The 144,179-nt window shown below is 33.3% G+C and overlaps 1 protein-coding gene across 1 annotated transcript; it reads left to right on the top strand.

Moving 5' to 3' along the window:
• Window positions 1-9,092: 9,092 nt before the first annotated feature.
• On the top strand, window positions 9,093-99,653 carry LOC126978005 (transcription factor Sox-12-like). Its single transcript, XM_050826739.1, has 2 exons — window positions 9,093-9,559; window positions 94,225-99,653. Exons 1-2 carry the CDS (start codon window positions 9,440-9,442, stop codon window positions 94,936-94,938), a joined length of 834 nt encoding a protein of 277 aa, XP_050682696.1. The 5' UTR covers window positions 9,093-9,439; the 3' UTR covers window positions 94,939-99,653.
• Window positions 99,654-144,179: the final 44,526 nt, after the last annotated feature.

Here is a 144,179-nt window from a genome sequence, read left to right on the forward strand (position 1 = left end):
AATTCCACCTTTCACTAAACGCCTCAAGCTGTATTACCGTCCTTACCTAAGGGAGTGAAGGAATAATTTGTTATGTTTTTAAAGTGATAACCCTCACTTCTGGGAGTAATAATAACTCGAAGCCACATCCTGAGAGTTGAACAAAACGTACAAGACTTTACGATACGTCACTCGAACGGTTGGCTCAGTTGGATGAGCACTCGCACGGAACGCGAGAGGTCGTGGGTTCGAATTCCGGATCGTTCATAATTTTGTTTTCAGATTTTATTCGTGTATTAATCCCAGAAGTGAGGATTATCACTTTAAAATATAACACATTGTTTAGATTTGCAAGAGCGACATTTCAAGTCAATTTCCTAATATGCAAATTGATAGGGTTAAATAGTTCAAATGTTACTCTGATTCATAACAAATTTACTATAAATGTTGAACTTTCGTCAGTAGTAAGAAAAGAAAAACCTGCCTAACTTAGTTAAAATTTTGCAAAAACCTCTAATACACCAATATCAGAGTAAAAAATGACGTGATGTCAACAAAGGCTGGGTTTTCTTTGTAGTTTTGAAGGCATAAGTTATTATTAATTTCTGAGCGAAGTTTACAGCCTTGAGTTATTAATAACGTAATCAAACAAACGTGTCAGGAGTAGAGTTACAAAATCTCTGAATTATCGTCTGTATGTGCGTCAGTGTTCACCCTTGACCTAGGTGTTCGTCCGGTCAGCTCTGCGCTGTGACTCAATACGTATAGATATTTGACACTTTTGTAAACATTATGACTGGACCGGTAGCTGGAGACAATGAAAGTGATTAATAAAGATATTGTCGCGTCGTTACTAAGTGATCAAATTTCTATTGTTGCTGCTAATTATATTTGCTTATATCAAACTTATCTAATGAGACATCTATTACAACAATGCCTCTAAAAAGTCTTCGAATTAAATATTTACCATTATTTACTCAACTTCAATTCGGCTGAGTAAGACACCAAGAAATAATGTAGATGTAGTATAACACCAGTCACACCGTGAGTATTATGTTAGAAATAACGTTAAAATTATGTATAAAAAATTAAATATCCCCTTTGGCGAGAGCGACGGCCCTATGGCATTCACATCTGCCTGTAAAGAAACAGTTGCAAACATTGAAAACTTTCCACGTGAAGGCTCTGAATTGTAGAATGCCCATCTTTTGATGTCTGACCTATCTAATAGTTGCTGCATTATTTCGATCTAATTGCTTGGATCATAGTTAGAGCAGAATTGCTGTCGTGGGGAGACACTAGAAATTCTGATACTTGGCAAAAATAAGAGCTATGTATTTCGACGAGATCGAAATGTCGCATATAATATAATTGTAATGATAAATTTAGATTATATATTAATCTTTTGTATCTAATATATGAAAAAAAAACATTGCGTGCATACAAAGTACACATGTCAGAAATGAAACCTGCATGGTTCATGAACCTCTAAACTACATATGAATTCCTGGTACGTGTTGCTAGGATGACACATGATTTCAACCGCTATGAAAGACATTCTTACCACCACTAATATAAATAATAATATGTTCTCCTGGTGTCTATGTAGTAATACGTCGTGCGCTTGGAGTCAGAATAAATTAAGGTATACCAGCGCTACACTTAAGACAATCTCTTCTTGAACTAGGATCGCCTGGTACCAAAACATTGTATCATGCTTCCTATCTCATTATCTCCCATGTAAAATATTATTATGAATTGATGTGACTGCTCTTTTTACCGTCGCTTTTTCGTTTCATCGACTTTCAAATCACAACGATGATAAAGAAGTTTTCACTTCAATAGTATGCATATTTCTGTCTGTATTTGCCGGCTTCATCCTACACATTTTTGTATTTGTGTCTCTTACCTGTCGTTTTTCCGTTGCATCCGGTTTGAAATCACAACGATTCTAAAGAAGTTTCACTTCAAAAATTGAAATACGGTTAATTCCATACCTGAACGCTACAACGAAATTTCCTTGAACAGGAACACTGTAAAGGTAAAATAAATAGATAAGTGGTTGAGATGATTCTATCGGAGTTGGTGGCGTGTAGTGCGGTCTAATTTGACTTCCTTACGTGTCGTTTCTTGCTGCCAGGATGATATGACATGCGCTGGCAAGGCTACTGTGACTCCTCTGTTGTATTAAGACTGTGGGTGGTCGTCACTCAAATCAGGCGACACATACGCTCATTTGTCCTCCTCTTCCATAAAAAAATTTATCCCACAACATATTACTTCATAAGCACACAGAAATGCGATTGGATCAACGGGTTCGCTAGAACATTTTATGAAACATTTATTGTATCGGTTAATATATATTTTTAAGATATATAAAAATACACAATTTTTCACAACAGACACCAGCGGAAAAACAATAATAAACAATCATGAAAGTATTATAAACTCAACTACATCTATATAATATGTAATACCATGAAATAAGCCCAATACTCATCCCTTTTAATAAATCTTTATTAAAACATCCAAATGTTAAAACACACTGTAATATATGAACGCAAACAGAATGTACACAAGCGATATATATACGAGTATATCAATTTTATGTTTAAACATATTCGGAATTCCTATAGAGGCTGCCTCTGCAATTACACAGATTTTATTTCACGTGAAAAACATTTTCCCGCCAGTAAAACGATGCATAATTATTTATTGGATATTTCTTTGACTTTGATTAAATATTTCACGAGTGTTCGAGAGTCGCATGTGAATTTATAATATGTGTGTTGGCATGGAGCTGAGTAAATAATCAACGCTTTATGAAAGTATGTGGGGAGCCTTTAATGTAGGATTGCTGATTTCCGCAATTGCATCAGCGGATATTATAGCTTGATGTTTTTACAAGTTGTTTATATTGAATTAGCTGAAATTTTGATGGAGTCAAAATATATTGAAGGGAAATTTTTGGTAGGGGAAAAAGTTATGGGTTCGCGTCACAGTTAACCTCGACATGCTCGTCATTCAGGCTTTGTTCGTGTTTTTTTTTATGGAAAAGGAGGACAAATGAGCGTACCTGGCGTTAAGTGATCACCGCCGCCCACATTCTCTTGCAACACCAGAGGAATCACAAGAGCGTTGAGGAAGGTGTACATGCTTTTTTTTGGAGGTGCCCATGTCGTATCGTCCCGGAAACACCGCACAAGGAAGCTCATTCCACAGCTTTGTATTCGTGTGCAAAGGTGGCTTGCACAAAACTTTCCATGAGAGGAATAAGAATAATAAAGTTTATCTTATCTATCTAAAATAATATATCAAGGGCCGGAGCAGGAAACATTTTTAATAAAGCAGTTTTTTTTAACTAAATTGAACTATAGAACTTAGAAATGCTTATGAGATCCTTGTCAGAAATTATTTTCATTTCTTACTGATTATTAATTACATATGGACATCAATACCAGTAAAAGCTAGTAATCTCATGTTGCACTAGAGCTCAAGAGATACAAAGCCAAATTTTCATGAAATTTTTGTGTAAGGGTTTAGTTAAAATTTGCGTAAATGACAGGATATAATGTAATCTATTGAGTGTATAATGACTCCTTATTGTACATTTTAAAACAAAATTTATGAACGATGCGGGATTTAAACCCGCGACCTCTCGCATTCCGTGCGAGCGCTCTTCCACTGAGCCAACCGTTCGTGTGACGTAACGTTCATAAATCTTGATGTCTTCAACTCTCAGGTTCTGGCCTCATCTATAGGATCTACTTTACTGGTGATAACCTGCTCAACAACAATATTTGCATATTAGGATATTGACTTGAGATGTCGCTCTTTCAAACCTAAACAATTTGTTATATTTTTTAAAGTGTTAACCCTCACTTCTGGGATTCATTACACAAATTTAATTTAAAACAAAATTTATGAATGAATGAATTATATATATACCTATATATATATAATTTTTTTTGTAATTTAATTAAAATGTAATTTAATCAAAGTTTAATGTAATTTAAGATAAGATTGTCGATGTAATTTGTAGATTTATGGGTAAAATGCCTGAAAATAAATGATTTATTATTATATATATATATATATATGTATAAATATAAAACAATGCATATATATATGCATGTGACAACATTAGGACACGTACTAATATGGTTACACTGCTAGAATAGGAAGTAGCGGGTAACAGCTAGTTACTAGGTACATCTATACATATAAATAAAATTGGAGTGTCTGTTTGAAATATTGAAATTACCGTTTTTTACTACATGTAAATAAATATATATACTGTATATATACCAAAATAACATTTTTTATAATTTTTGTCTGTCTGTCTGTCTGTTGGTTCCGGCTAATCTCTGAAATTCCTGGACAGATTTTGACAGGACTTTTATTGGCAGGTAGCTTACGTAATAAGGAGAAACTTAGGCTACGTTTATTTTAGAAATATTCTTTTATTTTAGAAAAATAAAGTAATGTTGCAATGTCCAAGAAACGGTTTAACTCTACAAAATAATTTATGTGGCAAAACAACTTTTGCCGGGTCAGCCTGTCTGTCTGTTCGCGATAAATACAAAAACTGCTGCACCTATTTTCATGATGTTTGACCAATGAATAGCGTGGTTCTCGAGGAAGGTTTTGGTATATAATTTGTCAAATTTTGATATACATTTTTGCATACATCAACGATATTTGTTTAAGGTGTCAGAAAAAGATTAGCTTTCAACGAAAACAGCAAAAAGCCCTTTGAGATATGAAAATTTATTGAATTAGGCGTTACTTTGCGGAAATCCATAATTATACAAATTATTTAAGTTTAAAAAAAAAGTAGCTACTGTCATTTCATATCGCTATAAAATAATCATAATCTAATTCCAAGCTGTCCGATCATATGTGTGTATATCAGCTGTGGAGTAGTAGGATTTACGACAGAGCCATTTTTTTAGAAAATATTTAAATTTATCTATAGATAATGCCTGAACAGTGGCTGGGAATTTATTATAAAAATGTATACATTTACTCTTAAAGGTATTATGTATCTTAAATACGATAACGTATTATATCCATCTTAATACTTTAGTAAATTGGAGTACATTATGCTTAAGACTATATTATTCCCGAGTACTTACATCATATTTTTTTTTTTATTGACTGAACAGACTCTGTCGGATCAGCTAGTATCATATCAAAGGCATAAAAGGCATTTATTTTCTCAAAATTTATTCCTTTAGAATTTTTATTGATGTCATTTCTAATAACTACTAGGTACTACTACCGCTTCGGAAACAAATGGCGCTCTGAGAGAGAAGAAGCGGTGCAAGAAACTCTCCCCGTATTCTTTTTTTTTGCGCTCTTTTCAATATAAATATACAATATTGTACAGTCATTTCTATCGCTATAAAGAAATCATAATCTAGTCCCAGGCTGTCTGATCATTTAGATATTCAGCAGTGGAGTAATAGGATTTACGACAGAGCCATTTTTTTATAATAATTTTATAATAATGATATGATAATGCCTGAACAGTGGCTGAGACTTTATCATAGAAGTGTATACATTTACCCTTAAAGCTATTATGTATCTTAAGAAGCCTACTAGAATTAGTTACAAGCAATCCCTTATTTCTAGTGTTATAATAATGAAAATTACTATTAAGAGCAAAAAGGTGACGATTTTTGTGAACGTATATTAAATTTTCATAAATGTACTGACAATGAACAGTCATAATATTTATTTCTTTAAATTTTTCTTTGAGAGACTGTCTATAACCAAGCTGATATACAGCACGAACAGCTCTCTTTTGCAGAGCAAACACTATATCAATGTCAGCAGCATGACCCCATAGTAAAAATAAAATAAAATAAAATAGTAAATATATAGCTGACCTACATAAGATGTTAAGTTTCTTTTGCCCAGTAATGCTGCTTGAAACAGCTTGAAACAGACGTTCTATTATTATTATTATCTATGCGCCTATTTGTATGTGTTTCGGTCTGAAGGGCGCCGTAGCTAGTGAAATTACTGGGCAAATGAGACTTACCATCTTATGTCTCTAGGTGACGAGCGCAGTTGTAGTGCCATTCAATTTTTTTTTCAGAAATTTCAGAGTTCTTTAGGACAAACGAGGGTACGATAGTCACCTGGTGTTTAGTGATCACCGCCGCCCACATTCTCTTGCAACACAGGAGCGTTGCCGGCCTTTGAGGAAGGTGTACGCGCTTTTTTTGAAGGAAACCATGTCCTATCGTCACGGAAACACCGGTCAAGGGGGTTTTTCAAGAGTCCTCAGTGGCACTGCATTGTAATGGGCAGGGCGTATCAATTACCATCAGCTGAACGTGCTGCTCGTCTTATCCCTTATATTAATAAAAAAAATCTGTGCTAAGAAGCCCCGGACTTGTAGCAGTACTTAATATAAAGCTGTGTTATGTTGTGCTCCCGTATAAGTACATGTCGCATGTGCATATTTAATTTTGTCCCACAACCACCATATGCACTATGCACCTGACTTCTTGATGCGAAATGCATATTCAATGATACGGGCGAATTCAGGGTTGCTACGAATTAAATATTAAATTGTTTTGAGATAGATATCCATCGGTTAGTCAATATATGAATCGACAGTTAATTTAATTTGATATTTAAAGACAAATTAAGGATGCAAGAGGAACCCTGGCGTTAATTTACGGCCGTTGCCGATATTCAGTCTATCTCTTACTTAGGTTAAAAATCGTAACTATCGTTGACTTTTCTGTCCCAATAAACTTATCGACGGTAATTCACCTTATTCGTTCACGCTGTCTGTTAGTAGGATGACGTATAGCTTACCAGCGATAGAAGTTTGTATGGAAATTGCAATTCACGCGTCCGAACTTAAGGCGATATGAATGACTTATCAGGTATATTGGGACAGCTTCAGATTATTAGCAGCTAATTACTGACAGTAGAAGGTAGTAATTTATCTCTCTCTGTAGATAGTATATTGGGAACGGCCGTAAATGTCTGTAATCGCTGATAGGTATTTTTTCACATGTCGGTTTAAAAATTGATTCAAATATGTAAATTCAAAATCATTTTTTTTTATAGCTAAATTGCACTGCAAACTTTCTAAATTAATATGAGCGTTCAATTTACTGTCGTTTAATTATCTTATCTTTATATATATAATTCTTGTGTGCGTGTGTATGTCACTGAACTCCTCCTAGACGGCTGGACCGATTTTATTGAAACTTTCTGTGTGTCTACAGGTGGATTCGAGAAAGGTTTAGATTCACAATTGAACTACCTCCTGAACGGCTGGGCCGATTTTGATGAGATTTTTGTGTGTTCCAGTGAATTTGAGATTGATGTGTGTCTTCGGGTGGATTCAAGAATGGTTTACATTCACAATTGAACTACCTCCAAAACGGCTATACCGATTTTGATGATATTTTTGTGTGTTCCAGTGTATTTGAGATTGGTTTAGATTCTCAATTCCGTCCATATAGTGTATTTTAGTGGACTCCTCCTAACGGCTGGACCGATTTTCCATATTTAAGACGTGTGTCCGAAATTTCCGACAGGACAACGTCTGTTGGGTCCACTAGTATATATACATAAGAGATTCCCACGTATATAGTCACGCATCACGATATCTCTGGAACCATTAGAGCTAAAGACTTGAAATTTGGTAGGAATATTCTTATCAACGAGTAGAGGTCAGCTAAGAACGGATTTTTACGAAATTCCAAGTTTTTTTTTATTATGTACAGAACAACGTTTGTCGGGTCAGCTAGTTATTTATAAATAAAATGAAATGATTAATTTGTATGAATCGTGGTAACATAGTTGTTAACAATTAATTGGTGTACAGCACAGTTCGCCAATATATCGGCATACAAATATTTGATTGTCAATATTGGAATTTTTATATTTATACGTCATTACTACACATTACATAGCTTTAATTCAATAATATAATATAAAATAAACATTAGTTTGTAGGTATCTCTCAAATAAAATATGATATTATTTAAATACTATTAATTTTGGCTAAATAATTATTTTAAACTATAGAAGCATTGGATAATGGCAGCGCAGGACCGATCATCGTGGAAATCTTTGGGGGAGGCCTTTGTCCAGCAGTTGACGTCTTCCAGCTGATGATGATGATGATGATAAAAGCATTTATCTATTAGGCATAATTTTAATTTTTTAAGCATTATTTTTTAGGCATCTCTCTAATATTCTTTGGAAGGTGGTTAAAGACCCTAATACACATAACATTTGCGTTATTTTGATGAAGCGCTTTAAAAAACACCTGTGTATTGTTTTATAAATCAATAAATACATTTTATTATTGTTTTTTATAGTATTTCATCTATCTCACCTTACAATATTGTGGAAAATGAGATTATAAGGCGTGCACTTTTGGATTATCCAAATTTTTTTAGAAATTGAACACAAGGAATGATAAAAAAATACATAAAATAGGTGAATACTAAATATATTATTACTATTGGTGTCAAATAGTAATAATTAATATTTACACACTTGAATGTACATCTGTAATCTACATCATCTGTTTCGCTTCACATAATTTGACGACCCTAGTGAGCGGCCTAGTGAGCAAGATGTACTGTACTACCTACTGTTCGAATCCCGGTAGGCCCAAACATTTATTGATGAATATGGATGTTTGTTGCCGAGTCATGAATGATTATATGTATTTATGTATGTTTAAGTAAGTATATTGTATTAAATATATCGTTGTATTGTACCCATAGTACAGGCTCTGCCTAGTTTAAGGCAAGATATTTTGTGTAGAAAAGTGTGATGATGCTTTCTGTACACAGATGCTTGCATTGTTGTTGAAAAAAAAAGTTAATTAGTATCATGGGCACCCGCTTGCTCCATAGGAACATAGAGTAATCTAACTATAGTATAACTACGTCCCAAGTTAAGTCAACGATCTTCTACGTAAGCACGTGCATTCAAAAGAGTAGCCATGTAGCGAGTGGTAAGGGAGGGGCGAGGGACGCGGGACGCGGGGCGCGGGACGCGGGACGCGGGCGGCGGGGGCCCGTGAACAGCTGAGCGCGTATATTGACATCACTTCGCATGTTGCCGAGCGCTCAGTAGGTTCTCAGATATCGCGGAGTACGCACGTAGCCGCCGAACGTAATGCTACACACGATTGATAAATAAACGGAAGCGGTTCGCAGAAATTATGACTTTTGGACTGATCGCGTGCAAAGAAGATAGCGGAAGATTATTTGTTCTCGATCGGAAATTAAGAATAGTGTCGAGGTATTGGGAGATTTTCGGCGATTTGTCCGCCGAGAGGCTACCGAAAGAGAGGCTTCTTGTACTTTAAGACCCTAATTTTGTGCTGTGTTACTGTTTAGGTGAACTGTGTTGTGTTTTGTTATAAGGGGATTTTTATTATTTTTTTTTTCGTTGGATTTGCAAAATGGTTCCCCAACAAATTTCGGATGTACGATCCATGACACCCACTTCTAGTGGCGTCCCAGTGTTTGGATCTCAGCTCGTTGACAAGAACTCTTCAACTCCCTACACTGATGCTACTCAGGTAAGTCCAGATAAGCTTAAGTGTATATCCAGAGTCACTAAATTAAAGTATATCAAATAATTTTATCATATATTGACGTCCATCATATAATTCATATTTTGCCGTAAGCAGTAGGTAGAAATAAATTAAAACAAAAAAAAATAAGTTAAGTACATGTAAATCTTAATAATCATAATTAAATATTTAACTTCTATACTGAAAAATTAAACAAAAAAAAACACATTTAATATATATTAATTAAATTTAATATATATATTATTTAAAAAATTATTATATCTTAATAGTTATTAATAGTTAAAAAATGCAACGTTTAACTAATTTTGTTGCATAGGTACTTGTATGAATTTTAAAATTTAAATGTAAGTACATAATGTACTGTAAAACTTTTATAATGAGTACATTGCCAAAATAAAAAATACAATTAAAAACATTGTTTTTATAAATAAAATTTAAGTAAGTTTCTCGCATTATTTTATTTAAAAAAAAATATAGAATAAGTACTTAAATAAAGTTATGGAAAAATAAAGAAAATTTTATAGAGAACCTACTGAATCGTTCATAAATAAAGATCAAATATTTATTACACCGTTAAATATTAATTAAACTAAGTTAGTTAATTGATTAAAATATAAGTAGGTAGTAGGTAATATAAAATATCACAATTCCCACTTGTAAGATAATATTTATAACTATTTTTTCATGTAGGTATTTACGAATAAATAAATGCTTACTAATCAATTCTAATTTTTTCATGTAAATTACTATTTATATAAATAATGTCTTTACCTACTGCTATTTGCAGAAGTAAGTTGCTTTATTATTGTATAAATATAGGTAATAAATTATTCAATTTAAAAGCATTTAATAAGTGCCTACAGTAACATAACATAATAAGTTTGTAAAGACCCTTATTGAAGCAAACTCAAATATTGTTAGGACATTAAAAATTCGCGTAATACATTGCGGTAGGTACGAAGTTTTATAATTATTAATTAACTACGCCGCTGTAAGATTTTTACACTCTCGTGTTTTTTTTTTTGGCAATTGAAACGGTATTTATGGCGTTATTTGGCAGGTTCTTATCATTTTAATGTCAACCTCATTTTAGGTTTTCATTCAAAAAAATAAAATATTACCTATTTTGATATAAAATTACCTATACTTAATACTTACATACATAAGAAAAAAATTAAAATCTTCGAACGGATATGATTTTTTTTAATCCAATAATTCGCTTTTTACTATCATTGCTTTCTATATGCGTATTTTTTTTTAAAACTCTTAAGTTGGTTTATTCAACATTATGTACCTAACATAAATAACAAACATACTATGATTTTTCTGAAAAAGTACATAAATTTGTCTAAAACAATACATAAAGGATATATTTTTATTAATTGATTACTTACTTAAGCTATCCAATTTATTGTAATAATAAAAATTATAAAAAAATATTTGCCTAAGTATAACATGATTTAGGATATATAATATAACTAAATAAACTGGCAGACTAAAGGAACTAATAACATGTGTTAACCTTGTTACGAACAACCAACGAAGCCTAGATTAAAATATAATTTATTTTTATTTAGCGTAGCGTTTTTATAGCTCCATTTAATTTGCAATTTAAACATATTCAAAAATATAATTACATTATATGATCTTCCTTTTATTAATAATCTTTATGATTACAAACTTACTCTATTTAAGTAATATTATATGCTCACTCACAAATATATTTTACTAGTATATTAAACATATCCTAATATCTTACTCCAGCAAAATAATACTATTTAATAGTCTCCAGCTAAGAATCTATGCGTGTAGAAAATTTCACGTAAGTAAATCCATTCATTCGTTTTGGACGTCATTACTCATTGAACAAACATTAATCTTCAAACTCAAAGGATATTATTATAAAATTCAAATATATAGTTAAGTATAAACAGATCTTATAAATATGAATTTATCAGAAAATACTTGTGGCAACTGGGAATGTTTTAATACGCGTGAAAAATATTAGAAGTTATTTTCATTAATTTAACTACTTAGAATAGCCACAGTATATTTAATGAAGATAATTAATTTTAAACAACTATCCACTTAAGTCGAAATTTTTCAGGTCAAAATTATTATATATTTGTAGGACTGATTTTAAATAGGTACCGAATATTAGCTACGCACGATTTTAAGAATTAGTCTTCTAGTCTTTGAAAGTACTTGCTACTGTTAAAATTACTTTGAATATCGTCTATTAATTGTCTAACAAGGAATATGTTTCAAAGCACTAATCCTCAAAAACTAAACAAAACAAATAAATAGGTGTCTTAATAAAAAATATATAAAATAATATTTGACACGTGGATTCAGTCCATGTTGAAATATATTTTATAGAAGAAGAGAACTAACGTTGTAGTGTCGCTGGAGTAACTATTCATTAGATATTTTACTAGAACGGCTCAGATACAGAAACCCTCAGATTTTTTCATAAGTAGGGTGACATCGGTGATAAATATTACAGTAGTCATTACAACCGATATTGAAATGAAATATCCAAGAGTCGATTTTATTGCGGAGATCGAGCGAAATACGTAAACTGCGCCAGCGAACCCGTGAGTGCATTAACACTTCAATGTCAACTCGTAATATTTTTAGTCATCCTCTCTGCGTGTGTGTGTGTTCTGTGTGTCTATTCTTATTTACTGCACACAGACGCATTACTAGGAAATAATATCAGGTCATTCGCGCGAGCATTCACTAAGTTCAACATACAAAACGCGACACAGATTTAAGTGAAGCATTTAATCACGTTGCTATGGATCAATGTACATGCGAATTTAAGAAATATTGGAGAAGAGTAGAGACTTTACTCATTACACTGTCGCTGTATGTATAATAATTTAAGAGGCCTTTGACCTCAAATAACGAGCTTTACACAATAGAGTATTAAAATTTACAAACGCGAATCGTGCCTGCAATATAAGGAAGCGATCGATTAGTATTGTATCATTGTAATGTAATGGATTACAATTGTTGGCTTTAATTATGTCTAATTTATCAGTCACGAGATGATATTGTAATGAAAAATGTTATAATTGTCTGATGGTTCATTATAAAATGCTTCTTGAGAAACATCAATTAAGATGTTTGGGCTTTGTATTATCATGTCTACAGTTGTAAAAGAAATAAAAGGGCGTAGATTCGGACGACAGTAATACCGACCGAATAGAAACTTGTCCAACGTATTTTTTGTTCTGTTTTTTATTCGGCATGTATCGAAGTCGGGGCGAGGTCTATTTTCAAGGTTGAACCATACGGCAACGGCATTTACAGTTCAAAATGTGATTGTAAAGTTCTTCAAGTTGTTAGATTAAGGATATACACTAAAGCGATCCATGACGTCACTTCTTTACGAATAGTTTGTGAAATAAAAGGCTCTCCATGTCGAGTTCGCTTTTTCTTCGTGCCTGTCTGCTATAATGCTTATTATAACTTCGACTCACGAAACGCCAGGTCTTGGTATTTAGGGAATTCTCATTAGCTTTGCTTTAAGTTTTTCGATTGCATCTAAAGTCTGGCGATAACATCGTTCTTGAATTTCCCAACAATTTATTAAAGTCACTTCGAGATACGACTTCATTTTGCCATAAATACAATAAAGCTGTGTAGCTAAATTGAATCTGTACTTTATGGATACAAACTTTCGTCGTCAAATAAAATGACGAGTTATGATTGAAATTAAAATTTGAATGAAGCGCTGGCACGGTAAGACAATAAATTAAACGTTTAAGGCTGGACGCTTTCAAAATCAATTTTGTGTGAATCCTTTCCTGAAGTTTATCGCTTAAGTAAGCAAATTTATGTACCCTAATGCGCTGTTGGCAGCGCTGGAAATCAACATTTGATTGTAAAATACGTGCCCATGTCGGCGAATGCAATTTGCTCTACACTTGTGGGTGGCGTTTTAATGGCACCATTATACTGGAGAACGGCGTTTGTTGCACAAGAATTACCTTCGTGTATAGACATATTACCTTTATGTTTGTTTCATATTAAAATCTTAATTTCATTCGATTATTGTTCGCTGACATTTGTGCTCGCGTGATAATACTCATGTTATGTATTGTTCCACGACTACAAATATTTGAATTAACTATTTGGAAACTCGGAAACTGTGTTTATATAGCTTAATTGTTCGCTTAAATTCAGTGTCTGTTCCAAAGCGAGCTGCTGCTGAAATAATTTTCCATGTTCACGAATGTCAGTATGAGTAAGTAAAGTTTGTATCAAGTTCCGAACTCGGCTCGTGACATGTGAAAACAGAAAGTCCAGCAAATAGCAATAAATTCGTCGTGGCCACGTTGACGCCGCCGCCGACTCCGACTGAAATCGCAACGAGGAACTTCCACACGAAACACCAAAACTGAACCATATATCTTTCAATTCCGCATAAGCCTGACTTCGCTGTTTCATTGTAAACACGGTAGAATTTAGCAAATTAAGTTTAAACTCATTCTTTCAACGTATTCGGTTTTAGTGAATATTTCTTTATTTCAATGATGAGACTGAAAACCACAATAGCATGTTGTAAAACACACGTAGGTACGCAATGTTTTTGTAATTTGCGGAATACTTAGATGTATATACTTTTTAGTGTAATGACTTATGATTGCTATGAATCATGTCGAAATTACAGGAAAGTCCAGTTTTGTAGTAAATATTTCCAACAACTCTTATACGAAACCTTTGAACAGTTAATGTCACTATGAGTAGAGACAGCAGATACGTAATATTTAACTCGTGCATGACCATGGAGTTCATTTAATCAGAATACATAAAAGACGTAAAAACTTACCAACACAGAATTATTTAATCATACCTATCCATTATAAATACAGGAGCAAGTATGACTAAAAACCATAACAAACAAAAGATAAATAATGAAAGTGCCTCCCTCCAATCAGGAACGAAGATCTTCACACTTTTTCTTTTAATCCGAATGTTATTTGATACTCTATTCTGGTTCTTAATATTTTAAATTTACGGACCTTAAACTTATGGAATAATAGTCATGCTACTTTTTCTGTCATCTGCATATTTTTTCTTAATTTATTTCATTTTTTATCCAAAACAATAGAAAGTAACGCAGTAAATTATATAGTCTAGTAAATATTCATATACAAAAATATTCTTCTTTTAAATACAAATAAAATTTTGAATTAAAATTCAAAAACCAAACATATAATTTAAAAATCAATAATAACACGTGTCTTAATCCTTTTAAAATCATTTTATCGAAATACTAAAAGGTTTACTATTTACCGGTTTATATAATATAAACTATGATCTAATTAGTGAGTGAATCAAAATCTCTCCGCATTCAACTAAATGTCGGTTGACAATTCAGTAGCAACACGATTTTCGTTATTAATGTCCCGTGCCTGATTATCTTCAGTTTAGCGAACCAATTAACTTTGGACAGTAAAATTGAATCTGTATTCAGCTTCATTAACATCGCTCTGTGCGGGGTTTGCTCTATTAGATCTCTTTCATTTGAACAGCTCGTGGAGCTAAAGCTACATTGTATTTGCGAATGAAGGATAGTTTGCAACGGTAAATAAATCACGAATTGACTGTGAGTGCTTGTAAATTTTATTTTGGAATGTAATGTCTTTACAGCTATGATTGTTGGGAAGCAATAAACGAAATGAGGGCATCAGACGCCAGAGTAAGCTAAAACGTAAGCTCACGATGTTTACTCCTTACACTGAACGAACTCAAGCATCGCACTAATTCGAGATCGGTTCATATTTCTTGTGATATTCCTTTCGAAATATATTCAGATGTTTGTTCCAAATACATGCCATAACGTTAACAGTTAACCCTCGTATTGACTTGATTAGGTTTTTTCTGAGGTAAGTTTATTGAGTAAGTTGGATTGGAATGTAATAGAAGGTTGGGGAGGCATAAAACTAACATTATTGGAGTTTTCTTTCGTCGAGTTGTTAACAATAGTTTCGTAGGTTTATTCAAGATTTTTTCTTATAATTATACAAGTTACTTGGCGACCTTCTAAATGTATTTATACCGTATTTGTAATTGATTTTATTGCTTGCTACACGTTTATTGGACATTTTCACAATGTTTTTCCGTAATACTCTGTTTGGAGCAACTTATACAAAGACTTCTGGTTTCTCTTAGTCAGTAAAACGTGTATATTATGGCTTGTGATTATCATTCATAGATTTATATATAAATGTCTCGAACAAATTATATTGTCATTATGATATCGATGTAAAAAGTCAAACGATCTTTTGTAGCGTCATTAAAGTTACTTTGAACTTTTCAAAATATAATGCCGACCTCCAATAAAACTTGAAAGGTTGCCTAAAGGTAATAAAATAAGTCAGAACAGAAAAATTGCTTTTGATAAGTTAATTTATTTGTAGTTGGTATTGAAACGTTTCGCGCCTGAGAAATTAAAATTGGAAGGTATTTCTTTTGGGTAAAAAATGTGTAGGTTTCAAGTCCTCAATTGTCTTACTTAAAGGTCAGTTTTATTTAGACTTGATAATTAACGAAGACAGTCATTGGTGATTATTCGTTTTTGTTTAATTCTTCTTCAAGGAACATCGAAGACTATAAACTTTACGACTGTCTCAAATTGCAAGACGCCCGTCTTTACTTTCGAAAAAGAAATTTCTTAAACTAGAATTTCTCTGAGCTTCGAGTTATTTAACTTTATTACTCCCTTCCTTATCAGCTGTCATGGTTTACGGCGTAATTAATTTGCTTATACGACTTGCTGACTCTGACATTTTTCGTACTGAACTTAATTGCTTGATAGAATTATGCTTTATTAAACAATGGACTATTGAGTACCGTCGGGCCCAACATCTATAGTGCACTATTATTTTGAACTTTGATTGACATTTTTAACTGTAAATTTTTTCATGAATCTTTTGATCAATTATGATTTCTAATCTATTGTAATACAATCTATTCTAACCTGAACGCATTCACCGTCTCTTTACCCATTGCTGTGTCGGCATTGACCTTTACAACTCCAATTTCGTTCAGCTGGAACCGGTTTCATTTAAAGGCTTGTTTCTAAGTGGGTCTATCGCTCCGATCTAATGTTTTTAAAGTAACTATTATTTTACAATTATTATGGTCAACCTTTTTTTGCTCAGCGTTTTAAATTCAACTCAATCACGCTCGCTATTTCTGTATTTAGCAAATACAAATTTTCGTTATTAATATTTTCCTGGAAGTTTTAGAATTGCTCTTAACTGTTTTTACGGAAAGTAACGAACTCTTGAAAGAAATCTCCAAGTTTCCTTGCTCTGCAAACTTTTCCACTGATATTCACTTGCTCCCGTAATCGTGTTAGCCGTTTAACTTGTGGACAAATTCTTTTATACAATTAGCTTCTTATTGAATTGGATAAATTCTTATTTACTAAACTTTGACTGTCAAATGTTCTCTAACATTTATCAATTATTCAAAATCTAACAAGCAAATGTTTAAGTAGGAAAGTTGATTTAATTTGGCGAAAACATTTCGTGCTTTGTAAAGACAAATTAAAGTTTATCTTTGCAATTTAAGTGGAAGTAAAGTTCGAAAAACTGGAAATTCAGCTGACATGACTAAAACAAAGTCGATACAAAATTCTTTGCACCTGCCTTAGCGTGCTGGCAGCTAAACATTTCTGCTTAACTTAAAACTTAAACATTGCCACTAACTAGGAAAAATTCGTGCAATTCTCACGAGACTGTTTCCGTCCATATTTCACGAACTGAGGAATTTGTTCGGGATTTAGCCGACGGGGAGTAATCCTTACTTATTAGTTTCACGGAATGGCTTGGCGTTGTGTTATCAACGAGCGGGTTTATCTTGTCAGGTATCTCTATTAACTCACCGAGGTGATCATGTTGATCGACTTCATTATAATTGTCTGCACGATTGTATAAGTCTGTTACAGATTCTATTTGAACAACATCTACAGACAATCCATTCTCTTTAAAGTAATCACGCTTATTCAATTTGGAACGGAACTCTAACTTACCGTGGAGTGCGGTACTTGGATGATTTACATCGCGAATAGCGTGACTCCAAGAACCAAGTGAATCCCTCGAATGCCAGTGAAATTAATCACCCGCTTCGAATTTCCCCTTCCGAGCGGGCTTCGGACGAAATTTCCTTTAAAAAGAAACGCTCGATTTTTTACAAGAAACAGATAAGTTAGACATGTGTTTAAGCACAGTTGACTTTAACTCTGGTAAGTATAAGGTAACTAAATCACGTCTATGGCGTAAAAAAAATTGTTATGATTGTTAAAATAATGTTTGAGTATATATATGTTCTGATTATAATATTTTAACTTAAATTATATAGTTCATATCAGCAAATATTTAAATTACAACATTAATTGTAACGTAGATATTAAATTAAATACTTACATGCACATATATATTATATATATGTAAGTGAACGATTTCAATACGTCTAGAAAAATTCCAATTTTAACGTAAAAACTTTAGTTCGGTTTATAAAATGGAATCCGAAAGAAGGTATCGATGTAAGTAAGTGAAGTTAACATGAAATTTTTATTTGGTTTCGTTAATCTTTAACCAAAATTTAGGTAAAGCTCGAATCATGGTAAGTACAAACTTTGATATAATGAATTTGGAAGTCTGTGTCCAAGTCATGTTTATTTGTATATATTTAAGTATGTATACTACGTTAAATATAATATCGTCTTGCACTGTAGGTACATATTACAGGCTATGCCTAGTTTGTCGTATCGTATGATGTGTAAGAGAGCGTCACTATACTATTCTTAATTATAGTGATACAACACCACACGTCGTGCGTATGGGTCTGCCTTTTAGTAGACCATAGACTCGATCGTCATGTTAATTTTACTCTTACGGATTGAAACGGGTTGTAAAACCGAAATATACAATTTTTTATTCATTACTGATTATCTGATTAATATGGACCTGAGTGAACGATCGTTAACATTTACAATATGAATTTAGTAACACGCATAGGCCGATAAAAAAAAAGACTGAAGTGTCAGTGGGCAGGGCATATAGTTCGAAGGACAGATGGCCGTTGGGGCAGTAAAGTAAATGGCGACCACGTACCGGAAGACGTAGTGTTAGTAGGCCCCCCATAAGATGGACCGACTTTCTGGTGAAGATCGTCGGAATACGTTGGATGAGGGCAGCGCAGGACCGATCGTCGTGGAAATCTTTGGGGGAGGCTTTTGTCTAGCAGTGGACGTGTTCCGTCTGATGAAGAAGGAGAAGATAGGCAGACAAACGATACTGTATAATATATGTCCCTAATTAAGATGTGTCGCTCTCGTTACCACTGCTAACAAATTTCAAGTTCCCAATAAGATGAGCAAACATTATAACGATCAAGAACGAATGAATGCTCGAAAAACTCTTAATACTTGTATAAATCTTTTGCGTAATCCAATTTATAACGTATGTGTCTCGGGCTCTCAAAAATAAACCTACGGAAGCACGGATAAACTTTTCCTAATTGACCGAGTGAGAAAACAAATAAATAAAGGATTAGCTACTGTAAGAATAATGTTTCGTGAGACGTCTACTTGGATTACAGACATTTTCCTACTTCTTTGATTTTATTCCCCGCTATTATTTTATTAATCGCAAATGTGATGATTTCGGGCAGTCGAGACATAGTTAAAATACAATAATATATTACAAACATCTATATTATATTCTTAAATGAATGTATTTGGAATATATTATAAGTAGGTATTAATTGTATTTAGAAGCGATTTTGTAAGATTTAGTGTTTCGTAGAGTTGGTTGACCTGTTTTCTGCCGCCGAATTTCACTTTAGCAAGCCACAAACTAGGATATCATTCTCACCATCTACTCTTCAGGCGATTCCCAACCAAACTATGAAATCAGCTTACTTGTGCGGTGTTTCCAAAACATACGCGAGAGTATGAAAAAAAAAACGGATACTTACTTCTTAAAGGCCGGTGACACTCCTGTGATTCCTCTTATGTTGCAGAAGAATTCAGGAAATCAGGTTTCCCGTCTGCTCGTCCTCCTGTTCCATATAAAAATATGAAATATTCAAACGCGAAATGACTTTATTAAACTTAAGATAATATTATATATTCTTAATAGTAGAAGTAGTTTCGGTAGGAATGTGAATATATATGAAGTTTTCAATTTATAGATATAGTTATACTTTCGTGTATTATTAGGTACGCATAGTCAAGGAATTCTTAGTAAATACGTCTAACATTATTATTCCACAAATTTTAGTAAGATTTAGAACAATTATTGCAACATTTACTGTCTTAGTTTCTCTTCGAATACTTCGTTGTATTGCTTACAGTAAACAATATTTTAACAACAATTTTTCCGATACATTACGTTGGATTCCAATATGCTGTGAATCATACGCTCCGTTGGTCACTTAACGGATCCTGGGAACTTCCTCGACAGAGCACAAATATCCATCAATAGCTATTCGAACTTTATGTCCGCTCACATCTTATATATAACAGACATAAAAACATCCTCTTTGATAGATGCGAAGGTTGTGAATTATTATTTGTTAAAACTGTGCTAAATATAAAGATCATCCTGGTTTTAGTGTATTTTTTTCTTTATGGAAAAGGAGGACAAACGAGCGCACGGGTCACCTGGTGTTAAGTGATCACCGCCGCCAACATTCTCTTGCAATACCAGAGGAATCACAGGAGCGTTGCCGGCCTTTACGGAAGGTGTTTTTTGTTTGAAGGTACCCATGTCGTATTGTTCCGGAAACACCGACGAGGAAGCACATTCCACAGATTTGTAGAACGTGGAAGAAAGCTCTTTGAAAACCGCACTGTGTAGGACCGCCACACATCCAGATGGTGGGGATGATATCCTAACTTGAGGCGTGTCATGCGAAGGTGGAATTCAATATAAATGCGGTAGAGGAGTAATTTCAAATTTTCCTTAACATGAACCACATTCTTGCCTGGCTAATAACTTTGTTTTTTATGAAACTGTTCTTTGTATAGGATGCCTGCTAGGTGGAATGGACGCCGTAGCCCGTGATATTACTGGGCTAATGAGACTTAATCATAATATTATATATCAAAGTGACGAACAATTACGATGCGGTTCAGAGTTATGGGTTTGATTCCCTCCTTCTTTGAGTCACTTTTCTCATAACAAACAAATATAGAAAACATCCATACCACGACTGCAGAACGATAAAAATCTCAACCATACATTTAAAAAGAAACAGGACTCAAAAATTAAGCGATCAACTGCAAAGGTCTTAATTAATTAAAATTCTGAGTCTGCTTTTAATATTTCGAACAGAGCATCGATACTTATCATTGGCTCGTATCCAGAGAAGGCGTGCAATAAAAAATAAAACTTTCGCGTACGAAAATTATTATCGCGTCCGAGGTGTCAACTTAATCACGTTGACGTACATATTAAATCAAAATTAAGTGTAAAACCGGTGTGGTCGGTTTTGTATCATCTCTTTTTGCCTTTGGCGAACCGAATTGACTCGTATGTTCGCTCATTCTCTCCTCTTAAACTTTCAGCACCCACTTTAACCAACTTTATAATAAATATTAATACGTAATAAGATTAATACTATAAATATACTTTATAAAGCAATGAAGCGCTACTGTTTAAAAAAATAACTTCGTTAAACTTTGTCATATATTTTAAGTACAGTACAGATATGAAATATCTTTTTTATGAAAACAAGAGACGAGACGAGCATGACGTTCAGCTGATGGTAATTGATACGCTCTGCCCATTACAATGTAGCGCCGCTCAGGATTCTTGAAAAAACCCAAACATTTGCCCAGTAATTTCATTAGCTACGGCGCCTTTCAGACCGATACACAGTAATATTTACATATTACTACTTCACGGCAGAAATTGGCGCCGTTGTGGTACCCATAACCCAGCCGGCATCCTGTGCAAAAGAGCATCCTACTGGTAATATAACTGCGTATTTCTCATGAATAAGTAAATAATAATATAACATTGAATTTAATAGAAGATATAAAACACATACTAGCAATACCACTCAAAGGAACGTTACAGATGAGACTCGGTTTGTACGAAACTCAATTTTCAATAAACGCGCCTTCGCTCCTGGCCCGTAATTACACATTCACGAGCCGACAACGTTAAATTTTGACTCTTAATTGATGTCTGTGACTTTTATTATAGCAGCTCATGGCAGCTACAATTTAATATTTACCATTCGCTCTAACGATTTCGATTTAAGTTCTCCGTATAATGTGATCGAATCGTTTGGGCTAAACGCTATATACCTATACAATATGCATAATTGTGATGTTGTCCTATATTGATAAATTCCCTTTTTACTTTAATTTTAAAGTATTTCATAGTTAGTGTTTATTAAATGCTTCGTCAAAAAATTTAAAGTAAAAATTTATAAAGTTTATCTAGGTATATAACGCCATATCGACATACTTATGTTGTAAACAGATAAAACTATTCACTATGATTGATAACCACAATTTAAAATATTCAAATTGGTACATTTAGTATTTTTTTTAAATCAAGTACTGGTGAAATTTATAATCCAACCTATCAACCAAATAATAGCAAATTCACGAAACAATCCAAATCACGGCTTGTTCTGAACTACATTTTCTTTAGTAAAGCGTCGTTGACAGATATTTATATCAACAATAGCTATATCAACTTTACTACATTAAAACTGTAAAGTAAAAAAATACTTGAAAAATCGGGTGCACTTTATTTTAGATAACATAGAAGTTCCTATCCTTATCTGATTGCAAATAAAGAATCTCGACGAAAACACCTCTGAGTAACGGTTTTAAACTGGGATTGTTTTAAAAAAAGACAAAGCAGAATTCTTGAGCACGGCAAACTTGAATATGTAGATCATGTTGACGATTTATGAAGAAAGCTCGACAAAATATGGCGTCGTCGCGACAGTTTCCATTCAAACTTTTTTAGTGCTCCCCTTTTTTCAGATGCAAGATAAATTTGCAAATAGAGCACGAGGAACAGCCGGCGAAAGCCATTTATACCTTGATGCTTTCGCGTGGAAGTGGGGATCACGAATTGCTCTTCGTCATAATATTGCATAAATAAAATAAATAATATGAAAAAGTGTGCAGGTTTTCCCATGGACTTTAAACTGTGGTATTTAATACATGCAAATTTGCTTATTACAATCTTTGTATTTTTAAAACGGAAAGAACCTAATGAGGCTTTTAATATTTAAATTGAGTCTTCATACTGTACATTTGTACAATAGTTAATCAAAGTTAGATGAAATTATTTAAGTGGCAAATTGGCAACAAGGAATTGCCAGCAGTAAGGAGTTAAATGGAATATTACGGAAACTTAGTCGTAGCTAGTAATACACATCCAATATTTGCTTGCGTCCCTCCCTTGGGATCTGTCGAAACGTTTCACTGCACAAACATTGTCCTCTACACTCTTTGAATACATCCTTCTTCGTTCCACTTCGGAGATTCACTGTTATAGTGTTATCCCTGTGTGTATTTGTTTGATCAATATCAATGATCTCGAGATTATTAAGTATAATAAATCACAAATTTAATTATGGTTTACTACGAAATATACTGTCATGACCAATTGTTTTGTAATCTAACAGTGAATATCTTTAAAAAGTGATGCAAGCTAGTTACGACACGTAGAATCGATCAGTAATATATCTGTAATACTCTTTGAGCAATCCGAAATGAGATTCATCGCCATTACTATCATTCAAATGAACTTAAAACGCTCACCAACTCCATTCCACGTCGTAACGAAGCGTAGTTTTTATTAAGCGTATGTGAGCTATAAATTTTACATTTACAGCGTTGAAAACTCGGCCACTTTGTATGTAGGCTATAAAAAGTTCAATTCGTAACAAAGTACGTGTGCGGGAGAATGCTTTGGCCCAATCACATCTGCGTCCGCTTGCCTACAAACTTATTGATTGCCTGCATCTGTTGACGGATCTCGTATGCCAGACATATACGTATAAATATACATTTCACATCAAATTATTCAAGTGGAATCCACACTAGTCTCCCGAAGGGCTTCTACCGTCTTTACAACTTTAGAATCGAACTTCAAGACTAAAGAGATTCACTTTGAATATCAACTGTTTCGATTTCGTACTTTATCGGGAATTTCTCTGTTTCCTGACCCAAGTCACGCAAACTTATGATAACGCTAATCAGTTTTATTGCTGTGACATCGTTGCAAATAGTTTGAAAAGCGTCGCAACTCACAGGTTTGCTTAGAACTCCACACTAAAAGGCTAAAAGGTCGACAGATAACCGACCGTCTGCTTCTGATTATTTGGGATAACTATCGGCTCTAATGCGACTCATTTCCTCAACACTGGTTCTCGAGGATTAAGGAAACTTTTGACATTCTCTGTAAATGAAAGAAGGGGTCCCTAAACGAGTCGTTCGATTCCAATACCTTTGATGTAACAAGCGAAGTTGAAATTAACTGGAAAACAAAGGCAGCCGTGATCGTTTCCTCGACTTAAGAATCGGGTAACTAATACAAAGTTTAATTAGAAAACCGTTCAAGACACATAAGATATTCGAAAACGATATAAATTGTTCAGTTATTGAATCCAATGTAAACTATCTAATCCATAGATAATTCATCAATCACAATGTGTATTCCCTATTCTGTAATAGCATTATTAACGTAATTGCTTTGCACTAGATCGTTCCTATTGATAGCTACAATTTCTTTGCTCGTATTTGATCTTCCCCTATTGTTGACTCTTTGCGACTCAGCATATCAAACAATTTACTTACGAACTGTCTATGATTTTGTATTGCTTCTTACATTTTATCGTTGTCTCTTGCTGCTCTTTTCCAAGAAATTGTATTAATTATTAAGAAAATCTTACTACTTGAATTTATACGGAATTTGTTTAAGCTTTAATTGTTGGTAGCTAGTGGAGGTGTAGGTTAATGCATACTGTATATACAAAATATTAATATGATTAGTTTTTAAATTAGATTGCTTTTAATCCCAATATAGTTGGAACTTACCTACGTTTTAAGTGCGCTGTGTAAAGATAAATCTTAAGGAGCGCCCTATTCAATAAATTGGGTATCGTGTTTCCTTACAAATTTGTTTACATGTTAAAATGAATCAAGGAGATATTTTCCTTAAACCTCTAGCTGCATAAGCCGCATTAAAAAATAAAGAATCTCTCGATACAGTTAGCCGAGTAAGAGAAGCTCTTTAGAGTAATGCGTTTATAATTATATGCTTATGTGTTCCTTGGTTCGTGACAGTTGCGGGTAACTCATTGTGATCACGGTAATGGCTTTTTGACCGGGCGTTCAAACGAGAATCGAATGAGGAGTGCGAGTGGATAATGAAAGCAGCTCTTACAATGGATATTAAGTCCATAATTAAATCCTGGTGTTAAACAGCTGGGCTAATGCAGCGATATAGCTATATATATCCAGCGGCCTGGATTTGTATTGCATCGGGTTCCCAGGCGGCGAATGCGAACAACCAAGACGCCAGACCATTTAGATCCGTTAGATCATATTCTCTGATATTACATTTGTATTACATGGAAAATTACCGTTGTAAGCGAACACTTTTTGTTCCCATAGCCTTATGACTATACTATGATGTCATTAAATAATTAGATCGCTTGTTGGAACTGTTCCTAGGCATTAATAATGTAGGTACGAGTCTGTCTATGTCCAAAGCTTTTATTAGTCTATTACCGGGTAGTAAGTAATACGTTCTAAACAATTTGTAATGTTTTTAAAAAGATAACCGTCACTTCTGGGATTAATTAAGTACACAATTAAAACTGAAAACATTATGAACGATGCAAGACTCGAACCCGCTACTTCTCGCGTTCCCTGCGAGCGAATCTAAGCAAGAGTGACATCTCAAGTCAATTCCTAATATACAAATATTGGAGTTGAGCAGGTTATTAACTGTAAAGTAGATCCTGTATATAAGCAACAACCTGAGAGTTGAACAAAGCATACTAGATTTTATAAACGATACATAACTCGAACGGTTGGCTCAGTTGGAAAGAGCGCTCGCACGGAACGGTCGCGGGTTCGAGTCCCGCATCGTTCATAAAAATTGGTTTTCAGTTTTATTTGTGTTAGTAACACGATTGTATATATTTTATCTGTTATGTTAATCTCTTATACATATATAGCAACTTGATGGCAGAAGAGATGCACGAGTTCATAATATCGAATATGTTAATGTAGATATAGAATAATTCGCATAATATGTCCCCTTCTTATGACATAAAAGGTAAAATGTTTATTTTGTGTTTAGCTCATTTTGTTTACTTTTCTGTCTCAGAACACGACTGCGATCAAATAACATGTTATTCAAATTAAGTTATCAAGTGGTAGCCGCTGTTTACATACAGCGTCAAAAAGGTTCCACTTTAATATTCTTCTGCGGCTATCAATCTTATGTATGTTTGAATATTTGTTACTCAATCCCTTCAAAACGGCTGAATAGATCTCAATGAAATTTGATGCACTTATAGATTATAAGCTGATTGTTGATTGCACACACTGAATAGGTTTTTTAATGTAATGTCGAATGGTCAAAGTAGCTGGTACCAGTTCGAATAAATAATATAAATTACACTAATAAACATCGCTTATTGCAATTGTTAACCACTAAAGTTGAAATCATAACTAAATATTCAATATTATTCTTCCAAGTCATATGAATTAAATATAAAAATTGTATAATTAATATCTACGCATTGACCTGGTGGCCTAAATAACAGCACATACGATTATTTTTAATTGATTTGCATTGAATAAAGTGCTCGGGTATAAACTACTTATGTATTTCCAGAATATTGTGAAAAGTGATTCATATTATTAAACCAATGAAATGGTAATGAACCGCATATTGTAAACCGTTTTATAATTCACTGGCTTTTGACCCGCGACCACCCGTCATCACTCACCATCCGTGACTACCTACAGTTTTGTTCCTCCTTCCATTTGTCTTTTTAAATATTTCCAAATAATTATAGTTTTGTTTAGTGTTAATTCCGCTAATATTTGTTGAAATGTAATTTGACACGCGTTTCGCATCTATACGAGGCATCCTCAGGACATGTTGACTCGCCAAACTCTGGGAGTTTGTAGTCAACATGTCCTATGTCATATTGGCGGAATTAACACTAAGGGAAACTCAAAACATTTGAATAACTGGATTTCCGCAACGTAACGCCTACTTCAATATATTTTTTAAATATATATTAAAGATAAACTGCATATCCTACTTATTTATATTAATAAACTAAGGTTAATATTTAAAGCTGTTTGAATTTGTTTATTTTGATATAGGTAATTATGTATATTTCGATAGTAAATATGCTTGCTTTCAGTTCATGTAATAATATTATCAGATAGTAAATATTTCGGTACCCAGAAGATTAAAAGGAAAAAGTAGGAAAATTTTGAAGTAGTAAAATTGGAATTAAATAGGCTTGGAAAAACATGCATTTAAAGAACGGAATGAAATGGAAATGACGAACTAGACTAGTTAATATAAGTTTATATATTTCTTTAAATTATGTTTCATCATCATCAACCGGAAGACGTCCACTACTTGGCAAAGGCCTCCGCCAAAGATCTCCACGAAGTCGGTACTGCGCTGCCCTCATCCAACGTATTCCAAATTAAGTATATCGTTTTATACATCGTATTATACAAATTAATTTTGTACCATTTTTGAACGAGGACGAGATTTGATCCCGCGTCTCTCTAGATACGCCCCAACGCTCTTACCAACTATGCCAACCGTCGGAATGACGCATGATCAGCTTATCTTATCAGTAATTTAATATAGTATAATCAATCCCAGAATCGATAGAGAACACTTAAACATAACAAATTGTAATGAGACTAAATCGTATTTTCTACTTTATTATCCTAACTATTCAAACTACTAACTTAAAACACAAACACCTGTATGATATACGCAAGAAACAAACAATCTATACCTTGTATAATATAATATTGTATAACGATCATCTGTACTGTACACATTGATTGTATAGGTGAAGTATCTATTGCATAATTGCACGAGTGCATTATTAATAAACAGACACGTGTGCGATATCTCAACGCGTGAGAGTTCACGGTGATAAGCGGAGCGTGCTAATCGTTAGGTTTATATATTTATTTATATCGATAACTCACCTAATGCTAAAGGCGTGAAATTCAGGTTTTTGAATCTGTATCGTATCGAATTGTAATAGGAGTTATAGGACGATGTTATATTATAATTTGGGTAGTATTTGATGTACCTACTCCACTTCATATATAAATAATATATGCGTTTAAGCAAAAAGCAATCATATATCGTGAATTTAAAATGTGAAATAGATAAATACAAGTATGATTTAATAAATAAATTTGTCCCATACAATTACGATATTACATATGTACCTACTTGAAAAACCAATTCTTAATTATTGCAACTTTCTGATACACAGCAAATAAATTCGATGCAAAGTTAGCCAAACATTAAATAGTTGAAAATTTTAAACAGAATATGTGTAATATCTATAAATGTTCAAACCAAACTACAACAAAAAAGGAATGTTTCTAATCCATAAAATAATAATCCAATCGCCAAGGTATGTTAATGTGAACCAGCCTTAATAGCTCCATCTGCATCAGATATACAATATGTACACATACCTACCCAGTTACATTTACATAGCATATTACTATGTTTACAGAATACACAAACATCTGTACAACTGTATTCTAATATAAGAGTAGTTTCTTAAGTTCCTGCCAACATTTTATCACGTGGCACAAATTCAAATCGTATTTCAATGATCCAGCGTTTTTATGTCAAAAGCCCTTGCAATATGTTTTGAATCAAGGTACTCCGGAAATAATAAGTTTATGATGCTACATTAAGTGATTAATTGATGGCCATGATCCTGTGATTCCTCTGGTATTGCATGACAATGTGAGCTATGATGATCACTTAACACTCGTTTGTCCTCCTTTTCCATAAAAAAAGTGAAGTATGTTAATAATATTAATAGTTTATCTGACTTACAGAAAACTATGACTGGATATTAATAATAATCAAAAAAAGTTTGTGTGTACTTATGTATGCACGCAAGAAGTTATACTTCTTTAGCGTAACAAAGCAAAAATCCTTAAAATTACTTATTGTAGAAAGAACAATATTGTAAAAATCAATGGAATGGAAAAAATAACGAATGACGAAAATCTCAGAAAATTTTAGGAACCAACAGACCTGTTATTTTTGTGTTACGGTGATGCGCGCGCATCTTAAAATTTTACCCTCATAATTTTTTCATAACGCGCCTAAAGAAGTATAACTTCAAAAATCTTTGAATGTAACTTCGACGACCGCACGTTAGTAGAGAGTTAGTTTGTTACTCCAATCAATAAACAGTTCATAAGCAGAGGTCCCGCGCCGCTTGTGTCCGCTGTCCGGCTCACCAACACTTCATATCTTTATCGCAGAACAAACTATTCTATATTTAGTTCTCTTGAAGCGTGTGGTCTTCCTATCATAAGTACCTCGATATCGGCGCGCAGTACTAAGAGTCCTTCACTGTGGGCCAAAGGCCTGTCATTGAAACAATATTGTGTCGAGATAACTGTATTGGCTCTGTCAACTTTATAATCATTACTGCTGCTACGCTATTTGTCTGCAATTAATTCTAATATATGTATATATAGTCCTGGTAAAAATTTCAATATACTTATTAGAAATATAATTTAATTTCAATGACCTATTCTTTCCGTTTTGGGTGTCGTGCACGATACTCTTTCTAAGTCATTTCAGAGTCAGTGATAGGTGGTTAGATGAAATTTTAACAAAATACCTTATGATAACAAGACCGCACTAAAGCCAATATAGTGAAACTGTCATATTAAAATTTCCATAAAGGCCGGTAACGCTCTTTTAGTGCGTATGAAAAGTGATCACTTTGTATAATTTAAATTTGCTACTTAGTAAACTAATCTGACAGGTAAGCCAAAGAGCTCATGATGCATATTATCCCTACAGTAGTTATACCATTAACAACAAAATAAGCAGGAGCCCACAAAGCCTGGCTAACCGTTTAAAATGAAAGTGGCATTACAATAAATCTAACATAATTGAGCATTAACATCGTACTGCCGACAACTGCGCAAATGTAGCACTAAACAACATTAGTTTGATAAGAAACTACGTTGCAACGAAACCCCTCAAAAATCACCACGTGCAAAATTATGGCACAGTGTAGCGATAACAGTTTACTTAATACTTTTGTAAATTAAGAATATAATTTTACTACTTCTGAGCTCAGCAAGAACGGAAAACTTGCAAATTAAATTATGAAAGATATTAGTCTTCTTCTAAGGTAACTATAGAATTATGGCATTTGCAGAATATAAATAAAATATATGTTTCATTTCGTGACTTTTTCCATGTTAAGCATGGAAAATAAATTTACTTTACTATAGCATAATATAATTATAGAACTTTCTGTTTTTGAACTCGAGTTTATTGCTAAAGTAAAAAAAATATAAATACTTAATTGGTTGTTAAATGTATAACAGCCTAACTTTCATAGAATATTAATATATCGCCAGGTTGATGACAATTTTGATCTTTACCAAATTCAAAAGTAAGGTTAGCTCTATTACCTAATAAACTTGTAATAATAATCGATCTAACGACATACAGAGAGGTCTCTGATTGCATTATCACATTACTCGTTAAGTTACCACTGTGTCAGCGGCTCGAGCAACTGTTCTCACCGCTCTGTGCCCGCGTCATATATCTCCGCGTCATTACATCGCATTTGATAGTGTGGTGTATAAATAAATGGTTTCCACATTGCATTGCACACTTCCGTATGGATTATATTGGTCGAACACGGCCGAGCTCTACGCGCAAAACACGCCACTGTTTATCTTCATACGTTCTGGCACTCGTCGTTTCAACGTTTAATCAATACAGGACACATGCGTGGCAAGCACGTGTAAAGATGAATGTGGAATAATCATAGTAATAATTGACGCACTTCACAAACAATATCTAGCCCATAACTATTTCTGCCGTGAAGGAGTAATGTGTAAACATTACTGTGTTTCGGTCTCAAAGGCGTCGTAGCTAGTGTAATTACTGGGCAAATGAGACTTAACATCTTATGTCTCAAGGTGACGAGCGCAATTGTTGTGCCGCTCAAGAGTTTTTGTATTTTTCAAGAATCCAAGCACCACATTATAATGGGCAGGGCGTATCAATTTACATCAGCTGAACACCGTGCTCGTATCGTCCCTTTTTTATATATTAAAAAGTAGGCTTTTATTATGGTTTCCAGACTACAATATATTTAATAACATCCATGACAGAGTCATACAATCCTACTATTTTTAAAATCAAGATATGTCTAATACCTTGCTGCTTGGGGCTTCATAGCACATCATGCCAGCTAAATGGTTACCACCAAGGCAGCGCCGTTATTCTGTATTCGGTTACAACTTACAAGGGTGTCGTGGCTTGTGAAATTACTAGGCTATATAGTCTCAAAATAGCGGCACTGGCACTGCATTAGAATGGGGCGTAGTACTTACAGTACATTACGTGAACGATGTGCTCGTCACGTCGTCGAAGTTATTTAATATATCAACATCAAAGAAGTACATACTATAATAATCATGAAGTAGATACATCTGTTCAAAATCCACTGGGCGTAATTTATAGAAATGATAAAAAAAATAACAACCGACTTCAAAAACACTATTCCAAAACAATAGATATAATATGCACTGAGAAGTATACAAATAATCGAAAGTTTAATTCGATAGTCGAAAGTTCTGAGGTAACAAACAGAAAAACATACCGACGAATTGAGAACCTCCTCCTTTTTGAAATCGGTTAAAAATTACTTGATTCCTTCTGTCATATGACAGATGTGTATAATAAATACTAGGTAGACTTATCAAATTAATTTCTGCATTACATTACCAGAGTTAAAGTAAATATTGAACCAAATTAAATTATTGAAAATATTTATACTGTTGTCGTATATCAAATAGTGTTATATATCTGTGAAGTGTTTCACATTTGATGTACAATTTATAATGCTGTATCTAATGGCAAACATTTGCTTGTGATAAAACATTAGCTTGTCCTAATTTAGTATCGGCTGCTGATGCAATAATTAAATTTACCAATGCAAGCTGACCTGTATAAATATAATATCCATGTGAATCAATTACTCCTGCCCCGTGGCAATTAATGAATTGATTACTTCAACTATATAGGAAAAGACTAGGTTTTTAAATATCATTATATACTTCCTGTGTCGTATTGGATTTAGTTGATACTTTTTTTTATGAAAATAAGGGACGAGACGAGCAGGACGTTCAGCTGATGGTAATTGATACGCCTTGCCCACATTGCAATGCCGCTCAGGATTCTTGAAAACCCAAAAATTCTGAGCGGCACTACAACAGCGCTCGCCACTTTGAGACATAATATTATGTTAAGTTTCATTTCATCTCATCACAAAAATACACTAATGCTTACACATTACTGCTTCACGGCAAAAAAGGCGCCGTTGTGGTACACATAATCTAGCCGGCATCCGGTGCAAAAGTGCCTCCCACTGGTATAACTTACTTACTAAAATATTTTTTATGTTTCATAAAAAACATATTAATTCGAACTCAGTTAGCAAATAGCAGTTGAATGAATGGCTCCATACTAAATTAAAGTTATATAAAAAAATACCTATTAATAAATAAATCTACGAGTTAGGTATTATTACCAAAGCAGAATATTAAATAAAGCAAATTAAAATTGACAGCCAAGCCGTAATAAGATATTATTAAGGCTTAGTCGAGGTGATAACCTCGACTTTATTTTGAAGTAGTTTTGTTTTTGACAAGTCCCGACTGGTTTGATAAAGCTTCGTTTAATTTAGATCTTTGTTTGCTTTTAATATTTTGTTCATAGTTTTTAATCGACATCAAAAAACGAGGAGGTTCTCATTCGTCGGTATGTTTTTTTTGAGTTAAAACTGGTTCTTCTAACTAAATAAGCTTAACTAAGATGTTATCCAATTGCCTTTCTGAAGTTATTCTATTATTATTCCGAAAAATATAGCAACGAATGAGTACATTAATTTATAAGTTTCTCAAGCGATTAATTATCTTTAGATATTACTATTGGCTAGCAGAAGCCATTATAGAAGGAGAAGTAGTACTCAAATAATAGTAATAAGTAGTTAGTTTAAATAACATTTTAGTACTAGTAGTATTTTAAGTCCAACTAACATGATTTTGAGTCTGCCATTACTTGAAAATAAAGTTTTATTATTACTAGTCCCTTTTAAAAATACACTGACGGTTCAAACGAGCTCACGTGAGATATGTATTTCAAACCTAATATGTATAATTTAAGATAAACATTGCAGAATTATTACAACACTCAAACTGATATCGCTGTCCTAATTTAAGAGGACTCATTTCCATTTTGACACACTATTGTCTCCGCGCAAGTAATATGTCTTGTCCCGCGGGTTGGTAAGATAAAGAAGTTTGAAAGTAGATTTCTGATTATTACTGATATCTAACATCAATATATAATATGTAATTTAAATAAAGTTACAACCTATGTTAATACTACCATTTTTATGATTGGCTCACCATTACTTGAAATAGGCTAACTTAATCATAATGGTATTATTATAATTGAAGACGTACCATTTGTTTTTCTTGTAAACTGTAATGCATTATATCAAAATATAGTAAATTTTTTATATCAAGCTGGAAAACTGCTATTATAATAAATTGATTTGACTCATTCGAAAGTAATTGAACATACGCATGTAATTATAATAATTTGAAGCTTTAACTAATTGCTGTCCAAATCGTCCAATTTTCATGACGAGCCATGCTAGAATTCATAATAAATTTATCAGCCTGTGTTTAATCCTCAATAGCAATAATGTCATATTAAATATAATAAAACCGCGTTTCACTTTGTATAGTTCACACAGTAATACACATCGTATCAACATCCTAAATCATCCAATTACGCCATCTAAGCTTTAGATTAATTCGAATTCATGTGACATCCGACATCACCATCAAAACATCAGACGAAAGATAAAACCAAGTACTGCTTAAGATCGACGAAGCAACCAATTGTTTACGTCTACATAATTCATAAGAGTACTGGTGCATACGCGACAAACATCGTTTACATAAAGATATCATCTATAAGGTATTGTGAAGCCATGTCTCGGAATATATTTCGAGTTAAGCTAGCCATTCGGACGAACCCCATATCCCATTGAACGTCGCAATGCTTTTGATTGAATCGCTGTGGATTTAATTATGTTTTGTTCACTTTGCTCACGTCTTGTTGTTTAATAAAACTGTCAATGTGTCTGGACATAATTAAATAAAGATAAGTTTGCTAATTAGATGAATATACTATGTATTTAAACGAAAATTGATATCAGAAACAACACATTATAAGCAGCAATCAATCTTAACAGCAAAAATCTGAAATTTGCATTTTATCTCCAAAAATTGTAAAAAATCGAATCAAATAAATTTTCTGCTTGTTACTCATAAATTGCCAGGGACGAAATAACAATTATTTGAGCTGCTCAAATATGTAATTCAAAAGTTCAGATTTGATTTTATCCGAAACATTCATTACTTAGCACCTGCACTGAAGAAAATTACGCTCAGGAATAATTAATTTTCCAGTGGAAACCTTATCATTGTGAGCACAATTAAATAGCGGTTATTACAATTGCTTATTTCCAGTTTTTCTTGTTTCTTTGTGATCTTGGAAATAGTATTTCAAAACCCGTTCCGCAGTTACTACCGTTTATTTGCCGGCATGATAAGCTCAGTTATTTATTTATAGGATTATGATAAATGTTACATTTTATTTCCCTTGACAATTATTAAATATTGTTTGTGTGTCTCGGATAATTTACTTTCTGCGTTTGATTATTTATTTTACTATCTTGTTCATTGTGTACCTTCATTATATTATTATTTATAATGTTCTTTTATGTTTGATTTTTCTTTACTAGGAGGATTTTTGTTGACCTTAATTCTACAAATGGTACAAATGTATTTCTTGTACCTTTTGTTCTCTTTACCGTAAAACTTAAATGCAAACAAAATACTTTTTGTTAAAAACATTAAAAAACGTGCTCGCAATGGGTTCTTATTTAAAATAACGTACATAAACTAGTTCTTATCGGCTTACATCTCTGGTCTTAGAGAAAAAGCGTCTCGAATCCCAAAGTCTAGAGCATTTAGAGTTTCATTCGCCGGTTGCAGTCTAGTGCCAGTCCCTTACACCACTAAGCGGTATTTGCACACAGATAACCGCTGCAGCGCTGTAAGCCTGCACAAATGTTTGTTCAAACAATATTTTCTTTAAGCCCCCACTTGATGTCGACATCAAATTAAACAAGTTTCAAACCACGACCGCTTTAAAAATCCTGATAAAACCTGGACATGATAAAGCGATTTAGTAGCTTTGTGTGATAACAATGAGATAATGTGTTCTTTGCAAAACCCGCTCTAGATGTAGGTAAGTGTTAGTTAAATATATGTCGTTAAGTATATCAAACATTACTTTATCCTGATTTAACTGATAGATTGGGCATAAGTATAAGTTTAGGAGGTTTCACAAGTTCTTCGGAACGATAATTAAAAAGGTTGTGTGCTACTTGAATGGATTCACTTCTATTCGATTCATTGTCATTGAGAATTAATCTAATTGCCAATTTTATTAATTGGAAGTTTGTTTCAGCCTTGTCACCCAATAACGGGTGTTTGATGATGATGTTGAAATATAAAGGGTCAACGAACTTCTGTTCTCAAGTATGAATAAGACACTTATACACTTCAGCATCAGTTTTCCAATCTCTACGCGCATTATTGATAATACTCGGTCTCCTACAAACAGTGTAGCCTCATATGCATGATTTTTGAATATGGAATGTCGAAAACGACACATCTTGAGTTAAACTCTTCGGAAGAGGTGGTAAATATTAAAATGTAAACGTTGATATTAATTGTCTGTTTCAATAAATACATTTTTAATAAATTTGAGTTTATAGCTGTCGGTGCCGGTGTGAAATATTCCACGTTACGACTCCAACTGACGGGTGCTATGCGATGTGGTCGGGGTCGTATCAGACTCTGTCACTGGTATGGTAAAACTAATCTTCTAACATCGATGGTCAATCAAACCAAAAACAATATCTCACGCACGGAATTATCATTCGTAGATCTCTTATCAACGAAATGAAAAAATGGACCGCAGTATTTTTTGCATCAATGCTCAGGTAGACCTCGCTACATATACGGTCGTGCTCAGAACTGCAGAGCCAGTTGTGAGGTAGCGGACCGGATTAAGGTTCGCCCGGACTGTTCCACCTGACTCCTATTTTTTGCACTTGTGTAATGAAAGAAACATCTGTTGACCGCCGGCCGTTTGAAACCAGACGCCCTGAGAGCTCGGCTTCCTTTTAAAATAATGTACGGAGCGTTCTTATTATTAAATTCAATTTTCGCACGTACAAATGTAATATGTTGATCTTGGAAGATGGCTTCAACACAGTTAGAGATAATTAATGTTCTTATGGACTATTATTTGGACTTTTTTATTAGAAGAGGAGGTGAAATGAGTGTACATAGCCGGTGCTCTTTTAAAACCAAAATAAATATAAGCCAAATAAGTGATGCAGTAATATATAAACATTACTGTGTGTCGGGTTGGGCACCGTAGCTAGTGAAATTACTGGGCAAATGAGACTTAACATATTAAGTCAAGGTGACGAGCGCAGTTGTATCGTCGTTCAGAGTTTTTGGGGTTTTCAAGAATCTTGAGCGGCACTGCATTGTAATGGGCAGGGCTGCTCGTCTCGTCTTCTAATATTACAAATCTCAAAATTGAGAAAGGCTTCAGCTAATCTTAACCTGAGTAAAAGCGGATCTTCTCCCTCACAGTACCTGAAGTGACTTGTTAGCCTTGGTTGGTATCGTCCATTGGTTGTGACGAAGGACAATTCACACAAGAATGTGCAAGTCATGGGGTACAATTAGTATATGGGCTTGTGACAGAAATGGGGATGTCGACATACTGATTATAATAATAATGCTTCAATCAAACCAGCCAGTCTATTGCATACAAGTGATCACCTGTAATCGCAGATTGTGCGGAGTATTATTTCAATTAACTTAAATGTTTCGGGGAGTTTGTCACAATATTTAATCAAATGTCAACATTACTATATTATTAATACAACTGACAAAGTAACAACAATTCTCAATTTCGACCACTCTCTAAAATGGAGAACTGAGATAATAACGTTTTTTTATATAAATATTTTTCTATTTTATTAACTGTAACTATCCAATTCAAATTCAAATATTTTTATTCAAAATAGGATGTGACATCACTTATTGAAAGTCAAAAACTACCACCCATTAATATTATTATTATACAACATAATAATTATTACGTTATGTTGGTAGACAATGATTATACAATTCGAAAAAAATATATTAAATATTTTTGTAATTAATTATTTTTATTTCTGATGGTATTGAGATTAATTTGTTAATTAGTGTTCCATTCTAAGTATCGACGTATGAACATCCTGATAAAATTTAAATGTATTTAATTATTAATTAAAATTTAAAATTATGTTTATCTAATACTTCCTTACCTGTGATTGCAATAACACCTAGTTGTTGATTTATTCATAATAATATTTTAGGTAATTAATTAGTGTAATAAATAAATATTAGCTGTACTAAGTAAAAACCTTCGTAACTCACCCAATATTACGCATTTTATATGAAACTATTACAACAACAGAGGCCCTAACATTGAGCCCACAGCGATACCATCTTATACAATAATACATCAAAACGCCATGACTGTCCGTCCGTCTGTATCAGATCCCTACCTGTCTTCATCAATTATATTTTTTATGGAAACTTATAAATTGTCTAATGTTGGTCAGGAGTGATTGATGGAGCGCGAGGAATGCTTGGCTTAAAATTGATATTAACAGAAACGAAAAGTAAATCATAATATATTATATTAAAAAATCTCGAATATATTATGTTTTAATAATGTTTTACGTTAACATAGTCGTTACTTCATATCGTTGTTGCTATATTGAAAAAAAAAAAAAAAAACATTTTTTTCTTTATTTCTCGTACAAAGCTTTAATTATAAATACAATATTTATTTATATCTCGGCGGAGATGCGGACAGACAGACAACGAAAGTGCCTGACCAATGAAATACTAGTTTACTGAAATACGGAACAATTATCAAGAACAGTTAAATTAATGTTAAACGATTTACGAGAAACAAAACGGCGGTAGTCATAAAAAATGCTAATATAAATATTAGTTCACGTTGGAAACAACTTAGTAGAGATCCAGCAAATTATTAATTAATTAAGTATTAAGGTAATAAAGTATTGCCGATGTTTATTATTGAAAGTTACTTTATAATATGAATTTTAAGTAATTTATCCAAATTCTAAGGCTTGACAAATATTTTTTTTATTTATATATACTATAAGACATAAATTTTATTGGAAAATCTAAAATAAACTAACAATTATGTACCAACAACATAATTTATTAAGCAAGATAGCCAAATACAATAAAATTCGTGGACTTTCTGATTGTTTCACTATTTATATTAGAAAATTAATTTTTTATTTATTCTTTTCCAATTCAGATCGAGCTTTCGATGAGACAGCAATATTTTGACAGTGTTACAAACATCATGATCGCCAAACCACAGATTACCTATATCTATCTGTCTATTATGTTGCAACCATTTGAAGAAACACTTAATTGGCTTATTTGTGCCATTGTTTTACTAATATCTCAAAGCCGTGAATAACCCCTCAAAATGTAAAAATAATATAAAAATAAATAAATAGCAATATTAATTACAAAAGCAACAATAGTTTTATTCTAACAAAAAGAGCTATTTTCGAACTTTTGTTTAAATTCTTCCCTTTATTCCTGTAACCAGTAAATCTTAAGACATTGTATTTATGTTGTCAGAAAAACAAAAAAATAACATTTCCGTTACAAAGATTGCCTCACATTACGGTTTGGGTGAGCGTGTGTGCGAGTCACGAGCTAGCTCGAGAGGGCCCGGGGTCGCCTCGTGAGGTCCAGCCGCCAGGATCAATCAGGCCCTACTACCTACTACCTCGATGTGTTCAAGCCGAATAGAAATAGGGCTGCGGGAAATACATTGTTGACGATAGACCTAAACATACTCTATATGTGTGTATAAATAATTTAAGAGTTGGACAAGACATACTAAGATTTACGAACTATGCGCCACTCGAACGGTTGGCTCAGTTTAAAATAATTTATACATTGCTAACGTTTTCACTGTTATTTAAAGCTTTATAATTAAACGTCAAATAAGTTCAGAGTCGCATCTGATCTTCATTCAAAATTTTGTACAACTTCCTCTTCTGTAGTATTGCCGCCATTCGTGCTTTGCTTCCTTAGAGAAGTCACAGTACTCTGGAACAAAACCTTTTTAATACCAATACCAAGTTCAAGCGAGACGTTGCCTCGAAGAAACTCGTTAATTATATTTTTTAAGTTAAATGTAATCAAAGTATACCATTTTTTTATTTTATTTGCAGGTAAAGGCAGTACAATGTACAAACATCCTCTACAAAGCGTTGGTAAATTTACAATTATATATTTCTTCGTATAAAGCTTGCTAGTTATCTGTCTGATAAATAAAATAAACATTATTTTATACAATACAAGTGAAATTTGGATTCATGTAAAATATTTAAGTAAGTAACATAATCTCACAAACCACTTATAAGTACCTTTCATTGTTTTGAAGTATTTTTATTTTATTGATTTATTTATGACTCCGTACAGCTAACAAAATGTAGAGAGTATATGAAAAATAAAACAATATGGATACGCCAATTAAAAGGAATACTAATAAAAATTCAATAAAGTTTGACAAATTTTGTAGTTTAAGACAAAAACGAAAAATACTGCATAAAAATTAATAATAATTTACAAGAAAACATTAAATAGTAAGAAAAGAATAAATCTTATCCATATTGAGTAACTGAAATGGTGAGTAAGTTGTGTACTTATAGTAAATAAATTCCAACTGGGTAACGAATACATGCGGACAAAGAAGCCATTAAGTGTGATTGCTCGTTAGTTTATTTCGAATTTTTAATGGAGATTGTGCATTTTGTTCTGACACTCACACTATGCATCGCCTGTCCTATGGGGTAATTGAAAAAAACAGAAATCTTGTTATAACTTTGTCAGACGTGATCCCGGTGTTTGCTCGTTGATAGCCGCAATTAAAAAATAACCGCGCCTCCTAAAGTCGCCGAGACAGTCGTTGTATAAACGTGAAGCCTGTAGAATCTCATATCGAAGAAGCTCGGAGTAAAATAAAATTGAAAGTTTCCAAAGTAAATTGCCTCTCGGCTCAGCGTCTGTCTGTGTATGACAGTACTTATTTATATTTCGTGCACGAACTTTCCTTTTGTTTCGCCTTTATCTCCTAAATCCAAATATAATATCATAAATCCAGTGATGCTTGGAATTTCAAGTGTGACTTCTTTTATGTTTTAATTTTACTTTTGGTTTTGTTCACTGAGTTTCTTTAATTCAAATTCAAATATTTTAATTCATAATATAGGAAATACGATATAAATCACTTATTGAATGTCAAAAACTACCAACCCTTCCAAAGACCTGAGAAGAACGGTCGCAACGAACCCAGCGGGCAACTTTTTTTATTCAAATATGGTTACAATGTAAAATCGTACAATAAAATTTATTATTTAATATCCTGTGGGCGGTCTCATTAAGAAAGTCATTTATGTTATAGTAACCTTTACCACACAAACGTTTCTTAACAATTCTTTTGAATTTCGTAGGTAATACATTTGATTTGAACATTATCTGGGATCTTCTTGTAAAAACATATACAACGCCCCACAAAAGACTTACTAACTCGACTTAGCCGAGTAGTAGACATTTTAAGTTTATGCTTGTTCCTGGTGTTATCAATATGGTTATGATGGTGTCTAGCAAATTTACTTATGTGCCTATGTACATACATAACATTATCAAGAATATATTGAGAAGCAATAGTCAAGTTGTTCATTTCTTTAAATATTGCTCTCAATGATTCTTTATTTTTAATTTTATTAATTAACTACTGATTCTTAATAAATCTAAGGAATGAATCTTCCAGTAGTGCTGTATATTATTCAGTATTAATTTTTTATTCTCTTGTAACCAAAGTTTCCGAAATATCTACAGAAATTGGCAACATTTTTGGTCTTGATTCATTTCGTAGGACTTGAGTCGGTACTCGAAAAGCTTCACTGTATATGCAGTGTTGCCTAATTGTGTCAAACCGTCCAATTAAAAGTGAGGTGAATAAGACAATAAACAAGTATTTAATGAGGATGTTACAACTTATCACATTAATATGTCACTTCAAAAGGACAGGATATTACTAAACCTAGATTAGAACTAGTTAAGGCTGGTTAAAATAAATCTAGAGATTAATTTGGTGCGTTTAAACTGTGATAATAGATTAGAAGCTGTGAGTGAAGCGGGTAATGTTCAAAATTAATTGCTTCCTACAACGGCCGAGCTAAATTAGGTACATTTCATATCAGCTTTATTCAAATTGAGACTTGATTTATCAAGCCGAATTTGTAGACGATCTGAGTAATGGTGTGGTAATAATAAATATCATTTCCTAATCTGTATAACCATAAAAATTGTATCTTATTAAATAGTTAATAATTTTCGTAGATTTGATCAAATTTATCTGCATCTCGATAGAATAGTTCTAACAGACGCCATGTTACTAAGGTGCTTTTTTACGTAGAATATTAAAACATCCTGATTCGAAAGGCCTCGTACAAACTTTAAGTGTTCTGAATGGTTTAACGAAAGATGCGAACGATTAAAGACGTTTTCGCACGACCTACTTTCAAACATCAATAACAGTATACTAAATGGAGGAAGTTAATACATTATTAAGAATATTGCTTAAGCATTGGAGGCAGTGAAGCAGATTTTATGTCCCAATACCGCGAGCCTCTAATAAAGATTATTATGACCGGTTACTTGATTTTATGTAGTTTTACGATTGATCTGAAACTTATGGTGGCACGTATGAAGGGCCAGCTGTCAAATTTCAGAAATATTTTGATCACACTTGTAAACATTAAATACTTATTGTCAGTTTCAACTACAATACGAACTATATTTATAAAAAATAAGCTCTTACAATATTTGTCGACGAGGCTAATTAAGAAAATTATCATCTTGAACAAGAATACACTCAGGAATTACTACGTATTTCATTTCATTTTTACATCGATCAAGACTTTGAAAGAGATAATGACAGTTTGTGCTAGGGGAATAAAAGTGACGCCTTTTGTTCGTTGTAGACCCTCCCTAGTCCTGTCATATCCATTGAACATTCATCGTCCTTGACAAATTGATACAAACTGAACTTCTGAGTTGCAAATTTTAGATGAGACCGATTCATTAATATTGAAAACTTAACTGATGAGTTTTCGATGTATATTAAACTTTATAAAAGAAATGGGATATTCTACGAGTTCAAAGACATAAGAACATGTTCGTGAACGGAAAGAGCACAAAAATAAAATATACAAGTCTTAAAACTCATTTTTCCTCTAAATTATGTAGTATAATGAACCAGCGGGAAGTGAGTTAGCATTAAGTATTCGCTTTTCCAGAGCTGTCTCTGTCGAGGCAGTTAAAATTTCACTTGGCTAAGCAAAATTTTCTGTCCGCTGCAAAAATCTTCCCCTTTTTAGGGCGAGGGAGTAGCGAGCGAATTCTTGCATAAAATTTACATCGGGCGGTCCATACAAATTACCATTTCACTTCTTTCTCTGATTAAATGTTGTAGAAAAAATATTGCTCTCTAAATGGAAGAGAAAATTCTCGGTTTTCGACTCATTAAAATTGATGTTTTGTTATTTCCGACTTCCGTCGCCTACTACCCGAGGTCAAACAGATCTGTGTTTGATCAACCTAGATCGCTTTTTAGTTAACGCATTTTTTTTTACAAAAAGACCAGCAAAGGCTAAGCTCACAGTTTCATCTTTCACCAAATATATGAAAAAAAATTGTACAAAACATTTTAAAACTTGGCAGTGGACATTTGAGATCTTTCCAAAAAAGGTGTATGTTTACAACATCTTTTCCATGAAAGGGTGAGAAAACATTGAGAGAGAAGCGAAGATATTTGGCAGGCTTCAACAAGCTAATGATCCCCTTGATTGCGGTAAAGTGTCGCTATAAACCGTATGGTTGTTGCCAACTTGGAAAAAAACACTTGTCTCGCTAAAGTGACTATTTTTCTGGCAGCCAACCGATGTTAAGAGACAATTGCCTTTAGTGGTTGAAAATGGATGCTTTCCTCCGAATTCACTTAAATACCACCTACATAATACTTACGTATGAGCAGTAGAAAAGTTTGGATAGTTTTCTTTTCATGAACTATTCATCATAATTTTATTTTCTTAATATATTTCCAATAAATATATTACTTCAAATTGAAATAACAAAATTATTTGTTATAACAGCTTTCTTGTTTGCCTTTTAAGTTTTCTATAAAACGTTGACAGTTTTATGTAAGTTTAACTAGCATTGTCTTCGGCTTGTCATCTGCATTTGTCAGATAACTTATTTGGATCTATGTCCCTGCGTGTCTCGTAATAGCTCACGGCAGGAGACTGCCGGAATCAATTTTGAATTCGTAATTTAATTTAGCAGTGCTCGTGGCTTTAATTTAGTCGTCCGAAACACGAGGGACATGTTATTTTGTTCTTCAAACTTTTCAAACAATTCCGAACACGGGCTTTTGCAAACATTTTTTAACAATTCCCGATGCTATGTTCGGGATAATTAGGTATCCTCTCGCTGTCTGTTCTCCATTAAATAACATAATATATTTAGCTTACCTGCTGTACTTGACGCTTACTGAGATGTCATATTTTACATAAAATTGTGTGCATTTACATGGTAAATATTTGTGTTAATGGCAAATTTTAATGGACCACATTATCTTCCGTCTATTTATCGTTTTATTCATAGTATTCTAGAGCCAACACTAAATTGGTTTTAAATACAGAAAAATATTTATTCTTTAAATAAAACATTTTGAGAGTCTATTACTGTACGAAAAATAATTCGAAGTAATCCTAGTCCGCTATAAACGCTTGCTAACTGGCAATTTCCTGCTCTAGGGCAATACACTAACTCAATAACGATATCTGAACTGACGTTGAGTTATACTTTTTATTATTCCTGGTAATCCTCAGGAGAATTTTATGAGAATGGTAGAAAGGTTAAATGTTTTGTTTTATTAATAGACTGGTTGGTAACACATAGGAATATATTTGTATAACTTAAATGAGAACATAAATTTATTATACCCAAGTTTTATTTCAACCAAGAACTAATTTTAAATGATTCTTACAATGATCTCTGTTAAATTCTCTGTGACTTAACATTCATAAAGTAAAAACAATGGTAGCACATTTCTTTATTTATATAGATACGCTTTAGTTTTTCTTGCACACCGACACACACTTCGCCGCATTTAGTTCAGATAAAATATTCCAGTCGCAAACAGACACAGTAACTTTATAATTAATCTGTATTACAAATCAGAATCACAATCTAGCTAGCTTATTGAAATGTAAATCAGTTCTTAAATAAAATATCAAAGCCTGTGCTAAAACAATGATATCGCCCAATTTAAGTTTCGCTCAAGGCATTATTTTTGGGCCAACTTTATTAAAAGTTTGCAAGCAACCGTTACGCTACTCACAAAGTAATATAATACTTTTGCGTTGAATAAACGTTTCAATATTCAAAGACTCCATTAATCACAGTAATTGACAGCGGGGGACTGTAAGTCCAGTCTCTCGTTGAGGACCTTTCGGAATGTTTTTGTTTCGCGCTGCAAATATTTTACAGCGATGATTTGATAATGGGGGGTATAACTCGCTCAATGAACGCTGGCTTTCGATTGGGTTGGGATTTGTGAACGATCTTTAAATTTATCAACTTTACGATACTTGACAATGTGTTTACGAGGACGTTGATTTTTCTATTCTTTCATAATTCATTCATTCATAATTTTGTACTAGGCTTCATTTGTACTAAACAGCTAGTAATATTTTTTCGCAATTAAACTTACAAGGATAAGTAGTAAATAACACTTATCTGTTTTTGATCAAATTTTATTTTTTCTTAATGTAGTGATTTCAAAAAATAATAATACTTTATCTTAATAGCAACAATGCTATACACCGATAATTAGATCTTAAAAATATATTTTGTTCCATTGTAATAGAATGATATAATACAGTTGTAAATCTATTGTTACATCTTTTAAGGAGCACTGACAATATAATTAGGTAGGCACTACACAGTAGACAGGTTAAATCTCAAATTGAATGTGTATTCCATACCACAAACTACAAAGCACTTTCATAATTGCGTTTGTCAATCACGTGTTAAGTTACTACTCAAGGGATATAATCGTTCAGTGAATTTAATCTTTCGTGTAAGAGCGTTCATTAATCATTAATAACCCATTCATCATAAATCAGAACACCAGAGCGTCTCGCTCTAATGATATACCCGTTTCCCTCTGCTAAATACGATCCAAGAGGATTTGCTTGACAAATTACTTTTTCTCTTTCCTTGTTTATGGGAGGGTGTATTTCTTCCCGAGTATCGGTTATATCGACTCTGTTTACTGGAAAGTTTGCTCGAGTCATTTGGGAACGAATTTTTATTAACTTTCAAGGCTTTAGAAAGAGGAAACTTTGCGCCTTTTTTCGTTTAACTTTACGTTCGGCGGTTTTATAACTCAATGCTCGTTTTATCGTTCTTTTTAATACATTCGTGTGGAGCTGTGTACTTCAATTTGGATGTTTTTAAATTTTAAAGATAGCTTGTTATTTTTAAGTGTGTTGAGCAAACGTTTAACCTTAATATTTTGAGGGGGATTTAGTGGTTGTTTATATTTTATTTTAGCGGATAATTTGTGTTCATGATGCAGTAGTTAAAACTACTTAAATTCATTTTAATTATTCTTTAAGAATTTTGTACTATCAATATTTAACGATAATATTATTTTATTACCTTTATTTAGGTAGGAGAGAATAACTGCTTTCCAGAAATAAATATAGCTTTATCGATTTTCGGATATGATCTTTCACCAATGTCTTTAAATTAATCGTATTCCTACAATGGTCACCGGCGATTATTTTTGTAAATTTGGTGTTAACTTTTTCAACGTTTTTACGGAATGTCGTATAGGTGTTTTTACCTCCGAATGTATGTGTATGTGACAGATAAGTATTTTCCATTTGAAATTAATATGGATTCTTAATAATCTTAAACTAGAGGTCGTTGAATTCAAATAACGTACTTAAAATGACTTCTTTTATACGAGTCATGTTAACATTTAGCCAATTCAGTACTGAACATAAACCGTCAGAAAATAATTGAAATTGTTTGCTGATTATAGTATTAACATTTTTAAAATGAAATATGAATACTGAATCGATTATGCCCAGACATACCTAATCTAATATTCCACAACATTGATATAACGAGCTCTCCTGTACTTGTATACTTGTCTGCTGTCTGCCAATGTGAAATATGCGCTGGCTCGTCATAAAATCGTCAAGACATTCACTGGAAACCGTCGGAAATTAGTCGTCTAGAAAACACATTGTTTTGTACTCTCAATAGAAATTCTCCTGATTCTTACCAATTCCCATCACCTTCGCCTTCTATTCCACAAACCTCAACCTAGTTACTATTTTCATACTGCGGACCAGTTCGTTGGCGTTTTCTGGTTAACAAAACTTGCCTTTTATACTTGCTTTCTATAGATTTTAGTTGATATCGTTCTAGTAATTCGTCTGGTATTATTTCTCGTCTTAATTCTCGTGTTCTATTTTTTAAGCCACAGTAAAATATAATGAAAAGTGCTTATTTTAACAGGCTCATTGAATAAGGAATATTTCATTTCAATGAAAATTTGAGTGCTTGTAATTCGATGGGTAGATTCACGTGGGTTGATAATATCGAGAAAGGGATTGCGGGTTCTGTCGCTGCTGTGAATAAATAATAAAAATAAATGAATTCCGAATAGTCCACGATATTTTAGTCTACATTTTTTGAACTTAAAATAAAATCTCAATCGTCAGCGGAAGTTAAGAATTATATACCCTGCTTGAGTGACTTAAAGAAATGTGTGTTGATGATCACCAGATGTCATGCTATTTTTTGACTTCTAACTCCATCAAACATTTGTATTTCACGTGTCTCAACAATCCCTATTCTTTCGGTAACCGCACGATGAAATATTTGCACGAAGATTATCGTAATCATGCGCCAGTTAATTTGAAGGTTAGACTAGACCACACCTCGCCTTGCGCAAATGTCTCCGTGGCCTTAGAGGAGCGTTTGTATACTTGTTTGGTATTCATTAATTGTTGATCAGCTTGCGGGGCAACAATTAATTATTAATAGCTGCTGATTGCTGAATAACGCCCTGACAGACAATGCTGGCTGGCTTATAAGCTTGACGTTGGAATTAAGTTGTTACAAATATCGGTAAGGGTATTTTATATAATTAATAATAATCGACGGAATAGGTTGTATGAGGGCAGCGCAGGACCGATAGTCACAGCGATCTTTGGGAGAGACTTTTGTCCAGCAGTGAACGTCTTCCGGCTTAGGATGATGATGAATAGCCTTTTATTCAGATCATATACCCTCTGTTCCATATTAAAAGATAACAGTTATTCAAAGGAGTGCAAACATTTTTTGGTATTTTTTTATATTCCGTGTTCTGTTATAGTTTATCCATACAAATGATAAACTCGTAAAAACATTGAATATTTTTGTAAAAGAATACTTGCTGTGTCTACAAACGATACCGAATCCGAAAAAGCACTAAATAGAATATTTTTTAACTTTTAGTCTGTATGTTAGTAAAACGCGATAACTACTAAATATATTTAATTTTGAGTGAGTATTAACAGAAAACATACACAGGCTGCATATTATTATCGCACTAGAAGCAGGTAAAGTATTTTAGCGTCCAAACGGATGACGCCACGGGCAGCAGCTAGTAGCACCTATTAGGCATATAATTTATAATATTTTAAAATTTGTGAAAGTGAAGCCAGTAACCAATGCTCAGTAGGTAATCAGCGAAATTAATTACCAATATAGTGACAGAAACAAAGATTAAATCACATTTTGATCCTTTATGAAAATTGTGCTTTTGCAATGGCTTTCAAAATCATGCAATAGTCGCCTCCGCATTCACATATAGCCTCTATCGTGTTAATAATAACGGCGATATTGCCGTAAATCCTCCTAGGACTTATCGCCTCATGTCAAGTGAGAAAATTATTATCCAGATAATGTAATTCTAGATTTTGAAATGTCATGGCTTGTTATAATTGAATTGAGTAATAGTTTAATTAAATATGTGTTTGAAAGATACTACTATCTCAATGAATATCGTAGTTTTAATAAAGTATTATGTATATTATTTTATAATAACCAAATAAATACATTTTATACGAGGAAGTCGTATGCTAACTTTGCATATATTATTTTATTATCAAGTACACTTATTTTTTAAAACTACTGTATTCTGGAAAATATGAGTTACAAAAAATTTTGAATAAGTTATGATTTTATGACGGTCTTTATATTTCATTCGCAATGTTCGCTCTTATATAATAATAATAATAAAATAATGACACACTTTTACACAAATTATCTTCCTCCAAACTAGGCATAGCCTGTACTATGGGTACAAGACAACGATATATTTAATACAATATACTTACTTAAACATACATAATATAAACATCCATGACTCGGAAATTAACATCCATATTCATCATACAAATGATTGCGCCTACCGGGATTATAATATGTATAACCAGGTACATACAATATTAAAATCAGATTGTATATTTTCAGGAGCACACGCCATTTACATTATGATCAGACTATTCTGATCAACATAAACAATGACAATGATCAAAACTGCATCTATATGCAGGCTTATATTATAAATGACTTTCTTAATGATATCACAGATTGGAGAGAATGGAGCGACCGACCCAGGCTATTAAATAATAAGTTTGTTGCGCCCATTTTCTCAGGTTTGAGGCATTCGTTTTGGAATGGGTGGTAGTTTTTGATTTTCAATAAGTGATGTCAAATTGAATAAAAATATTTGAATTTGAATTAGTTTTGCTGCTTTATAGTGATAGATACACATAATTATATCATCGCGGTCTTCTTTAGACCTATACAAATAAACAATCGTATATCTTAAAGCTATATATCTCAAAGTCAATCGTAATATTTATCCCACTATATACAAAGCCATAAGATATCATATGCCTTCACCTTCCTTATGAAACTGTCTGTCTTTCAGTCAAAACTGCATTAAATAAGTTGTCGGTTGGATGTTGGATGATGGAGGGCATAATGTTGCTCCACAGCTATCTAAAAAAAAATATTGAAGTAGGCGTTATTTTGCGGAAATCCATATTTTTCCAAAATCTGTCACGAGACTCATGAGTCTCGTGACAGATTTTGGCGGGTCAACATGTCCTGACGATGCCTAGTGTAGAGGCGAAACAGGTGTCGTATTGTTTAAAAGACAAATATTGGCGGAATTAACAGTAAAGAAAAACCCAAAACATTTGGACCAAAGCTATCTGTCCAAATTGTTAAATAAACCCGGCAAGGAGGCAGAGCTAGTGCAGATATAAATGATATTGATATAATTATATCAATCCAGACGTAAGTTGATTGGATTTGCTTATGCATCAACGGCTTGTGCGATAATCGCTAAATTAATTGCGGTTTGATTTAACCCAAGGTTCAAATGTTAACTTTATGTTGATTGAAACGTGCTGCATTCAATTTATGTATATTTTTAGTAATTTATACGAGTGACCTTAGTTGAGTTATTTTAAGAACATATGCTTCATTTATATTCTATTATTTATTTGGCAATGTCGGCTTTTGTTAATCATTTTGATGTTAAATCTCAAGCTTTGTACCAATAACTTTCATATTTGTTGTAATGAAATTTTAAATTATATGTTTCTAAATTCCAGCATAGACTTAGGTAGATTTTAGGACCTTTAAAAAAGTGCCGCTATATTCGGAAGAAGATTATGTAATCTATTTGGTATTGAAGCAAATTAAAGAAAAATATAAATTCATAAGCCAAGCAACTTATAAAATTATGTATTTAAACTCTTAAGATTTCTGTACAAAAATCTCCATTGCCTGCATACAATTATAGACGCAATTAAATAAATATTTTTAACATCTCCTTACAACATGATATTTTAGCAAATAATGCAAATTTTATTAGAAAATTTTGTTCGCAAAAAAACAATTAATTAAACACAATTATATTAATTCGGCCTTGCTTAATATACTTACATAAAATACAACTTTGTACATTTCATACATATTCAATTATACTTACCATTAGATTACTTTAATATTTTTGTTTTATTAATACAAAATTTGTACAAATTATCGAAATATTTTTAATAGATGACAGGTTCACTGTATAGTAAAATTTATGGCAACGTACTTCTTATAAGGATATATATATATATATATATATATATATATTTATTAACTTCCCGCTAAGAAAATTAAATAATTTCAAAAATTTTTCGAAAATCGAGTTTACATCCGTTTTAGGTCCTAGGAAGCTTCCCTGACTATTACCGCGATGGTGTCCGTACGTCTGTATGTATGTATGTGTGAGTGTGTATGGATGCATGTAAACCCCAAGCTTAATAGGCGAGGTCACTAACCATACTGGCCTCATCGTTACATTGATAATTTTAATGAACTCATCATGAGACATATTTCTGGCCAAAATAAAATAACATTTGATAATGGTCAATCAACTGTTAGACTAATATTCGTCCGTCATATAAAAGAAAGAGTTCACGCTTGATGGGTTCTCTCTCTCGACCTCATCACGTCTGGTAAAAACGCTGTCGATAAAAATATTTGTTTTATTTAAAAGGAAATTATCTTCTTAATCAAATTGATTATAAGAGGAGGCAAACGGGCAATAGTCGCATGTGTTGGGAAGTGAAAAAGCAAGCGCCCATAGACAATGGTAACACCAGAAATCAAGAGATGCGTTGCCAGCTTTCTAAGTGGCTGTTTGCTCTGAGCTTGAATGTCCCTAAGTCGTACCGGTTCGGGAATACTGCAGCAGGGTTAGCGAGGCAAAAAGTTTCATGCAAAACTAGCGGTTGTAAAATACTAGACATTTTTTTGTATGATAATAAGGGACGAGACGAGCAGGAAGTTCAGCTGATGATAATTCATACGAATCTGCCCATTACAATGCACTGCCGCTAAAAATTATTGAAACCTTGAGACATAAGATGTTAAATCTTATTTGCTCAGTAATTTCACAAGTTACGGCGCCCTTTTTTGTCTGAAATCAAAACACAGTAATGCTTACATATTACTGCTTAACAGCAGAAATACGGCCCTTGTTATCCATAATATAACCGGCATCCGGTGCAAAGGAGCCTCCCACTGGACATGAACATGATACACTAACACATATATATAAATTGTATCATCAAAGGTACTTATTGAAGAGAGAAAGAAATCCAATATTAAAAAGAGAGTAAAAAACGAACTTTTATTAAGAAATTAAATTGAAAATATTAGCAGTAATAAAATCCTAATTTGTCAAATACGAGTAATTTCGATCCGAAAATAGTTTGTCACACGGATTTTATTGAGACGCGAGCGTCGTAAATGCTGAAATAAGTTACTTAAAAACACACACGTTAAAACGACATGGACGTTGAAAGATATTAAATTCAAGTCTCTCACATAATATGTCTGAAATAATACGAGTGTCTCATAAAATAGTTTGAAGCTTGATATTTTTTTTTGTAAATGTAGATATTATTCCAATTTCGGGGATAGCACACGGTAAAATATGGGGTATTATGATGGTAGAAAGGTGGTACATATTACTGATGTAGGTATATCAGTAAAATCCAATGTAGATTTTTTTTAAGAAAATAAGAGATGAGACGAGCATGACGTTCAGCTGATGGTAATTGATACGCCTTGCCCATTACAATCAGTGCCGCTCAGGATTCTTAAAAAAATCCAATAATTCTGAGCTGCACTACAACTGCGCTCGTAAACTTGAGACATAAGATGTTAAGTCTCATTTGCCCAGTGATTTCACTAGCTACGGCGCCCTTTAGACCGAAGCACAGTAATATTTATACATTACTGCGTCACAATAGAAATAGGCGACGTTATGGTTCCTTTAATCTAGCCGGAATTCTGTGCAAAGTAGCCTCCCACTCGTATATATACATCTCTACTCTACTACTACTCATCTCCTATATTGTATAGAATATTTTTTTAAAGATTACTTGCTGTGTGCTACAAACAATACCGTAGCAAAAAAGTTTTTTGTAGAATCGTTGTCTGTATGTCCGGTCGTAATGCAAAAACTATTGAATAAATTTATTTACCATTTTGCATGAATATTAACAAGATATGGGTCAACATATAGGTTACATATTATTACACTAGATGCTAACATAGTATTTGTTCTGCTTATAGCGTCTACATGTACGACGCGTCGGGCTGCAGGTAGTTGATAATATATAGGCAGTGAAAGTGGATACACCAGTGGGAGGCTCCTTTGCACAGGATGCCGGCTAGATTATGGGTACCACAACGGCGCCTATTTCTGCCGTGAAGAAGTAATGTGTAGACATTACTGTGTTTCGGTCTGAAGGGCGCCGTAGCTAGTGAAATTACTGGGCAAATGAGACTTAACATCTTATGTCTCAAGGTCGCTAGCATAGTTGTAGTGCCGCTCAAAATTTTTGGGGTTTTTCAAGAATCCTGAGCGGCACTGCATTGTAATGGGGCAGGGCGCATCAATTACCATCAGCTGAACGTCCTGCTCGTCTCATGGTCATAAAAAAAGTAATGAGTTATATTATCGTTACATTTGAAATCGACCCTAGGTGATCTTGTGTGTGGTTGATTACAAGGACAATACATTTACTATTGTGCCTAACAGCAATTCAAACTTACCATCACTAACAGGCGTAATAATATCTTTCAATAATCTTACTTATCTTATAATGCAAATCATAGTTCCAAAACAGGGTCATAACATAATGTAAAAAATAATTATCAAATGCAGTGTTAAAATAGGCAATAAAAAATAACGAAGGTTTTACATTTCGTAACCAAATAACCACCCATTGAACAGATAAGATCTTGCGTGATTCAAACTAAAATTAGGGGAAATTTAACAGACCAAATGAAAACGTCGGTTTGATACGAACACTTTGTATCGTGTCAGTGTACATACAATTTAGTTGGGTTACTTAAAACAATGGCTGTAATTACGGCGTCACTCTTATAAGTTAAGATGTTGAAATGTATTATGTTAGATCTGTTATCAAATTGTTAAATTAATGCTTATAACGTTAACGTGTAAATCTTTTATTTTTGACTTTCGGCTTTTACGGATCTTGTTTCAAACTAAAATCACAACTATTTTCTGAGGCTACAACTGGTTTTTTCTTCTTTAAATAGACCGGGTCATTAAATAAACAGTCACCAGTGGGAGGCTCCTTTGCACAGGATGCCGTCTATTATGGGTACCACAACGGCGCCTATTTCTGCCGCGAAGCAGTATTGTGTAAGCATTAATGTGTTTCGGTCTGAAGGGCGCCGTAGCTAGTGTCATTACTGGGCAAATGAGACTTAACATCTTATGTCTCAAGGAAATAAGCGCAATTGTAGTGCCGCTCAGAGTTTTTGGGTTTTTCAAGAATCCTGAATAGCACTGCATTGTATTGGGCAGGGCGTATCAAGTCCCGTATTGGCATAAAAAAAAGAGTCCCTCATTATAATATTTTATTTTATCACCTTATGTAGATGAAGTAAAATGGGTTATGATTTAAATATAGGTAACATTTAAATCATTATTCATTATAATTAGTACTTATTAGTAAAACGTAATAATAATACTATTTCAATAAATATAACGATAAGGGTACAGTCGAATACAAAATAATATAAACGATACACGGACCGTAGAGTTTGACTGTACAATGCGTTCCCATGGCAACCCAGTCAAAGGCTTCTTTCAATATCAGCGAAGCCAATAAATCCTTCACGACATCGAGTCGATGTGTGAACCTTTTGTGATACAGCCTCAATGAATAAATTCTATTTTAGTTTAAATCGAATTCAATTAAATAATTTTCAATTGCTTACCTAGAGCATTGTCGTTTCTGTAAAGTTTTAAGTATCAAGTATGTTTTAAGCGAACCGAGCGAAAGGGAAACTATCAGAGTTTCCCGGTTTAGTGCCAAAATCTTAAGGTTATCTTATTACTGATGGTTAGTGATACCCAAAGTTCTGAGCGGCATCGCGTTCACTTTGAGATATAAAATTTTCTTAATCTTAGTAGCCAATTTCACTAGCTACGGTCAAAAGTCTTGGCAGTACTTCACAGCAGATAAAAGAGTCGCTATGTAACCCACATAGCTGGTATCCTGTGCACAGAAGCCTCCACTAGTATTAACTGGTGATCAAATTTGGTTGTTAATTTGATACGAGATTATTTTTACTTTAAGCAAATTGCAAGCTTCGAGGGAAGTACATGAAATATTTCTACTCTAATTGTAGTTTCTAATTTGACATTGGACTTATCTGTAAGAAAACAAAATTTTTGTGTTAATAAATAAATACTATTTAATAGCTCAAGAAGTACTATCCCCCCCTTCTGCGCCGCCCCTCACAGTGATCGCCGGTAAGTGTCTTCTACCCCCACCAAAACGTATCTTTTCATTTGTGTCGCCTATTTTTCGTGAAGATGTTCTACTTGTATATAAATGTATATTGTATGTATATTTTTACTACTCTTAAGACCCTAAGATCTCGTCGCACTTTACTCTTATCATTATTAGCATCTCAAGTATCAATATCACAATTCGCTCAACTCCCTCAAGAAAAAAACTTAATAAAACCAGCACGAATTGAAACCCTCCTCGCCACTATGACAGAATTCATACGCTTCACAATTTTGTCGAATCTCTCCCAAATTATATTATACATAAAAGCCGGAGTTACTCGCATTCAAAACAATTTCTCCCAATAAATGTATTCGGTAAGTCATATTTAACGTCGCGGGGAGGTAAATGAATCCGCGGATATTAGACTCGAGGAAAATGTTCCCTTTGTTGCTCGACTGACATACTTTTGGGGATTTTTTTTTGTTTATTTAGATCCTGTTTGCAATAGCTTTTACGACGCTCACCCGCCAAGAGCATTGGAATCACAGACCAAAATAGAAACGGATTACTGTTTTTTTTATTACAATGTATGTATGGACGAGAAATAATGGAAATCTGAGGAAATGGTTTAAGAAAATGTTGCAATATGAGATAAAGTGACGGGACGAGCGGGTCCTTCACCTGATGTAACGCAAATAATGCAGTACCGCTCAGAATTCTTTATTGAACCCAAAAGTTCTGGATGGCTTCGCAATAACGCTCGTCATTTTAAGCAATAAATAAAAAAAAATATATAAAAATAACATTTTCGATCAGGTCAAAAGACACGAGTATGATTGTGAAGGATTTTACTAGCACCTTGGAAAGTTGAGCTTTAATCAAAAGTGGCAAGAAACTAATTACCACTCTTTTTAATCTTTAAAAATCATCTACAATTATCTTTTTAATGTATAATAATCCTGAGATTTTCAGTCTCATCAGCCCAGTAATTTTCTCCCTTCAAAGCATTCAATTCAATTTCAATAATCCTTGCACATTACCTACTTCTTTCACGGTAGAAGAAGATGCCGCAGTACCTCATAACCACAACCCTTGCAAATAATTCTCTAACTGGTAAAATGCCAGAAAATATCCAGTTGTGAATTAAAATGGCCTTCTTCTGCTTCAATGACTATGTTCGTATTCTATCGGTAGGTTTTTCTTCTAATAAAACTTCAAATGATATTGGTTCCGTTACAAATACACATGTAACTTGTGGTGTACGAAACTTCGTATAGATGAAAAAATTTGTCTAGATTCTATCAAAAATTATTGCAATTTATTTTAAGTCACATATATCTAGTATTTCAGTTTTAAAAACTATATAAAATGAGTACTAATCTCAAATGTGAAATAAGCCCGATTTATCTGTAAAAACCCTCCATAAACAAATGGGTATCATTGAAAAATCTTTGCCGCTCCGCTCTCGGTAATGCAGGAGAACATTTGCGAAATTTAGGAGGATGTTAGAAAATATAATAACAAAAGGGGAGAGAATTTTACCGAAACTTTGTGAGTGAACACGGTATATGATAATGGGCTGCTCTGGGACTGCTTTCTTTTGTGTTTATTTAAGATAATCACTATAATGTCGGTTTTATGGCGCGTGTGTTACGAGTTAATTTGCTTACGTTTTCGGTCTCTGATTTTGGATACGAAGCACTAACGATCACTAAAGTTTTGTGGTACAGTTAACATTGAAATTGCGTTTCCTATATTGCCCTTACTATAAAATTTCTCAATACATATTGTAACTCAGAAACATATTTATTTTTCATACAAATATCCAACTATATAAAGACTAGTTAGAGGCTCAGTGGGAGCATTGCTGTGTTTCAGTCTGAAGGGCGCCGTAGCTAGTGAAATTACTGGGCAAATGAGACTTAACATCTTATGTCTCAAGGTGACTAACGCAATTTTATTGCCTTATCTAACGAGACGGGCAAGACAAACCTGATGATAAGTGATACGCTCTGTCCATAACAACGCAGTGCCGCTCAGAGCTTTTGATGAAACCCAAAGTTCAAATTGCAATTTCGTTAGTTTGGGGCATAAGATAGCCTAGTAATTAAACCAGCTTCAACGCTTTATAAACCGAAATAAAATAATGCCTGCATTTTACTGTTTCACATGAGAATTAAGCGCTGCTCAGGTACCCAGCCGGTATCATTTTGAAAGAATTTTGAACTGTATGGTTAAACTGGAAAAGACCCTGGTGAGGATCTATGTTGTCTCATCATTGTGTTTGAACATTGCGTTAAGATATGAATATAAGTAAGTTGTTGCAAAGTAAACATCATTATAACATGAAATTTGACCCCGGCCATGTAAGGCTCGACACACACCATATACGTCGCTACGTGGGTGTCAAATGACGAGGTCCTTGATTACAATTTATACTTTATCATTAATTAATGGCTTAAGTTTTTTCATCTTCTGAATAACCTTTTATGTCGTGTAAACTGTGTGTACTTACCAGATTAAAAATAATGCTTTTATAGACTCACAATATAAGTATATCATAATTTATGTTATTTTAATTAAATATGTATTGCCGATAGTTTAGTACTTATTTATTTATTTAGTGTGACTTACAATTCATATAAGTATAACTATACGCGCAACGAAATATATTTCCATCGAGCTATCTAAGGAATGAGAAAACGTTCAGGGCGAACGAAGGTAGTCCACATTTCAAGGTAACATTAAAACTGCTTAAGACGAAACATCAGCAGCCATTTTTACAATTGAAACGTTCTCGACTATTTTGTCTTGGTTTTTAACTTCACGCCAAAACTATTGTAAAATATTTTATTTGAAATAATAGCTGACACGGCAAATGTTGTTTTACCATATAAATTATTTTTAGAGTTAGACCGTTTCTTGGACATTGCAACATTACTTTATTTATCTAAATTTTTTTTTTAAATAAACGCCTAAGTTACTCCTTATTACATCAGCTACCGGTCAATAAAAGTCCTGTCAAAATCGGTCCAGTCATTTCAGAGATAAGCCGCAACAAACAGACAGACAGTCAAAGTTAAGAACAACTAAGTTTAACTATCAGTCTGCCTGTAAAGATCTACAATAGCCTGTTACAGAGAAAAGTAGAATACAGGTTAAGAAAGAAAATCACATGCGTTTCCGGTATTCAATCAAAGCAGATGTGTGAATAGGTTGAGAATTTATTAAAAAAACATCAGAATATATGAATAGTGCTCACGTGGATACAGTCACATATGGACGTCGAAATTTGAATTATTTATAAAATGCTCAGAATTATAAGTTATGAGTTCGTATGTTGATGTCGGAATTTGGCCGGTCGTTCAACTGAATTGTCTTACGTCATGTATTGTTGAATCTTGAATGCTGCGTATCGATAGCGCGGCCCTCACTTAATAGTAACTTAGTTCGAAATCTATACGTATAATAAAATATTAGTATTTACGAGTCTGTACATTGAAGATTTTTGCAAAATAGTAACTGAAAAGTGGCTGAAGTAAAAGAACGTATAAAAAAAATTATTCAAATTTCGAATTATATGTGCGCATTACGAAGTTGATGCCATTCACAGGGCCAAAACGATTTGTTGATAAATTTAACGTTTTTTTCGGATAATATAGTATAACATATGCGTAAATATAATAGTATTTAGGTATCTATATTTAACAATTTCATTATTACAACAGGGAGCATTTTATACGAAATATTTCTTGATGTTTTGAAATATTATTGGCAAATTCCTATAAACAGTATTTTTTTTTATTACCTACAGAACAACGTCTGTCATGTCAGCTAGTATTATATAAATTTACCTTAACTTCATAATAATTATATTTTTGTTTTCAGGTAAGACTCGTTTCCAGTTTCTCTTTAAATTGGTAAGTCTTGTGGATATATGAAATCACTTGGTATGTTTTTGAGGCCCAATACATGAAAAGTAAGTTACTACGAATTCGACCATTAAATATTGGTCAGAGGCTACAGGAACCACAATGGCTTTCGTTTTTCTGCCCGTTGGTAACAGCCCATATTACCTGTAAGCCAGTTTCGCCTTTCTTCTTTATTCAATAACCTATTTTTAAAAGCTTACCATTTTGGCACTGGTTTATGTTTTAGATCTCATCTTATCTGTTATATATATATTTAATTTTTCAAAATATAAGCGATCAGGCAACCTAAAAGTAAATTGCAGGGCAGTTCCTTTAAGATCAGTCGGACTTTTAAGAAGAAAAAGCCAGACATAACGAAAATTGGTTTACCTTTACAAAAAGGTGTCGAGTAAACATTCACATATAATTAGTAAAAAACTTGTTATTTTGATAGTGGGAGGCTCCTTTGCACAGGATGCCGGCTAGATTATGGGTACTACAACGGCGCCTATTTGCTATATGCCGTGAAAGGCGCCCTAGCTAGTGTTATTATATCTTATGTCTCAAGGTGACCGGCACAGTTGTAATGCCGCTCAGAATTTTTGGGGTTTTTGAAGAATCCTGAGCGGCACTGCATTGTAATGGGTAGGGCGTATCAATTACCATCAGCTATACGTCCTGCTCCTCTCGTCCTTTATTTTCATATAAACAGCTGATATATCAATATAGTTATAAAATAATAAAAAAAAACGTGTATAAAAAAATTCGCGTAGTGAAGCGCGCATGGCGCTACGTCACACGTTATCTGGTGCGGCGGCCGAGCGGGGTTAGAGGTTGTTAAACTGTTTGAGGACGTTTATTGACTCCCATTTTAAAATTTACAACAAACTCACTTAATATTTATTGATTGTAATACTATGCGTGTGTGTGGCCCAAACAATATTTGGGTTTTAGATTGCTCTGACATATTATGTGTCCAGTGTATCTCAATAAGCAGACACATTATATTAATATGCAGGGTGGCCCACTCAAACCGGTCAGTATGGGGATTTCAGTATATAAATGAGATCTTAGATTGGATACGTCTTAGAAGTTCACATTCCATTCTTAAATAATAGCAAAATATAATCTTTTTACTGGTATACGCAGACAACATGGCGATTGGTTATTGCCTACATTTTTTTAACGAGTAAAACCGACAACTTACATGAAATAATATCAAATAAAGCAATTTCATTTTATTTTAGACACAAGTTTTCATAGCAACAATCACTCCTTACAACCTACACTATCGATATGGCAATAAAACAAAATTGTGTTTTTTTTTTTTCAAAATGACCGGGTTCGATACCCGAGTCGTGTATGATTTTTTTCGAAAATCTATGAATGTAGTTTTTGTTTTCTCTTAAATTGATATTGTGGTTTCTTAGAAGATATACTTCTATCTCATATAAATCCCCATACTGACCGGTTTGGGTGGTCCACCCCGTATAAATAAGTAAAACCTGTGTTACTACACATGTAAGAACTTTATTAAGGTGACGCTAATGATATTCAAAATCTGTTCATGAATTGAGTGTATTTGTATTTAAGTGTAATCACAAGAAATTTTGCTTTCTCAGTTTTGTTGTGGGTTTTCTTTATATATATATTTACTTATATATAAAAATAACTATGCAATTTATCATTTTATTGAAATGCGAATAAAATTTAAATATAAAATAAGCATGACTTAATGAGAAAAATTGGACATCAACAGCCTCATCATTGTAAAAGCTATTCGAGTTAATTATGGTTTAATTAATATAATATCTTATTCAACGAAATTAGTATCAAGCTAAATATAATTTTGAACGAATTTGAACTCGTAACGGAGTTTAAGTAACGGATTTTGTAACTGGTTGTTTGTCTTCGTTATGCACTGATCACTAGTAATTTTCCATGACGTTGTTGGATCGCGAATTTAGGCAAAAAATGACGTCCCTGTTGACAAGAAAGAAACACACTTTTACATATGCAATGACTATGAATACATATTAGATATTGCTTTAATATTCTTAAAATAAATAAATACTACAGGTCACTTCATTTTTTGTTCTGTTACATTATTTCCTCACCCTCTAATTCTGTATATTTCTGAAGTCATTTTTGGTTTATTCTCGGGTACATAACTTTATTCCATACAACGCCGGAGGCCGTGGGTTCGAGTAACGCATCGTTCATAAAATTTTGTTTTTCAAATTTTATTTGTGTATCAATCCTAGAAGTGAGGGTTATCACTTTAAAAACATAACACATTACTTTATTCCATTATTATTTGTAAGGCCGCCTGACGTTAGTTACTCAACTGGTCCATTTCTATGTCTACTGAACCACAAAGAAATGGACGAGAATTTAATAAGTTTCAATGTGTATAAGTTGTTAAATAAATCAAACAAATCAAGAATAAATGATTATGCAATATTTTCAAAACTTTGGACTTGTATTCTAAATAGCAAAAAAAACGCCACGCGCCATACAAATGGCGCCTTTGAAATGCTGTTTTTATTACTCAAAAATAAATGAAACAAATTGGAATTTACAGTAATTACGAAAATTGATCGAACTCTACATATTAAAAAAAATCCACATTTTAATGCGTATTTTTACTTTTTATGTTATATATGTTTCTTATATTTCTTGTTTTTTACGTATTAATTGTTTTTTTTTACGTATTATTTGGTGGTCGTTTGTACTTTTTTTCGTAGGTATTATTTCGTGAACGTAAACCGGTGGTATCTGAAAGCGTTTCTCATTAAAACTAGAGCTACCTAACAGCTGTATCAAGCACGCAGCGTGTGTATTGTATACAAAGTGACAACCTCGCCGGCAGGTTGTTCACCTCAGGGCCCGTCTCGCCACCTTTCAGACCTTTATTCTTTATTTTCTCAACTCAATGGATGTATTATTTATCTCGGTTCTGGCCTATACGGTCTGAACTTGTTTTATACACAAGCATACTTTTTTTTCCAAAAATAAGTAATAATGACAGATTTTTATAACATATCATTGAAATAATTTTACGTACTTGAAAGGTTACCGTTAATCCTTTTACTTAAAAATCATCTACGCTGTTTGTCCGTCCAGTATGTCTGTCAGCGGCTTATATCGTACACACCGCTATAGTTGGAAAGTTAAGATTTTGACACAGCAAACCCAGATTTGGAATTCCAAAATGGTTTATTATCTACAATCATAAATGTGACTAACAAATTAATATTTTATATTGAATATTAAAAACACTCACCTATTTGAAAATGTATGCCACAGACCTAAGAAACTCAGCGGGCTTCTATTCATAATAAAATTTCGTAACAATAATATAGTACAATATAATATACTATTAAAAATAACTTGGGGGTGGTCGCTCCATTCCCAATCTGTGGTATCATTAAGAAAATAATTTATGTTATAGTTATCACATAGACGTTTTTGACAATTCTTTTGAACTTAGTGACATTTTTTTGTAAATCTGGCACTATGCTGTAAAGGCAACATATACATCACCCAACAAAAGACTTACTAACTGGACTTAACCGAGTAGTAGGCATAACCAGTTTATGTTTATTCCTGGTGTTAACATTATTATTATCAAGATATTATATTGAGATGAAACAGTTAAAATATTTATTCTTTATATTTCTCTCTTAATGATTCTTTAGAACCTAGGTTATAAAGAGCTAAAAAAAATTACTGCACTTAAACAACGATTGCAAATGTAACTTTCCACATCAGTATAAGTCACAAATAACCGTCTCATCTAACTGTAATAAAAAGGCACTTAAACTGCAATTTGTGCGAAATACGTTATAAATAAAATTCGATCGGAAACCCATAATTACCTAAGTACAGTGACACCGATGTCCTGTTTACAAATAACCTTTGAAATTGGGTTCAACGACATTTGTTTTTGTCGACAGCAGCTCCGATCACCGCCTAGCCTTTTTGTACAAGTAATTATTGTCCCGCCTGGAAACGAACTGCTCTAGTACAACGTTTGGTTGCTTTCGTAATAAGGTTCTACCTGTACTTTTTTTATCAGTGGAAGGCTTCTTTGCACAGAATGCCAGCGAGGTGTGTACGATGCCAGTTTCTGCCGACAAGCGGTTCTGGTGCAAGCAATATTTGTTTTTTGGTGAGAAAGGCGCCGCAGCTGGTGAACTTACGGGGCTTAAAAGACTTAACATCTTGTCTCAATGGGCTGAGTGCAATTGCTTAGATCATTAATTATTCTTCTAGATAGAGTCTCTTGCTGTTAGACAACCGACGAAAACAGGCCAGGAATTTTAGTTGAGTGTGCGTGATAAGCTACGTCTTACACTCGCCAAATGTATGACACTTTGTGTTAGTACCTATGCGTGAATTTCTCAAAATAGAGGTCAGTTCTAAATTCAATTTTTTTCACAGCTGTCTCATAGTATATCTCAACGTATAAATAATCTAAGTGCAATTGTTATATCGCTCAGAATTATATGTTCAATCAAAAATCTTGCGCGGCACTGCATTGTAATGGGCATAATGTTGTCACTTACCATGAGGTAAACGTGTTGCTGGTCTCGTCACTACACAAAAGTCACATCACACTACTGTGTCTGCCAACTACTACTACGCATCCCGCGTGTATCGCACGCTATTCGGAACTTATAACACGTTTGTAATACAAATGACGAACACCGGTGTACCGTTAAATATATAAAAAATTGTATTTTCACACTTCACTACAATCTATTAGTCGAGGCGAAAAACGCCATCCGAACGTTAAAATGCACAGAGCAGACGGATTAAATCGTCCGGTTGTGTCGCCGTGCGCCTGTGCCGCCCCGATAACCGGAGATTAGAGGACCATCGACATATCGATAATCCGGTGAAAACCGGACCGGATATTTAAATGCCGATACTCAGTCCTGACTTTGCGATTGACATAACAAAAAATTTAAATTGTGATAGTTTATCATAAGAAAAAGTTTTGTGTTTTAATAAACGTCGTTAATTTTTAGAGTTCCATATCTCATAAAACGATCACTGGTCCGTGTGTCTATCGTGTAAGGATGTCCTTACACCGAGGAATGCGTCGAGGATATCATAGAAAATACGTCTTATTTAGATTTCAAGCTTGCTTTCAATTGTCAGCTTTATAAGTCAAATATCCAATTCTACACAATTAAAAAAAACAATACCAAGACACAATTCAACTGAGGTAAAAAGATTTTATTTTAAATCCGTGTCGCGAAAAATCTTTTGTTGATTTAAGTTGATTAGAGTTAAAGCTTCGGTAATATATTATTCTATAAGGTTCTATAATTTTAATTTTGTTTCAACAAAGCTTGTTATTTCATGAATACATTCTCATTTTACTTGTTAACACAATAAGGATCAAGCCGATACTTTATCATTCGACTCGTTTTTACTCGCCGCCATTTTGTTTCATGTGAGAAATTAATAACAGTAGATAGACACATCATAAATGCACACCCTGTTTATCCGAACTGTATAATTATAATAATTAAACCAGCAATTTATAATATTAAGCTGCTGTGTTAACAGGTTTCATTAAGCTTATTATTTTGCAGCATAATTATGTTTCTATGATAATTTTTCCAAATTTTATTTTTCAACACATCGTTTATTTCATTTGTGGTTACCTCTAGATGGCCTTATCGGGCCGTTCACCTATTTTTTTTCAAAACAGACATGTTTTGTTCTCGAGATAATTTATGATGAATATATGACTTAAGTGTTTTCAGTAGTCTTTCGGCGGTGGGTGTTTGTTGTAAAAGTTTATAATTTAAAGAGAATTGTTTGAACATTTGAACATCTTTTAGTGAAACTGTTATAAATAAAAACAGAATTTGTTTGGCTAAAGAAAAAGTCTAATTTGTACGTAATCTATCGATAGTCTATTTAGCTCATGCAAAAGGCCATCAAACATATTTCTCCATCACAAACATTTCCGATGGAAGCGAGCCATTGCGGAGGCACATTTTATTTCCCACTTTATATAACTGGCATTGTTACCACTTGTCGACTGCCTCGAACTTCACTCGCTAATATAAATTATACAAGTTTGCGGCTCCGCGATAAAAAACAAACTTGCGTCTGTCTTGAAATAGAATATTGTTCTTTTTCAAGACAGACGCTTTGTTGTGCACACTGTTTCTCCGATCTCATTTTTAAGAATACTTTAACCACTGTTGGTTTTACAAAACATAAAGATGCGTACATGATGATGGCTGGCAATGAACAGGATACGTCGGATCTTACCTAAAATATTAATTATATTTCGTGAACTTTATTATAAACTAAAGACTAAAGGAACTGTCTACTTAAAATATCACGAAGGCCTGCTGAAAACCAGTGTTGTGTTGGTGTCTTCTGCACTCACACAACAATATACTGAGTCAGCTCCTTTTAGCAGGGAATCACGCTCACACTGTTATTTTCATTTATTTATTTTAATTTTTTTATAATATTTGTTACGTTATTTAATTTAGTATTTTAAGATTTTAACTAAAATTGTAAATAATTGTTATTGTGTGAGTATTTTTTTATTGCTACTAAAGTGTTACTATTCTATTCTAAACCGATGATAGAACGGTGATTAAGACATTTTTATATATCAAGTGAAATGCCAAAAAAAACACATCAAAGAGTTATTGAAATGTAACCTATTTGCGCATTTGATAAACTTTTGTAATGGAAGTATTTTAGAAAGTAAAATTTTCTCAATTTTTGTCAAGACATTTTTTGTAATATAAACAATAAATTAACTAAATCAATACTATTTTAGCTGCACAAAACGTTTTCAGTTCTTTCAAACTTTAATTTGCTCACAGCTACTTAAATTTCCGAAAAGTGAAATAATATCAATATATATCGCTTATGTATAAGAAGAAAATATAGATCTGGATGTTTTTAATTAATTGTAACATTATAAATGAGTTGGTTGTCAGACGCTAACAACTCAACTAATCAATAGACAATTTTGTATCTAGAAAAGGCACTTACAGGTGCATTTTGTCCTGAATTGTAAATTTGAATAGTTTCTTTGGGAGTGCATATTATCTAATTCCACGTAGACGAAGTCACGGGCAGGGAATATTGTACGAATGTAATTTATAATATCATTGAAATATATCCTATTCATTGTATGAGCTACAAAGTTACATATAAATTAGGCAATATCTATATTTAGAATTAAAACCGTTACGAATGTGAACATTTATATGAATTCGACGGACGAAGTTCGTGACGCGGTGCTCACGACGCATACACGACATAAAAACTTTAATAATTTATTGTTGAGGCACAAATGCAAGTACCACAGCCCGCAAAGGTTGTCGCTGTATTTTTATTATGGAAAAGGAGGACAAACGAGCGTACGGGTTGAGTGGAGAGTTGAGTTACCTGGTGTTAAGTGATCACCGCCGCCCACATTATCTTGCAACACCAGAGGAATCACAGGAGCGTTGCCGGCCTTTAAGGAATCTGTACGCGCTTTTTTTGGAAGTACCCATTTCGTGTCGTCCCGGAATCATCGCACAAGGAAGCTCATTCCACAGGTTTGTAGTACATGGAAGAAATCTCCTTGAAAATCTCACTGTGGAGGACCGCCACACATCCAGATCTACTGATGTTCATAAAAAAAGCATCTATGTCTATGTCATTCAGTAGCTCAAAATATTCTTTGTATATATAAAAAAGTTTACCAGTGGGAGGCTCCTTTGCACTGGATGCCGCCTAGATTATGGGTACCACAACGGCGCCTATATCTGCCATGAAGCAGTAATGTGTAAGCATTACTGTGTTTCGGTCTGAAGGGCGCCGTACCTAGTGAAATTACTTGGCAAATGAGACAACATCTTGTCTCAAGGTGACGAGCGCAGTTGCAGTGCCGCTCAGAATTTTTGGGGTTTTTCAAGAATCCTGAGCGGCACTGCATTGTAATGGGCAGGGCGTATCAATTACTATCAACTGAACGTCCTTCTCTTCTAGTCCCTTATTTTCATAAAAAAAATATATAAAAAAGTCAAAATAACTTATTGATGTTCTCAAGTGTAAATTAACGACTATGTGTTCAATCTACTTTTCCTGAAAAGGAATATATTTTATCATAGTGCTGCATATTATTATAGTGTTGATAAAATATTCCCTGTATTTCAGCATAAAATAATATGGAGGTTGATGTAAATTCACTTTGCGTTCGTTCGTTAAGCCAGGCTGTTCTAAGACTGGTGTACGAGTAATACCTACTGTATACAGTATAGTCTAGACTCGACGCGACGTTGTTACTGCCTGTCAAAACGTCCGCTGCGAAAATTTGTAACTGGCAAGTGGCAAGCTGAAGTGCTATAGAAATATAACATTAATATATTGGAGAGGATTACGTTTTGAAACACGATTTGAAAATTTGAAATAATGGTTACGACGTCTAAATTATAAAAGGTATAAAAGGCATTTATTTTCTCAAAATTGATGCATTTACAATTCTTTTTGATGTCATTTCTAATATACTAGATACTGCTACCGCTTCGGAAACAAATGGTGCTCTGAGATAGAAGAAGCGGCGCAAGAAACTCTCCCAGCATTCTTTTTTTGCGCTGTTTTTAACAAATATATATTGTACATTCATTGCTTTTGCTTTAAAATAATCATAATATAGTCCCAGGCTGTCCGATCACTTAGATATTCAGCTGTGAGATATTCAGAGTAGTAGGATTTACAGAGCCAGTTATTAATAAAATTTCCAAATTTATTTATAGATAATGCCTGAACAGTAGCTGGGACTTTATTATAAAAGTGTATACATTTATATTTATATTTTGGTGCGCCAACTTGGCAATGCATAGTATTTAGGAATAATTCCAACAAAATACCAGAAGAATCCAAAATCCTGTATAATCATACTAAGCAATATATTAAAAACTGATTGTTTTAAAAGGTGCCTAAAGATTCAAGAATAATCATTGCTCAAATATTTAAAAGTAAAGGAAAAAGATAAAGTCACGCAAGTATATAATATAAAAGTATTTCAGAAATAAGAAAACGTCGAACTGTGGATAATGAAATTTATAAATATACAAAACTGAATTCTGTAGCGAAGTGGAGTGTTTAATGAGTCGGCCTGGCAATATATCAAGAAAGCACTTAAAATTATTGACATAGACGCTTCAATATATATTTATATAAATGTGATGGTAAGATATGAATACCCCGCAAATTAATTCTAAGTTTGTCCTTTGATTGCGATGTAACTTTTCTTTTCTTAATCTGCGTTTCAGTATCGTCTGGAATCTGAAGGATATTCATAGATTGAAACCTACTAGATACCGTGATTCTTTTCTGTAATTAACTTACGGGAAACATCAGTTTAGGATCAAGAAACTATTCATCATAATATTATCAATTAATCTCATCTTTTTTGTTCTACACTAGGCAGTTCACGGTAATTTTTAGTTTGACGACCTCAAGTGACTCATTACAAAAAATAAGGTTGTTGTTTCTTTTAACTGAAAAGAATTAAAGCCGTTAGAAAGATTTCTGTCTGTTAAATGAGTTTTCTAAAAATACTTTACGTTTCTCCATTATTATTCAAATTATAATAAAATTAATATACGTTTCGCGGTAAGTAGCATTAGTGAAAATGAGGCATTGTGAAATAACAGTACTTTGGTTATTTTTATATATTGCTCATAACAATTTTCTAGAAAACTACAATACACAGTAATGTATTAAAAAATGTGAACTGTCTTATGTTAATTTTTAAATTAATTTTAAATCGATTGAAACGTAGAAAATCATTATTATTTGTAAATGTAACATTATTGTTGTGAGAAATAATTAAATTCTCTATTGAACATGATACGTATAAGTTGAAAGGATCCAAACATCGCAAGGCTAAAGGCAATCTTGTTAAAATTTAATAAAGCATAGTGTATAAGGCGGGCCACACACAGGACAGGCGCTAGGCGCGTCGTCTCTTACAAAGATACTTTGAAAAATGAAATCGTTTTAGCCGGCGTCGTCAAAACCCTTACGCTCAATCATTTTAGCCGCTCTCTGAAATATTACTGCCTTTTATTGAAATAATATGTGATAGGGAGATAATGGGAGCATCAAGTTTTGGCTACGTTTCAGATTTTGAGATGGCTTGAGCAAAGGTAACTGGCATTGAATAGCTTTAAGTGGTTTGATTCATACTGTTTTTATATAATAGCTGTGACGTTCAATTTCAAGGCAATTCGATTTAAAATTACACAAAAATATATCATAAGTAGATAATAATACTTATTTGTCAGTACTAGTTAATACTACACATTTTGTTTTTCAAATTTTATTTGTGTATTAATCCTAGAAGTGAGGGTTATCAATTTAAGAAAAACATTACAAATTGTTTAGATTTACAAGAGCGACATCTCAAGTAAATTTCCTAATATACAAATATTGGGGTTGAGCAGATTATCAACTGTAAAGTAGATCCTGTAGATGAAGCCACAACTTGAGAGTTGAACAAAGCATACAAGATATTATGAAGATACGTCACTCGAACGGTTAGCTCAGTTGGTTAGAGCACCGGCACGGAACGCCGGAGGTCGTGGGTTCGAGTCCCGCATCGTTCATATAACTTTGTTTTTCAAATTTTATTTGTGTAATAATACAAAGTTAAAAAATAATTTGATCCTAGAATTTTATACGTTAAATCTAAATACTACATAATATGGTTCGTTAAATATATAGGTGTTAGTTTTAGTACCTTTGGTATATAATGTAACAATGCAAGTGGTACTCAATATACGTGTGCCAGATATGATAGTGATTTTATAAGCCATAGCGTATAGCGAATCAATAAATAGCAGAGGCTGTCATATCAGTTACCGATTAAACGGATAACGCAATGGGGACTTGGACGCACCGACCAACGGTATTGTTGTCTGATTTATTTGCTGTGCGTCTGGCGGTCAAATGACCGATATTCAGTTTAGGATTAAATTCAGAGCCATTGAAATGAAATATATTTGTACCACACGCAGTGGGTGACTAATTGGTCGTACAGGAGACAGTAATTAAACGCATGACTATGATTTTTGAAACCTGCAACTTTGAATTAGAGTTAGTAATTTAGACTACATGGTTCAAGATTTGAACATCAAATATTTAAGTAATGAATTAAGGGTAAGTCTTTTAACATTTAAATTTTGCTGGTTTATCGAAAAATTTTAAACAGAACAGTGATATAATTCTTGAAACACCATAACTCCGAAGTTCAATTATCAGAAATAAAAACAATAATCCTCGTCATTATTTTAATGCCCACAAATACAGCTCTACTCCACTAGAAAATGATTGAACAAAAGCAAAAGACGTAAACTACGAAACCATTCCGGACCCAAACGTTCTTGGATGTGGCGTTACCGCAAGAGTAATGGCCTCCATCAAACTCAATCGCACATCTCCTACCGCCACAGTTACCGTGCACAAATTAAATTCTAGTAATGCATCATTCTATCATTCGTTAGTTGCAGATAAATTGCACCGGAGCCATCCGTAGTCGCCTCGTGCCCCGACTAAATCTCCCTAGTCAAATTATTCACTTTCGCAATCCAAGCAAAGCCCTTACTAACACTGCACCAGACCCGCTCTTGTAATATTAAATTATAGTGGCCCAAGTACATTTCGAAATGGAAAATTGTATCCAGCTGTACGTTTTGTCAGAGAGCTCATAAATAGAACTTTGTTGCTTTTGCGCGTTTATTTTCAATAAATCTCTGATGTAAAATTCCGTTTGCGGGATCTATTAATGGACTTCGGGCGAGGTGTATTTATGCGGAGGATTTTGCATAGAAATAAAATTGTGATCACAACGTTCGAAAGTCTAGACATGTTATTAATGCGCTACCTTTGGAAAGGTCGGTCGTTTTTGGCGAGGAAGATAACGTTGTATGTACGCTATTCCGGCTAAAACACGAGGCGAGTCTGGGTTGGAAATTGTGAAATATGAGCCGGGATCGCCATGTCATTCTCTTGGCCGTTGGAAGAATTTATCATGACACGTTTCGGGAGCGGAGTGGACGGGCGAAAAAAGCTTTGCCAAGTCATATGTAAATGAGATTAAAGGATAACTTTATGGTTGTTATACTTGTTGACGTGAACTATCGGTCTCAAAAGTTCTGTTTTATTAAATATTAATCCAAACAATGTAAAATAAGCACCATTTGAGATTGGGATATATTATTATCATTTTGTATCATTAAATGAAATATGTTATGTAAGGATTCCAAAACTAAGTACTTTAATATTAGAATTTAATGAAAAAATCTACATTACAAAGCTCTACAAAACCAAATACGATCTTAATGTAATCTTAATAAAAATAGTCTCTTCAAAGGAAAAGGCGGACTTTAGTAAAAGGTAACAATATACAGTACAACCAACCTTTTCTTTTAATTTATTCTCTTACTGTTTTCAAATTGAATGTCATTTTGTGTAAAAACAACACGTTTATGCTTTTATTTCTCGATTCAAGATAATATATATTTCTACCAAAGCAGTTTGAGTCTCACTTCCAGAAGCTATAAGTTGGTCCTTATTTTGTTTGGCTTTCTTTAACAGTTAGTTATTTGTTTAAAGTTTTGGACAGCTCTGGAATTGTTGCGATAAGCTGAACTTGTCTCGTTAGCTCTGAGTTTAAGCGAATTACGGACTCTACTTAAGATGGGATCGGAGTTTTTAAGGTGAGACTTAGCTCAGCTCGAATCAAAGTTTTGAAACTTTGAATTATAATACGTAATTGCTGAGCAGCAATAAAGACGTTTATATACGCTATCAAATGGAGATAGCACCGACTTTACATCCCTGGGCTTAAGTTAGTGTCATTGTTTTGTAAGTTACAAGACTAAGCGACATTTCACAACAGCGCTTCGCTTTAACATTCATGAATATCATTAAACATCCCCTCCTGTTTTGAATATTGCGAAACTCTTTGCAAACGAACTTTGCTACAGTTTTGTTTACGCTTATTGCTTTTGAGGTGCTATCTTCATTGTCTACTATTGTGTAAGCTACGCTCTCTACAAATAATTTCATTTTAGGTAATATGATTAATTTTTGAATAAATAGGTAAATATCAAAATATATCATTTCTCCATTAAAGCTGATTAATTTCTTAAAATACACTATCTTTATAAAATAAAGTGTACACAGTTTTAAAGTAAATCTCAATTTCTTTAGAAAACGTTGAGACAATTCGGAATAATGGCATCTATTTGAGTAAGTCCTCAAACGGTTAAACCGGACCACAGTTGTCGCAGACATGCAAAGCCTCGCAACAGAATAGAATATCAAACAAAAGCTTGAAGCGGTCGTTTCTCAAGTCGAATGATACAAGTTCCCTGTATTATTAAGTTGTGTTCGAAACGATTGAGTTTTAAAAGTAGCTATCGATACGAGTTGGTAGACCGAAAAACAGGCTCGCCAATGCTCGGCGTCTTGGCAAAGGTTGCCTATTTGAAAAATAAATACAGGCAACAGTTTGTCGTTTTATTTAAAAGGTATTGCGAATTTACTGCACTTGGATAATGTGGCGACTGTTTTTGAATGAGGTTCCGGATTTTTAAATTTGTTTTTATATCTGATTAAAGTAGAAATATATTGCATTTGATTTTTAACTATTTATTTGTAGCAACTTCCAACGCAACATTCCAGTTAAATATCATAAATGTCACCGTTCTGTGATTCAAAATGTAAAACATATAGGTACTACGTTGAAAAGTTCACGTAAATTTTAATTTTTGACTATAGAAATCTACGAAACTCTATTCATTGAAATGTTCTTTATTACTTGAAAGGAAATGAAGTAATTTTAAATTATCAATTCATCCATGAATTTTGCACAAAACTTTGAGGATTAAGTTGAAAGGAATGATCGCTTCAACAATTCTAAATACAACGGTCTTTGAATAAAGTTAATAAAATTAGTGAATACATTTACGTTGCAAACGTTAAGGGGTCAGCGAACAAATTGGTAGTTCAATTCGATATTTGCAAAATTCCCAGAACCCTTTGGGACAAATTTGACAAATAGTTCGTGGACTAATAAATTTTCATTGAAACCCTGTGTAACTTTCCCTCAGCCGAGTTCTGAATTGGAACATTTGAGGGAGATAGCTGTAACTTAATTATGAGTTGAATTAGTCTTTGCTTAAGTGTGATTATAACTTCTGGTGACGTCGCAGCATGACGTTCTTTGCCGTTCGCCTTCTCATACGTAAACTTTTATTTAATTTCGCTTTTAGCTTTGCTTTTCCTAAAACGTATATGGATCTTAATGTTACGTTTTAACAAATTACTACCGTTAATTTAATTTGTTACATTAGAATCATAACTGTTTAGTAAAAACATATATATATATATATACTACATATTCTCGGAAGGAGCCTTCGTAAATAAATATCACATCCGGGTCGAAATTGCGTCGCATATTTTGTACAAGTGATTGATTTTAAAACACTTTGTTGTTATTAGATTAAATTTTAAATTAAAACCATACGAACGAACATTGGAACTAAACATTTCGTTCGTGTTTAAGTTCAAGGCATTACATTAAGAATTTACATAATCAGAACCATTTGCTTTGTAGTTGCATGCAGTTGATATCATTGAGTTTTTAGAGCATTAGGTATCAAACACATTAGTGTAACTACAATTAGCTTCTACTTTGCTCTAGATTAGCTTCTTTAGTGTAGTAATTGAATTTTTTTAGTTACTTTTTACAGTTTGTTCTGTTGCATTTTTGATTCGATTGTTGCATTTCTGATTGGCTCAATCGAAAATTAAACATAAGATCTATTTAACGTTTAGCAAATCAATTGATTGTTTAAATTATGGTTCTTGGATCCGCTACTTTGATGATTTATTGAATTGGAAAGTTGAATTTGAATTACAAATTATGTTGATATTTTCATTTAAAATAGGCGCCAATTCTTTTAATTTGCTTAATATTTTTCCAAGGCAATCCTTATATATATCCGTTATTAACGTGTAAGTTGATATACTTATAATATGCTCCAATAAATTAGGAAGTTGTCACGTACCAACAACGGGTTACAGTTTACAGTATTATAATAGCTATCTTGTATATTGAACAAAAACACACGTAATTTCAAATGCAGCTAATGTAAATGTAATGAGGGTAATAAATGTAAATAATGTTATTAAAACCATCAACTGGCCATTAATCACTTTTGACGTGTGATAAAATATGCAAAAAATAATTTTAGCGCAGTCGTTCGAAATAGCTCACTGTATCAAACAGTATACAGTGCACCTAATTATTAGCAGATTGAATCTCCACTTGGCGTGTTCCTATATGCAAATTGGTTGGTTGCTTTTTTACGCCGTTATCGCTGTTTCAAAGCCTTGATTTTGTAATTAACGCGGTGTGAAATCGTACGAACGCTACTATAGTTTTAAATGCAAACATCGCTTAAACTACGAGAAATAATAATAGTAAGGTCAGACCACATTCAGATTTTACAAATCCGAGGTTTCTTTCAAATGATGGTATCACAGCGGCGCTATTTTCTGCCATGAGGCAGTAATGTGCAAACAATATTGTTTGTTCATTATTATTGTATTATTGTTTCAGTTTGAACGGTGCTGTAACTAGTGAAATTACTGGGCTAATGAGATTTTACAACATATGTCTCAAAGCGATGAGTGCAAGTGTCGCTCAGAATTGAGATTATTTAAGAATCCTGAGCGCATTGTATTGTAATGAGCATTCGTATCATGTACGCTTATAAAAATGTACGATTTAAGCATTCCTCTTATACAAATTTAGACATTTTCTTAGTAACATTTGACAAGACAAAAACCTTTCCTATGCGTTTAAAAGATTAATAATATATATGCAAACGAGAGTTTTGTAAGGACTAATCTTATATTATAGGAACAAAAAAAATATCAAATAATAAATCTTAAATGTTAAGTAAGACATTAATATCTGTTATAAAATATTTGACGCAAACTTTGTAATTAAAATGTTCCATTATACTACTCGTACTTTTCTACCTGATTTTCAATAGAAATGGAATATTCCGAGTTAAAACTTCGGCGACATTGGCAGAAATTTTCCAGTCGAAAGTCAAGATGAGCTGCGAAAAATTTCAGCGAAGAAAATTTAATATTTTATATCCAAGATGTAAGTTCCCGCGATGAGATTGGGGCTTGATGAACCAATTTTAGACAGATGCCGAAACTAGAAATCTTGTTAGCTACCAACTTACTGACATGGTTTTTTAAAGAGCCAATTTTTCCCCACAGCTCCGTTGGGATTAAATGAGGTAAATATATTTTGTAGTATCTTGAGGAATTACTTTCTGTAACATGAGCGTGGTGAAGATATTTCATTTTTCATTCTTACATACTTACGCGTTGTCTTCACCTATTTTTTGTTGTTGTATTTCTTAGGCATTTTCGATCAATTTATTTTTTTTAAAGCTTCTAAATTTATATAGTGTGTAGGGCTAGGTGGCTAAGATGTCGTCGTTTCTAAATCTCGAAAAAAAAAATTTTTCACATACATGTGACTTAGAGACTTTGATAATCATTCACGAGACTGACTTTTAGTCTCGTACCAGAGTTTGGCGAGTCAGCATGTCCTGCGGATGAATCGTGCAGAGGCGAAACACGTGTCGAATTGATAAAGACAAATATTGACGAAATTAATACTAAAGAAAACTTAAAACATTTGGATAATTATGGATTTCCGCCTACTTCAATAAATTTACTTTCATATTCGCTAGAGCTGAAGACGAGATATGCGTAATATATACACGAACATGCATTACTCGATTGAAATATATAAGATTAGATTATATATAATTTTAAAAGTGTCTGAAGTAAGTCACATAAAATCATCTTTAACGCTCTGTTTTCAAATAGCGTGATGGACTCAAACATAAAGATTCAATATAATTTTAAGTGTAAAAGGGTTCTAAAGATTCTGAAACACAATTTATACAGGCATTTATTTACAAGAAACGGTTGAATTTAATCCCAACTTTAACTGACAAGGAAGACGCACATATTTAGAAATAATCCAAGTTTTAATTGCATTCACCTGTCGAGGTAACTCAGTTACCATTCCCGGATACTCCCAGTTAGTAACTATATTAATGTGGGAACTATACGGGCATCTACTGTGTAATACAGTTATTCGATTTGATTTCAATGCCTTTCCTCATCCTTCCTATTTTTGATTAATTATTGATGCTTCTATTTGAGTTAATTATGTTTTTTTCATTTCTTTTAAATATATTCGTATCTAATGATGTGTTACATTGTAAATCGTTTCGTGAATAAAGATTTTTATTGGTAGTTGTACCAAAATTAATAACATAAGTTGACACTGACAGATCTCATAGGATGATATGCAGACGTAACGCATCACAGACGGCTTTTAAGCGTAGCGTAACGTGCGCTGCTTTGGCTACAAATGACCGAAATAAAAGTAAAATATTATTATATAAATATTATATTTATTCATAGACCAAAGGGAGACTGGTTTATCTTTAACTAAATTTATTATCAATGTTTTGTTTCTCATTGCTTCTATTTGAAATTAAAATTTTTAGGCTTAACTGCCAATAGTATAAAATACAATAAGATCTTACCATCATACAACCCCAAACACTTCGAACTATTCTCGTCTCTTATAAATGGAAGTTTGATGTTCCTGTAAACATTGGTACTCACAGCTTTCCGGAACACAACCTGTACTTAGTACCCCGCTATTTAGGCCCAAATACGCGTTTACTTGACGAAGTTTGAAATCTCAGGATTCTTAGCTGCAGCTCTGACAACAGACAAAATAAATTGTGGAAAAATCGTAACTAAACCATAAATATGAATGGGCCTATATATCCGATTTTCAGAATAAGTTATAGGTCTTACATAGACAGGCGCGTTGGAGCAATAGGCCTTGTGATTCCTCGGGCGTGTCAAGAGAGTGTAGACCGCAGTTATGACATATCAAATTCAAATTCAAATATTTTTATTCAAAATAGGATGTGACATCACTAGTTGAAAGTCAAAAAAAACTACCACCCATTCCAGAATGAATCATCAGGAGAAACGTGTTTAAACTTGTTTGTCCACCTCCTTAAAAAAAGACAATATCTTGTATATAAGTGTAATATATAAAACACTTTGTAATGGACTTTTATAAAGAAAATTAATCTACATTGTCTAAGACTCTAAGGCGACAATGTTGCTGGGGATATAAAAAATTCATAACTCAGTCCACTCGTTAAAAATTCACATTAAACGTCTCCAGTTGCTCTTAAAGTAAAAGTCAAAGTCCCACACTCTGCTATGATAATAAAGTCATTTATTACGCATGTAAAATACTTTCAAATAGACATCTTAAGCGATGTTATTCTCAACTATTGATATTTGTAATACATAATGACCATGTTACCGTACATTGTACAGGGTGACTTTTTTATGATATAATGTGGCGAGATGAGTTCGATGTTCACCTGATGGTAGGTGATACACCCTGCACATAATAATACAGTGCCCCTCTCCATTGGACAAAAAAATCTGAGCGGTATCACAATTGCGCTCTTCACTTTTACATATGAGTGGGATGTGTCCTTTTCACAGGATGCCGGCTAAATTATGGGAATCACAACAGCGCCTATTTCTGCCGTGAAGCAGTAATGTGGAAACGTTACTGTGTTTCGGTCTGAAAGGCGCCGTAGCTAGTGAAATTACTGGGCGAATGAGACTTAACATCTTATGTCACAAGGTGACAAGCGCAATTGTGGTGCCGTTCACAAATATTGGGTTTTTAAAGAATCTTGAGCGGCACTGCATTGTTATGGGCAGGGCGTATCAGTTACACTCAGCTGAACGTCCTGCTCGTCTCGTCCCTTAATATCATAAAAAAGTCTTACTAGCCGAGTAATTCCACTAGCTGCGGCGTCCTTCAAACTGAAACCCAATAATGTGTGCACATTACTGCTTGACGGCAAAAAAGCTGTAGTACAAAGCGGTCATCATGTGCAAAGAACCCTCCCACTGCTAAAAGGTATTTGCATCTTTCTATCTCTAAGGATAAGAGTGAGTATCAGGCAATTCTAAACGATCGACAAAATATTATTTTATTCCATAAAAACTAATCCGATTTTTTAAATAAAGCTATTGTTGAAAATACAATATTAAATGCTAACCACAATCTAACATTATGTTTTAAATTATTATTACACCACTAATAAAATATTGTGAATTTTCTCATATTTGAGGTCATCCTGTATACAGCGAGTTGTCCGAGGTTGATTTATTCAGCCGCCACAAGTTTGTACAAGAATATGCTTCGCCAAGTTCTGTTATGGGGTGTAATTTATTGTTTGTTTTCAAGAAAGATTTAAAGCAAATTTTACGAAACTCTTGTCCATTGTTAAGTCAACGATTGGAGACTACTTTAAACGACACACAACATTGAGTTTTACTATAAATACATACATTATTAACAAAACCTCACAACAATTCGATATTAGGTGCATGTATATAATGCCACAATTATATATTAAATGTAACAATATGCGAAAATCTTTTTAAACAATAACCGCTTTCATTCATTTATATAATAACCTCAAAATATAATTTTAATTATAAATGTAGGTATTCGGTTATGTATTCGTAAAAATAGGCTACTAGCCTTACACTTAACATAAAATTAGTTAATTATGTATTATACAATAATAAATTGTTTAAAATTTTAACTGAATTAAATTAATTTATAGATATTTATTTACTCAATGCAAAACTTTAACAACCTGTGTAAAGAGGTTACCGCCCGTGACTGATGAATAATTAAGCTTAGAGTTTCTTGCATTATTTTACTTACTTTATAAAATAAACTTAATATTAAAGAAAAAATACTGCAAAATTTAATAGTCATATTAAACCGCACTGTTCAACGGTAAACGAATGCAGAAGTTGTGAACATTTTTTTATTATTTGAAATAAAATCTGACTTTAAATGACAAGAGACGATGCAGCGGACGAACTATAAAGACGGACTGCATTACCTTTTTATATCAACATAAAATTGAAAATACACACTTTAGGGACGAAAGCTTTTGTGATTCCAATATCTATCGTAACTTCTAGCTCACTTGCGAATATAATATTTTATCTCAATCATGCATTTTCACTGGATTGAATTTTATAAACTAGCATTTCTTCTATGACTTTTGAATAATGTATTTTAATATTATAAAATATAATTTTAATAAAATGTTTTCGGTTGCGCTTGGAGTAATAATATCATTTTTTTTGTATGTTTGTTCAAATTCATAAACAAATTTGACAGTCAGTTCTCATGGTAATTTAAACTGTCTAAACAAAAAAGGAGCTCAATCTAAACTATCATTAATTCCTACCGATACAATTTTAAACATATTCAATAATGTTGAACAAAAACAAATATTACAACTTAGTTTTCAAAATGTTTTTCTTGGTTATAATCTAAATCATTTCCGTGCCGTCACTTTAAATCATACTCTATGTCTAACTGCTCATAATTCTACATCGTTGTTGACATTATAGTTCCCGGCTAATATAATCAGTGCCTTGAACTTTCCCAAGTTAAAGTCTATAAGGTTAAACTGTGGTTAGAAGTAGGCCCTGTTACGATAGCATTCAATAAACATCGTGTGGCGAGGCATAAAAACCACCTATCTGTAGTCTGCTCACATACACTTGAGACGTGATTTGTGTTGGAAATCATTCAGATACGACATTTAGTTAATGCCTAATATTATCCGTGTAACGTATGCCAATGACAATTAATTTTGAATGGATAGTCAAAATGATAGCCTTTTAAATCTCAAATAACTACTTTACGAATTTTCACGTGAGTTACAATATTTTGTAACTTTGTAGAACAGTTAAACAATTGTATAGAGTTGTTTGTTAATAACGTAACATAATTTGTTCTCAGTGAGTTCTAATCCCACAAAATGATAAAATAGTGCGCAAAATTTGCAGTTACATTTGAGAAATAAAAGGAATTCATATTATATTGATATGAATTCGCTCTCTGTCGTACAAGAGTCGCGGTTTCCGTCCGGAATAAAAAAACGACAAAATAATACCACATTCACATATCTGTCAGGCGTCATGTTCTTTGACAACCTTCAAGCTGAGCCGCCGTTCGCCACGCATACATTACAATACAGGAAATCACGAACCGCTGTAGCTCGATTTATCTTCTTAAATTCATAAATTCTGCTCTAATGACATTTTGCGTCAGTTAACTTTTTAATGATACGTTTATGATACTTTGACATACAGCATGCTCGGTATTCATGTCCTCTGATTTTCTTTTTAACTTGAATGAAGAATTGGCAATATTTTTCTTTTATTATTTAAAAAGTCTCTCGTTATTTTATATATATAAATAAATCTCTCTTATCTCGGTCCGGTCGTCGTGGAGATCTTTGGGGGAGGCCTTTGTCTAGCAGTGGACGTCTTCCGGCTGATGATGATGATGATAAAGTATCTCTCAAAATGAAACTTTAGATAATTATACAGAAAAAACTTCATTCGAGAAGTCTTTTACATTAACTTTTGCATAGATATATGTTTTAAAACTACAAAAATAGAAGTAATAGTCAATTAAGCTGTGTGTTATCTATATAGTTTACTGGCGTTTTGCTTTGATAATTCAATTTAAAAAGGATTCAGAAATACCCTCCGCTTCGAGTGTATTCATTTATTATTCTTATTCTCGTGAATAAGTGCAATATATTAGCACTTTCCCTAACGTCGAAGCCATCACGATTTGCATCATTATACCGTGGTCAGGACCATATAACTGGATACACGTGCCCATAATAATTCCAGCCACGTCATGAACATCAACAAACAATATGCGATATTCCGTGCGCAATATAAATATATGCAAATGTTTATATTCGAGGCACGCGTCCAATAGGTTTCTGTCGGGGGCCCTCTGACCCGCCCGCACCTATTGACCCCTCACACATGTTCTTTTAACAATTCTCAGATTATTTTGGTGTACATATTTTAAGATTCTGTCGTTAACTATTTTAAATAAGAAAATAATATCAAATACTTACATCCAACGGCCACTGATTCAAAAGATAAGCCATTCAAGCCAAATGCAGTGCAGATAAATCAAAAAGATATACCCAACACTAATTTCAATATTATTATTTATTACAATGTATGTAGATTAATGCATATTTAAAAAGTAATGAGTTTCTTGCCACTTCTTATTAAAGCTCAATTTCTGATGTGTTGGTAAATGGTAAAATGTATAACTTTTGAGATCTTATGCCGTAATCAATTCATCAAAGGGAGTATCTCTATACTAAGTTGAAAATGTGACGTTATCTATAACTCTTAATTAACAATACTCTCATTATTGTGAATCAAAAACGAAATGTGACAACTTATTAATATATTTTTTTCTTTATTACAGGTACTAACTGGTAGCACTACTAGGATAGCGGTATAAAAGATTTAGAATACATAAACATAAATAAACATTCGTTGAATGGAAAAAGGAAATGAAAACAGAGGGGGAGCTTCATCAATCATAGATTAATAACCAGAGCGCCGTTACAGACATTTGTTTTCAACAAGTTTAACTGGTTAAAGTACTGTGTGTTAAAAATAATGGCTTAGACGTTGATTGTCTTACGATGGCTTTTGGACACTTACTGTAATTTACAACAAATTAGAACGCATATATTCAAATAATTTTATTACATAAACACAGTAGAACCTTTTTAAAGGTAAATTGAATATTTAATATGAAATAGTACAATATAATGAAACCTTTATACCAATAGATAAAATTAAACAATCCTAAAAATGTAAGGTCCAAGATTTAATTACTTTATTTGAAAATTACAATAATAAACTGCTTTATTAGTTAGAATAACTTATCAGAAAATAGCAAATAGATCAAAATCAAAGCAATTCACAATTTTACTAATGAATCAATATTTCCTCGCCCCGCGCTTTTCGGTATTTCCTACACTAATACAAAGTGTATTAGTGTACATTAACAAGAATAACCATCATTCGACAAAGGATTTTTGATAAGTTCAGTATGTAATAATTAATAATATTATAAGTAATAGTACTTACCAGTACAGTATACACATATAACGATCTTTTTATGATGATTAAAATTGATTTGTGTAGACTTTTCACTAGAATTTGAAAGTAAAATTGCTGTATTTATAAAAAAAAAATACGTTTAAAAAAACCGACTTCAAAAACTGAAAGTATCAACTAAAAATTTAATTTCATACATCTCTTATGTAAACCTTTTACCTTTATTATTAATAAAATACTATTATTTATATGTACTACCTATTGTTAGGTTTTAAGTCGTTGCCCAAGCCCTAAAGAAAATAATACTTAATATTTTAAAAAGCCGTCCACAAAAAACAATTATATCATCCACGTAGGCAAAAATTTTCATAAAATTAGAACTACTGGGCCACACTATGTAAAATTGTTACGGGACCAAATGGCATGTATTTGGCATCGAACTAAAGAAGAATTACGTAAATCGGATCATAAATCTGAGAGTAATCGGTGTACATACATAAAAAAATACCGAACGAATTGAGAACCTCCTCCGTTTTTGAAGTCGGTTAAAATTAATCAAAAATTTAAGTTCCTGATCTTGAAACTTCTCACTCTATGTTCTGTATTAAACTTTCTATTGCACAGCTAAAGGAGTCCGCATCGAGTTTGTGATAAGTAAATTAATGCGTCGAGGTACTAGGTAGTCTAGTTTCTAGTGGGTCACGTTAGAAACGTGTTCCGGACGGGAATAGAACTTGTGACATGACAATTATCGATTATTAAACACTTGGAGCGAGCGAGGTGAAACTTTAATACTCGCCTACCGCCAAACGTCGCTTGACCATTTTATATACTTGTGTGCAATAAATCACTTAGATCTCTTATCTGGATTGCGTTAGAAATAATAATAATAATCTGTTTTTTTTATAACTGAAATAATTTTTTATTACTTTTTTTTATGTTTATTTGTATGAAGTATTTGTTAGTTCAACAATTTGTTTTTAAAGTGATAAACCTCACTTCTGGGATTAATTACACTAATAAAACTGAAATAAAAATTTTATGGACGATGCCGTGATTATTCGGTGCGGAAATCCTCGCGACGCGAGAGGTAGCGGGTTCGAGTCCCGCATCGTTCGTAAAATTTAGTTTTCTGTTTTATTTGTGTATTTGTTAGTTTCTTATGTATTTTTACGATAGGTTACACACTACAAACCGCCATGTAGCAAAGTAAAATGTCGAATCTATGTAACGAAAATTCTAAATCGTTATTTTCAGATCTTTAATTGCACTACTTCTGTTTTACGTGATTTCATCATTGGTATAATATAAACATGCAAACTATTAATTATATATTTGTGTATTAATGTCAATATAAAATAAATACATCCAATTAGTGTAATCGTGAGAAACGTTTCAATTTGTACACGTCCCTTTTTAACTTATGACACATTAATAATAAAGGACAAGACAAAAAATATATTGATAGACCTTCATTTCACCTCCACTCGTATAATATTACAAACAAGCTATTATTTGTGGCTTTTGTACAAAAAAACTAACAGTGATTACTACGAGAACGTGATTCGGATTCGGTACGGTCAGAATATTCATCTTGCAAAAAGGTTTAATGGATTATGGATTTAATTATAGTCGTAACTGCTATAATTTACATTGAATGTTCTAAATTGCTGTGTTTTTGAGTCAGAAGTTTCGAAACGGTTGGGGGCTTTGATTAGTTTCACAGTTTCTGGGTGATTGAAACAATAATATTTAAATGGATTTTCATTAACCTTTGAATAAAAAAAATTACTTAGTCGTCCATGTCATACTATTTTTTTTATTAATTTGTATTTTGAAGCTAGATTTCATAGATAATTAATATTTTTACAGCTTTTATATAAAATATATTTCTACTCCAAAATTTTTAACACTCACAATAATGAAACGTGAATTTTATGAAAAACAGTATGCTATTATAGCATTTGTCAAGCATTAAATACAAAAGAAAAATCAATCGGTATTATTACTCTCTGAAAGTAGGAAATTTTGCATCATTGAGTTATCTTTTTTAGTCTCAGTTGCGATACCAAGTAGTAATATTGAAAATTAGAGGATGTCAACTTGAAAAAAGTAGCACTATTAAAAAGTAGATCCGAGTGAAATCACTAGTTAATAAGATAAAAGTTTGTTTCTCTAACTCTATCGACTTATTTGCTCAAATAAAATTTGAATATTAAAATTTTATAACGATACGTTACTCGAACGATTGGCTCAGTCGGTTGGCACCGGCACGGAAGGCCGGATGTCGTGGGTTCCAGTCCCGCATCGTTCATAAAATTTTGTTTTTAAAATTTTATTTGTGTATTAATTCTAGAAGTGAGGCTTATCACTTTTAAAACATAAAATGTTTTGACTTATTTGCTGTCTGTACCCCGCTAAGTTACGGTCTAAATTATAAAAATGATAGTAATAAATTTTATGCTACTATTAAAAAACTCTGGCCGCTTTAACCTTGTTCTTACACAATTTATATTTGAAGCAGCGTTCTGTATTATTTAATGAATGTGCGTACTATCTTGATTTTATTGTGATCTTGATATTTTATGCTTACATTAAGTAATCTATATAAATTTGCTATACCATGTTCCTGCCAGTTTCTGAGGTAATTATGAATGCAAACATTTTTTTTTTATTTTAAAGTGATTTCTCTCACTACTGGGATTAAATATAAAAAATATTAGTATCAGAATCAATAAACTGATTTTGTAGTTAAACAAATAGAAGCCATGATTTATAGCATCTTGTCGACGGTTAGTAAAGGATCTATTGCACTAATATCGCTCAGGCGTAATCAGTTCAGCGGGCTTGGTGTAGTTATAAAACTGTTCAATTAAATAATAGATAAATCGAATTCAATACCCATAGTCCAAAGCCAGCGAGGCTTAGAAGAAGTGCTTTTAAATTATGAAAATAAATAAATAGTTCTTTTTAAATTAATGAATCTATCATATATTCGGAAAAAGTAGGGCTCGTGAGAAGAACATACAAGAAACTCAACGGTCAGTATTTTTAATCAATAGAGTATTTTACAATTACTGTAGCATCCAATATATGAGTCGTGTTCAATGTTGAATGCATTTTAAATAATATTTAATTTAAGAAAGGAGTAAAGAATAAACTGCATAAATATAAATTATCGTATATTGAATGCATCAACCTCTAGAGCTTGAATTCATTGTGTAAGGATGAACACATATACAAAGACTACAGAAAAGCACAAGTTGTGTGTACTTATCACCTGGCTGAGAAACTCATGATGTACAATCAAAGGGTACAATAACGTATATTCGGTACATAGACTACAATTGTTTTAAGGGTGTCGCACCCGAAAGGAACCGTCAGTGCGTGCTGTATCTCTCTCTGATAAAATCCAATAATTGTACAGTTTAAATTTAGAACGAGAATGCATTATTTTTACAAACCTTATGCGCAGTTCAAAATGGCCGTCAATGGCACGAAACTTCGTGTACGTCCGACACGCACTTGACTGGTTTTTATTTAATCCAACGGGGCTTCCATATTAATAATTAGAGCTTGTATATTTAACCTCTTTGTACATAAATTGTTTTCCATTGTATGGATGTATTTGTGATGTGTGGTGCTGTTTAAAAAGCATGTTCAATATGACTCTTGAAGATATGAGAATATCAAACACGACGGTCTCAAATAGAATAACGCTAAAGCCTTATATTTCTTGACTTTGATATTGTAGGCGTCATAATATTTCTATCAGAGGTTTATTTCAAAGGGATTTAGAAAATAGACGTAAATTGCTTTTTGCTGTAAAGGGTTCCCATTTCATAACAATAAAACCTTGTGTTTGAGGAGGAATTTGGAATGGATCGATCTTGATGAAACATGTTTACAACATTTCATGTTGAGAGATGCATCTGCATCAAACAAAGCGAAGACAGTAAAATGGAAGATAAACAAACCAGAGTATAATTTGATGCTGATCCTTATCAAAACAATTACAGGTCCCGCTTTCTAAAATACAAAATATCATAAAATTATGTTAGTCTTTGCTGCCAAACTAGTCTTGTGCCAAAACCCCATTAATGTCACCTACCACTGCTATCAATTTAATAGTCTGTGTATTGTTTTTTTTTCGGGTTTTTCATTAGCAATCTTATTTCCATTGTGTAACATAAAAATGATAGTTACCTACCAAATAAATCTAGTGTTCCTTTCATTCAGATAAAACGTCACAGTTATAACAACTGCCTATGGATTACTTTCACTAAAATGTTAATGAAATATTTTTAAATCTTTATAATACAAAGGTACCTATTAAAAACGTGAAGTTAGCAGTTTGCGTGACAAACTCGCCTATTAGACTTTAAACCTTGTTAAACTATGCAAAACGACTAATTTAGTCGCAAGTAAAATTAAAAAGCATTGTAAATATATGTCAGTAGCCATATATGCGTTTACCAATTTGGCTTGCTCATATACGGTCGGTATTATTGTTTCATTGTACGTGCGACAACAAATTTGAGCCATCCATCAATTTTATGTACGCCATTAAACGCTCTATTCCACAGCATTAAAGCGGTGAATTGCTCGTATATTTTCACTGTACAGCACGCAATGTTTTTGTACGTTTGAGTTACTAACGCGATAATGCGTTAGGAATGATTTATAGTAAGTAATTCTGCGTTTGCGGTTAGGCTGGTTTGATTTCAATACTATATAATTTTGGTTTTTGCTGACGGTACTGTTGTATTCTATTCGAGATTTTAATGTAATTTTGTAACATCATAAGTAAAATAGGCATATTTTGTTGGTAATATTTTGTCTATGAGTAGAACCTCTAAAAAGGTTAGAACAATGTCAACTTTGAATAAAACTTGTTTTGCATTAGTCGGGTATGTTATTAGTTTTTCATAACCACTTCAATTGTTTTACAAAGCCATGAAATATTAAAAATTTACGAAAAATGTACAGGTGGTTGTAATGTTACTTTAAATGTTTTACGAAATTCAAAAAATATTATTTTGAACTTTTTTTAATGATACCACAGATAGGGTATCGAGCCCTCATGTAAATATATATTTGATTGTACCATATATATTTAATTATATTTTGATGAAATTGGGGTGGTAAAATTGACACAATAAGTGAATTTAAATTATATTTTTTGGAAAAAAATGTTTGAATTTGAATTAGCTTGTAGAATTCGTTGAAAGAAAGGATTTTGAAAAGATTTATATTTATTTTTATAATTTTTTTAAAGAACATTATGACATTGTTATAGCTCTGTTTAGTTAATAAATAAATGAACTTTTATTAGTTATGTGGTTTTAAAGATTGTCAACACTGGTCTACCGAGATCTGCTTTGTATTATAAACGTTAAGGATTTACTGATAAATAAAATAATCACCCAAAACAGATGAAACTACGTGTGAAGGAATAGAGAGGAATACCTGGATGACGATTGGCAAGAATTGTATTTTCCCGAAGATACCTGGCATAATTTTTGCTGCCAAAAGCCCTGTAGCAAATTCAATCAAAATAAAATTATAAGACCCTTTGATGAGATGTCTGAAATAAATTTACCAGAACTGGGATCCCATATCGAGAAACTAGATTTTTTTTTATGAAAATAAGGGACGAGACGAGCAGGACGCTCAGATGATGGTAATTGAAACGCCTTGCCCATTACAATGCACGATTCTTGAAAAACCCGGCATCCCGTGCAAAGGAGCCTCCCACTGGTAAATATCATCGAATCGCGCTAAGAAGATTTGTATTTCTAATTTCTTAATAAATATCGAACGTTAACGTTAATATATATATATACATACAGAGATACAACCGAAGCTTCGTCAGCTGTCTTTACGTCAAACGCCAAGCTTTTTATGTTAAAGTCACATGCAGTGGAGCCGGAATTCAATTTCCTTTTATCTGCATCGTTACATTAAATACTAACGTACTCCTAACAGTAAATCAATGTCTATGTAAAACTCTACAAATAGAAAGTAATTTGATACGAAATGACATACAAATAGGCTCATAAGGAAGAACGTTACATCCCTCCGCGTCACTAAGAGCACGTCAAGAGCCAATCAGATCCGTTATTGAAAATGAAGCAGCGCAGAATTTTAATATGCCGAACCTATTCCAAAGATTTATTGAATCAACGATATACAGTACTAGAAGAGCCATTGATTTTTTTTTGTTTACTTTATTCTATATCTATTAATTACTTTCGGTGATCTAGCTTACCCTGATATTATGTGTTTTTTCGCTTAATTTCATCCTTGCTATTTTGATAAATTTTTATAGATTCTTAAATGTTATTGATTTATTATACTTTATTCTATTATATATCTCTTTCTTTATTATATTTAATTTTAAACTAAATGCTTAATCTTATATGCCTTGAATCGGTGTCTATAAGAATCACGATGAGTTCCAAAAGTTTTGTATATTTCAGTTTATGCGTCTGACTTCGAAAAGTAATCACTCAGTGATCACTTAACCTTAGATGACTTGCAATCATGTTGTCATTCTATTCTTCAAAATCATACCTTTCTAATTTTGCCACTTCCAGTATGTTTTATATCTCAAAAGAAAGGTATAAGACCACATAAGCAGATTCACCTTGGCCCCATTCGTTTCGGTTCGTAACTTCAGGTGATTTTTTGATACAGCGACAAGATCGAGGTACATTTGCAAATCTCATTCTGATAAAATACGTGATGTCTTCAAACTTTTGATGAAAAACAATTCAACAAAAAACATCTTCTAAGATTTTGCTGTGAATTAAATCAAATTTGAATGGATAATATGGTTATTTTTTAATATAAATTTATTTAAATGTTGGTTAATACTAGGCTGCATATTTGTAAATTGCAAAATACATACTTAAAAGTTTGTGTGTATCATATTTACATATATATTATATAAATCTGGCGATATTAATCTGACGACGTCGAGACAGAACCGAATTCACAATAGTTAATAATGATTGTTATTGTGTCGGCCCCGACTTACGAAACAAGACTGATAGACGAAGCGGATTGAGAAAAACATAATTGTATTGAATTATCTATGTGCAATATATTTGTACTGAATTACTACTAGGACTTTATGAACTGATGTAGCTTCATGACGTGTACCAAGTGTTGTTGCAATATGATATATCATTGTCACTCCCTCTGTCACCTTTTTGCTCTTAATATGATGGTGATTTTCATTATTATAACACTAGAAATAAGGGATTGCTTGTTACTAATTGTAGTAGGCTTCATTAGATTCATAAAAGCTATAAGGGTAAATGTATACACTTCTACAATAAAGTCCCAGCCACTGTTCAGGGATTATCTATAAATAAATTTAAATGTTTTATTAAATAATATCTTTGTCGTAAATAGTACTATTCCACAACTGAATATCTAAGTGATCCGACAGCCTAGGACTGGATTATGATTATTTTATAGCAATAGCAATGACAGTACAGTATTGTATATTTCATTAAAAGCTTCTTCTCTCTTAGAGCGTCATTAGTTTCTAGTATATTAGAAATGACATCGAAAAGAATTCAGAATTAATCAATTTTGAGAATATAAATACCTTTTATACCTTTTATGGTGGACAAATATATTTCTATTCTATTCTTCTATAATACTGCTTAAATTAAACATAATAAATCCTTTAGAATTGTGAATATATTTTTTTTATTTTAGTTTAATATATCCTAATTTAATGCATCAATAAACATCAAATCCTACCATTTAGTGTATCCCAGGGTATATTAATGTCTACTTCATGCCCAGTAAGGTCGATACTTTAATATAGCTGTAATTCGATTCAATAAAGCACAAGAATCCATTTTCTGTATTTCAAAAGGACCCGATGAAATTGCTTCAATAATAAGTCTTTAATAAAAACCCCGGTCAAGCGGAAGGGGCCGGGGGTTCCGTTCCGAGAAGGTTATTGTATTAAATTATGACCTGTGAAATATCAGGAGTTCGTACGTGAATGGAACGAGAAATCCGCAGGTGAAACTTGCAAGCTTTCTTCATTCAATAAATATTAGTAATTTGTATCCTGGAAATATGTCGAAGCTAAACTCTTTTGACGTTAGCACCTTAACTACCAACTATTCGGACTTTGACCCTCCGCAGTTCTGTAAAGACTTTGACTAAATTGAAATATTTGTATAGTATATAGCCGAGTGGTTAGCGATCCTACCTAGTAAGTTAGAGGTCCCGGGTTCAAATCCCGATAGGTGCAAGCATTTATATGATGAATATGGATGTTTGTTTCCGAGTCATGGATGTTTAATATGTCTAATTTGGGGCAAGATAATTTGTGTAAAAAGTGTGTCAATATTATTATTATTATATTTGTAATCCTTGGGATCACATTGTGTATTTATACGCATAATAGCCTCTTACAAAGTGTAGATATTAATGAATTGTTGACAATACCCACTTCAGGCAGACCCGACGATTACGTCTTCATTGTGAAGGGCCTTAAAGGATGAGTCCCTTTTGTTCAATCGTAATATGTGTACCCAGCCGAAATTACACTTTTTGTTTCTTAATATGGCACTTAGCTTATTAAAATGGGGGCTTTGATCAATGGAACATAAAAGATGTTTACATTTTGTTTCAAATCACAGTTGCATTTTTTATTTTGACAATAAGGAACGAGATGAACAGGTCGTTCAGCTGATGATAATTTATACGCCCTGCCCATTACAATGTAGTGCTGCTCAGGATTCTTGAAAAACTCAAAAATTCTAGATGTTAAGTCACATTTGCCCAGTAACTCCACTAGGTACGGCGCCTTTCCGACCGAAAGACAATAATGCTTACACATTACTGTTTCACGGCAGAATTAGGCGCCGTTGTGCTTTAAATATGATATGATATAATTTCCTTCAATTGCTAGGAATAACGTGCGAAAAGCTAGGTTCGTTAGTATAAATAAAGATATTTCTAAAATGTATTATTTCTGTAAAAAAAAATGAGATTTAAGCAAAAATCTTGCAATCTAATTTGACTCATTTCAGGGTCTAAATCTAGCTGTATGATTAACTATTTGAAACTATTGTGATTTTAACTTCAACGAGTTCGCGAAACAATGCTAGTTAAAACACAAATATTACACATAACACAATCAAAACGTTATAAATAACTAAAAAACCGAAATTCTCGTGCACGTTTCCTCGCAGGAAGTTGTTATAAATCATCTTTTAAAAACCTTATCGTAACCTCGCCGAGTCGCGAACCGGACGGAATTGAAATATGTACGTGATTTTAACAAGGAACTGATGTGGTGGCTAAGCAGTTACGAGTTAACAGTAACCAATGAACGTGTTGCGTCTTATGTTTGGCAATGTTCCTGTTTGATTCTTGAAGGGCTTTCTTTGATGTCAAAATGCAATAATTTTCAAAAAATCTGAAAGTATTGATTGTTGTTTTCCTTTGCTTTGAGACATGTGTGACGTTATTTATAAAATCTAAACAGCAGTATTCAACTTACAGGAATTTAAATTCACAAACAACCTCGCGTAGACCGAATTGATTCTCTGGCTAGTTTTGGGTGCATTAACTTTTTTTTATGAAAATACGGGACAAGACGAGCAGGAAGTTCAGCTGATTGTTATTGATACGCCCTGCCTATTACAATGCAGTGCCGCTCAGGATTCTTGAAAAGCCTAAAAATTCTGAGCATCACTACAATTGCGCTCGTCATCTTGTTATATATAAGTCTCTATTATATGTTAAGTCTCATTTGCCCAGTAATTTCACTAGCTACGGCGCCCCTCAGACCGAAACACAGTAAAGTACTTATTAGTTGATTAACTATAGACACTTTTAACTACAGTTAGTAGTAGTAGGTAGCAAATAGCTATATTTTCAATTTATATTTGTATGTCATTGTCTTAATTTTTATATGTGTTTTTTTTTGTCATTATCAAATGGAATTATTTCTGTCCATCCCTTTTATTAACAAGTTAATGAAGTCATCTAGTGACTGTATATTTCACAATCACCATACCTTAATTTTTGCTTAGCCTTGAGATATCGAATAGGTACAATATAATTGATATTAAGTATGAAAATTATTTGTACATTTCATTCAAATTTAACCTTAAATTAATCTCATTAATAAACATTTTAAACATTAATTGTAATAATATCGCTCTGTTGTCTACTCCTTACAAAACTCGAGGATAATAAAGTCAAGATTAGAATGTCCATAGAAAAGCCTTCGAGTTCAATGTGTCAGGAAGTAAAGTTGGTGCCCTTGTGCGTACAGCGTACACAGCATGTGTATCTTAAAATAGAAGGTTGATATACCATAACAGCCTCTCTTACCTTCCGCAAAGATTAGGTTTTTCCTTAAACGGCTAAATTGATAATCTGTCCGTAGATATACGTTTGCTCTTGTTACCAATCTATTCTATGATTTAATTGTGCGGCAACTAGGCATATTTATTTAACTTCGTTTGTATCTGCTGTTGAATTTCAGCTACTGAGCTACTGCTTTTGATGATATTATGGTGTTTTAGATGAGATATATAGATTACTAGTAGGAGTCCTAAATCTGAAGAATTTAGCGTCGAAATAATATGTCAGATATTACTTTTATAGCCTTCGCAACCATGTAAAATAAAAAAACATAATATTTAAAACTTTATCAACGTAGAAAATAAGAATAATATTCCATTTGCAAATTCAACATCTTTTAAATAAGTTTTCCACTCGTAAGAATAGTTAATTTAGCATTTATTTTCTTTGTTGGGGAAAACAAAATATAATATTGTAACTTTTTATTACAACTGCCACTGTACTCTTTTTATATTCAACTGTCCCTTTGCTTTAGCTGTCCGAGTTTTTATGAGTCGTCGAATGAAAATTATTTATATTAAACGTTCTCTCAGCTTATTCTCCGGAGTAATATTTATGCAACTCGCTATTACGTCTAACTTGTATTGTAGTAATCAAGTAATATTGTATACATAATATTATGTATTGCTACTTGAATAATTTACAACTATAAAATAATTTATAATGTGAAATAAATTTGCTTTTTTTTTTGAGCACCAACACAATTCCTTTATAACTAACACAGATATATCTATTTAGGTAACACCCCTACTACAGGTGCAAATCGAGAACAAGTAACGGACGGATATAAACAGAGCATCACATAAGTTTTAGCGAATTAATATTAAAACATAATTAAATAAGAAAAAAAAAATATTGAAAGAGACAAGAGGAAAATTGATGGATATAAAATTAAAACTTTAATTCATAAAAATGAAATGCACTCAAATAACAGAATACAAAGAAGTAGTAAATACTTAAAATAATTCATCATCCGAAGTTTTAAGAGACCTCTATTTTATATATATATATAGCTACTCATCGATCAACAACAAACATCATTGATGAACGTTTACAAATTTCGGTTACCGACCAAATACAGAAATCCTGATAGCATCGATAACTTGAATATGTTTGAGAGGTTATAAAAACTAACCTCAGCTAAGTTCACCTTGAATTCAGAGTAGGCGTTACAAACTTGATTTAGTTGCTATCTGACAAACCCTTTTTTGCCCTGAATATAAATAGGATAAGAAAAAACAGAGTGAGACTTTCCCTCGCGCCACCACTGGGAGTAGGTCGAGTTTAGCGAAAGTAAGATTTGAATAATAAAAGAGATATTCGCTTATGTTACTAAAACAACTGTGGTGCTATTTTCGTTACTCTCTTAAAGGCATTCTTGAATATATACGTAATATTTGGATATAAGGATAACTTATGGAGCCATTATCCCCCATATTGAATCGTCCACAACACTTCCTATTCGATTTGATAATGACTTCCTGCGTCCTTAAACATCCTCGTTAGTGGATTCAATGTTTTATATATTTGATTGAGATACGGAAGCCGCTTCATTTTATCAAAGGAACCCACTCGACTGCTATGTTTACGCGCCAGCCGTCAGATAATTTGAAATAGAATCAAATTCAGGCCACGTCTAACGTGAGCCAAACCTGATATTTTGATTATTTACAAATTACATATCTATATTGCATCATTACAATTTACCGAAGTAAATTAAATTTTATTGTATTGTTACTTGTTTGTTATAATAGTAATAACTTGTATGATAACAATATCATTAATAGTAAGGACGCAAACTTAATGGTATCACGTCATGCATACTAATTCATTGTATCCAGCTCTTTGCCAGAGCTCGCCAGAACGGACATGTCTGAAATAATAATTAAGTTCGCTACAATTTAACTGATAACACCGATTCCTGTTTTAAATATTAATCTTGTTTAATGGTTGTATTTAATTCTACCAGAGTTTTACGTTACTTAATTTTTTTTTTCTCTTTGTTCACAGACGAAAAAGAATAACCCGAACCACATCAAGAGGCCGATGAATGCATTCATGGTGTGGTCTCAGATTGAACGCAGAAAAATATGTGAACAAACGCCTGATATGCATAATGCGGAAATATCAAAAAATCTAGGACGCGTCTGGAAGACTCTGAATGATGAGGAAAGACAGCCCTTTATAGATGAGGCTGAAAGGCTGAGACAGCTTCACATGCGCGAGTATCCTGACTATAAGTACAGGCCTCGCAAAAAGACTACCAAACCTCCTCAACGGAATGGGGGCATTACCAAACAGAAACGCAAGCAGAGAGCTGACACGAACAACAACAGAGGCGTGGCCAGACGACGCTCGAGACCGACGCCTCCGAGCGTTCCCAGCATGCCTCTCGAGACGCCCGCGCCGCCGGCACTCCCCGCGTCACCTGCGGGAGCACCAGACTCCCCAGAATCAGCTTGCCTTTATGATGACAACTCGCGCCGGGAGCAGACGGACCTAACGGACCTCTACTCCATAACGGACTTACTCCCTCTGCCCGCTGATTGCGAAGTAGACCTAGATGCGCTGACGGACATGGAGTCCTTCGAAACTGCTTCGTCGTCCTCGGGATCGCATTTTGAATTCTCGTGCACACCCGACGTGTCCGATATGCTGAGCGAGATCGGAGTGGCAGGCGAGTGGGATGAGCACACCTTCTCGTCGTACCTCACGCCGTCGTAGAGCGGCGCGGGTCCTCTGGCCCGATGGCCGACCACTGATCTCATCCCCGCGCCGCTGCGCCGCCCCGCCTAGAGAGTGCCTACATCCAATTGACGTGTCGACATTTGGATCCAATGTACAAAGTTATATAATAAGGTGTCGAGTGTGAAATTTTGATTTAAATGTCACAAGGCAATATGGCCTCATTTCACCTCAGTTGTCTCGGTTTATCGTTTAGTTTAGAAAGTGAACTTTTGTGACCGTCGTCCCGAAATATGAGGACAAACAAGGTTTTTAAAGGCTGTGAGTTGGTTCTTTTTAAAATCGCATTGCTTTTTGATTTTCAATTGTTGAAAATGTCTATCGGGGTGATTTCCAAACGGCACGTCTCAGATGCATCTCAGTAAACAATCCGTCTAAGTCTCCGTCGCCTGGTTAGCAAGCAACTGATCAGTCAGGTCAGCTTGACGCACGCTCGCGTTGTCGGGTCCGTATTCTGTATGTTTACATTACGACTTGGCTTCATTATTATTAGTTTGCGATCCCTCGAGCCCTTACTTTGTGTAATGTTCATCCTAAAGCTAATTTTTATTTACGTTTAGAGCATTCATTGTTCGTAGTAGGTCACTAGAATTATAATCACAACTCTTGCGTCTTCTGCGCACGTTCACGATACGTTCATACACACATAGATAATAATAATTGGACAGTTTATTTTTACTGATGGAAGCTAATCGGTATGTCATTGGAAGAATTTCGGAATGCGTGATTAGAAGTTAGAATTATTCGGAATGGTAGCCCATGCGGTATATTTAAATAGAGCTACGAACGTAAGAGTTGATCAATGTTCTTTAAATGTTAAGTCTTACATGCGTAGCTCTTCTTAAAATTTTCTAAGGAAATTTACTTAGCAAGGGATATGTGTAGGTGTTTCACTATAATATCTTGCTATTTATTCATTAGGTCGCTTAAAATAAGGTCTCTCAATGGTAAGATTCTATGTAATGTAAAAGTTTGTTGGCACCTCAGGATTGCTGCAAAAGGGACACTTAATATCTCTTTTATTTATCTTCGTCTTCACGCTTTTCGATGTATTTAGAAAAGTACATATCAATAAAGGGAATGCACTGAATCGCGGGACGGTAAAGTTGTTTAAGCCATAGTTCGGTTACACTCAAATATTTCGCAAATTCAAACTGTGATTTACTTTATGGAATTTCTAAATTTTAAGAATATATAGTGGAGACTGATATCGCTTTAGATTAGTTTTAGCCGCGCTAGCTTCTCTTAACCTTTTAATTTTAGAACTGTTCTTCATCCAAGAACAATATGTGCATATTTTTGATATTTTCTTTGCTGTGGCAATCGAGTCTTTGAAACCAAGAAACAGCCGTGACCAACCGTCTCGATTTTCACAGGGAAGTAACAATAAATCGATTTGTATTTTCATAAACTGTCAATTCATTGTAATTTATGTCAGTTATTCGTCTAACGTCTACTTAATAATCTTCTCTTATAAATATAAAGTCTTTTAAAACAGTGCAGATATCGAAAGTTATTATTGATATGTAATAATACAGTAGGTTTTCTGTGTCCCTAAAATAATGATAAGAAATGATCCGTTGTGCTCTAAGAAAAAAATGCTTTACCTATACTCTTATATTCTTATAAACATATTGTAAATCTTCGCTTAATACTTTGTAAGTGTCTACGAAATGTAATTATTTTTTAAAATTGCATAGATGAGGGTTATCTATACATGATTATGCAAATCTGTAATTTATACTATCTACTGTGTGTTGTAGGGCAATATTATGATAGAATATATACAATCGATAATACTTTATTAAAAGTACATTTGTGCCTAATGAAAATTTCGTAAACTTCAAATATAAATATATTTAGAGATGCTCAACTTTACCTATATAAGCAAGTAGATTGTAGATGCTGTTCAAATCTGTCTAAAGTTATTAACATTAAGATTATCTCGATTGCCAGATTTGCATTTTGTTTTATTTGCTCCAAGCTAAAATGTATGTAACGTAAATACATAAACTTTAAGTACACATTTATCCTTAACATGCAAACGCCTTATATCTTTCCAATTCAGTTTCTGTAACCTTTACTTCACGAGTATTTTGAAACTTTGACAATAAAATTTTACTTCTGTGTAAGTTCCAAACAGACTTACTAGTCTTTCCGTGCGAGTACGTTTTGAATATACCTCAATTTTACCACTGTCGTTTATTTTTATAGCTTTTTTCGTAGTAAATTTTGCCATTATTTCCAATGTGATTTCAAATTCAACGAGTCAAAGCAATAAACTTTAAATACGAATGCTCAAATTAGTGTAAAAATCTTCTCTCCTTTTAAAATCTGCATTCGTGAATCGTAGAATATTTCATGTGTTAAACTCTAATTGTGCTCATGATTTTAATTAGAGGGAAGACATTAAATTAACCCCTGAGTAATTTAAAACAACATCGAATTTAATGTATTTGTGCATGTTACAGTTCAATGATTGGACTTATCAGGGTTTGATGTTTTATTTTAAATTAAGATTGTAATCTATTCTTCAATGAACGCGTTCAGTGTCCCAATTCGTTTTATTTTGCTTGGATATAGGCTTCTTAGTAGCCTTCGTCTTTTAATAAGTGTAATAATGTAAATAAGTATTAAAATTGTTAATATTGAAAAGTCAAAATAAAGCGATACTGTGAGAAATATTAGATTATAAATGATTTATGCGTCATAATGAATTAAATATCGTAGAAGACGTTGTAGCTATTGTAGATTTTGTAATATTAAAGTATATCTTTGTAAAAGAAGAATTGTTGTGTACCTCAAAAGCTTTCTATCTTCTGTGAAAGTGAATACTGAATCTTCTAAATTTTACTTTTGTTCCCTTACTAATATTTACTTATAAGTAAACTTGTCATGTTGATTAAATTCAACAATTTTAAAATGTGTAAGAGATACTGAGTAAGAAAAAAAAGTAAAGTATGTAGTGTTTGTTATATTTACACAAGATATAAATGTAATCATTAACAATAATCGTATTAGTAGATGTCACGGTTGCAAATTGCGATATTACAAAAGCTTTTAAATATCGATAAGTCTTGTATATTTGTTTAAAAGTGTTAGTGAATCATTCACAGAACTGAAAAAAGGTTGAAAATATTCTCGTTACGTTGTTTGAAATTTGAACAATTATAAGTGTATCATATGTATGTATTGTTGATTTTATTTGTAAGCATCTTTTAAACGTTCGTCGACGTTTCCTTCTCTTTGAGACACAACGAAAATTCTCCAACTTTCACTTAGCACACTTTCATAATTGTAATACTTGGTGTCTGTAAGATTAAATTTTAAAACGTTTATAACCAACTTATAATTAAGACATCAAACCGTAGATTGTGTATTACCATAATTAAAGTTCAGATAATCTTGTTAACGTAGATTTATCAATAAGAATTGATATTGTAATGTTTAATGTTAATTATAAATTGAAAACAAAATCCGCACAATGAAGTCATGGAACTAACATAGTTGTAAATGAAATAGGTATTATTGATATAATTACGAGTATAGTAACAGATAAGTGTGATAGATATTGCGTTCCATATATTCTGGGGTAGGTTTTATAGATGTTTTCTTGCAAACGAATAACAACTTCGCTTCACCTAGTAATCCTAAGAACGTACAGATAACTAAGAAGTTTAAGTTTACATTATTATAAAGGCTATCTGTATATTTTTAGCATTCTATGGATCCTACTGTATATGCGTAAAAGCTTTTGACATTATTCCAGTAATTTCCATTGTAAATATATTTTCTAATTGAACAAAAATTTTATAAAAAAAAAATGGTCCATTAAACTTTATCACGTAATTTTAAGATAGTGATTATAAGAACATAGCAGCATATGTATACTTATGGAGATATTGTGTGTGCTTACCTTGTTATTGAAATACCTAATGCCAAACGAATTTCTACTTTGAAGCTAAAAAGCATGGCTTTAAACATTATGATTGAACTAAAACTTGCACTCTCATCTCTGTAGTAATTAACAACCTTGTACATAGAGTTATCATTAAGGCCACATATTCATTCATACATACGAGTAATATAGTGTCCAGAAAGATTCTAGTCTTGAAATATTTTCGAGCACATTATATCAGCGTGTTTTCATTCGTAGCTGCCGACTTCGGTCGGTTTTTCTTAAATTACGGTGGCCTTTCCATATTTGATACCTGATTTTTCTTAGAGTGTTTTTAATTGATACCAAAAATAATTGATGCTGTTAGACACCGTTACCGATGGATCTCTTTCTTTAAGTAGCACAAAACTACGGTTTTCGGCAAAACCAAATAATGACAATTTTTTGTCGTAATTTTAATTGGTTTCAAAATGTATATAGATTGTTTAGGCCCAGCTGTTTCGAACACATCAATGCCACTGGGTACGAGAACAGTGTGGCGATGGTTGGTTTCTTTTATAAGTTAATATCGAATGAGGATCTTGGTTTACATTTGATTTTCTCATCCGTTGTATAAATTATTCTCTCCTACTGTTAGGTACTCTTGCATATAATGTACGTAGTTGTTTAAATGTTAAGTATAAACTAAAATAACGTAGTTACTTAAGTAAACGTGTACATTTTGTATCGTACTTTGTTTCAATAATGAATATATATTATTATTATATGGTAAAATAAATCAAGTTTTTTAAAAATATATCGTTGTTTATTTTCCTATTCCTACATCATTATGAGTTGAACTTAAATGAGAAGATAAAGTAAACAATATAAAAAAAGCTTCTCATATCTTTTAGCTTCCTCCTTTTCCATATTATTTTAATTAAAATCTATGCAAGTAGATATGACTTCAGTACCTTCAATAAAAGCAGCGACGCTCCTGTGATTCCTCTGGTGTTGTTAGAAAGCATGGCAAGGGTCACTTACAGTTTGGTGACATGTTGGCTAGTTTGTACTCCTATTCTATAAAAAATACGACATTGAGAAAGCTACCAATGATAATATTATAGATAAGAGAACTGATGAAAACATTACAAATTCATTGTAAGACGTCGCAACTCTGTGTGTCTTCTACCGCATGTATCAAGGGGAGTGTTTCGAAGAACTTTAATCTGATGCCTGCCACCAAATTCTACCTTCGCACGACACGCTACAAATAAGAATATCATCTCCACAGTCTGGATGTGTGGCGTTCTTCTACAGTGTGGTTTTCAGTAATTTTCTTCACGTACAACCAAACTATAGAATGAGATTTATGCGTTGTTTCTAGGATGATATGACATGGCAACCTTCAAACACATGAACACCTTTCTAAATGCTGGCAACTGTGATCTCTGTGGTGTTACCATTGATTGTGATCCATACACTCGTCCATTCTCCTCTTATATAAAACATAAGAACATATAGTTAAAGTATATAAATGACACCTGCTAGATAGGGCAACAAAGACACATAGTGGTTTATAGCTGTCTGATAAGCTGACTACTCTGAAATATAAAAAAAAAATCCTATCCTATTCCTTACAAAGTCAACATAAATTCCACACAAATATTTCATCAAAATTTGTTTTGTAAAAACATCCTACTTATTTGTTTACATAAAACTTTACAAATAGAAAGTATTTATAGCTAGCATCAGAAAATCACACGGGTTTTTAATATATGCTAACAAAGAGTTAAATCTAGGTACGTTAACTACGGAACATTTGTGCCCGTTTAAAATATTATATATATATATATATATTTATTACATGTGACATAAAAAGTATAATTTCAGTTTTTTCTTAATATTACGAGGATTTATACGGTCCCGTACCTCAGTGGGTAATTCATTAATTAGTTGAGGGACTAGGTAAGCATTTATGCCTTGAATGAGTGATGGAACGATGGCCCACCTGTAGCTATTCGACATCTTCTTCACATCACAGATGACGTAGCGTATCCACCACTGAGACTAAATAATGAAATACACAATGCAGTGCCGCTCAGGATTCTTGAATAACTCAAAAATTCTGAGCGGCACTACAATTGCGCTCGTCACCTTGAGACATAAGATGTTAAGTTTCATATGCCCAGTAATTTCACTAGCAACGGTGCCATTCAGACTGAAACACAGTAATGTTTACACATTACTGCTTCACGGCAGAAATACGCGCCGTCGTGGTACCCATAATCTAGCTGGCTTCCTGTGCAAAGGAGCCTCCCACTTGTAGACTGTTCACTTAAAAACAGGTGACCCGCAGGTAATATTACCCGCAGAGCGCAATGGTAGTGTCCTCTACCTTCATTCAAGTTCACGTAATCTGTGTTCATCATAGATTACACATGTAATACAAGTATACTCAGCAGTTTATACATTTTTTTTAAATGTACATTAATGAAGATTTATGTTACTGGACGGAATAATATTTTTACGACATCAACATTAAGTGCATGTATTCAAAATAGATCGTAGCGACATGACATATCCTGCAGTGAACCGATAACAATACCCTCTTTTTATGGAGTCGTATATGGCTGTTACATCAAATTATAGTGATATATAATATTGGTATTGTACATAATATGTAAAATTATGTGTAATTAAATAAAAATAAAATTAAACCAAAGTAAAAAGCAAAATAATAACTTTCAATAATTAATTTTGAAATAGTGTGAAATTAACAAAAATAATATTTTTAACTAATTTATTTTTAATTATTGCTCAAAAGCGTGCGATGCTGTGTATTTTCTATTAAAGCGTTTTTTGTAGTTTTTGGTTGAACTATATTATTATTTTTTTAGTATTAAAATGACAATAATTTGAGTATGTGTCGCAGATGATCATTTGAAGAATCAATTGGTATTTTAATTCTCAGCGCAACATCTTCCAGTTTTCGGGTTAGAAAAGAAAATTAGTTTTCATAGTCCAAAGATATTCTACGCGAAGTTGTGTGATGCAGCGAAAATAGCTTAACCTTACTAACCTGGGGTTCATATTATGGGGCTAAAATTGGATGTGGATTATGCTACTAATATTATAAATGCGAAAGTTTGTAAGGATTATAATGTATGAATGTCTGAATGTAGGTATGTTTGTTACTCTTTCACGCAAAAACTACTGAATGGATTTTAAAGAAACTTTATAATAGTAAAGCTTATACATCAGATTAAGACATAGCCTATAATTTATTAAGATAGTGTGAATTATCCAAAATAATACGATAACTGTCCCTAAGTAGGAAAAAAATCTGTAATCTGATTCGTGCGCATACATTATTGCACGGCATTATTGTTTATCACACTATTGCTTATGTTTGTTTCTTCAGCATGCACAAATGGATGGACCAATTTTGATAAAATGTTCCATCTATTTGCAAAAAGAGTATCAGAACGGTATGCAGGAAGCTGATATATGCTTATACACTATTTGTATATAAAAATAAATATAATAAGAAAGAGTTATTTAATATTTGTTATGATCACTTTACTTTTCTGGATTGCAATTTTGTAGAATATCGCAAAAAAACCGACTAATTACTTAATACCAAATTACCAGATAATCCAGTGGGATTGATGATAAATAAATACAAAGATTCCATCCAGGCAAAATCTCCAACAGAAATTATTCATTACATCAATAATTCTTATAAATGCATTTTTTCGTTTACAAATACTTTACAATTAAATAATAATAGTTATCGTTGTTATTTCACATCGTACATCTAGGGCCTAGTAACGATATATTTAAACATAGGATATAAATTATTAACAAACGGTTATTCCAACTTAGTAGTCAGTCCTAGGGCCACAATCAATATTGTATTTTTTTGTAAGTCCCTCTGTAAATTTAATGTGCCAATTTTTGTAACTCAATGCACCCCAAACAGTAAAACCTGAAAACTACTGGGATTTTACTCTAATTAAAGTAAAAAAATAAAATAAAAAATAAAACAAAACTAATCTATAGGCTTGATACAAATAGCAATCTACAGTTATTTGCAAGATCGGTATAGCTGAAGGCGCCCTTTCAGCTAAAAATTAGACCTGGTTTGTAGACATAAGAATCCGCCAATATAACCTATATTAATTTAGCATTTCTGAGAGAGAATAAAGATGCTCGAAACAAACAAAATACTAAAAATGAAACAGAAAATAGTTGTTAATGTCATTTTATTACGTTATTGGTACAAAGTTTACTCCTTTCGTAGAAATGAAGCCTGCAATAATTGCACAGACAACTGGACCAATTCACGATTCATCTTTTATTGCCGGTCGGTTCACAAATTGTAAATATATTTCACAGATAAAATCAAATCAAATTTGAATTTACTGATTCGTGTAGCACGAGTGAACATTTTATTACAAACTCCTTTTACATAGTAGATACGGAACACTCGAAACATCAAAACAATCTTGGGATATATTAATGAAATGGCAATATGGTCGAGGACTTGCCCGCGAGGTTGAACTCAAGGAAATAAAAACAGGAACGCATCAGGGCAAGGTCAAGCAGAAATGCTGATAGCTGTCGAGTGCTGAATGTCATCGCAAGATATGTACTCGACATACAGTACACATTCAAAAGTAATGGAGGAAATGATACGAGCGAGGCCATTAGCGCGGTTATTACTGGCTGATATGTTAATTGTTCTGAGTTAAGTATTTTAAGGAGGACGTTACTCAATTTGCAAGCAATCAAATTATGACAGTTTTTTTATGAAAATAAGGGACGAGAAGTGCAGGACGTTCAACTGATGGTAATTGAAACGCCCTCCTTATTACAATACAGTACCGCTCAGAATTTTTGGGTTTTTCAAGACAAGGCACTACAATTGAGACAAAAGATGTTAAGTCAAATGAGACTTAACATCTTTTCACTGTCAGCCCAGTAATTTCACTAGCTACGGCGCCCTTCAGACCGAAACACGGTAAAGTTTATACATTACTGCATCGCAGTACAGACATCGCATACAGAAATAAGCGCCGTTGTGGTATCCATAATCTAGCCGGCTTGCTGTACAAAGGAGCGTCCCACTGGTAGAAATCCCAATTTCAAAGAGAAATAAAAAATACGGGGACCTGACTTAAATTACCCAATATCAAATTATTTATCTTAAAACAAATGATGGGCATTTTAGACGTCTATACCTACCTAAGTTGCTTATACATAATATTGAATTATGAGAATTTCTGAATTGAGGTTTGTAAGATAACTAAATATTTTTAAGAAGACTTTAGTTAGTAATTATAATATTTATTGAAATGACGTTTATGTATAGAACGTCATTGTTGATTGTCTTCAAATAAAGTTTAAAGGAAAAAAAGAACAAATTATACAAAATGAACATAATATGCAATACATTTATACAAAGAGAGTAGTCTCAGAGTATGCTGCTTGAAATAATATTTCGTGCAGCGCTGGTTTTCAGCCATCACCTAAAGTGTTAGGTGTGATACATAGTAAATAGGGGGCATTCTATCAACTATTACAAAAATATATACATATTTGTGTGTGTCTGTGAATGTGGTTATTGCTATTTGTATGTGTTTAGCTATAATATGCAAAGGTTCAATTTTGTGCATTTTTATTTATTTGTAATGACGTAGGTTTAATTTTTTTCTTACGAAAAAGTAGGACAAGCGAACATACGAGCAACCTGGTGATAAGTGATCTCCGCCTCCCAACAACACCAGAGGAAACACAGGAGCGTTGTCGACTTTTAAGTATGATGTACGCACTTTATTTAAGGTACCCATGTCACATAGTCTTGGAAACACCGCACAAGTAAGCACATTCCACAGCTTTGTAGTACGTGGAAGAAAGTTTCTTGAAAACCGTACCTTCAATATTTAAATGATCATATTCTCGGTCGTTTCACTTTTGACGGAGCTGTTTTGTTAAGGGCAGATGATTACATCTCAATATAATAATAATAATAATAATATATTTTATTATATTAAATAAAAATGATGGTGAGAAATGTCTCAGAGGTCATTTTAAAGGTGACTTTATTTGCAACACATAAAATTAGGACAGTCAGTCAGTCAACTCAAAAATTTAATATTTTATTGGGGGAAATATTTCTCTCTTGCTGATGTTGTTAGCCAAAACATGACCACAGGCCAGGTTTATTACTTTAGTGTGCATGACGCGCGATACGTATTGTACGTAGTTTTAGCGTGCCTGTGTTTGCTGAAAATAGTTTGTCAACTTAGGGGATTTCACTGTTTTGGTGATTTTGTCCAAGCATTCTAATAAAGTAGGTATTTCTAACAATCGTATATTTAATGTTAACCGCCCAAAATATGACAGACACTATAAAGCCCCGGCCCCCAGTCCCCGGCGGTCCCGCTCGTGGTAGCCACGGTGGCAGCCACATAAGCGACGGGGCAGGGGGTGCTAAGAATCCCTGGGTTCGAGTGTTGGTAGGCCCCCCACAGGATGGACCGACGATCTGGTCAAGATCGGCGCAAAACGTTGGATGAGGGCAGCGCAGGACCGATCGTCGCGGAAATCTTTGGGAGAAGCCTTTGTCCAACAGTGGACGACTTACGGCTGATGATGATGATGATGATAACATTTTTTTTTCATAAATCATTCTACAACTACAACGAGAGTAGACATTCAATCTTACCAGACTTCTTATTAAATTAAAAGGCAAAGTCAAATATTTTTATTTGTAGATTTACCCCCGAATTGAGCTAAAATAAAAAAAAGTTCCAGTATCGTTTATTATGGAAAGTCTCATATGAGCGTAAATTCACCCGGACCCATAAAACTGGAACAGAATAGAACAATGAAACTGCATTTTTTGAAATTAGAAGGGGCAATTCTGAAGTGGCTTATTTTATGGAAGGTGTTGTGTTCGGCTGGTGGTATGAACCTGATACATTCGTGTGAACACTACTGCCGCATATGTATGCGGTAGAAGATGCTCTACTCCAAATCTCTACGTTAAGCTAAAGAATCAAGTCTTTAGAAGATGACTAGCATTACTGATTTGAGACGCTGTTTTTTGTACAATTGGTAGAGAGCCTCACGAATAGGTTAGAACAGTTTTTGATGTGAGTGCGAATTTTTGCCTTATCTTAGTGCGCTTGAAATGTTTGCTCTTGTCTTACGAAATACTCTAAGCTATTGAGGCTAATTTGGCTTTATTATTTATTTTATTTTATTCGGGAAACAAACAGTACAACTTAATACACTTAAAAAATAAAACTTAAAATATAAATCACTGACCAATAAAAGTTTCCACAATTAAATAGTACATAGAAAAATGCGAGCAAATTAATTACAATTTAAAAGTACCTATTTGTATTGAAAATAATAAATATTAATTAAATATATTTAATTGAAAATAACAAGATATTTATAGAAAATTATATATGATTTTAGTAATAATATTAATAATAATAGCATACATTTTTAAGTTAATAAGGAGATGCAATATTTATTATATATATAATACTAATGAGAATTAATTAAAACTAAGACATTTTCTTAATTTGTTCAATCAACTTCTGTATCGACCCTGAAAAGTAATCAATTGAACAGAATTCTTTGTTGTCCAAGAAACCCCGTAATTTTGGGGTTATTTTCAATATTTATACAAGGATAAATAGTCGCATCCAGAAAGTTGAGTTGTGTTGATAAGATAAACAGTGCGACACATAGTCTGCCACGGACGATTAGCTCGAGTGTTGTGATAAGGTGACACGGTTACTTGATGCTAGCCGAGCTGTGTGGTTAGGATTCGCTTACCGATTGATAGATCGGAAACACCTCTGGATATTTTCTGAAGTATTTGTTGCTATATTTCCGTAGGCATCTTCAATGGTACTCTATTTGTTACTTCAAATTCATTAATTAAGTTCTAATTGATGGTTATTCTATTAATATGTAATTCTATTCAATACTAAAGTGTCTTTATACAAATTTTATGAATAATATGGTACTCGAATCCGCACCTCTCGGGTTCCGTCCAAGCGCTCTTACCAACTAAGCCAACCGCGTGACGGATGGTTGGCTCGAGGGACCGTAATCTTGGTATGTCTTGTTCAACTCTCACCTTGTGGCTCCATAAATCCATATAGACGTATAAAACTACTTTACTTTAGTTATTTTCACAGTTTAATGTCATATGGTATATTGTTATGGGGCAGTGCATATAATATATTATATATTAATATCATCTTTGTGCTGCAGAAGAGTACTATTCGCGCTATTTATAACCTAGGTCCTTAAGAATCATTAAGAGTAAAATTTAAAGAAATAAACATTTTGACTGTTGCTTATCAATATATTTTTGATGATGTTATATACGTACATAAGCACATTAAAAAATTTGGTAGAAACTACGACGGTCATAATGTTAACACGAGGAACAAACAAAAATTTATTAAGCCTACTACTCGGCTAAGTCGAATTAGTAAGTCTTTTGTGAGGCGATATATATTTGCAACATGGTCCCAGAAAATTTACAAAAAAAATGTGTTACCAAATTCAATAGCATTTTTAAAAACATTTGTGTGGTAAGGGTATAACATTAACTATAACATTAGTACCTACATTACTACCTCAGTCTTCATACCACAGACTGGGGTAGCAAAGAATGCCCTCAGATTTCTTAATTATAAATTTTATTCTTCTATACCACATATTATATTGTAACTAAATTAAGAATAAAAAGCTCGCTGAATTTCTTCTACTACTCTACTAGATCTTCGAGGCATACCATTTCGAACGTGTGGTAGTTTTTGAAGGTCAATAAGTGATTTTAAATTCTTTTAAGAATAAAAATATTTGAATTGGATTACACCAAACCAAAATAAATCTATTGACGTTACTATCAATGATTTTTCACTTCCACATATTCAGTCTAATGAAAACCAAAGTAATTCCTAATTCACCAATATTTAATTAATGCCAAATCTGACGAAACAATGAGCTAACGGTACATTACACTGATTGATTTGATAATCGACCAATGAACACGCACGCTTTAGAGATACCTTTGTCAAATGAACACAATGATGGATTACTGTAAGTAGTTCCAAATATCTTACCGCGGCGCTTTCAATATACAATCTCTAGCTTATGATAGGTAATTTAGATACCCTCAATCAATCCCGAATCTTCATTTCAACATTTCAATCTTATTTTCCAAATCCATTTAGTACAAGAGACCATAATCTGCCACATTTACTAAAATACCAATACCTCATCACATAGATTTTCCCATAGGTTCACGTGATGGGGAGTGGTGAACCACCCAAGGACATCCGCAACAGGAGCGGTCAAGAGATTCGTTCCGACCTATAGTTGCGAATATGCTCTGAGCTTAGGGACCTTCCCTAAGTCATATCGACTTAGGAAAACTGCAACCGGGTAACTTGAACCACAAAGTAGCTGAGTGAGTTCATTGCGCGCCTTGTCGTGCAGGGTAAAGTGGAGGGCACCAGAGGGAGAGGAAGGTCGCCCATGCGATCGATCGAACAAATTAAGTCTGCTGAGCGCGGTCCATTGAACGAGTGTACCAGACTGTCGGCCAGCAGGGAAAAGTGGCAAGTGCTCGTGGGGCGAATAACATCTGGGACAAAAGATGTAACTTCATGATGACCACGACCGCTCTGCCAAGAGTGTGACGAAGAAGAAGAAGCTATGCGAAGCAAGAAAATCCTCGCAAAATGTGCTGTTGTAGAGTGCCAGACGGCAACATGATGCGGGTTTAATTTCGCATTTTGATGTAATAGTAACTTAACCACACAAACGTTTAGAACAATTATTTTCAAGTGCGTAATATGAAGTTTTGTAAATCTTCTGTCCTTTCTTCCAGCAGGGTAGTGAGAGGTAACGGACCACCAAGATCCTGACAAACTCGCCTGAGTTCCTTTCATCCACATTAGCTTTGGAATGGCAATCACGTAGCAGAGTCAACCTACTATCATGCATCATCTCTACATGACAAAACACTCCAACATTTTTTTCTGTTACTCCATCTTCTTTTACTCCACTACATTATCTTATGTAAGTCTAAGTTCATCAGCTCCAGTATCCCTAATCCCAAAAATGCAAATCCGAAACAATTAAAACTGGAATGTTCGAGTAAGGACCCTTACTATAGTTGGAATCCCAAAACGCCCTTCATAGTTTTCTGGGTCCATAAATTCTGACCGTACCTATTACAGTGACCTTTATAAGAGTTTAATTAAGCAAACTCGCAAATAAGATTCGAGTGGTTCTGTCCCTTACTGACGATTATTCAAATTTATTGCTTTAATTTTATATGCCCTTTCCGTATTAGTCGCCTCATTACTCATTTTTGATGATGCCATCAAATATCACCCAGAATTCTAAATATATTTTATAATTTTAATAACGGTACGCTTGAACTAATGGCCTGCGAAAATTATACTGTCAACGAATATTTGGTACGCGGCGAACATAATATATTTTCGGGTTCGTATTCCATGACTATGAATCAGCATTATATACCAGTGTAACTGCGGTACTGAGCTTGGGGCGTATGGTGCCTTTAGAAATTTTAGTGTTTACTGTCTTATTTAAATTAATGTTGTTCAACTACTTCAACTTTTCTTTTTCTTTCCACCACCTGACTTTACGTCAAAATGCAAAATACCACCCGCATCACGTTGACGTACCAGACGTTCCATTCCACAAGTGCGCGTTTTTAGTTATAAAAAGAACTAACAAACAGAACAATATTGTAAATTTTAAATTTTTAGAAAAGCGCAATATGAGGAGATATATTTTGTGCTGTTTCATCTCTCTCAGTGCGCTATTTTTTTCTGTAGTGGTAGTGCTTCAATTAACATTTAAGAGTATTCGATAGGTAAAAAAAATGCTTAAATGCCTTTCACACTCCGTAATCAAATGGGTTTTTGGAAAAGAAGGACACACAGACACATATGTAGCCTGGTATAATAGGTAACATTCCCTTGAGAGTCATTTGATTATTAAGATAGATACACTTTATCAAATCTGGTCCCTATACTTAAGCACAGCTAGTCCTGTATTCATCTACATTCCATTGTTTCCAATAAGACGTGAATACTCAAAGAGTGCATTGTGTGTGCGCGCATATACGTGTGTGTATTTGTATCTGAATATACAATTATAAACATTATGTGAATCATAATCTTTCACTTTGAGATTAGCTTCCATGTCTACATAAGTCAGTGTGTGTAACCTGTGGTGTTTCTAGTTTTAACCGACTTCGAAAAGGAGGAGGTTCTCAATTCGATTGGTATTTTTTTATGTATGTACACCGATTACGCTGAGCTTTATGATCCGATTTCCGTGATTCTTCTTTAGTTTGATGCAAAATGTTTACCATTTTATTTAATATTATTGTTTACGTGGCTGATGTTTTTACTGTTTGTGTACTTTTTTAGGGGTTTTCATTTAGTTTGATAATATTATAAATAACGATTTTGTCGAAAGGTGGGTCTTGTCTGTCGAAAGGCTACCTATCATTCATAGCTAACTATCGTTTTTCACGATATTTTAGTGTCTCACAAGAACCTGAAATATGGGATCTATATTCTTGAAGGCACGCGGAACCTTTCGTAGGCCTACACATAGCTACTTAAAAAAATACTATTTAATATATGACAATTAAAAGAAACGAAATCTTATAGTTTACCTGAATAATTCAACCATATATAACACATTATTTATTTTAAATTTGAACTGATGGATCGACCAAATGTTAATAGAAAATTTTAAATATACATCTTACAGAAAGAAGTTCAAAGTCTTTACAATATAGCTGATGTAGTGGATATCTAATATGCTTTTGATAATTGCCGTAAGCACAGCTCTCTGTTTTTCTAAGAGTACTTATCATGAAAAAGTTGCCCCCCTCCCCCCTCCTTACGGCGATACAGATTGACAGATTGAAAAATAAATTGTTTTAAGTAAAAAATGCTGTAGTGCGTAAGTTCAAAAGATCATTCATTTTGAAATGAAAACTTATTTTGTCGATTGATTTTTTATGTTATGGAGCTAAACTGTAGCGTTTCAATATGTAACACTCGTGCTGGTAAAGTCTGCTCGAGTCATCTTAGGTAGTACGATCAGTCAGACAATTACACAATTAACTTTAACTTGATGAAGTTTTCACTTTTGTCGAAATGTCTGCACAAACTGTTTTAAGCTTTATTTCGATAAAAACCGTTGTGTCATTCACTAAATACGAAGACTGTTTTTGTAAACCTGCATAATACATCAATTTGAATTTGAATTTTGCTGTATTTACACAAATAATTTAATTTAAGTGGTTTCCCAAAAAATCATTGGAGCGGAATCAATTAATTCAACTCAAATTTAGTGGGTCTATATAAATTCAATTAGGACTGCGATGTCTTTTGAGCGCGCGGAGGTCTCATGAATATTGCAGGACGATGCCGACCAACTGAATGAACTGTATGATTTTTTACTCTTTGAACTAATCGTAAAATTGAATAGTAATATAACATGTTACCGATAATATTTACAATACGGTATTCTGTACAATACCTAGGTAATCCATAGGGCCTGACCGTGCAGGCAATTATAAAACAAATACAATGTTTTTTAATGAAAATAAGGTACGAGACGAGCAGGACGTTCAGTTAATGGTAACTGATACGCCTTGCCCATTACAATGCAGTGCCGCTCAGGATTCTTGAAAAACATAAAAACTTTGAGCGGCACTACAAATGCGCCCGTCACCTTGAGACAACATGTTAAGTCTCATTTGCCCAGTAATTTCACTAGCTACGGCGCCCTTCAGACCGAAACACAATAATGCTTACACATTAATGCTACACATTAAGGCAGAAATAGGCGCCGTTGTGGTATCCATAATCTAGCCGGCATCCTGTGCAAAGGAGCCTCCCACTGGTGAAAAATACCAACTTTATTTTATTTCTGTACTAGCACAACTTATTTACATAATATGTAATATCTAATATATTATATTATTTACAATTACTTACAGACCCCAGATATGCAGTAGATCAAAAATGGTGAGCCCTTGACCTCACAACTAGTGAAATATAATATGATATATTATTAATTTGATTGCTTGCCTACGCTTTCTTTGCACAACCGAATACACACCTGGTAAAATCTGATACAGACAGGAAACATATTTAGGCGATCGTTTTAAACAATTTGTTATTTTTAAAGTTATATCTCTCACTATCCTTCACAAAATTTTATTTTATCTATTTAATATTAAAATCTTTTTGTTGTTTGATCCTCTTTCTTCAAACAAATGTATTATGTTTTTTCTCCATCCGTGATCGAATCGGTGTCCAATCGAGTGGAGCTCACGTTAATCAGCAACACCGTGTTTGATCCAACCAAAAACAGTTGATTCTCACCACGGAGCCTTCAGTTCGATTCCCGCTCGTCACGTACCAACGTTTTCATTAATTAGATGCTTCATAATATCGACAATACTTGATTCCTCTGGCGTTACAAGAGTGAATAGTTCGCGGTGATCACTTACCATCAGGTGACCCCTACACTCGATTGTCCTCCTCTTCCATTAATACAAGTGATATTGTGAACACCATGATTTGTAATGTTTAGCTCAATTTTACTTCCAATATTTTTTCCTACTATTTCAATATTAAAAAAAAATATTATATATCTCAAATACCTACTTGCATAATTGTCATTGAAGTAAACCATGATATTACATTTGGCACATAATAATAATTCTTTACTTGCATAATGTGTGTATAAAAGTTATAAAAATTACCGACCGATTACCAATAATTATAGACCGATATTCACCATTTTAATAGCATCGGGAAGCTTATTAAATATTTGAATACACATAGCATGACAATTTTTAGTATACAAAGTAGTCATGGGTGCTTTTTTGTAAACCACTCTATTTCGTTGGTCGCGGTCATACATTTCCTTGGCAGTAATGACAATATATTTATGTCTCTTTAAAAAGTATTAATTTCGTAAATGTATAAGCACGGCAAGGTTAACAATTTTAGTTTAATAAACAGTGGTTTACACGATTCGTACGGACCTTGCTCACAAATCGCACGGGTACATTTATAAATACACTATAATATGCTGATGCTCTTCAATAAAAAATTCTCACCTTCCATTATCACTATTACTTTCACAATTATTAATCAATATTTTGTCCGATATCAAGTTTTCGGAGTCAAATTTCTCCGATTACGAAATTGATAACACCGCCGTTATCAATGTTACAGTGACCTTGTCACGAGGTTATTGACCTGGCATATTGTGTTTACTTCTCATCGTAATTTTTTACTTTTTGCCCTTCAAAATATAAGTACACTAAGGAAAACTTACATATATGTTTATGTATCTTAATAATCCGTTACAGCATAGGCAGAGCAGAACGCCAAGTAATTTTTCTCTATCAAATATATCATAATCTTAATTTTTTTTACCGCGGTATTAGGAAGGCCATTAAAATTGTTAGATTACTATTAATATATATTAAAAATAAGAAATTACTGAAAAGGAAGAGTGGAGACACCTGGTACAGGCATTATTTGCCTAAAAGATGACTCCGGCCACTAGCTACTGTAAACCTATGTTTTAAGAGAAATAAATTATTATTATTATCTTCTGTAAAGAATAAGTTGTTAGTAACTTGTAGCAGCTGTATTTATTATTACTTTTATTTTCATTAGAGCATGTTCATAATTTGCAATGTCAGTTATCATTCTGTTGCTCTTTAGCAATATAATAAAACTTAAAAGATAGTTTATACGTCTAGATGAACTGTAGCAGCTGTGAACATTGACCAAATTAATATTAGTCAATATAACGTAGAATTTGATAAAGAGTAAATAAAGCGGTTAAAATTCACAAATAATTGTAAGTTGCCTGATATTAGTCCAACAAAGATGAAACGCTCCTTATTAAGGTCTATGTATTCCTACACATCAGGATTCAGGGTCATGCCCAGGACGTGGCAGGAGCGTGGCCGTGAATCCGTGTCCTGTCGGAGCCTATAGCAATATGTCAGTGACGTGATCGGACCGTGAACAGAGCGAGGATTCCATCATTGTTGTGTATGGATGTAGATTATTACATGAAAAGCGGCACACGTGATGGATTAACCTGACGTAGAGGACTTGGGATTGGAATTTGTTTAGATGAAGAGCATATTTTTTTACTTAAGAGGAGGCAAACGGGAAAGAGGCTCACGGAATGTGGTGTGGTGAGGCAACCACCCATGGACATCCACAACAACAGGTGTGCGACAATAACAGATGCGATGCCGGCCTTTAAGGTGGGCCTTAAATATCCTCTTTTCTTGAAGGTCCCTAAGTCGTATCGGTTCGGGAAAAGAACAGCCGGTAATTGATTCCACAAAGAATTAAAAATATACATAACATTTCTTGAAAAACGCGAGCATGTAGAATACCGACGTCAACGTGATGCGGGTGGTATTTTACATTTTAACGTAATGTCCTGTGGTGAAATTCGGCCGCTGGAATCAAACCGAACAGCTTCTCCGAGCACTCCCCGTGATAAATGCCAAAGAGTCAAGCCGATAGGAGATGACTTGATCGTCGATAATTCGAGCAGCTCTTCGTTGTATATGGTCAAATGGAAGAAGTTGGTACTGGGGAGCGCCCTCTTAGAGGTGAGAACAGAGGCCGAATTTGCGCCTTATATTATAGTTGGAGGCGGTGTCTTATAGTGAATTACTGTCTCGCCTTACTTGCATCGCCTTACACCTAGCTTTTCAGAGGCCAGTTGGACCTTCTCTTCAAAAAAGTTTTTAAATAGTGAAAAAATACACTTTGAAAAACAATAAATATATTATAAACACAAAATGTAGCATTATTAATGAGAATACAGAAATACCAACCAAATTAAATATTTTCTTGAAATATATTTCAATTGCGCTAGAACTCAGTTAATAATTGTTTAAAACTTGCAAAATATTATTTAAATAATTTAACACGATTAAAATTAATTTTAATCGTTTCTCGGCCCTTGAGCCCATGAATTTTAACAATAATGTCTTTTTAACCCTCATTTGAGTCCTTTTAAAATATTTTACAGACAATATTATATTATATGTATTCAAATTTAGATTTACTTGACATAAAAATCTGAGATTGCTGATGTCAGTGGGCGACAGAAGTTACTTTCTGTTAGTGGATCACCTAGCAGTGTACGGGATGTACAAAAATTTTTTTTTAAAAAAACTATAATTCTTAGTTGCATTATATTTACCAACATAATATAGTAATACTGGGGAGTGAAAATTAATGACAGCTTATGAACTCTGCAATTAAAAAATAATTAAGTATTTAATTAGTACTAATAAATAAGCTTACTTATAATCCAAGCTCATAAAAAGCCGTTGCTTTCAATTGCATTCTAATTAAGTTACAACTTAATCGGCAATAACTTATTGGAGTCGTAAACATGTAATAATAGTAACTGTAATGTTTACGTAATCTATTAACAATTATATTTTATTATTTGAAACGAACAATACTAGACATAATATTATGTATTATTTTTAAAATATATATTTTCCGACCATGGGCAGGGTTGAACTTGCTACCCTTGCATTATAGACAAGTGTGACGGAATGGGTATTAAGTAGTGTTTCACTTTCAATAAGTGATTTCATATACATTCATTTATTCATGACAATACAAAACATATAAACATAGTAAACTTAACAAATATAAAAGGACGTCTTGAAAAGGACACCCGCTCAGCAATTTTTGGAATTGATTTCCAAAATGTATTTTCAGTAGGTCCTACCAAGTCGACCTGTTGACAACAACACGGTTCCTTTTGTTATAGGTCATAAAAGTGACCGTCTAAAAATAGTAGATAGAGAGAAGAAACTAAATAGATTGAATTGTAATGGACATGGCTAGGACATATTTTGATAATTTTTATTTATTCATGATGTTTATTTTCTGATTTTTATAACTTGTATGCCTCTGAACCCTGTCGCCGTAATTCAAAGTGCCATTTTAACATTTAAGTTTGTGTCGTCATTTCATACAAATATAATTTATATAATTAATCCCAGAAGTGAGTCAAAGTCAGAGTGAAAGTCGAATAAACTTTATTTAATTAGGCTTAAATTAAGCCCTTTTGAATTGGCACTACAAACATTTCTTTTAAATTACTGAATCTACGATATGTTCGTAAAAAGTTGAGCTCGTGAGATGAACACACAAGAACCTCAACGGCCACTCTTTTCAATCAAATATAATATATATTTACAGTTGCATCCACTATATGTTTATATGTATATAAACGTGTTTAAATAATATAAATTATTTCATAAAAAGTAATAAAGAATTAACTGTATAAATATAAATTATCGTATATTGGATACATCAACCATTAAAGCTTGAATTCATTGTTTGTGTAAGGATGATTCGTAAACATAATGGTCGTGATTACTGCCACAATTAGTAATTGCATCCAACAAATACAATGACTACATACAACAGGTCGACCTGTCCACTAGTTGACGCATGATCCAGCCATCGTTCCCTTCGCACATATTTGAGGGATATCACTTTAAAAATCAATTGTTTGATTAGTTCATTAAAATATCTAACATTACCTATCAGTAAATGTATTACTATTAACTTTTTTATAAATTTTCCATCATGCATATACACCATTAATATTGTAAGCTGATTAACGTAATATCATAAGTTTCCTATACGTCTAGAGGGCGAATGGAATATCATTATGAAATCATAAAGTGCACTAACAGCGTGGAGTCAACGCCCTTGCGTCAAGGTCACCGTGACGTCATTGATATCTTATCAGCCGTGTGGTAATCGGAAGACGTTTGACATCTATGTGGCCTAGTGGTGTCGGTCTTGCTGTGAGTCACCAGTTCAATGCCCGGTCAGTTTTTGTAAATGTCCAGTAGTATTATACCGGTTTATTGAAAATTAAGAATTCAGCTATGACTTTGACCAACTAGCCAAGTGGCCAACTGGCCGACTGGCTGACTGGCTGAGCCAGTTGGAAGGCTGAATAGTCAGCGACTAGTAAGGCTGATGTTTGCTTGCTTAAAAGGCTTTAATTTTCTCAAAATTGATTCCTATAGAATTCTATTTGGTGTCATTTCTAATATACTAGATACTACCGCTTCAGAACAAATGGCGCTCTGACAGACAAGAAGCGGTGCAAGAAACTCTCCCAGCATTCTTTTTTTTGCGCTCTTTTTTATGAAATATACAATATTGTACTGTCATTGCTATTGCTATAAAATAATCATAATCTAGTCCCAGGCTTTCGGATCACTTAGATATTCAGCTGTGCAATAGAAGTATTTTCGACAAAGCCATGTTTAATAAAACATTTAAATTTTTTCATAGAAAATCCCGGAACAGTGGCTGGGACTTTATTATAAAAGTGTATACATTTACCCTTAAAGCTATTATGTTTCTAATGAAGCCTTTTAGAATTAGTTACAAGCAATCCTTTATTTCTAGTGTTATAATAACGAAAATTACTATTAAGAAGAAAAAAGGTGACGATTTTTGTGAACGTTTATTAAATGCCAATGTTATGTTCCGGTAAGTAGTAGTCAAAACGTAAACAAACAAACTATCGCATTTATAATATTTGTTATAAATACATATTTTGTGCACAGTCAGAATCTCTCCAAAACAATTGCATATGGTTGTTATTCGTGACGTGTTGGTTCATATGTTCTTTTTCGGTAGAAAATATCGAGTTTGTCAGTAGAAGACATATAGCAGAGCAAATAAAAATATTTGGTAATATATGTGGAGTTTGCTTAAGAAATAAATCGAAGTGTTATTAGAGACAGAAATTATTGCATTGACTGTTGAGATGTTTCGTGAAATGGATGAAAGTAAGACTGTTCAAATTTATAGAACAGATGCGGATGTATGTACCGGCAAAATCTGACCTTTATGTTAATTAATATTATCTGTAATCATCGTGTGATGCTTCCATGTTGATATGGCCCCAAAAAATCAATTCGTTAATAGAACTTAGAAAATTTACGAATAAAATACTTAACTTGAAAAAAGTAACATCTTGAAGCGAATAAAGTTGTTTTAAAGAAAAATATATCATTTATGTATTCATAATGGGAGCTTGTACCTGGTGGTATGTGATCACCATATCATATACTTTATTGTAACACCAGGGGAATCACAATAAAGTTGGAGAGGGTGAGGATTGAACCAAGGGTGTGGTGTTGAGATTCAACGACTCTACCTGCTGCCACACCAACGTTAAAGTAATCCATATCTCTGTTCTTTCAAAATAACAATTCTTACCTTAAGATATCTACCATTAAAAGTATTTGCTTCTATATTAATTCTTTTTTTCTGGTAGTTCCAAGCATGTTAATTTATTATAATGTATATATATATACAGTGTGCCTTGGAAATAGTGAGCACGAAGTTATTCAAAGGATCTCAAACCAAACTAAGTTAGAGAAACTAATGATGATCACCAGAACCTCGTCTGTTACCTCGACTGAACTTAGATATATTTAATGCAGTAAGAACTAAACTTTGAATTAATTTCACTAAGTAACCAGTAGTAGTTGATCACAGCAGTTTGAATATCTGATATTACAAATATATTTTGATTCATATTTTATAAATATCGTTTCCAAGGGGTGACACAGACCAATTTTGCGATCATTTTGTTTGTGATGCAACATGGCTGCCGCACAACATTATCATTGTATTTCGCGTTGATGAAGCTGATATCAAATCCGCAAAGGGTTCCGTACATCGGAGTAATGATATCCGTTCCATTATTTCAGCATTGTCATCAAACTCTGTGTTCTATTAATTAAATTATTTTTATATAATTATCAATTGTTGAATATTAGTATTATTTATTTTAAAATCAGAATCTAGCATCCTCTTAAAAATATATGACTCAAACTTACCAAGAATGGAGTTTGAAAGATTTTATTCCAAAATAAATTCATTTTCATTTTATTTCATTTCAAACTCAGCTAGCTTTATATTTGAATACGTTTATGAATGTACTTCTAAAGTAGGAAGTAATACAGAAATGTGATTTAAAAAAGTTAGTTTTGGTGTTGTAGGTACATATATGTCATCCACATCAAAAGTTTTAAATATCACTTGGTAACTAAATAATCAAAGAAATCAGCATGGTGCGTGAGAACTGAAAATCTGAGAATCTGGTGTCCAGTTTTGAAGATTTTTCGGTGGGTCGTATATCTTTGGTCCAGGTATAAGTTACGTCAGTTGGTGCTGGGGCAAATATGTTGGTCTCAACGGTACATATTTGTGCCATTTGGTGTCGAGACACTTGGCCAGTGAGGCCCGAATACGCGGAGATTGTACAAAGTACTAACTTCACGCCTCGATACTACTGGAAACCCAAGCGCTGGCAGCTATTTCGGTCAACGGATCAGCCCGTAATGATAAATTTTAATGTAATGTAATCAGAGTATTGTAAATATAGTTATAACCATTGTTTTGTGTGAATAATTAATTATCTTGTAATAGTATAGTTATCGATCTGGTCATGTTTAAAAAATACCATAAAGAGTGAAGCAGTGTCGAGAACCAAAAAAGAAAAGGCTAGAGGATATATTATTATGTATTGAACGCCTTTATAGATACCAAGGAAAAATACTCACTTTGTACTATTAGTAATAATAATGTAATGATATATATATATATTATATTAAATATTAAAAATTATTTGTTGCTATCTTTTCCTACCCAAAATATTAGAATTTTAATGGAATGGGAATATGATCACCATTAAAGTTAGATAATCTGATGGATTTTAGTGTACAAAATAATAAATTTAAGAATTCTAAATGAATACATAGATTTAATCCATAATAATTTCCATTATCACCAACAAAAACTTACGACTCTGAGTCTATACAAAAGTATTGTCGTTTTTTTTAAATATGCCTAACCTATTTGCTTCCTAATACCAGATCAGCTTTTTAATACTGGCTTCGAATTATGTTTAAGTTCAAGAATAAACGAAGTATCAATTATTGTATTACAAGGTGTTTCAAATTAAGAAAAAAATCTAAACAAGTATTATAATAATTAAATATATCAATGACCTGAATATTGGTCCAATTTATCTGTAATTAATGCAACGTATCGTAACATCATTGCAAAGACATGAACAAAACAGACGGAGCATGTTAATAATGATAGGCTGTGAATGCTAGATAGTTCTGTATTTTGTTCCCGTTAAAACAATTTGGTCTAGACCTATATATCTTTAATTTTATTTCAGAGTGTAAAGTAATTAGCACATTTAATAAATTTTTGTTATTCTCGTCACTTAAACTTAATATTAAAATAAGAAAAAAAAAGTTGTATGTCCAATATAATTATCAAAAAAAAAAAGAGATCTGCACGAAATTTTAAATCCATGGCATTATTGGCGAGCACTGCGAAAACTATTAATGATTCATCGTTAATGTTTTACTTTGGAAACCTTGTTCATATTTTATTTTGATACCCGCAGCCAAGCAGTTTTCTATCAGTAAATATGTTTTATCTTATTACTTTGCGAATACAAACGTAGGATGTCTTTGAGCTCTCTAGTTGACCAATCATTTAAGCATTTATATTATATTCATAAACTTATTAGAGAGTTTCTTCTTTGAAAAACCTATTTTTGTATTATCTGTGGGTATCTATTAATTCTTGTCTGGTGCAAAAAATGTCCTTCTACTACGTCAGTCTTGGTATGTCAAAGTTAATTAACTATACCTCACCACCTAAAACCTCTTTTATACCAAGTTTATACAGTCTGTCTACATATTTTTTAGTCTATTTAATGAATGCAAAATATTGAACACAACATTGAACGCTGCTACGAAGGGCGACGAATGAACTAAAAACCACACGCGTTATAGATAAAGTACAAGGCCATATCAAGCGAGTAATTTGTGTTTAGTAGACACGGAATTATCTAACTTTTCAGCGGGCTATGTCTATTTTTTTGGTTTATTTTTAATTAGTAAATTAGGCTTGAATTTAGTCTAATTAAGTAAAAATGTGTAAATATAAAAGTGAATTAGTCTTGTTAAGCAATTTTTCATAAACTTGAACAATTAATTTTTTGTATGATGAGAAAAGTGATGGAAGTTTCATCTTATGGTAAGTGCTATGTCCTGTTCATTGCGTAGCAGTGTTTTAAGCAGCACCACCAGAAATAGGTAATAAGAATCGTCTATTTGCCCATGCCAGAGAGCGTGTTATCCAGGGTAATGTGGAAGGTACCAGATCGCGGCAGGATCACATGGATGACCACGGTGACCAACATTAAATCTATTATGGCAGGAGTCGATTCGAAGGACCTCTGACAGAGATGTGCCAACAAATTATTAGGCAAATAAAATTTGCTCCTTATAACAAAACTTCACGACAGCCAACACCGCTCTGCCAAGAGCGTAGTGACCAAGACGAAGGCTTAACATAATATTATATCAAAAATGATGCAAAAATGAGAAAATACAATTAACATTGTATATAAGAATGACTGGTTCCAAAATCAAACTAAATATTATTAGTTTTTTTAATGTTAATCTGTTCAGTTTCGGAATATGTATCGTACCTATTTTATTGGAATCTCTTAGTTTTCGTGGTCATAGTATCGAGTGTAATATAAACCTAAGTCCACAATGTATACAGTCATCGTGTAAGGAGTAAACGCACGCAATGTTGAATCACAATACTTCCTACATAATTAATAATTTCATGGCGCGAACTAGAACTGGGTTAATTGTTCCGTGATTCATTGCCAAGCCCTCATTTTATATATTTCATATAGTTTACCTAATCCTTGTGGTAAAGCAGTTATTGTTACACCTTCATAGTTCATTAAAATCAAGGTATTATTAATTTCAATTATTTAGTCATATTATCCGGACGATACAGGAATCACATGAGATACGAATTACTATTTTAAAAGAAGTCAATACTAACTAACATACATTTTATTAATTTGGTTTGCTAGCGATTTTTCCATTAAAATCAAGGGTTTTATCAAAGAAGAATACCACATAGGTATAGCCTTATGTAAGATCATTCGAAAATAAGTAGGCACTTTGAACTAATTTAGCTTATTCACATTAAATACATTAAAAGCCTTGAAGACAATCTAGGGAAGTTCAGACCTTGTCAAATGGAGGCCCGTTATCTTTTTGTCAACATACATTTGGTATGTATCAATTATTTATGTTGTATTCCAATATAGGAATATAGTATCACTAATAAAAAATTAATAATAAATTTTGATATACTTTTGTGTTCTTTTGAAAATTAAACAAGGATCGTTAGCACCTAATTTTATAAAGGACTTAATTTTTTTTAAATATATAGCATGACGTTACCATAATGTTTGTCCTTAAATAACTATGATACAGTATGGTCTTCTAGAGGAACAAATTTTATTAACGATATGGTCATGAACACCGTCGCAAGTTGATTTCCATCCACTTCAGCCGGAAGACGTCCACTGCTGGACAAAAGCCTCCCCCAAAGATCACCATGACGATCGGTCCTGCGCTGCCCTCATCCAACATACTCCGGCGATGGTGGTCGCCACTCGTAGACTTTAGTTGATTTAAAGTAAACTTTTTAACAATTCGTTGGAAACTTATTTCTAATATCTCTTCTTAATGCATAACCTTACCTGTGGGAGGCTCCTTTGCACAGGATGCCGCCTACATTGTGGGTACCAAAACGGCGTCAATTTCTACCGTGTAGTTGTAATGTGTAAATATTAATGTGTTTCGGTCTGAAAGGCGCCGCAGCTAGTGAAATTACTGGGCAAATGAGACTTAACATACTTACGTGACGAGGTACTCAAGGTGACGAGCGCAATCATAGTGCGGCTCAGAATTTTTGGGTTTTTCGAGAATCCTGAGCAGCACTGCATTGCCATGGGCAGGGCGTATCAATTACCATCAGCAGAACGTCCTTCTCGTCTCGTCCTTTATTTAAAAAAGAATAAGTTTATGTAGGATGAGATTAAGTTAATTATTAATTAAATAATAATTAAGTTAATTTACCTAGTTGTACCTTTATGATATTAATTTTATTTACCTAAAATAAAAGAAATATGTAAGTGCAAATATCAATTGGTAAGGTTTTATTCTGGTTTGTGTGGGCTTAGAGGACATCTGTAACCACAGAAACACTGCAGCCCTTGTGCTTCTATTGTGTTCTTTGCCCATCTTACAGCATCTTACAGCTCAGCCTAATCCCATCTATAAAGCCGACAATATCTTTAGGATGCTCTTATAAATTCCATTGTTAATTTATGTCCTCCGGCGTACTGTACTTTTTGAGTACAAAATATTGCACTCGCTACAGCTGGGATTGTTATTGTTTCTTGTAGTGTGTTGACGTTTGTGCCTGGAATGACCACTCATTATTCCGGCTAGTGCCCTAAATTGGAATTTTTTATATCAAAACCATACAGTCAATATTTTTAGCCTTCCATCTTTTCCCAGAACTATGGGATTGGTTCCGGATCCAGCTATTTCACCTAGCTGATGTTTTTCTACACAACTCGATACCCCACTGAAGAGTTCAGGTCCTGTAGAGAAGTGTTTTTCAATTTGTGGGTCGCGGCCACTAGGGGGCAAAAACTTACTTGAAAGGATTAAATCATTTTCTATTTGAAGTCTATTTCTACTACTTCTTTAGTTTTAATATCCACCATTGAAGAGAATGACAGTTCGAACAGGTATGAAGTGGGGAATGGTACTAATTACTTTAGAGCTTCTCTTGCAAGATCAAGATATTTTTGTTTTTTCATCCAAAACCCGTCAAAACTTTATGCGTAAAATCATTATGGTAGTCATTTAAAATTAAATTATAAATTATTTATCTGACTGACAAGGGGGCTGCAAGAATTTCTCAAGTTGTAATGGGGTCGCAAAGTAAATGAGACTAAAAAACAAATAAAAAAAGCTGTAGAGGAACCATTTTGTTATTTTCATTTAATTCTAAAGTTTTAAGTAGAGTTTTTTAGGCGCATCATATAAAAATAATATTGTAATTAATAATCTCAGCTGAGGTAACGTGATTAGTAAATATGGACAAGTAACGGCCGTTCCCAATATATGTATATCTCTTACTTGAGATAAAAATCGTAACTATCGTTGACTTTTCTGTCCCAATAAACCTATTGACGGAAACTCATCTTATCCGTACACGCTGTCTGTCAATGGGACGACGTATAGCTTACCAGCGATAGAAGTTTATATGGAAATTGCAATTCAGGCATCCCAATATAAGGCGATAAGAATGCCTTATCCGGTATATTGGGACAGTTTCAGATTATTGACCGCTAATTACTGACAGAAGAAGGTAGTAATTTATATCTATCTGTAGATAGTATATTGGGAACAGCCGTAAGACGAAACAAGACCTACATACTCGCACGATGTACAGAGATCGTGTCTACAAGGTCAGTTCAATAACACTCCGAAATAGAATTGCATAACCCATTTGCTAGTTGTATGCTTCAGTTGTTATCACTTTCTTTCAGCGGGTCAATGACCGGTTATCATACGGCTAGATTATCCGCGGCAAATTACGACAGCTGTAAACAGTATCTTTGTTATTGATTTCAGAATGTTTTGAAAGATATGTGATACATTGCGGTGCGATGGTCTCAAGTAAGATTTATATGAATTTTTTTATGACAGTAAGGGACGAGCGTTCTGCCGACGGTAATTTTCACGCACTGCCCATTACAATGCGGTGCCACTCAGGATTCTTGAGAAACCCAAAAATTCTGAGCAGCACTACAATTGCGCTCGTCACCTTGAGACATAAGATGCCAAGTCTCATTTGCCCAGTAATTTCACTAGCTACGGCGCCCTTTAGACCGAAACACAATAATGCTTACACATTACTGTTTGGCGGCAGAAATAAGCACCGTAGTGGTACCCATAATCTAGCCGGTATCCTGTGCAAAGATGAATCCACTGGTAAAATGAATGTAAATGAGTTCAAATTCAAAATAGGATGAGATATCACTTACTGAAAGTCAAAATCCACCAACCATTACAAAAAGTATGCCTCAGACCTGAGAAGAACGGGCGCAGAATATTGTCTGTATTTACATATCCATCACAACATATAGATTAATTTGTATAGGAGCATGGTTTTATGTTGTTATTATGATGCAATAATGTAGGCTTACATGAAGTTGAATGAATGCATATAATAAGTAAAAAAAGGGACAGAAGGTATTTTGACATATTGGTTTATCGACAAATATTTACTGCGCATATTTTTTTCAAGGACAAACGTGTGTACCTGACACCTGACGTAAAGTGATCACTGGTGAAGCGAATCCGTGCGGATTCGCTTCTTGCAACACCAGAGCAACATAGGAGCGTTGCCGGCCTTATAGAGATATACTTCCTTTAAAGGACCATGTAGTATCGTCTTGGAAACTAAAGTTTACTTTATTTTGTATGTCATTGCGTTAATTATGTATTATTTTTAAATTTTTTGCGCACGCATACATCTAAAAATAGCAACATGTACTTCGTTTCTAAATGTCATGTCATGTAATGGGGATAAAAAAATAAAATCGTAAAGTAACTGTAAAGATACACTTGTATGAATTTCTTATTATATATTAATCATGGACGAGTTAAAAACGAAGGACTCCGTGTCACCTTACAAAACAGCGAAGCACCAAAACATGCCAGTTAACGTGTTAACACATAGCCCCACGCACACGCTTACACCAATACAAGTCGATCGGCCGCTATTATGATATTCGCCAGATCAGTTTTGCGTCGCAATAAAATATTTTAAAAATGCCATCTTGCGTTGTGAAAAAGTGTAAAAAATCTATAAGAATTAAAAAAAAATCGGAGTTAAAAGTAAATGGGTCATAAGGGAGAATAGATTGTGTTAGTGGTATCCCCCGTAACCGCACACACACTAGCATAAAAGTGCTTCACTTGCTAATAATATCACGGCGCGAAGTCCTTCTTTTTTTACTCGTCCATGATATTAATATGAACGATATTGTACTATGAACTTTCGTGTTAAAGTGGTCGATATATTATAAAGTTCTATTTTTTCAATATTAACTATCATAAATTTAACATGTAAGATTTGTTATTCTGACCCTACTCAGTATTAATTAATAACGGTAGAAATACAAAGCTATTTCTTGTATCAACCTTTCGTAGTATACGTTTGGAATAAAGCAGGAATAGAAGATTTTTATATATATAGACAGGATTATCCAGCCTACCTTAAGAGGCGCACATTAACGAGCGTGACGCGTGGACCAGCCATCGCCTTCCTAGACCATATTTAATAGATAAAGTACTTGCATATAAAATGTTGAAAAAACATAGTAAGTTAATTAAAATCCACTTGATAAAGTATTAATATAAAAACGCTTTTGTTAATTACCATTCAACTCTGCGAGCATTTTTTATCATACTAAATATTATGCACATTTTTTTCTTAACAATGAATATTCGTACCATACAGCATTACATATGCAGTGTTTACCTTCAGCCAAAAACATAATAACAATGTAACCGTTAGACACATGTTATAAACAAGTCAAAACACATAAAGTTCAACGTCCTATATGATTGCGTTATCACCTGCTATCACCGTGAACCTTACGTCTGGTGATAAACATGTTTAGCATCAATAACTGAATGAACTAATAGACTGACTGATGAATCTAAGTAACAACAATTATATTATCTTGTAGGCTTTGTTCAACTCTCAGGTTGTGGCTTCATCTACAGGATCTACTTTACAGTTGATAACCTGCTCAACCCCAATATTTGCATATTAGGAAATTGAATTGAGATGTTGCTCTTGTAAATCTAAATAATTTGTTATGTTTTAACAAAACATAACAAATTGTTAACAATTATATTCAAGTTTACACACTTTTAAAAAGTATTATGTGAGAATGACACAACTGAAACAATTTATTTAACGCAGCTAAAGCCTTTAAAATAAAGAATGTTCGCTATAATTTATAAATTACAAACGAAACTTTACATCAGACCAGCCATTCCCGCTCGCATTGCTGGGCGAATTTTTAAAGGAAATAAATTAAACAATAAAAAAATAAGTAGCCATAAACCATCTAGAATAAATTTCGAATCGAATGGTGGTAGTTTCATGTCGATACGATCTGTGGTTTGGGCGTGAAAGAGCCTCAAACGAAGAATATTTTCATTATGAATATATAGACAACCACGTGTTTGGATAAGAACTTCTTGCCTCATACCACTAGTTTTGGATGCAGTTTTCCCGGCTGACAAAAAATCCCTTGACACCTGGTGCTGCGGGCTGTTTGTCTGTTTGTCAGTACATACAAACAGCCAAATTAAAATTAGAGATCGCATACAATAGAATGGGCGCCTCATAAGCAATCTAGTGTTTACAGTAATACAGCATACAACAGAGTGAATTGGAGCTGGGAACGTAAAAGAATGAAAGCATCTGAGTACATTAACTACGGCGTTAGTACATCTGCAGGCTGGGGAAATATGTATTATATAACATTTATAGCACACTCTTAAAAACAAAATATCGTCATAGTCACGTGTCCACACAAAACACACGACAGTGTCAGCAATGCAGCTTCATATCGGTTTTTTTATAAACAGGTTTTTAAGTCACAAAAAATGTGTACATTTAGTGAAACAGTCTGGTTAATGTCGCGCGGCGTAGCATCATTTATAAAGTCATTTACACCATAATAACCTTTACAACACAAACTTTGTTTTACAATTCTTTTGATTCTCAACAACATTTAAATGTCCTCAGGTCTGGTTGTATTATATATTACCAGTGGGAGGCTAATTTGCACAGGTGCCGGCTAGATTATGGGAACAACAACGGCGCCTTTTTCTGCCGTGAAGCAGTAATGTGTAAGCATTACTTTATTTCGGTCTGAAGGGCACCGTAGCTAGTGAAATTACAGGGCAAATGAGACTTAACATCTTATGTCTCCAGGTGACCAGTGCAGTTGTAGTGCCGCTCAGAATTTTTTGAGTTTTTCAAGAATCCTGAGCGGCACTGCATTTAAATGGGCAGGGCGCATAAATAACCATCAGCTGAACGTCCTGCTCGTCCCTTATTTTCATAAAAAAAATATATAACAATGAACAGTAAATAAATATACTGGTGATCAAACCGTTCGATCACGAGAATGTAATTTTTTGTTATTTATTATTAAGTATAAATAGCTATTTTAAAATTATATATCGATAGTTTTTAATTGTTTTGACCTTTACTTCTTGTAAAATAATTAATGATACCACTGTTTTTAATTATATTGATTAATTGCATAATATTAATACGATTTTAAAAAAGAGTAATTTTTGTTCTTTTAAACTTTACTTACAATTTGCTGAAAACAATTTGAGCTTGACGAATTCGGCAGGATTCCTATAAATGTAACTAAAATTGTTAAATGTTTTTAATGAATAAAAATTTCGAACTAATACTATGTTTAGAAGTGGTCATCTAATTATAATTAACAAAATTTGCATGGCACGCCAGGGGTCACGAGTTATCGGACAAGACGAATGGTGTGTGATACCGGGTCGTTGACCTGCGAACTGTTATCGGTAACCTGAATTAGAACACTTCAATGTAATAATACGATATTGCTAATTTTAATTCACAGACTCTCAACGTCATATACATCGATTTATTACATTGATTGGTTTTGGTAGCGGAGTGATAATGACGGGTTTTATGCCAGCAGAGATATTTTGATATATATATATGATGCTTGAGGATGATTTTAATAGCCATTTAAAGAAGCAACGAGCTTCTAGCGAAAACAGAATGAAGTTGGTGAGGAGAGAAACGCTACTCTGGATAAGATGGTCGTAACACGCCCGAATTAAGGAATTAAGAATTAATACCTTCTTAATCACGTTTATTAATAGTACAATCAGAACCAGGGAATAAATGAACGCATTTTTTGCACACAACTGCAAATGTTGTGGACTATATTTATTCTACCCGTTGCCCGATATATACTTACCCGCAAAATCAAATAGTCCCTCTTATTAATATATTTATATCTCTATCACAACGTCAAGGATTTAAGTCATAATAAATGACTGAAAGTATACGAAAATAACCCTTCCTGCTTTGATATAAGAGCGTAAAACACGTCGAGCAGCTGATAGTCAGTTGAACTCATAAATAATGTTAGCGCAGTCCTTCGTTGAACAAACACGACCCTAAGATAACGTTGCAAAGGGCAAGGGATCTGGAAATATTCGGTGGAGCTGCCGCTGGTTCCATCTTTATTACCATTGGAGTGATTCGAAGTTACATTTGCGAGTGAGGATGTTTATTTCTAGGTCATTTGCGGGTGATGTATATACTTCTACAGTATGACCCCAGAAAATGTAAAAAACCAATTTGTTACGAAATTCAAAAAAACGTTTATGTGGAAGATTACTTTAACGTAAATGACTTTCCGATACCATAGATTGGGAATGGAGTGACCGACCTATGGCCTTAATAAAAAAAATTAATCGTACGAAACTGTATTGTCATGAAATATTATTATAAGTAAGAAGAAGCCCTCTGAGTTTCTTGCGCCTGTTAGGTCAGTGGAGTACATTTTTGAATGGGTGGTAGTATTTGAAGTTTGTAAAAGTTATTTTAAATCCTATTTTAAATAAAAAATATTATAAGTTGAAATGACAGAAATATACGTCATAGCTTATATTTTGGTTCACTACTTGTAAATGAAAAATACTTTATAATTTTTGCTTCTTGTAATAACAAATCATGATATCACCCCATACTTTTATATAGATACAAGCAACCCTGACCCCAGAGGGATAGGCAGAGATTACAAACCCTCATTCACGAATCTAACATACTTGTATGGCATTATTCATTGACGTTTCAATCAAATAAGTACCTTAAGGTTCTTACCTCATAAGAAATAGCGTCACAAATGGTATGCAACAACTGCCAACGCGCGGACGCACTATCGCTTCTTAATATAAATCACAATTCTAGGATACAAAAAAGGTTAGAGATTCTTATTGCCATAAATTATAATTATTTTTCTCAACATATTGTAATTATCAATTATTTACCATGTACTTTTTCATATTAATTTGTAATGAAAAGCATTAATCAAATGTTACTATTTAATTTAATTAATGTTTAATGTTTTTTTATGAGAATACGGGATGAGACAGCTGTTGCCACTCAGGATTATTGAAAAACCCAAAAATTCTGAGCGGCACTACAACTGCGCTCGTCACTTTGAGAAAATAGTGGTCAAGTCTCATTTACCCAGTAATTTCACTTGCTACGGCGCCCTTCAGACCGAAACACAGTAATGCTTACATATTGCTGCATAACGGAAGAAATAGGCACCGTTTTCGGTACCCATAATCTAGCCGGCATCCGGTGCAAAGGAGCCTCCCACTGTTTATTTATAGTTTATTTATATATATTACTGTTTTAAATGTCGTTAATGTTCTCAAAAAAACCTTTAGACTAAAACCTTAAGAACTTTTACAATTCTTTTCAATGAGTTAAAATATATCACTTAGTAGCAAATGGTGAATATCCTTTAATTTTTTTTCATAATAGATTAACAATCATGTTAAAAAAATGTCTTTTGTCTCTGTGTTATATTCCCACTAAACAGAGAAACGACCTAACCAAATTTATGATTTTTTTAAGCTGAGTATTTTGTGCCTTTTCAATTGAATCGGATTGTAGTAATAATTTGAAGTTAGCTTGTCCAAAATGCGCATTGTAAAACACGCATATATAAATAAAGTAGACTCTGTCAAATGTTGGCTTCAGTTTGTCGTTGCTTGGAAGAAATTTTATTTAGCGATAATACCCCATGACAAAGACCTTTCTCCACATATTATTTTTAAGTCAAAAATATTTTATTAAGTACTAGTTGGCCCGACAGACGTTGTTCTGTATATAATAAATAAAATAATGTTTTTTATGAATTTGTCAATAATATATCATAACATCAAAAATAATTATTTCGTAAAATATGCTCCCTGTTGTTGTAATGAAATTGTTTCACAGCAGAACTGTCAAACGGTGCGTCAATAAATTCTCTCATAGAAAATATGTCCATACAAAACAAATATCGGGGACACATCAAAGGAAAAACAAAATTGTTGTTTTTATTTAATTCCGTATACTTTCATATTTATTCACCTTTTAAACCTTCCCTGGACTTCCACAAATAATTCAAGACCAAAATGAGCCAGAATCGTTGAAATCATCGAAATCGTTGCGCCGATTTCTTTGACAGTCCTGAATCTTGTATACATCAATAAGGTTTCAAATATATTTCTTCTGTATTGAATTTTTATATGTAGCAATTACTACGTATAAGTCTGTATCATCAATGGTTTAATATTAATATTATATTCAAATACAAATATTTTTATTCAAAATAGGATTCAAAATCACTTATTGAACGTCAAAAACTACCACCCATTCAAAAAAGACTCCCTCTGACCTGAGAAGAATGGGCGCAAGAAACTCAGCGGGCTTTTTTTAAATATAAAATATGGATTACAATGTAATATCGTACAATAAACATTTATAATTAAAGAGCCTGAGGGTATTCGCTCCATTCCCAGTCTGTGGTGTCATTGTGAAAATCGTTTTTGCTATAGTAACCTTCCCCACACAAACGTTTTTTAACAATTCTTTTAAATTTTGTAGCACATTCGTTTTGTACATTTTCTGGGATCATATTGTAGAAGCATATACATCGCCCAACAAAAGACTTACTAACTCGACTCAACCGAGTAGTAGGCATAACAAGTTTATGTTTGTTCCTCGTGTTAACATTATGAATGCCACAGTTTCTAGAAAATTCCTCAATGTGCTTATGAACATACAGAACATTACATACAAGCTGTTGGCTCTCTTAAAAATATTAAAATAAAAAAAAAATATAATACACTTACTTACATAATTAACATACCGAATATAAAATAGTACCTAGAATCATACTAGGTGGCTATATTTTTCAGTTACAAGCTGAATTTCGCTACAAAAGAAAGGGAACCTTAGGTGATTTATTTTTACAATGGTAGGGCTTATCGAACCCTTAAAGGGCACAAATGAATAAGTAAGCGTTGTCAATCAAATGGGCTCCGACTTAGGGCAGGCGTAATAACATTTTCTTAGTGTAGGTACATACTACGATATCTGTTATCAATTTATATTAAACATTAAATTGAAGGGTTTGTTTGAAATATTAATATACGAAGCTTTTAAATGAATGGTTAAGTTTGATTAGACGATATTATAATGACCAGAAACCCAATCTATTAATTTTTTTTCCGTTGTGAGGATTCATATAGGCTACTTTAACATAGAAAAGAAAACAAGCATCGTTAATAAATAATAAATAAATAAACCTTTAAAGATATAAATAAATTCTACGCTGCATTTTTTTTATTATTGACGTATATATAGGCATCCGTGAGTTTTGCTGTTTGAATCAATTATTCCTAATGGTAGGACGGCTCCTATTTTTGCCGTGAAGCAGTAATGTGTATACATTACTGTGTTTCGGTAGCTAGTGTGGCTATCTATGTAGCTATCTCAAGGTGACGAGCGCAGTTATAGTCCCGCTCAGAATTTTTGGGTTTTTCAAGAATACTGGGTGGCTCTGCATTGTAATGGGCATGGCGTATCAATTACCATCAGCTGAACGTCCTGCTCGTCTCGTCCCTTATTTTCATTAAAAAAAAACCCACCCGGCCTCTTCGCAATTGTGTCGCATATTTATCTCGAAGATGTCCTACTTACAGATTTTACAATTACTTTGGTAATCCATAGAATCGGAGGAACGCTAGTATGTACACACACATGTTACACGTGTTTGTCTGTCTATTTAATCAGCAATCTACTTTGCAACCGTTGTTCGAAGTTATTTGATATAGTCATTTGTTATAATGTATTTACTTAACATGGCGATAAAAAATTATTATGCTATTATAATATAATAATAATTATAATAATATTGACACACTTTTACACAAATTATCTTGCCCCAAAATAGGCATAGCCTGTACTATAGGTTAAAGTTAACAATATATTTAATACATTAATTTACTTAAAAATACATAAATACGTATAAACATCCATGACTCGGAAATAAACATTCATATTCATTGCACCTACCGGGATTCGAATGCGCGACCTCTAGCTTAGTAATCAGGGTCACTAATAATATTAAAAATAGTATTCGTGCTCCTCTATGCTAGTAGCTCAACAGATTTTCCAGGAAACCTGTCTCGCCAACCAAAGAAATTAGTTTATTGAAAAACTTATAGAAATGTCTACTGGGGATGGGCACTAGGAACCTTATACACAGCGGCCGGTGAGTGCGGTGATGTGTATATGTATGCCCCCGGCCCAACACACACTCACATATACTTATGTTTGTGTATGTAGTAAGCGACAGTATTACTTGTCAAATTTCATAGTTCTATATCAACGAAGAATAAATCCTACTAATTTTATAAATGTGAAAGTTTGTATGTCTGGATGTATGTTTGAACTTCTTTAACGCAATACTGAATAGATTTTGATGAAACTTTACAATAACGCAAAATCTACTGAATAGATTTTGATGAAGCTTACACACACGAATAACAAAAGGCTATAATTTATAAAACTATAGTGTGAATCATACGAAATATAAAAGAAGTGTGATTGTTACTAATTAATACAACTAGCGCCATCTCTTATCAACTAGCAAGCAAAACATCAATACAATTTATATGGCAAAACAACGTTTGCCGGGTCAGCTAGTACTCTATATATTTGAGAATGGGAGTCTTTAATCTCTGCTACTTCTTCACTTGTCTGTGATAACTTCCTAAAGTCTGGCAGTAAGCTGTAGATGATTTGAAGGGCTGATGGGCGACCCCGGTCATCAAGTGAGCCCCGTTGTGACTAAAAAAACATAAACAGAGAAATAATAAAATGAAAGAAAACGTGTAATGAGCTCTTATTAAATACATTTCGTTGTTTTGGCCCTCAATTACGTCCGCGTTGGGACGAATCGTAAAACAGTTACGAGTTTCGTTATTTTTTAGTATTACTTTGGGACTAACGGAATTAATTTTCAACCCGTCTATGTTAATGGCTAAAGTACAGTGAAATAACATATACCGTGCTAAGCATAAAATGTTTCGATGATTGCTTGTGTAAGGGTCTTAATTAAGTAATAAGTCTATATCATGGAATATATATCTAGATAAGAAGATACTAGAAGTGAGAGCCTCGATAAGCTTGTCGCCTCATAGATGACTCATAGGCCATCAGCTAGTAAGTAGCGATTAAGTATATGGATACTTAGGGATATAGGGATGGCCCTAATCTGTGGTATTGTGTATTTCAATATATCCTATCAGCGGAAACTCCTCTACAACCTGAAGCTATACTGACCTTAATACCTAAAATATAACCTTTATTAATCGGCGAGTGCTTTTCAAGTAAACTGATTTTTTTTTTAATTTAAGATATATGGCAGTTACTTGTCACTATACGATTGTTATTTTATTCGTTTTGCTGTCATTTTGAATTGTAATTATATTAATTATTGTGAATTATGATGTCACGGAGATATTGGACGCTACTATCAAAGATAATTAAATTTAGTGCTATATAAGAATGTAAATATTTAAATTTTTAATGAATCAGCCTTCTTCATCGTGGTAGCAGATAGTATCTGAAGTTAATAATTATATAACTCGATAGAACCGCATAATTTTTACAATTTATTCAAGCAATCTGAAAGACAAACGTAAAACAATCTAACTGTACTGTTTACAAGATATTCATGAGAAACTCAACGACACATTGGAGCCATTTAGAAATAAATTCACTGAAGCCAAAATCTATTATTATGTTAAAGAGGAGTTGGGTATTGCAGTTTTTGTGCATTCCCGCTCGTATAAACATGCCGGGTGTCGCTCGCGATACGACGATACACAGAGCATTAATATCAGTATGAACATTTCTTGTTATTGGTAACAAATTTGAGAACAGCCCAAAATGAGGATATTATGAACCAGATAATTGCTCTTTGAATTACTGCAAGTATTAGAAGAACTGTAGAAGACTCACCATGTTTGACAAGGAAGGAGTCTCGTGCCAGATTTTGGTGAGACAACAAGTCCTGAGGATGCCTCGTGTAGAAGCGAAACACGTGTCAAATTGTTTTTAAAACAAATATTGGCGGAATTAACACTAAAGAAAACTTAAATCATTTGTATAATTAATAATTATGGATTCCCGCAAAGTAACGCCTAATTCAATAAAGTTTCCACCAGTGAAGGATTTTATAAAATAATACTGCAGGGTGCAAAGCAGAGCTACCCGAGAATTCAGATCGATTCAATAGTGTATATCAAACTAGTCACCTAGGAAGAAGCCAGCAACCAACCTTACTTTATTATGAAAATTAGTGAAATAATATGATGCGGATAGGTCATTACGAGTATGATAAAGTTAAATAGTTAATTAGATGAATTTTTGCTATTCTTATCATTGAATATTTTTTTTAATATAATATATGATTATATATAATTAGGGAAATACTCGAACAAATCGACGTCGGAAGTTTTTTTTTTTAATGAACAAAAGGGACGACATGAGCAGGACGTTCAGCTGATGGTTATTGATGCGCCCTGCCCATTACAATGCAGTGCCGCACAGGATTCTTGAAAAACCCCAAAAATTCTGAGTGGAACTACAATCGCGCTCGTAACCTTGAGACAAAAGGTGTTAAGTCTCATTTGCCCAGTAATTTCACTAGCTACGGCACCCTTCAGATCGAAACACAGTAATGCTTGCACATTACTGCTTCACGGCAGAAATAGGCGCCATTGTGGTACCCATAATCTAGCGGGCATCCTGTGCAAAGGAGCCTCCCACTGGTAAATTATTATGTTTCGACTCTATGTCATTAATATTTGTTTGTTTTTGTATGTTCTTTAGTAGTTTAGAGTAAGAAACCCTATTTAATTAAGTATTACCTTGAATAGATTTAGCTAGTATAATAGAATTCTCGTTGTATTTTACTTCTAAGTTACTGTAGTTTACTTTACTGTATATTACAATAATTGCTATTGTTAATACATATAAGTGAAAACTGTATTGGTGTAAAATATAAGTTTTTCAAATAAAATAAAATAAATTACTATCTACTGTTTGTATGAGCCTTTTGGTTTAAAGCCTCTTTTAAATAATTTCATTCAGTTCTGTCTGTTGTTATCTGTAACTAACTTTGCCTCGCCACCGCATTTTACTCACTGTTATATATCGATTTTATGAAAGTGTATTCAAAAGTTATATAATTGATTTCAATAAAAATGCTTATTTTTATTATTTACTTCATATAATACTGAACACTACTGTTATACCTAGTCTGTGACTATTGATGTTGGGCCATCCAGTATACGAGATAAAGTTAAAATATTATCGCTCAGGATCGAGAGTGCACCGTCTCGCGCGAATAAATGCGCTAATACATTACGTAAACAACGGTTCAATTTTACCCCGACGTCCTATTTGACGTCGATGGCTTCCGTTCTTTTTGTTTACCTCCAAGATATTTTAGTTAAATGGGTGGGAATGTATGACAAATATATTCCGAGAGGGTACTCAAATATACTCGTTCACTAAATATATGGAAGTTGCTCTGGGAAAAGCTGTCAATATAATTTTAACTATTTTTATATAACTTACATATTTTCATTTTCATATTGTAAACTATAAATATATATTCTGGAGCCTGATTCTGGAGAGTCACGCTAACACAACAAATTTCTTTACATTCGGACGAAAACCAAAGGAGCTATTTTCCCGCCCACTACATCCGTAATACTAAGTCAATCGAATTTGTTGTCATTTTATCAACTAAGACAGTTATATACATACTAACTGACCCAACAGACGTTATCTGTTCATAAAAAAAACACTTGCGGGTGGAATTTCGTAAAATCCGTTCTAAGCTGACCTCTACTCGGCGAAAAGAATACTCCTACCAAATTTCAAGTCTTTACGACTTATGGTTCCAGAGATATCGTGATTTATTTATTTATTTCTTTATTTATTTATTTCACACACACATAGCAACTATCATTACAGGTATTACCTAATGCGACAGTTACAAACAAACAAGAATAACAAACACAGCAAACAACAATCAAATCAAACTAAAACTAATCATACAATCAAACTACATTACATTACAAATAATATATCACACCAGAAATAGAAAAAACTTAAACATACTACTATTTACCATGACATACTACATATAACAATACCCTTGTGAGATCACTCCACGTACACTCAAAAATGTCCACTTTGTTGTGGAGTTCATTTATATGGCGAAGGGCTCTAGTTAAAGGCGACTTTGCCAACACATTTGTTCTCGCCATCGGAATGGATAGTAGTGGCGGATGGAGGCGCCTCCACACGTACCGGTCCGGCACATGAAGACTCAAGCAGCACAGAACTCCCGGGTTGTGCTCCTTCCCGCGCAACAACTTCACCACATACGCTGCTAGAAAAAAATCCCTACGGACGCTCAACTCAGTATACCCAACCATACCCAGCACAAACAGTGTCGGATACATAAGTGGGTAAAATGGGTATACTCCATATAACTTGAAGTATAGGTGCCTAACGAATTTGTTTTGGACACGCTCTAACATCAACCTGTACTTGTCCTCATAAGGGCCCCATATCGCCGAGTTGTACTCCAGACGACTCCTTACCAGTGCATTATAAAGTACCTTGACGGTTGTGATATTAGTGAACTCTTTAGAGTGTCTCAAAACAAACCCTAAATTTCTATAGGCCTTTTTGCAGGTTTTAATTATATGCTCTCTAAACATCAAGTCCGATGTAAACTTCACGCGCTGCACTATCCGTGCCTATCTTGTAGTTATACAATATAGGTTTACTGGCTCGGGTAAAACTTAAGACACAACACTTAGCAGGATTGAAGTTCAATTTATTCTCCCTGCTCCAGTATATCAATTATATATCAGTGATGAGTCAATACATAGGTGGATATCTCTGATATATTATATATCGCAGGGATATGATAAAAACAGTGATTTGATCAAATCTCGGAGGATGTTAAAATAACAACACGATTTTATCATTTCTCGAAACAAATCTAGTGATTTGACCAAATGCCAGAGTTGGTTCCGTGAAATGACAAAAAGTATTTTCTTTAGTATTTATAAGGTTTATTTGGTATGACTTGGACATAATTTGGTAAGAATTTAGTATCTTGTCGCAAGTGCAGGGGAGAGAGAGGGTAAGGGGGGAGGGAGATGTCCTATGTTCCCTGGCCCACTCCCCCACTTGTTACGCACCAGTCTCTTGAAAATCAAATTAATGTAACCTAACCTCAAAACAGATAAAAGTGTCTCTAAAGGCCAAGTAGAAGCTCCGCTTCGCGGGGCCTATAATATAGGCGATACCCGCCAACCTATTCGTGGTTTTTTCAACCCATTCCACCTCACCTGTCTTGGTCGAGGTATGAGTCAAGTCTGATGCTCGGTTCTTCTAGTCGCGTCACTCATTGTTATTTCACGGAACCAACCCTGGCATTTGATCAAATCACTAGATTTGCTTAGAGAAATGATAAAATCATGTTGTTCTTTAAACATCAGTGATTTCATCAAATTACTTAGGGAATTGACCAAATCTCTGTTATTATCATTTCCCAGTGGAGGTCCTAATTAACATCAACAAAAATTCAAAAGGAATCAAACTTTTAAAACTTTCACTAAATCTTAATTTTAATTATAGCAAAATTTTAATACTTATCTTTTTGAGAAATTGACATTTCAAGAAAGTGTTTTTGATACAGGTAGAGTACACATAGTATTTTTAGATAAAAAATCATTGAAAATAAAACAGTCAACAATAAATTTTGTATGACCGATGTAATTGTCGATTATGTTACACACCTACGAATATCTTCGTAGGTATGTAGGTTTACATACAATACTTTTTTTCATTTTCATTCAATATGAATTTGGAAAACCGAAAGCACATTGATACATGACGGGCGAAAATCGAACCGGACACTCCCCACCGAAACTCTCTCTTTGATCCTTAAAAATTATAATTCTCGCGTTAACATAAATATCTGTAATGTAATAAATAACTGTAGTGTCCGTTTTATAAATGAAAGAATTATATAACATTTAATAGCTAATTTAGTCCATCCCAGAAACTGAAATAGACAGTCAGAAATATTACGGAGTTATAAACAAATTCATAAACGAGAATGTCATTAAAATAATTTCATAATCTCGCGTCTAGTTTTAATTAACTCGGTTCGAAATTCATTCTAAAATGACGCTCGCAAGAAAGAAATTATCCGAATAGCTAAAAGTTTCGCTGCGAAAAATTCCGTCGCAACTTCGTTATTTTAGGCATTTTCAATTATGTCGCCCGTTTTTTTTTCCGACAGCAAGCACTATGTGTTGTTTTTTGGTACTTCAACGTTGGTATGAAATTTATGGGGTGGAGGTTTAAGTAAATTTTGTTTGAGTGTAGGTATATCTGTAATGTCATTATGTTTGTGATGTCTATTTTAATTTCCATTATGTATTGGCTTTATATGGTTTTATAATCTATAGTTCATTAATAAAAATGCAGTGGATCTTCAGGGGTATTCCTTAGCAATGGCTACGATCTAGAGTTGTATTATTCCTCAGGAGGAATAATTAAGAGTATCAAATAAAAGTCACATGAAACAGAAAATCTTTTTTATATCTGGTTAGAATAAAGTGTAGATTTTGAAGTGGAAGCCGAATAAGACAAAAATTAGTTTGTAAATGACAAGACGTAATTACAGTTCTTGTTACAAACTATTCATTTACTATAACTATACCCCTGGGGAAAACTATATATGTCGGCCGAGTTTCTTCAGCTAATTAAGCAACCTCCAAACTATACATATCTATAGTATAGTAGTAGTAAACACATTCAATTTTAAGGTCTAATTAATAGATACTGATTTCATTCTAGAAGTAAGCATTGTTTTCAAAATTATTTTATAATATTCTGTTTAAGAACTGTACGCTACCTATGTTTTGTTTAAAGAAACTAAAGACTAAAGAAACTTTCAACAAAATAAAATCTGAACTTACCGTTACCAAGTGCGGGGCGACTGCGATCCGTCCCACCTTTAATATTACTTTATTAAAATTCAAACTCGCTCAACTTACAGTTTTCGTAATTTCTGCAACATTTGTAATGTTAGAAGCTGATGTTGTGAGGTGAGTGTTCTTTTATTTTTAAACTCTGGCTTCATTAAGGCTTCGTATCTAGAAATTTATTATTAGACTTTGTGGTTCTTACATTTTAAGTAAATAAATAAATAATTTATTTTAGAGAAAGGCCAGCCTGTACAAATTCAAATTCAAATATTTATGTTCAAAATAGGATTCAATATCACTTATTGAAAATCGAAAACTACCACCCATACGAAATAGACTGCCTCAAACCTGAGAAGAAGGGGTGCAAGAAATAATATTTTTTTTCAATTCATGACTTAATCGAATCAATGTGAAAAATGAACCCACCAGCCTTCTTATGTTAATTGCTAGATGAACTATTTTCTTCTTTTCAACACCAGTGCAGTGGAATCTCCAGAACGTAGCCATAGTTTATAGTGGGATTCAAGTGAGCTTGTTCTGTGACAAATATATTACCCACTTTAGCACCGACATTTTTTCAATTATTATTGTTTAAAGTGGACGGATTCTACTATTGCGTAAATTTGGAAAATTTTAGCGTCCCGATTTGTGGGTTTATATCTGCTGCTTACAGTATTCCCAAACCGATATGACTTAGAGCATGGAAAGAAAGCAAAGAATCGTAATGGACAGCCCTATGTGCAGAGAATCTCCGGTCGAAGATGAAACGGGCACTTATGTAATCCTCGAGAATACGATGACACTCCGGGAAGTCTTTTACCATCCCCGGAATGCTATGAACTTCTCGTTGTTCTCGTAGTAACTGACCAAGACAACTAATTGCGGAAACGCGAGCGCCAAAATCTAAGTCAAAATATTTTTTTTGTGACAATAAGGGACGAGACGAGCAGGACATTCATCTGATAATAATTGATACGCCCTGCCCATAACAAGACAGTGCCGCTCAGGATTCTTGAAAAACCCTAAAATTCTGAGCGGCACTACAATTGCGCTCGTCGCCTTGAGACATAAGATGTTAAGTCTCATGTGCCGAAACACAGATACACATAACTGCTTCACGGCAGAAATAGGCGTCGTTGTACCTAATCTAGTCGGCATCCTGTGCAAAGGAACTTTTCAATGTCACACTTTAATAAATAAATACAATATTTTTATGATTACATCAATATTTAGGGATGTGAACACAATGTTATATAGAGACAAGGTCAAGCAGAAGGTGCAAATTACCCTACACCATGTTATGGTAGATGAACAACCGATACAAAACCAATGCCCTTTGTAAATGGAGAGAAAAGTGCTTTAAGAAACTTTAACTTTTAACTTACTGGTACTACAAAACATAATTCCATTAAAATATTTTCTGCCTTTGTATGTTATAGAGCTCACACAAAATGCCCAGCCAGACACGAGCAGTCAAACTACAGAAACGTGAAATTCGTTGGTTGAATACCGAAAGCGATTCTGACAATTCAGTGCAGCTTAGCCAAGTCAATTGCTGTGACTGGTGCCGGGGGAAAGGCAAAAAGCAACGTCAATTGTTAGCCGACCGGGCACGCTTCGCACCAGACTTGCGAAAAGAAAATTCCCCATTTTCGCATGTTAAACAAAATTTACCCGCCTTTCGTTCTGTACGGATTCACTGGGGTGACAACAAAGTTCAATCTTATTACAATATATTAAAATTGATTTTATAACTCTCTTGTCATATTATGCAAGGACAATTCGTATTTAGGTTCTGAAAAATGCGTCCTATATTCAAATTCAATTTCAAATATTTGTATTCAAAATAGAATTCAACATCACTTATTAAACGTCAAAAGTTACCACCCATTCAAAATAGACTGCCTCAAACTTGAGAAGAACGGGCGCAAGAAACTCAGCGGGCTTTTTTTTATAAAGATATGGATTACCTACAATGTAATATCATACAATTAACATTTATAATTAAAGAGCCTGAGGGTGTTCGCTTCATTCCTAGTCTGTGGTATCATTTAGAATACAACAAAAGACGTTTGGAACTAGTTAAAAAAAATATGTCGATGACTATTAGATACCTTAATAACTAATAATATCATAAATATCATATATTATAGCAGTTGATGTTGTTTATTTTACAATATACTCGTACGCGTACTCCTTCCTTAATGGCCGGCAACGCTCCTGTGATTCTTCTGGTGTTGCAAGAGATTGTGGGCGGCGGTGATCAATTAACACCAGGTGATCCGTACGCTCGTTTGTCCTCCTATTCCATAAAAAAATATTCAGAATTGATATTTGGAAGAGTACTGTTAACGAAATAGACAAAATATCTCCTATAAACTATTATCTTCCTTACTATTCTGAAATTAAATAATTTTTTATTGTTTACTTAACAATAAAATATATATCTTTTTGCCATATAAAATCCGACGCAAAAAATAACGTCTTTAAGGACTTCAATTTTTTTTATCAAGAACTGGAAAGTAACGCGTAAATTAATTGTTAAATATTTAACTCGTTTTCGTCCTGAAAACGAGATCTGGAAACATCATAAAACGTCGGGTTAACTGAAATAAAAATGTAACTTTTATACAAAAATCTAATGTGAAAACAGTTACAATTACACGCGTTTTAATTGTATAAAAGTGTTTTATTTAAATGTGTAACTCTCGTGTTAATCAAAGAAAATACTTATTGGTAGAAATAGTTTATAAACTTCCTAAGTCACGACCAAGGGTTGACACTTTGATGATCAAAGTTTTAGTTTAATACTGCCGTTTTGTAAGGTTATTTTTAAATTTATTTATAAGATACTTCAACAGACGACACATTAACACAGTAACGAACATAAACTTAATACTATTTATAGTTCTAATATGTACACGGAAACAGAAATGTAAAGCAGCTTTTTAAAAGTATAGTTTATTAAATTATTCTTTTGTAAATATTTAAGACGTGGAAAAGTGTATTGTATATACCTACTTTCAATAAATTGTTTTGATTTTATTTATAGTTTATTAAAATTTATATAAATACTAAAAGGAAGGTCACCCTAGTCAGACGAATAGTTTCGCGTCTGTCAGACGGCATTGAGGAGGATTTATTATTTTTATTATTGTTTCACAATACGTAAGCCAGGGTGTTGTTACTTCTGCAACAGAATCTATAACGATATACATTTTGTGTCTTATGTTTGTCAATCCTTGCTTTATCTTATAACGCAATACAATTACTCGAAGCAAACCACACTAATTGTGAAGGCTCTTTCAAGAAGAAGGTTCTAGCGCATAATTTCATCCATTTCATACATTTAAACCATTTCTTGATAGCTTATATAAAGCTTCTAGTTTTACCAAAAATAATTCTATCTACATAATATGAGACGAAAATTCATTTTTTCTTTACGTTTCAAATTTTTATAGACAGTGCGAAAAAAAATCATCAAACTACTCCTAGTTTTTACAGTTGGGGCCATGCTAATTCAATATACATAAAAATTGTACGAAAATTTATTAATTGTACACCAATACTAATTAACATGACATAGTTTTGTTAATTCAGTAAAGAAAATTGTATTGTGTTTGTAATAAATAAAAAATGCTTCTAATTCTGAATGTTGATCTTGTGCGAGAGAGGTAACATAGCTCCGCACGATCCCTTCAGGCTATTGGCTCGGTCCCCTTCCTTTATAACACTGGTTTTGCTAAAGATGCATTGAAAATTTATTTATTTCATAATTGTAGTGTAATTTATTTAAATTTTAATATATCTAAGCTATACTGCGATATTTATCCTACGTTTAAGTTTTGAACGGCTTCGTAAAATAAACACAAGAACAATTCAGCTGTCTATGTACGTCTGTCATGAACTATTTTCTCGGTGTCAAGCGGTATGCGTTTCTTGTAGATTTTAAAT

The sequence above is a fragment of the Leptidea sinapis genome, chromosome 46 (genome assembly GCF_905404315.1).
Source record: "Leptidea sinapis chromosome 46, ilLepSina1.1, whole genome shotgun sequence".
In the NCBI taxonomy this organism is placed as follows: domain Eukaryota; kingdom Metazoa; phylum Arthropoda; class Insecta; order Lepidoptera; family Pieridae; genus Leptidea; species Leptidea sinapis.

Excerpts from the sequence above, each read along its gene's own strand:
- LOC126978005 (XM_050826739.1), top strand. The coding sequence starts at position 9,440 with ATGGTTCCCCAACAAATTTCGGATGTACGATCCATGACACCCACTTCT. Across the intron at positions 9,560-94,224 it reads CCTACACTGATGCTACTCAG|ACGAAAAAGAATAACCCGAA; the intron begins GTAAGTCCAGAT and ends CTTTGTTCACAG.